Source organism: Wolffia australiana, chromosome 1 (genome assembly GCF_029677425.1).
Source record: "Wolffia australiana isolate 7733 chromosome 1, ASM2967742v1".
NCBI classification, from domain to species: domain Eukaryota; kingdom Viridiplantae; phylum Streptophyta; class Magnoliopsida; order Alismatales; family Araceae; genus Wolffia; species Wolffia australiana.
In genome coordinates, this window is record NC_135835.1 from 7170472 (window position 1) to 7314650 (window position 144179).

The 144179-nt window shown below is 42.4% G+C and overlaps 6 protein-coding genes and 1 long non-coding RNA gene across 12 annotated transcripts; 4 read left to right on the forward strand and 3 right to left on the reverse strand.

Moving 5' to 3' along the window:
- Nucleotides 1–48598: 48598 nt before the first annotated feature.
- Nucleotides 48599–50278, forward strand: LOC144703920 (Rhodanese/Cell cycle control phosphatase superfamily protein). Its single transcript, XM_078576218.1, has 6 exons — nt 48599–48734; nt 48799–49043; nt 49124–49274; nt 49587–49672; nt 49798–49902; nt 50006–50278. Exons 1-6 carry the CDS (start codon nt 48694–48696, stop codon nt 50074–50076), a joined length of 699 nt encoding a protein of 232 aa, XP_078432344.1. The 5' UTR covers nt 48599–48693; the 3' UTR covers nt 50077–50278.
- Nucleotides 50279–50346: 68 nt separating this feature from the next.
- On the reverse strand, nt 50347–54615 carry LOC144703911 (uncharacterized). Its single transcript, XM_078576208.1, has 9 exons — nt 54050–54615; nt 53563–53703; nt 53055–53429; nt 51942–52046; nt 51432–51572; nt 51150–51353; nt 50976–51068; nt 50742–50853; nt 50347–50592 (listed from the first exon to the last, which is right to left on the reverse strand). Exons 1-9 carry the CDS (start codon nt 54512–54514, stop codon nt 50549–50551), a joined length of 1680 nt encoding a protein of 559 aa, XP_078432334.1. The 5' UTR covers nt 54515–54615; the 3' UTR covers nt 50347–50548.
- A 448-nt stretch (nt 54616–55063) lies between these two features.
- Nucleotides 55064–58031, forward strand: LOC144703928 (FT-interacting protein 3-like). 2 transcript variants are annotated; one of them, XM_078576229.1, is made up of 3 exons: nt 55064–55222; nt 55428–57364; nt 57433–58031. In XM_078576229.1, exons 2-3 carry the CDS (start codon nt 55473–55475, stop codon nt 57851–57853), a joined length of 2313 nt encoding a protein of 770 aa, XP_078432355.1. In that variant the 5' UTR covers nt 55064–55222; nt 55428–55472; the 3' UTR covers nt 57854–58031. The 2 variants fall into 2 exon arrangements, with proteins under 2 accessions (XP_078432355.1, XP_078432364.1); XM_078576238.1 differs by having other exon boundaries at nt 55079–55222; nt 55417–57364.
- A 15903-nt stretch (nt 58032–73934) lies between these two features.
- CSLD4 (cellulose synthase like D4) lies at nt 73935–79269 on the reverse strand. Its single transcript, XM_078576250.1, has 4 exons — nt 78806–79269; nt 76565–78176; nt 75093–75478; nt 73935–75008 (listed from the first exon to the last, which is right to left on the reverse strand). The coding sequence occupies exons 1-4, from the start codon at nt 79267–79269 to the stop codon at nt 74045–74047; spliced, it is 3426 nt and encodes a 1141-aa protein (XP_078432376.1). The 3' UTR covers nt 73935–74044.
- A 205-nt stretch (nt 79270–79474) lies between these two features.
- LOC144703951 (splicing factor U2af small subunit B-like) lies at nt 79475–80959 on the forward strand. 5 transcript variants are annotated; one of them, XM_078576282.1, is made up of 2 exons: nt 79475–79630; nt 79847–80959. In XM_078576282.1, the coding sequence occupies exon 2, from the start codon at nt 79904–79906 to the stop codon at nt 80723–80725; it is 822 nt and encodes a 273-aa protein (XP_078432408.1). In that variant the 5' UTR covers nt 79475–79630; nt 79847–79903; the 3' UTR covers nt 80726–80959. The 5 variants fall into 5 exon arrangements, with proteins under 5 accessions (XP_078432408.1, XP_078432387.1, XP_078432395.1 ...); XM_078576261.1 differs by having other exon boundaries at nt 79481–79630; nt 79800–80959; XM_078576269.1 differs by having other exon boundaries at nt 79500–79630; nt 79805–80959.
- A 6524-nt stretch (nt 80960–87483) lies between these two features.
- LOC144704008 (uncharacterized) lies at nt 87484–88611 on the forward strand. The gene is made up of 2 exons (XR_013581706.1): nt 87484–88302; nt 88391–88611. It is a non-coding gene; the product is annotated as an uncharacterized LOC144704008 (long non-coding RNA).
- Nucleotides 88612–88654: 43 nt separating this feature from the next.
- Nucleotides 88655–95876, reverse strand: LOC144703992 (SEC7-like guanine nucleotide exchange family protein). The gene is made up of 11 exons (XM_078576284.1): nt 94648–95876; nt 93884–94201; nt 93447–93777; nt 92958–93380; nt 92599–92873; nt 92251–92521; nt 91684–92168; nt 91281–91602; nt 90875–91211; nt 90199–90812; nt 88655–89718 (listed from the first exon to the last, which is right to left on the reverse strand). The coding sequence occupies exons 1-11, from the start codon at nt 95640–95642 to the stop codon at nt 89131–89133; spliced, it is 4959 nt and encodes a 1652-aa protein (XP_078432410.1). The 5' UTR covers nt 95643–95876; the 3' UTR covers nt 88655–89130.
- Nucleotides 95877–144179: the final 48303 nt, after the last annotated feature.

The following is a 144179-nucleotide window of genomic DNA, read 5'->3' on the forward strand; positions in this document are numbered from 1 at the left end:
ATCCGAAAAAACTTTAGACTACAAACAATTCGTGGTCATCTATCTGCTATACAAGAGTGTTTGAAAATTCAAAAACTTTTTGAATTAGAATTCACGCGAAAAGATGATTTGTTTCATATCATTTTTTCGTCAGAGAGATTTAAACTGATAATCAACTAGATCAACATTCCCTCCTACCGACACTGGTAGAGATTGCACGACAAACCCAACCTCGACCGCGACATGAACGACCCGTGTTCTTGTCCGGTGGAGTAGAAACCGCCGCCACCCTCTTCCCCCGCTCTTCCCACTTTCTTCTTCCCCTATGAGGATCGATAAAATCCCAAACTTTTCTTGTTTAAATGGCGAATTGGGTTTTCGAAAAGAGTTTCCTTCGAGAAGATTTCGCCCATTGGTTCTTCTCAACCGCAGCTACTGCCGCCACCGATACCGCCGCCGCTGAGGATGCCTCATGCAGCCATTTCCCAAATCAACCAGCCCCTGCCCACCCTCTGTTCCTCTTTCTTTCTCTCTCCCACGCCACCCCTCTCTCTATCGCGCACGCTGTCTGGCATTCGCATTCTTTCTTTATCGGCCGTCGTTTCTCTGTCACGTTCCACCTCTCTCGCTGAATTGCGCGATCTCTCTCTTTACCGTCGTGCATCTTCCTCCCTACACCACTCTCTCTATCACTATCTCTGTTTCTCTATCTCTATCGCGCTCTCTTAATCGCCTGGATCCGCATTCGACTTGGACAGTAGACTGTGGATCCGCATCCGCGTGGCCGTCCGCATCCATAGCACTCTTCTAATGTGACTTATTCCAATCAGATTCACAAATAATGCATATACACTCATGATACCATAGGATGGCTAAATATTTGCGTTTGATACCAAGCCCGACCCTTTGCGGAGTATTTGAGATTTATTGGCGAAATGTGCAAGGTGAATTTATAAATATAACGAAAATCGACCGAGAAAATCAAGATAGCAGCCCCTTAAATGTTTGACTTAGTTGGTGTCAGGCATATCTGCGGAGCAAAGGCCAAGGGAAAATCGAATTAAAAAATGTAACGGAATTCGTATCTTTATTTCATTTAGTGTCTGTTAGGTCTAATCCCCACACTTGCAACGCCAATAGAATATGTATCGCAATAAAGGAAACGTACGGTTGGCTTGAGCCGGAGTAGGCGGGCGATTTTCGTAATGCAAGTACCGCCTCGTGTTGGTAACAAGGAGATGGCCCCTATTATTTCAGTTTTATAATCCCTGATTCATAATTTGACTCAAACACATTACGCTGTGATTGTCACTGTATACTCACGGTCACGTTCAGGAAGAAACGATAGAAACGAAATCGGTTGACGCAGAAACAAATAGTAAGAGGTTAACTCAACGCTAGCGTCGATATCATTTTCAACAATTCTCTGATAACCACTGGATGCTATATTTAATTAAATTAGTACAGTATATTTACTCTGCCTCGATGGCTAAATGAATTAAGACGGTGTTTCAACATTCGATAAAACCATGCGGAAAACAGATCCAACGGCCAATACAGCTGTAAGCCATGAAAATTGTGGCCGACGCATAGTCTCCTGACTCATTCAAACGAGAAATTTGGCGCCGTTTTTTCTGTTGGGACACTTGAGGAGGAGAGCGCGGTGTTTCCGTGCGCTAATTACGGAAAACTGTTAAGCTGCGGCAATAAAATCTTCACCTTACCTCCCGTTCCCATGTCTTCAAGCAGCCCGCTCTGATTCATATTCTCTCACTTTTCCCTGTCTACGTTTTCTTCCCCATCTCTTCTACCTCTATTCTTTCCTTCCTTGATACCTGCTGCCGGTCGTCGGGAGAACGACAGCAAGAGCAGACAAAGAGAAACGACATCCATCTGCGTTGGCGAGTGCCATGGCGCGGGCTTCCCACGCACGTGCGTTGGAGAACCTCGTTATCTTAGTTTTACATCTTTCTTAGCGTCCTGTGACGAATACGATAGTAGATACGGCGGCGACCCATTTCGTCTTCCATGTTTTAATTTCATCCAACACACGCTCCTATCTCCCTCCTAATTAATTCTGGTTTTCGTGTTTATTGACGTCCGAATGCTATTTATTTCAGCCCCCAGGAAGACGACTGCACGATCTTCGCGAGGGTGAAAAGCGGCGTGAGCGGGGATCTGAAAATCGATGTCGGGATTTCTGTCCAAGCTTAACTTTAATACGCTCGCTCGTCGCGGGTATTCTTTTTTTAACTTGGCTTCCTCGGTGGCTCTAATTACAGGGAGTGCGAGTCCTGCACCGATTTTCTGCCTCGTCAAACAGCGGATCTGCGCACAGAATCGCAGGGGTGTCCAGCCGCCACCGTGCACAGAGGACTACCCATGGCGATGTGAGGATCAGTCATTGCCTTCTCAAGAAAGATTTCTTTCAGCTCGATAGCTGTCCAGACACCCCAGTAAAAGATATATTTATCTATTAATGTTTCTTGGCTCGTATGTGTGTGCAGGAGATTATCCATATCGAGGAAATCCGGCATCCCTGCCGCCGACATACGTGGGTCAACGCCAGTCGACGACGCCATCGCAACGAGCTTGCGGATGGCTCGACTGGTGACCGACCACACTCTCAGGTAAGAGACCCACGATGCGTATTTTTCTTCACTTAGGATGGGCTCGTTCTCTCGTCCGCCGCGATCAGGTCTTCCGCGTTGACCCGTGTTCTTGCTCCAGGTGAAACGAGTAGCCGGCTCTGGGCGGACGGAAGAAGACATCCTGCGGCTTCTATGGACAGTAAATTACGGGGCCGTCAGCGGAAAAGATGCGGAGTCTTGCTCCATTTGCTTGGTACAAAGAATAACCGTGCCGTCTCCTTTGCGTTCCTATCGTAATAATGTGTTTTCTTACCGTAGCTCTCTCTCTCTGTGTGATGCTGCAGCAAGACTATAAGATTGGGGAAGAGGTGGCGACACTGCCGTGCATCCACAAGTTCCACACCAGATGCATTGCAAGGTGGCTGACGCGAACCAATGCTTGCCCAATGTGCAAGAACGTGGCCCTGCCACCCTCAAGCTGAGACTCAGACTAAACGTGTACTAGATGACGCCTGATGTAACCCAAAAATGGTGCAATGAAGTATTCTTTTTCTTCTGATATAGAAATATCACATTCGGAAAAAATTTGGAATGCAAGAGGTCCTTTGAGAGCATGTCACGTCATTCTGATTCCGTAGATGAACTGAATACCCAAAGAGCTTGTTGAGGCCATCCTTTCCGCTTCTTAGAAAATAGATCCCGATGAATCCCGTCCCTGGATTTGTGCATATTCTTATGCCCCCCTATTGCAGTCACGAGGGCTAAAGAATATCCTGAAGGAAGATACATAACTTTGTCTGATGTCTTCTTCTCTGTCAAAATATTACATACGTTCTTTAAAAATATAATACTTATGCTTTGAGTTACGCGTTCACTATCCCGGAGTCAGTTTGAGGAACTCTGCGCTGTTCGCAGAGGCTGTTGGAGTTAAGCGCCTCCCTGGTTATCAGATAATAGTGTTTATCTGATAATAGTGTCCTCGACCCTGGTTTCTGACGACCAGAGGTAACGTCGCTACTTATTCAACCGGCTTCTACTATTCACGTCGGGGAGAGCCCTAGTTCTAAGCGTACCCAGTTTTTATTCGGCAATACCACATTGGCTTATTGAGAAAGATGGTCTGCCGTTGTGAAAAAACAACGGTCTGACTCAACCGTATTCACCAGACTTATAGCTATCTTTAGGGTTTGTTATGGGATGGAGTAAAGTAAACTGGTTTTAGATAGGTTTGACCGATTCTACTGTAAAGGAGCGAGTTGCTCTCCGCATTACTGCATCTGAACTTTCGAGCCATCTGTTGCTGGCTCCGCTGACCGATAACCAACTCTCATCTTGTTGGCCAACCTCTCTGCACGTTGGCTCTACTTTGCCAACCCCATGGGAAGGAAGACCGCCTGATCCCAACTGAATCGCTTCGTGCGCAATTTAGACCGTCACTGTAAACTAGCCGGAGACCCGGGAAATTTTGTTGTTTCTATTGTAAAGCAAAAATGAATCATAACATCTCTATTTCTGTGTCCCGATAGCAAGTGCCCAAAACCATGATGGGACGTTTTCTGAGAATGGAATAAGAGACACGATATCGACTGGGATCCCTAATAAGATACATACTTAAAGGTATTATGATTCAAAGAATGTTTTTTATAACATATTTGTGCCTATTAGTAATTATAACATTTTTTAGGTGCACTAAGCCAGTTAATAAAAAACATATTTATATTATAGGTAACTTAGCTGAATATTTTAAAGAAAAATCCCTACTAGCTGGGGAAAATACCAAAATGATGATATCATGAATAAGACACCTTTATATGTGTTTGTCCTTCTTAAGAGAGTCCACTGCTAAGAATTTCAGTTACCGCAATGTCATTGAGCGACTCTCATATATCAATCAAATCCAGACAGCATTCATTTGCCGTATAATACTCTGCACATTGTCTTCAATTTGTTTGAATAATAGGTAGTGAAAATACTAAAAAAAAGGGGGTCGAATGGACATTTCTAAAACTCGATTTTCTCTCATACCTTTTCTAGGTTCACACTTTATATTTCCTGTTCCGGTACCGTCTTTTGTTAGTATGAGACACTGTTTTACCATTGATTGTAAACCAACCTACTTGGTTCTGTAATCCAGCCCTTGGGAGACATCGAGACTCTTGAACCATCAGTAGCTTCAAACTCTAGATCATGAAAGGGTACAGATTCAATATGTGCTCCTTTAATACCCATTTTCTACCACTATAGGAGATTTCTATAAAACTGGGATGTCATCAACTCTTCCTCTCTTAGGATTCTTTAGTAGCACTTGTAACTGGTTACTCCTTTGTGTTTGAAGGTCCTTGATTATTCTACCTCTCCAATTCCCCATCGCGACTTCTCAAGCTACTTAATTCCAATCTCGGTGCCATAACCAGTAAAGTGAGTGCAAACTCCGTAGACGCATGTCATCTTGATTTTAACAATAGTGACAAAACAATTTTATAAGGGCAGTGTAAGTTTCATAAAAAACAAACGTAGAATTTTTTTGGAAAAAAAAAGTAAAAAATTTCTTATTTTATGAAATGTGATGATTTTAACTATAACAACAATTCTTATCAAACATTATCCGCATTTTGTTAAATGAAAAAATCATAGGATATCACATTTTTACTCTATCCGATTTTTCACAAACGGTACCAGAAATTTCTTAAGTTTTTTAAAAGAACTTCAAGTTAAATTCCTATATTACAATTGCTGAAACAGGTTTTAGACTTGAATACGCTAGACAAGTTTTAAGTTAAATTCAGATTTTCGCTACACACTGATGCAGGACGGCTCACGAACATGGCGGAAGAGAGAGATAGAGAGAGAGAGAGAGACGGGCGAGAAGATTGAGAGAGAGAGAGAGTGGACGAGAAGATTGAGAGAGATAACGGGAAAGAGAGCAATTGAGAAAGAACTAGAAAGAGAGACGACTTTTAGAGAGACGGGAAATGAGACGGTGAATGAGAGGGAGATCTACAAAGGGTGACGATTGAGAGAGCTAACGAGGAAAGAGAGAACAATTGGGAGAGAGCTATAAAGAGAGACTATCGAGAGAGAACGGGAAGAGAGAGGTCGAATGAGAAAGAGAAAGAGACAAGAAGAAATATCAAACGAACCGTGGCTGGTTGGCTGAAGGAAACAGCAGAGGAGGGTGTTCCTCTGCGGCAGCAGCAGCACTCCGGCAGCGATAGCAGCAGCGGCTTAGGAGAAACCGATGGGCAATATTTGTCGAAGGAGACTTTTCTTCAAGTCAAATTCACTGCCAATAGATATGAAAGTTTTGGGATCTTACAGATCCATGGAGGGGAAGAGGGTGGCGGCGGGTGCTACTCCGACGGCCACAAACGTGGGATCGTTGGTCGCGCAATCTCCAGCTCATATGATTCCTACATAACTTGTTTTAAAATTTTAGGATATGAATTTTTTTTCATATTTAATAGAGATCTTTACTTTCGGTTATCTTCCACCAAACATATACAAACATTATTATATTGGAAGAATTTCAAGTAAAATTCATATTTTTGGGGTAGGTAGCTTTGGAGAAGCTGAAATGTAGAATTTAGTAAAAAATAAAATGATTTAAACTTCAAATTCAGATAAAATGGAAAATTTTGTTTTAGATGATTTTGCAACAATATGTAGGAATCCTAACCCAGTGAAAATTCCAAATCCACAGACCAAGTGATTTTCATTGGAATGACATTACACAAAACCTGTACAGTTAGGGTTTCGATATGGATTTATTAGTCTTATAGTATCGGAGGCTATGTTCTTTTTATATCTTCTATGGGTTTCCTCTAATTTTCCTTGGCACCTACTGCGAATGGTTAGAGGGATTTGGACCCCCAAAGGGATTGGGGTTCTAGATCCGCGGGGAATCCTTTTTCTTAAGACCCATATTCTCCCTTCATCCCTCTGTCCTAACTCGGGCTCGTATAAGATCATAAATTTCATTAAGTAATTCCAATAAAGAAAAATAATAGACATCTTGAAAGCATCTCTTACATCAAAATTCATTTCCACCATCAAACTATCCGATAATAATATCTGTAAAACCAAGTATCAAAGATTTAATTAAATTTTATATGGTGCGGTTGAGTATAACAATAAAGATTATACTAATATTCAGGAATGAGATGTCTATCGCCTATGATAAGCTATTTAGTAACAGTCCCAACATGTAATAAAGAAAAAACTAAAACTGGATTAAAGAGAATACAGAAATCAAACCAGTTGTAATATTATCAAAATGTTCTGTTACTTGTAGAAGGAATTATCATACCAAAACTAGACAACTTTCTTAAGAAAAACTTTAATACATCATACAGTTTCTTTATAAGAACTTCAGAGTCCAAAACTTATTCCTCGGTGCTGCTTTAAAACATTTGCATAACGAACAACTAAATACATCATTTTTGCTTGAAGGTATTAGTAGATCCAATAACCCAACAGCTAATTCAAAGAACATTAGTATATATGATTGGCCCAAAAATTAAAACCGAGTTCAATAAATAATTGCCCGAATCCGGATACGAGTGGATTGAAGTTTTACGGATTTTAAAACTTACCATCAACATCAGAGTCATGGTCATACTAAAATTTAGGAATAACGTGTAAATAATTCCAAACAAGCAACTAAGTAAAAATAAGAATTCATTTCATGATTGGTTCTATAAAATGCATATAAAATTGGGTCACCATAATCCATTCATCTAAAGTATTCATGTTTATACGCCACAAATCGTAAATTAGAACCACTTCGTGGAGTGGTCTAACAAAGCGGAAAACATACAAATTTTGAATTGAAAATTCCAGAATAAGATACTGTGATAAGGGTATACAATTTGAGTTCCTTAAACAGTCCAGAAAAAATATTCCCACAAACTCAAAGTACCTATCGTGTAGTTCAAAATATTAGTTTCCTGAAATAAATCTGGTAAATTTCAGATACATCTACTTAACTGTAATACTGTAAAACAGTATGAAGGACAATAAGATTAGATTCGGTACATATCCATTTTTGTGTACCACGTCCATGCACCAATGGAGAATGTCACTAATGACAAAGTATATGAAACTTGGAACACCGTTATCTGATCATGAATAAATGAATTCCTTGAATTTTTTGCAGCATTTTAAAATATTGGAATAGGATAGGAGAACCCACTAACATGCCCACACATGGGTTCACACACGCGCAAGCATGTAGGTCCATACGGCGGTCCAAACACCTGCGAACAAACAGAAAACAAACACATGCGCCGCCGACATATAAGGCATACTAAACAAGGAAAATAAGGAAAGATGACCTCAAACCTTTGTGGCCCGTTGACTAGGCCGAGTACTCCGAAGGCTGGGTTTCGCGCGTGAGCATCGCTCAACGAAGTCCTTCGCCGGGGTCTTTAAAACTGGATGCTCCCGCATGAAGCCCTCGTTTGACCCTGGTCGTGCACGCATAGCGTCGTGCCCTTCTTCAGGACTTAGGAGAATTTTCAGCTAAGTCCGGATGCGATCAGATCCGCTTCGAACCAGTCCAAACCGGATCAAACCAACTTAGGTGATTTATTTAAATATTCTTCCCTTTTTTACCATTGTATAAATACTTGAAAATATCAAAACTAATATAGTGAATTTGTAATGATTTGAAAATTCGAGAAATTCAAAAAACTCTAATTATCATTTTTTATTTCTTGCGGGTTTTGCTGTATATTTGATTCCAGAAAAATCTAACAATTATTTATTCTATTTCTGGAGTTAGCTAAACTTAAGAAAATCAGTGCAAAATATTTTGAGTGTTTTTTCTTTGTATTTAAGCTTCAATTTAAATCGTGGAAAATTATATAAAAATACAAAATGCCAAAAATCGTAGAAATTATATTTCATCTTCGAAAGTCATTCCCCTTATTTCAAGCTCAAGAAAAAGTCTGAATTCATATGTCTACCTCCCTGTGGATCGGCCACTTACTTCCCCTATATATAATATAGAGTCTTTAACTCGAAATTTCCCTAGAAAAATGTTGGTTATGTCTGGATTGAACAACAACAATAAACCCATAAATTCGGACTTATCGGTCACCCTCTAACTCTTTCTACACATAATATGTGGTGCGCCAGGCCATTCCAGTCTGCTCATCTGCTACAGTATTTTGTTGTACATTCCACGGCCAATAAAATTTTGTCAAAAACGTCAATGATTGTTTGGTTCACTGCGATTCAGTTTCATTCACTTTACAACAAAACAAGTGAACAAAGTTTACGAAGCTCTCTCTTATATTAAAATCATATGTTTATTGACTCGTTACAAAAGTCAATATATATAGTTACTGTTCCATAATTTAGAATATTAATTGTATTGAAATAAATATTGAGTCGTGAATGGCGCAGATGTGTCTCTAATGGATAGATTATTTCAACCATTATAGCGTGAAAATTGATGATTAATTTACTTTTTGCGAATTATGTAAGTTACTTCATGGCCAGTATCCGAAAAAAAAAACTTTAGACTACAAACAATTCGTGGTCATCTATCTGCTATACAAGAGTGTTTGAAAATTCAAAAAACTTTTTTGAATTAGAATTCACGCGAAAAAGATGATTTGTTTCATATCATTTTTTTCGTCAGAGAGATTTAAACTGATAATCAACTAGATCAACATTCCCTCCTACCGACACTGGTAGAGATTGCACGACAAACCCAACCTCGACCGCGACATGAACGACCCGTGTTCTTGTCCGGTGGAGTAGAAACCGCCGCCACCCTCTTCCCCCGCTCTTCCCACTTTCTTCTTCCCCTATGAGGATCGATAAAATCCCAAACTTTTCTTGTTTAAATGGCGAATTGGGTTTTTCGAAAAGAGTTTCCCTTCGAGAAGATTTCGCCCATTGGTTCTTCTCAACCGCAGCTACTGCCGCCACCGATACCGCCGCCGCTGAGGGGATGCCCTCATGCAGCCATTTCCCAAATCAACCAGCCCCTGCCCACCCTCTGTTCCTCTTTCTTTCTCTCTCCCACGCCACCCCTCTCTCTATCGCGCACGCTGTCTGGCATTCGCATTCTTTCTTTATCGGCCGTCGTTTCTCTGTCACGTTCCACCTCTCTCGCTGAATTGCGCGATCTCTCTCTTTACCGTCGTGCATCTTCCTCCCTACACCACTCTCTCTATCACTATCTCTGTTTCTCTATCTCTATCGCGCTCTCTTAATCGCCTGGATCCGCATTCGACTTGGACAGTAGACTGTGGATCTGCATCCGTAACCGTCCCGCATCCATAGCACTCTTCTAATGTGACTTATTCCAATCAGATTCACAAATAATGCATATACACTCATGATACCATAGGATGGCTAAATATTTGCGTTTGATACCAAGCCCGACCCTTTGCGGAGTATTTGAGATTTATTGGCGAAATGTGCAAGGTGAATTTATAAATATAACGAAAATCGACCGAGAAAATCAAGATAGCAGCCCCTTAAATGTTTGACTTAGTTGGTGTCAGGCATATCTGCGGAGCAAAGGCCAAGGGAAAATCGAATTAAAAAATGTAACGGAATTCGTATCTTTATTTCATTTAGTGTCTGTTAGGTCTAATCCCCACACTTGCAACGCCAATAGAATATGTATCGCAATAAAGGAAACGTACGGTTGGCTTGAGCCGGAGTAGGCGGGCGATTTTCGTAATGCAAGTACCGCCTCGTGTTGGTAACAAGGAGATGGCCCCTATTATTTCAGTTTTATAATCCCTGATTCATAATTTGACTCAAACGCATTACGCTGTGATTGTCACTGTATACTCACCGGGTCACGTTCAGGAAGAAACGATAGAAACGAAATCGGTTGACGCAGAAACAAATAGTAAGAGGTTAACTCAACGCTAGCGTCGATATCATTTTCAACAATTCTCTGATAACCACTGGATGCTATATTTAATTAAATTAGTACAGTATATTTACTCTGCCTCGATGGCTAAATGAATTAAGACGGTGTTTCAACATTCGATAAAACCATGCGGAAAACAGATCCAACGGCCAATACAGCTGTAAGCCATGAAAATTGTGGCCGACGCATAGTCTCCTGACTCATTCAAAACGAGAAATTTGGCGCCGTTTTTTTTTCTGTTGGGACACTTGAGGAGGAGAGCGCGGTGTTTCCGTGCGTTAATTACGGAAAACTGTTAAGCTGCGGCAATAAAATCTTCACCTTACCTCCCGTTCCCATGTCTTCAAGCAGCCCGCTCTGATTCATATTCTCTCACTTTTCCCTGTCTACGTTTTCTTCCCCATCTCTTCTACCTCTATTCTTTCCTTCCTTGATACCTGCTGCCGGTCGTCGGGAGAATGACAGCAAGAGCAGACAAAGAGAAACGACATCCATCTGCGTTGGCGAGTGCCATGGAGCGGGGCTTCCCACGCACGTGCGTTGGAGAACCTCGTTATCTTAGTTTTACATCTTTCTTAGCGTCCTGTGACGAATACGATAGTAGATACGGCGGCGACCCATTTCGTCTTCCATGTTTTAATTTCATCCAACACACGCTCCTATCTCCCTCCTAATTAATTCTGGTTTTCGTGTTTATTGACGTCCGAATGCTATTTATTTCAGCCCCCAGGAAGACGACTGCACGATCTTCATGAGGGTGAAAAGCGGCGTGAGCGTGGATCTGAAAATCGATGTCGGGATTTCTGTCCAAGCTTAACTTTAATACGCTCGCTCGTCGCGGGTATTCTTTTTTTAACTTGGCTTCCTCGGTGGCTCTAATTACAGGGAGTGCGAGTCCTGCACCGATTTTCTGCCTCGTCAAACAGCGGATCTGCGCACAGAATCGCAGGGGTGTCCAGCCGCCGCCGTGCACAGAGGACTACCCATGGCGATGTGAGGATCAGTCATTGCCTTCTCAAGAAAGATTTCTTTCAGCTCGATAGCTGTCCAGACACCCCAGTAAAAGATATATTTATCTATTAATGTTTCTTGGCTCGTATGTGTGGTGTGCAGGAGATTATCCATATCGAGGAAATCCCGGCATCCCTGCCGCCGACATACGTGGGTCAACGCCACAGTCGACGACGCCATCGCAACGAGCTTGCGGATGGCTCGACTGGTGACCGACCACACTCTCAGGTAAGAGACCCACGATGCGTATTTTTCTTCACTTAGGATGGGCTCGTTCTCTCGTCCGCCGCGATCAGGTCTTCCCGCGTTGACCCGTGTTCTTGCTCCAGGTGAAACGAGTAGCCGGCTCTGGGCGGACGGAAGAAGACATCCTGCGGCTTCTATGGACAGTAAATTACGGGGCCGTCAGCGGAAAAGATGCGGAGTCTTGCTCCATTTGCTTGGTACAAAGAATAACCGTGCCGTCTCCTTTGCGTTCCTATCGTAATAATGTGTTTTCTTACCGTATCTCTCTCTCTCTCTCTGTGTGATGCTGCAGCAAGACTATAAGATTGGGGAAGAGGTGGCGACACTGCCGTGCATCCACAAGTTCCACACCAGATGCATTGCAAGGTGGCTGACGCGAACCAATGCTTGCCCAATGTGCAAGAACGTGGCCCTGCCACCTCAAGCTGAGACTCAGACTAAACGTGTACTAGATGACGCCTGATGTAACCCAAAAAATGGTGCAATGAAGTATTCTTTTTCTTCTGATATAGAAATATCACATTCCGGAAAAAAATTTGGAATGCAAGAGGTCCTTTGAGAGCATGTCACGTCATTCTGATTCCGTAGATGAACTGAATACCCAAAGAGCTTGTTGAGGCCATCCTTTCCGCTTCTTAGAAAATAGATCCTGATGAATCCTGTCCTGGATTTGTGCATATTCTTATGCCCCTATTGCAGTCACGAGGGCTAAAGAATATCCTGAAGGAAGATACATAACTTTTTCTGATGTCTTCTTCTCTGTCAAAATATTACATACGTTCTTTAAAAAATATAATACTTATGCTTTGAGTTACGCGTTCACTATCCCGGAGTCAGTTTGAGGAACTCTGCGCTGTTCGCAGAGGCTGTTGGAGTTAAGCGCCTACCCCTGGTTATCAGATAATAGTGTTTATCTGATAATAGTGTCCTCGACCCTGGTTTCTGACGACCAGAGGTAACGTCGCTACTTAGTCAACCGGCTTCTACTATTCACGTCGGGGGAGAGCCCCTAGTTCTAAGCGTACCCAGTTTTTATTCGGCAATACCACATTGGCTTATTGTGAGAAAGATGGTCTGCCGTTGTGAAAAAAACAACGGTCTGACTCAACCGTATTCACCAGACTTATAGCTATCTTTAGGGTTTGTTATGGGATGGAGTAAAGTAAACTGGTTTTAGATAGGTTTGACCGATTCTACTGTAAAGGAGTGAGTTGCTCTCCGCATTACTGCATCTGAACTTTCGGAGCCATCTGTTGCTGGCTCCTGTTGACCGATAACCAACTCTCATCTTGTTGGCCAACCTCTCTGCACGTTGGCTCTACTTTGCCAACCCCATGGGAAGGAAGACCGCCTGGATCCCAACTGAATCGCTTCGTGCGCAATTTAGACCGTCACTGTAAACTAGCCGGAGACCCGGGAAATTTTGTTGTTTCTATTGTAAAGCAAAAATGAATCATAACATCTCTATTTCTGTGTCCCGATAGCAAGTGCCCAAAACCATGATGGGACGTTTTCTGAGAATGGAATAAGAGACACGATATCGACCGGGATCCCTAATAAGATACATACTTAAAGGTATTATGATTCAAAGAATGTTTTTTATAACATATTTGTGCCTATTAGTAATTATAACATTTTTTAGGTGCACTAAGCCAGTTAATAAAAAACATATTTATATTATAGGTAACTTAGCTGAATATTTTAAAGAAAATCCCTACTGGCTGGGGAAAATACCAAAATGATGATATCATGAATAAGACACCTTTATATGTGTTTGTCCTTCTTAAGAGAGTCCACTGCTAAGAATTTCAGTTACCGCAATGTCATTGAGCGACTCTCATATATCAATCAAATCCAGACAGCATTCATTTGCCGTATAATACTCTGCACATTGTCTTCAATTTGTTTGAATAATAGGTAGTGAAAATACTAAAAAAAAGGGGGTCGAATGGACATTTCTAAAACTCGATTTTCTCTCATACCTTTTCTAGGTTCACACTTTATATTTCCTGTTCCGGTACCGTCTTTTGTTAGTATGAGACACTGTTTTACCATTGATTGTAAACCAACCTACTTGGTTCTGTAATCCAGCCCTTGGGAGACATCGAGACTCTTGAACCATCTGTAGCTTCAAACTCTAGATCATGAAAGGGTACAGATTCAATATGTGCTCCTTTAATACCCATTTTCTACCACTATAGGAGATTTCTATAAAACTGGGATGTCATCAACTCTTCCTCTCTTAGGATTCTTTAGTAGCACTTGTAACTGGTTACTCCTTTGTGTTTGAAGGTCCTTGAATATTCTACCTCTCCAATTCCCCATCGCGACTTCTCAAGATACTTAATTCCAATCTCGGTGCCATAACCTGTAATGTGAGTGCAAACTCCGTAGACACATGTCATCTTGATTTTAACTATAGTGTCAAAACAATTTTATAAGGGCAGTGTAAGTTTCATATAAAACAAATGTAGAATTTTTTTGGAAAAAAAAAGTAAAAAATTTCTTATTTTATGAAATGTGATGATTTTAACTATAACAACAATTCTTATCAAACATTATCCGCATTTTGTTAAATGAAAAATCATAGGATATCACATTTTACTCTATCCGATTTTTCACAAACGGTACCAGAAATTTCTTAAGTTTTTTTAAAAGAACTTCAAGTTAAATTCCTATATTACAATTGCTGAAACAGGTTTTAGACTTGAATACGCTAGACAAGTTTTAAGTTAAATTCAGATTTTCGCTACACACTGATGCAGGACGGCTCACGAACATGGCGGAAAGAGAGAGATAGAGAGAGAGAGAGAGACGGCGAGAAGATTGAGAGAGAGAGAGAGTGACGAGAAGATTGAGAGAGATAACGGGAAAGAGAGAGCAATTGAGAAAGAACTAGAAAGAGAGACGACTTTTAGAGAGACGGGAAATGAGACGGTGAATGAGAGGAGATCTACAAAGGGTGACGATTGAGAGAGCTAACGAGGAAAGAGAGAACAATTGGGAGAGAGCTATAAAGAGAGACTATCGAGAGAACGGGAAGAGAGAGGTCGAATGAGAAAGAGAAAGAGACAAGAAGAAATATCAAGCGAACCGTGGCTGGTTGGCTGAAGGGAAACAGCAGTAGGAGGGTGTTCCTCTCTGCGGCAGCAGCAGCACTTCCGGCAGCGATAGCAGCAGCGGCTTAGGAGAAACCGATGGGCAATATTTGTCGAAGGAGACTTTTCTTCAAGTCAAATTCACTGCCAATAGATATGAAAGTTTTGGGATCTTACAGATCCATGGAGGAAGAGAGGGTGGCGGGTGCTACTCCGGCCACAAACGTGGGATCGTTGGTCGCAATCTCCAGCTCATATGATTCCTACATAACTTGTTTTAAAATTTTAGGATATGAATTTTTTTTCATATTTAATAGAGATCTTTACTTTCGGTTATCTTCCACCAAACATATACAAACATTATTATATTTGAAGAATTTCAAGTAAAATTCATATTTTTGGGGTAGGTAGCTTTGGAGAAGCTGAAATGTAGAATTTAGTAAAAATAAAATGATTTAAACTTCAAATTCAGATAAAATGGAAAATTTTGTTTTAGATGATTTTGCAACAATATGTAGGAATCCTAACCCAGTGAAAATTCCAAATCCACAGACCAAGTGATTTTCATTGGAATGACATTACACAAAACCTGTACAGTTAGGGTTTCGATATGGATTTATTAGTCTTATAGTATCGGAGGCTATGTTCTTTTATATCTTCTATGGGTTTCCTCTAATTTTCCTTGGCACCTACGAATGGTTAGAGGATTTGGACCCCCAAAGGGATTGGGGTTCTAGATCCGCGGGGAATCCTTTTTCTTAAGACCCATATTCTCCCTTCATCCCTCTGTCCTAACTCGGGCTCGTATAAGATCATAAATTTCATTAAGTAATTCCAATAAAGAAAAATAATAGACATCTTGAAAGCATCTCTTACATCAAAATTCATTTCCACCATCAAACTATCCGATAATAATATCTGTAAAACCAAGTATCAAAGATTTAATTAAATTTTATATGGTGCGGTTGAGTATAACAATAAAGATTATACTAATATTCAGGAATGAGATGTCTATCGCCTATGATAAGCTATTTAGTAACAGTCCCAACATGTAATAAAGAAAAAACTAAAACTGGATTAAAGAGAATACAGAAATCAAACCAGTTGTAATATTATCAAAATGTTCTGTTACTTGTAGAAGGAATTATCATACCAAAACTAGACAACTTTCTTAAGAAAAACTTTAATACATCATACAGTTTCTTTATAAGAACTTCAGAGTCCAAAACTTATTCCCTCGGTGCTGCTTTAAAACATTTGCATAAACGAACAACTAAATACATCATTTTTTGCTTGAAGGTATTAGTAGATCCAATAACCCAACAGCTAATTCAAAGAACATTAGTATATATGATTGGCCCAAAAAAATTAAAACCGAGTTCAATAAATAATTGCCCGAATCCGGATACGAGTGGATTGAAGTTTTTACGGGATTTTAAAAACTTACCATCAACATCAGAGTCATGGTCATACTAAAATTTAGGAATAACGTGTAAATAATTCCAAACAAGCAACTAAGTAAAAATAAGAATTCATTTCATGATTGGTTCTATAAAATGCATATAAAATTGGGTCACCATAATCCATTCATCTAAAGTATTCATGTTTATACGCCACAAATCGTAAATTAGAACCACTTCGTGGAGTGGTCTAACAAAGCGGAAAACATACAAATTTTGAATTGAAAATTCCAGAATAAGATACTGTGATAAGGGTATACAATTTGAGTTCCTTAAACAGTCCAGAAAAAATATTCCCACAAACTCAAAGTACCTATCGTGTAGTTCAAAATATTAGTTTCCTGAAATAAATCTGGTAAATTTCAGATACATCTACTTAACTGTAATACTGTAAAACAGTATGAAGGACAATAAGATTAGATTCGGTACATATCCATTTTTGTGTACCACGTCCATGCACCAATGGAGAATGTCACTAATGACAAAGTATATGAAACTTGGAACACCGTTATCTGATCATGAATAAATGAATTCCTTGAATTTTTTGCAGCATTTTAAAATATTGGAATAGGATAGGAGAACCCACTAACATGCCCACACATGGGTTCACACACGCGCAAGCATGTAGGTCCATACGGCGGTCCAAACACCTGCGAACAAACAGAAAACAAACACATGCGCCGCCGACATATAAGGCATACTAAACAAGGAAAATAAGGAAAGATGACCTCAAACCTTTGTGGCCCGTTGACTAGGCCGAGTACTCCGAAGGCTGGGTTTCGCGCGTGAGCATCGCTCAACGAAGTCCTTCGCCGGGGTCTTTAAAACTGGATGCTCCCGCATGAAGCCCTCGTTTGACCCTGGTCGTGCACGCATAGCGTCGTGCCCTTCTTCAGGACTTAGGAGAATTTTCAGCTAAGTCCGGATGCGATCAGATCCGCTTCGAACCAGTCCAAACCGGATCAAACCAACTTAGGTGATTTATTTAAATATTTTTCCCTTTTTTACCATTGTATAAATACTTGAAAAATATCAAAAACTAATATAGTGAATTTGTAATGATTTGAAAATTCGAGAAATTCAAAAAACTCTAATTATCATTTTTTATTTCTTGCGGGTTTTGCTGTATATTTGATTCCAGAAAAATCTAACAATTATTTATTCTATTTCTGGAGTTAGCTAAACTTAAGAAAATCAGTGCAAAATATTTTGAGTGTTTTTTCTTTGTATTTAAGCTTCAATTTAAATCGTGGAAAATTATATAAAAATACAAAATGCCAAAAATCGTAGAAATTATATTTCATCTTCGAAAGTCATTCCCCTTATTTCAAGCTCAAGAAAAAGTCTGAATTCATATGTCTACCTCCCTGTGGATCGGCCACTTACTTCCCCTATATATAATATAGAGTCTTTAACTCGAAATTTCCCTAGAAAAATGTTGGTTATGTCTGGATTGAACAACAACAATAAACCCATAAATTCGGACTTATCGGTCACCCTCTAACTCTTTCTACACATAATATGTGGTGCGCCAGGCCATTCCAGTCTGCTCATCTGCTACAGTATTTTGTTGTACATTCCACGGCCAATAAAATTTTGTCAAAAACGTCAATGATTGTTTGGTTCACTGCGATTCAGTTTCATTCACTTTACAACAAAACAAGTGAACAAAGTTTACGAAGCTCTCTCTTATATTAAAATCATATGTTTATTGACTCGTTACAAAAGTCAATATATATAGTTACTGTTCCATAATTTAGAATATTAATTGTATTGAAATAAATATTGAGTCGTGAATGGCGCAGATGTGTCTCTAATGGATAGATTATTTCAACCATTATAGCGTGAAAATTGATGATTAATTTACTTTTGCGAATTATGTAAGTTACTTCATGGCCAGTATCCGAAAAAAACTTTAGACTACAAACAATTCGTGGTCATCTATCTGCTATACAAGAGTGTTTGAAAATTCAAAAACTTTTTTGAATTAGAATTCACGCGAAAAGATGATTTGTTTCATATCATTTTTTCGTCAGAGAGATTTAAACTGATAATCAACTAGATCAACATTCCTCCTACCGACACTGGTAGAGATTGCACGACAAACCCAACCTCGACCGCGACATGAACGACCCGTGTTCTTGTCCGGTGGAGTAAAACCGCCGCCACCCTCTTCCCCCGCTCTTCCCACTTTCTTCTTCCCTATGAGGATCGATAAAATCCCAAACTTTTCTTGTTTAAATGGCGAATTGGGTTTTTCGAAAGAGTTTCCCTTCGAAGATTTCGCCCATTGGTTCTTCTCAACCGCAGCTACTGCCGCCACCGATACCGCCGCCGCTGAGGATGCCCTCATGCAGCCATTTCCCAAATCAACCAGCCCCTGCCCACCCTCTGTTCCTCTTTCTTTCTCTCTCCCACGCCACCCCTCTCTCTATCGCGCACGCTGTCTGGCATTCGCATTCTTTCTTTATCGGCCGTCGTTTCTCTGTCACGTTCCACCTCTCTCGCTGAATTGCGCGATCTCTCTCTTTACCGTCGTGCATCTTCCTCCCTACACCACTCTCTCTATCACTATCTCTGTTTCTCTATCTCTATCGCGCTCTCTTAATCGCCTGGATCCGCATTCGACTTGGACAGTAGACTGTGGATCCGCATCCGCGTGGCCGTCCCGCATCCATAGCACTCTTCTAATGTGACTTATTCCAATCAGATTCACAAATAATGCATATACACTCATGATACCATAGGATGGCTAAATATTTGCGTTTGATACCAAGCCCGACCCTTTGCGGAGTATTTGAGATTTATTGGCGAAATGTGCAAGGTGAATTTATAAATATAACGAAAATCGACCGAGAAAATCAAGATAGCAGCCCCTTAAATGTTTGACTTAGTTGGTGTCAGGCATATCTGCGGAGCAAAGGCCAAGGGAAAATCGAATTAAAAAATGTAACGGAATTCGTATCTTTATTTCATTTAGTGTCTGTTAGGTCTAATCCCCACACTTGCAACGCCAATAGAATATGTATCGCAATAAAGGAAACGTACGGTTGGCTTGAGCCGGAGTAGGCGGGCGATTTTCGTAATGCAAGTACCGCCTCGTGTTGGTAACAAGGAGATGGCCCCTATTATTTCAGTTTTATAATCCCTGATTCATAATTTGACTCAAACACATTACGCTGTGATTGTCACTGTATACTCACCGGGTCACGTTCAGGAAGAAACGATAGAAACGAAATCGGTTGACGCAGAAACAAATAGTAAGAGGTTAACTCAACGCTAGCGTCGATATCATTTTCAACAATTCTCTGATAACCACTGGATGCTATATTTAATTAAATTAGTACAGTATATTTACTCTGCCTCGATGGCTAAATGAATTAAGACGGTGTTTCAACATTCGATAAAACCATGCGGAAAACAGATCCAACGGCCAATACAGCTGTAAGCCATGAAAATTGTGGCCGACGCATAGTCTCCTGACTCATTCAAAACGAGAAATTTGGCGCCGTTTTTTTTTCTGTTGGGACACTTGAGGAGGAGAGCGCGGTGTTTCCGTGCGTTAATTACGGAAAACTGTTAAGCTGCGGCAATAAAATCTTCACCTTACCTCCCGTTCCCATGTCTTCAAGCAGCCCGCTCTGATTCATATTCTCTCACTTTTCCCTGTCTACGTTTTCTTCCCCATCTCTTCTACCTCTATTCTTTCCTTCCTTGATACCTGCTGCCGGTCGTCGGGAGAATGACAGCAAGAGCAGACAAAGAGAAACGACATCCATCTGCGTTGGCGAGTGCCATGGAGCGGGGCTTCCCACGCACGTGCGTTGGAGAACCTCGTTATCTTAGTTTTACATCTTTCTTAGCGTCCTGTGACGAATACGATAGTAGATACGGCGGCGACCCATTTCGTCTTCCATGTTTTAATTTCATCCAACACACGCTCCTATCTCCCTCCTAATTAATTCTGGTTTTCGTGTTTATTGACGTCCGAATGCTATTTATTTCAGCCCCCAGGAAGACGACTGCACGATCTTCATGAGGTGAAAAGCGGCGTGAGCGTGGATCTGAAAATCGATGTCGGGATTTCTGTCAAGCTTAACTTTAATACGCTCGCTCGTCGCGGGTATTCTTTTTTTAACTTGGCTTCCTCGGTGGCTCTAATTACAGGGAGTGCGAGTCCTGCACCGATTTTCTGCCTCGTCAAACAGCGGATCTGCGCACAGAATCGCAGGGGTGTCCAGCCGCCGCCGTGCACAGAGGACTACCCATGGCGATGTGAGGATCAGTCATTGCCTTCTCAAGAAAGATTTCTTTCAGCTCGATAGCTGTCCAGACACCCCAGTAAAAGATATATTTATCTATTAATGTTTCTTGGCTCGTATGTGTGGTGTGCAGGAGATTATCCATATCGAGAAATCCCGGCATCCCTGCCGCCGACATACGTGGGTCAACGCCACAGTCGACGACGCCATCGCAACGAGCTTGCGGATGGCTCGACTGGTGACCGACCACACTCTCAGGTAAGAGACCCACGATGCGTATTTTTCTTCACTTAGGATGGGCTCGTTCTCTCGTCCGCCGCGATCAGGTCTTCCCGCGTTGACCCGTGTTCTTGCTCCAGGTGAAACGAGTAGCCGGCTCTGGGCGGACGGAAGAAGACATCCTGCGGCTTCTATGGACAGTAAATTACGGGGCCGTCAGCGGAAAAGATGCGGAGTCTTGCTCCATTTGCTTGGTACAAAGAATAACCGTGCCGTCTCCTTTGCGTTCCTATCGTAATAATGTGTTTTCTTACCGTATCTCTCTCTCTCTCTCTGTGTGATGCTGCAGCAAGACTATAAGATTGGGGAAGAGGTGGCGACACTGCCGTGCATCCACAAGTTCCACACCAGATGCATTGCAAGGTGGCTGACGCGAACCAATGCTTGCCCAATGTGCAAGAACGTGGCCCTGCCACCCTCAAGCTGAGACTCAGACTAAACGTGTACTAGATGACGCCTGATGTAACCCAAAAAATGGTGCAATGAAGTATTCTTTTTCTTCTGATATAGAAATATCACATTCCGGAAAAAAATTTGGAATGCAAGAGGTCCTTTGAGAGCATGTCACGTCATTCTGATTCCGTAGATGAACTGAATACCCAAAGAGCTTGTTGAGGCCATCCTTTCCGCTTCTTAGAAAATAGATCCCGATGAATCCCGTCCCTGGATTTGTGCATATTCTTATGCCCCCCTATTGCAGTCACGAGGGCTAAAGAATATCCTGAAGGAAGATACATAACTTTTTCTGATGTCTTCTTCTCTGTCAAAATATTACATACGTTCTTTAAAAAATATAATACTTATGCTTTGAGTTACGCGTTCACTATCCCGGAGTCAGTTTGAGGAACTCTGCGCTGTTCGCAGAGGCTGTTGGAGTTAAGCGCCTACCCCTGGTTATCAGATAATAGTGTTTATCTGATAATAGTGTCCCTCGACCCCTGGTTTCTGACGACCAGAGGTAACGTCGCTACTTATTCAACCGGCTTCTACTATTCACGTCGGGGGAGAGCCCCTAGTTCTAAGCGTACCCAGTTTTTATTCGGCAATACCACATTGGCTTATTGTGAGAAAGATGGTCTGCCGTTGTGAAAAAAACAACGGTCTGACTCAACCGTATTCACCAGACTTATAGCTATCTTTAGGGTTTGTTATGGGATGGAGTAAAGTAAACTGGTTTTAGATAGGTTTGACCGATTCTACTGTAAAGGAGCGAGTTGCTCTCCGCATTACTGCATCTGAACTTTCGGAGCCATCTGTTGCTGGCTCCCGTTGACCGATAACCAACTCTCATCTTGTTGGCCAACCCCTCTCTGCACGTTGGCTCTACTTTGCCAACCCCATGGGAAGGAAGACCGCCTGGATCCCAACTGAATCGCTTCGTGCGCAATTTAGACCGTCACTCGTAAACTAGCCGGAGACCAGGAAATTTTGTTGTTTCTATTGTAAAGCAAAAAATGAATCATAACATCTCTATTTCTGTGTCCCGATAGCAAGTGCCCAAAAACCATGATGGGACGTTTTCTGAGAATGGAATAAGAGACACGATATCGACCGGGGATCCCTAATAAGATACATACTTAAAGGTATTATGATTCAAAGAATGTTTTTTATAACATATTTGTGCCTATTAGTAATTATAACATTTTTTAGGTGCACTAAGCCAGTTAATAAAAAACATATTTATATTATAGGTAACTTAGCTGAATATTTTAAAGAAAAATCCATACTGGCTGGGAAAATACCAAAATGACGATATCATGAATAAGACACCTTTATATGTGTTTGTCCTTCTTAAGAGAGTCCACTGCTAAGAATTTCAGTTACCGCAATGTCATTGAGCGACTCTCATATATCAATCAAATCCAGACAGCATTCATTTGCCGTATAATACTCTGCACATTGTCTTCAATTTGTTTGAATAATAGGTAGTGAAAATACTAAAAAAAAGGGGGTCGAATGGACATTTCTAAAACTCGATTTTCTCTCATACCTTTTCTAGGTTCACACTTTATATTTCCTGTTCCGGTACCGTCTTTTGTTAGTATGAGACACTGTTTTACCATTGATTGTAAACCAACCTACTTGGTTCTGTAATCCAGCCCTTGGGAGACATCGAGACTCTTGAACCATCTGTAGCTTCAAACTCTAGATCATGAAAGGGTACAGATTCAATATGTGCTCCTTTAATACCCATTTTCTACCACTATAGGAGATTTCTATAAAACTGGGATGTCATCAACTCTTCCTCTCTTAGGATTCTTTAGTAGCACTTGTAACTGGTTACTCCTTTGTGTTTGAAGGTCCTTGAATATTCTACCTCTCCAATTCCCCATCGCGACTTCTCAAGATACTTAATTCCAATCTCGGTGCCATAACCTGTAATGTGAGTGCAAACTCCGTAGACGCATGTCATCTTGATTTTAACTATAGTGTCAAAACAATTTTATAAGGGCAGTGTAAGTTTCATATAAAACAAATGTAGAATTTTTTTGGAAAAAAAAAGTAAAAAATTTCTTATTTTATGAAATGTGATGATTTTAACTATAACAACAATTCTTATCAAACATTATCCGCATTTTGTTAAATGAAAAAAAATCATAGGATATCACATTTTTACTCTATCCGATTTTTCACAAACGGTACCAGAAATTTCTTAAGTTTTTTTTTAAAAGAACTTCAAGTTAAATTCCTATATTACAATTGCTGAAACAGGTTTTAGACTTCGAATACGCTAGACAAGTTTTAAGTTAAATTCAGATTTTCGCTACACACTGATGCAGGACGGCTCACGAACATGGCCCGGAAAGAGAGAGATAGAGAGAGAGAGAGAGACGAAGCGAGAAGATTGAGAGAGAGAGAGAGTGACGAAGCGAGAAGATTGAGAGAGATAACGGGGAAAGAGAGAGCAATTGAGAAAGAACTAGAAAGAGAGACGACTTTTAGAGAGACGGGAAATGAGACGGTGAATGAGAGGGAGATCTACAAAGGGTGACGATTGAGAGAGCTAACGAGGAAAGAGAGAACAATTGGGAGAGAGCTATAAAGAGAGACTATCGAGAGAGAACGGGAAGAGAGAGGTCGAATGAGAAAGAGAAAGAGACAAGAAGAAATATCAAACGAACCGTGGCTGGTTGGCTGAAGGGAAACAGCAGTAGGAGGGTGTTCCCTCTGCGGCGGCAGCAGCAGCACTTCCGGCAGCGATAGCAGCAGCGGCTTAGGAGAAACCGATGGGCAATATTTGTCGAAGGAGACTTTTCTTCAAGTCAAATTCACTGCCAATAGATATGAAAGTTTTGGGATCTTACAGATCCATGGAGGGGAAGAGGGTGGCGGCGGGTGCTACTCCGACGGCCACAAACGTGGGATCGTTGGTCGCGCAATCTCCAGCTCATATGATTCCTACATAACTTGTTTTAAAATTTTAGGATATGAATTTTTTTTCATATTTAATAGAGATCTTTACTTTCGGTTATCTTCCACCAAACATATACAAACATTATTATATTGGAAGAATTTCAAGTAAAATTCATATTTTTGGGGTAGGTAGCTTTGGAGAAGCTGAAATGTAGAATTTAGTAAAAAATAAAATGATTTAAACTTCAAATTCAGATAAAATGGAAAATTTTGTTTTAGATGATTTTGCAACAATATGTAGGAATCCTAACCCAGTGAAAATTCCAAATCCACAGACCAAGTGATTTTCATTGGAATGACATTACACAAAACCTGTACAGTTAGGGTTTGATATGGATTTATTAGTCTTATAGTATCGGAGGCTATGTTCTTTTATATCTTCTATGGGTTTCCTCTAATTTTCCTTGGCACCTACTGCGAATGGTTAGAGGGATTTGGACCCCCAAAGGGATTGGGGTTCTAGATCCGCGGGGAATCCTTTTTCTTAAGACCCATATTCTCCCTTCATCCCTCTGTCCTAACTCGGGCTCGTATAAGATCATAAATTTCATTAAGTAATTCCAATAAAGAAAAATAATAGACATCTTGAAAGCATCTCTTACATCAAAATTCATTTCCACCATCAAACTATCCGATAATAATATCTGTAAAACCAAGTATCAAAGATTTAATTAAATTTTATATGGTGCGGTTGAGTATAACAATAAAGATTATACTAATATTCAGGAATGAGATGTCTATCGCCTATGATAAGCTATTTAGTAACAGTCCCAACATGTAATAAAGAAAAAACTAAAACTGGATTAAAGAGAATACAGAAATCAAACCAGTTGTAATATTATCAAAATGTTCTGTTACTTGTAGAAGGAATTATCATACCAAAACTAGACAACTTTCTTAAGAAAAACTTTAATACATCATACAGTTTCTTTATAAGAACTTCAGAGTCCAAAACTTATTCCCTCGGTGCTGCTTTAAAACATTTGCATAAACGAACAACTAAATACATCATTTTTGCTTGAAGGTATTAGTAGATCCAATAACCCAACAGCTAATTCAAAGAACATTAGTATATATGATTGGCCCAAAAATTAAAACCGAGTTCAATAAATAATTGCCCGAATCCGGATACGAGTGGATTGAAGTTTTTACGGGATTTTAAAAACTTACCATCAACATCAGAGTCATGGTCATACTAAAATTTAGGAATAACGTGTAAATAATTCCAAACAAGCAACTAAGTAAAAATAAGAATTCATTTCATGATTGGTTCTATAAAATGCATATAAAATTGGGTCACCATAATCCATTCATCTAAAGTATTCATGTTTATACGCCATACAAATCGTAAATTAGAACCACTTAGTGGAGTGGTCTAACAAAGCGGAAAACATACAAATTTTGAATTGAAAATTCCAGAATAAGATACTGTGATAAGGGTATACAATTTGAGTTCCTTAAACAGTCCAGAAAAAATATTCCCACAAACTCAAAGTACCTATCGTGTAGTTCAAAATATTAGTTTCCTGAAATAAATCTGGTAAATTTCAGATACATCTACTTAACTGTAATACTGTAAAACAGTATGAAGGACAATAAGATTAGATTCGGTACATATCCATTTTTGTGTACCACGTCCATGCACCAATGGAGAATGTCACTAATGACAAAGTATATGAAACTTGGAACACCGTTATCTGATCATGAATAAATGAATTCCTTGAATTTTTTGCAGCATTTTAAAATATTGGAATAGGATAGGAGAACCCACTAACATGCCCACACATGGGTTCACACACGCGCAAGCATGTAGGTCCATACGGCGGTCCAAACACCTGCGAACAAACAGAAAACAAACACATGCGCCGCCGACATATAAGGCATACTAAACAAGGAAAATAAGGAAAGATGACCTCAAACCTTTGTGGCCCGTTGACTAGGCCGAGTACTCCGAAGGCTGGGTTTCGCGCGTGAGCATCGCTCAACGAAGTCCTTCGCCGGGGTCTTTAAAACTGGATGCTCCCGCATGAAGCCCTCGTTTGACCCTGGTCGTGCACGCATAGCGTCGTGCCCTTCTTCAGGACTTAGGAGAATTTTCAGCTAAGTCCGGATGCGATCAGATCCGCTTCGAACCAGTCCAAACCGGATCAAACCAACTTAGGTGATTTATTTAAATATTTTTCCCTTTTTTACCATTGTATAAATACTTGAAAAATATCAAAAACTAATATAGTGAATTTGTAATGATTTGAAAATTCGAGAAATTCAAAAAACTCTAATTATCATTTTTTATTTCTTGCGGGTTTTGCTGTATATTTGATTCCAGAAAAATCTAACAATTATTTATTCTATTTCTGGAGTTAGCTAAACTTAAGAAAATCAGTGCAAAATATTTTGAGTGTTTTTTCTTTGTATTTAAGCTTCAATTTAAATCGTGGAAAATTATATAAAAATACAAAATGCCAAAAATCGTAGAAATTATATTTCATCTTCGAAAGTCATTCCCCTTATTTCAAGCTCAAGAAAAAGTCTAAATTCATATGTCTACCTCCCTGTGGATCGGCCACTTACTTCCCCTATATATAATATAGAGTCTTTAACTCGAAATTTCCCTAGAAAAATGTTGGTTATGTCTGGATTGAACAACAACAATAAACCCATAAATTCGGACTTATCGGTCACCCTCTAACTCTTTCTACACATAATATGTGGTGCGCCAGGCCATTCCAGTCTGCTCATCTGCTACAGTATTTTGTTGTACATTCCACGGCCAATAAAATTTTGTCAAAAACGTCAATGATTGTTTGGTTCACTGCGATTCAGTTTCATTCACTTTACAACAAAACAAGTGAACAAAGTTTACGAAGCTCTCTCTTATATTAAAATCATATGTTTATTGACTCGTTACAAAAGTCAATATATATAGTTACTGTTCCATAATTTAGAATATTAATTGTATTGAAATAAATATTGAGTCGTGAATGGCGCAGATGTGTCTCTAATGGATAGATTATTTCAACCATTATAGCGTGAAAATTGATGATTAATTTACTTTTTGCGAATTATGTAAGTTACTTCATGGCCAGTATCCGAAAAAAAAAACTTTAGACTACAAACAATTCGTGGTCATCTATCTGCTATACAAGAGTGTTTGAAAATTCAAAAAACTTTTTTGAATTAGAATTCACGCGAAAAAGATGATTTGTTTCATATCATTTTTTTCGTCAGAGAGATTTAAACTGATAATCAACTAGATCAACATTCCCTCCTACCGACACTGGTAGAGATTGCACGACAAACCCAACCTCGACCGCGACATGAACGACCCGTGTTCTTGTCCGGTGGAGTAGAAACCGCCGCCACCCTCTTCCCCGCTCTTCCCACTTTCTTCTTCCCCTATGAGGATCGATAAAATCCCAAACTTTTCTTGTTTAAATGGCGAATTGGGTTTTTCGAAAAGAGTTTCCCTTCGAGAAGATTTCGCCCATTGGTTCTTCTCAACCGCAGCTACTGCCGCCACCGATACCGCCGCCGCTGAGGGGATGCCCTCATGCAGCCATTTCCCAAATCAACCAGCCCCTGCCCACCCTCTGTTCCTCTTTCTTTCTCTCTCCCACGCCACCCCTCTCTCTATCGCGCACGCTGTCTGGCATTCGCATTCTTTCTTTATCGGCCGTCGTTTCTCTGTCACGTTCCACCTCTCTCGCTGAATTGCGCGATCTCTCTCTTTACCGTCGTGCATCTTCCTCCCTACACCACTCTCTCTATCACTATCTCTGTTTCTCTATCTCTATCGCGCTCTCTTAATCGCCTGGATCCGCATTCGACTTGGACAGTAGACTGTGGATCCGCATCCGCGTGGCCGTCCCGCATCCATAACACTCTTCTAATGTGACTTATTCCAATCAGATTCACAAATAATGCATATACACTCATGATACCATAGGATGGCTAAATATTTGCGTTTGATACCAAGCCCGACCCTTTGCGGAGTATTTGAGATTTATTGGCGAAATGTGCAAGGTGAATTTATAAATATAACGAAAATCGACCGAGAAAATCAAGATAGCAGCCCCTTAAATGTTTGACTTAGTTGGTGTCAGGCATATCTGCGGAGCAAAGGCCAAGGGAAAATCGAATTAAAAAATGTAACGGAATTCGTATCTTTATTTCATTTAGTGTCTGTTAGGTCTAATCCCCACACTTGCAACGCCAATAGAATATGTATCGCAATAAAGGAAACGTACGGTTGGCTTGAGCCGGAGTAGGCGGGCGATTTTCGTAATGCAAGTACCGCCTCGTGTTGGTAACAAGGAGATGGCCCCTATTATTTCAGTTTTATAATCCCTGATTCATAATTTGACTCAAACGCATTACGCTGTGATTGTCACTGTATACTCACCGGGTCACGTTCAGGAAGAAACGATAGAAACGAAATCGGTTGACGCAGAAACAAATAGTAAGAGGTTAACTCAACGCTAGCGTCGATATCATTTTCAACAATTCTCTGATAACCACTGGATGCTATATTTAATTAAATTAGTACAGTATATTTACTCTGCCTCGATGGCTAAATGAATTAAGACGGTGTTTCAACATTCGATAAAACCATGCGGAAAACAGATCCAACGGCTAATACAGCTGTAAGCCATGAAAATTGTGGCCGACGCATAGTCTCCTGACTCATTCAAAACGAGAAATTTGGCGCCGTTTTTTTTTCTGTTGGGACACTTGAGGAGGAGAGCGCGGTGTTTCCGTGCGCTAATTACGGAAAACTGTTAAGCTGCGGCAATAAAATCTTCACCTTACCTCCTGTTCCCATGTCTTCAAGCAGTCCGCTCTGATTCATATTCTCTCACTTTTCCCTGTCTACGTTTTCTTCCCCATCTCTTCTACCTCTATTCTTTCCTTCCTTGATACCTGCTGCCGGTCGTCAGGAGAACGACAGCAAGAGCAGACAAAGAGAAACGACATCCATCTGCGTTGGCGAGTGCCATGGAGCGGGGCTTCCCACGCACGTGCGTTGGAGAACCTCGTTATCTTAGTTTTACATCTTTCTTAGCGTCCTGTGACGAATACGATAGTAGATACGGCGGCGACCCATTTCGTCTTCCATGTTTTAATTTCATCCAACACACGCTCCTATCTCCCTCCTAATTAATTCTGGTTTTCGTGTTTATTGACGTCCGAATGCTATTTATTTCAGCCCCCAGGAAGACGACTGCACGATCTTCATGAGGGTGAAAAGCGGCGTGAGCGTGGATCTGAAAATCGATGTCGGGATTTCTGTCCAAGCTTAACTTTAATACGCTCGCTCGTCGCGGGTATTCTTTTTTTAACTTGGCTTCCTCGGTGGCTCTAATTACAGGGAGTGCGAGTCCTGCACCGATTTTCTGCCTCGTCAAACAGCGGATCTGCGCACAGAATCGCAGGGGTGTCCAGCCGCCGCCGTGCACAGAGGACTACCCATGGCGATGTGAGGATCAGTCATTGCCTTCTCAAGAAAGATTTCTTTCAGCTCGATAGCTGTCCAGACACCCCAGTAAAAGATATATTTATCTATTAATGTTTCTTGGCTCGTATGTGTGGTGTGCAGGAGATTATCCATATCGAGGAAATCCCGGCATCCCTGCCGCCGACATACGTGGGTCAACGCCACAGTCGACGACGCCATCGCAACGAGCTTGCGGATGGCTCGACTGGTGACCGACCACACTCTCAGGTAAGAGACCCACGATGCGTATTTTCTTCACTTAGGATGGGCTCGTTCTCTCGTCCGCCGCGATCAGGTCTTCCCGCGTTGACCCGTGTTCTTGCTCCAGGTGAAACGAGTAGCCGGCTCTGGGCGGACGGAAGAAGACATCCTGCGGCTTCTATGGACAGTAAATTACGGGGCCGTCAGCGGAAAAGATGCGGAGTCTTGCTCCATTTGCTTGGTACAAAGAATAACCGTGCCGTCTCCTTTGCGTTCCTATCGTAATAATGTGTTTTCTTACCGTATCTCTCTCTCTCTGTGTGATGCTGCAGCAAGACTATAAGATTGGGGAAGAGGTGGCGACACTGCCGTGCATCCACAAGTTCCACACCAGATGCATTGCAAGGTGGCTGACGCGAACCAATGCTTGCCCAATGTGCAAGAACGTGGCCCTGCCACCCTCAAGCTGAGACTCAGACTAAACGTGTACTAGATGACGCCTGATGTAACCCAAAAAATGGTGCAATGAAGTATTCTTTTTCTTCTGATATAGAAATATCACATTCCGGAAAAAAATTTGGAATGCAAGAGGTCCTTTGAGAGCATGTCACGTCATTCTGATTCCGTAGATGAACTGAATACCCAAAGAGCTTGTTGAGGCCATCCTTTCCGCTTCTTAGAAAATAGATCCCGATGAATCCTGTCCTGGATTTGTGCATATTCTTATGCCCCTATTGCAGTCACGAGGGCTAAAGAATATCCTGAAGGAAGATACATAACTTTTTCTGATGTCTTCTTCTCTGTCAAAATATTACATACGTTCTTTAAAAATATAATACATATGCTTTGAGTTACGCGTTCACTATCCCGGAGTCAGTTTGAGGAACTCTGCGCTGTTCGCAGAGGCTGTTGGAGTTAAGCGCCTACCCCTGGTTATCAGATAATAGTGTTTATCTGATAATAGTGTCCCTCGACCCCTGGTTTCTGACGACCAGAGGTAACGTCGCTACTTATTCAACCGGCTTCTACTATTCACGTCGGGGGAGAGCCCCTAGTTCTAAGCGTACCCAGTTTTTATTCGGCAATACCACATTGGCTTATTGTGAGAAAGATGGTCTGCCGTTGTGAAAAAAACAACGGTCTGACTCAACCGTATTCACCAGACTTATAGCTATCTTTAGGGTTTGTTATGGGATGGAGTAAAGTAAACTGGTTTTAGATAGGTTTGACCGATTCTACTGTAAAGGAGCGAGTTGCTCTCCGCATTACTGCATCTGAACTTTCGGAGCCATCTGTTGCTGGCTCCCGTTGACCGATAACCAACTCTCATCTTGTTGGCCAACCCCTCTCTGCACGTTGGCTCTACTTTGCCAACCCCATGGGAAGGAAGACCGCCTGGATCCCAACTGAATCGCTTCGTGCGCAATTTAGACCGTCACTCGTAAACTAGCCGGAGACCCGGGAAATTTTGTTGTTTCTATTGTAAAGCAAAAAATGAATCATAACATCTCTATTTCTGTGTCCCGATAGCAAGTGCCCAAAAACCATGATGGGACGTTTTCTGAGAATGGAATAAGAGACACGATATCGACCGGGGATCCCTAATAAGATACATACTTAAAGGTATTATGATTCAAAGAATGTTTTTTATAACATATTTGTGCCTATTAGTAATTATAACATTTTTTAGGTGCACTAAGCCAGTTAATAAAAAACATATTTATATTATAGGTAACTTAGCTGAATATTTTAAAGAAAAATCCCTACTGGCTGGGGAAAATACCAAAATGACGATATCATGAATAAGACACCTTTATATGTGTTTGTCCTTCTTAAGAGAGTCCACTGCTAAGAATTTCAGTTACCGCAATGTCATTGAGCGACTCTCATATATCAATCAAATCCAGACAGCATTCATTTGCCGTATAATACTCTGCACATTGTCTTCAATTTGTTTGAATAATAGGTAGTGAAAATACTAAAAAAAAGGGGGTCGAATGGACATTTCTAAAACTCGATTTTCTCTCATACCTTTTCTAGGTTCACACTTTATATTTCCTGTTCCGGTACCGTCTTTTGTTAGTATGAGACACTGTTTTACCATTGATTGTAAACCAACCTACTTGGTTCTGTAATCCAGCCCTTGGGAGACATCGAGACTCTTGAACCATCTGTAGCTTCAAACTCTAGATCATGAAAGGGTACAGATTCAATATGTGCTCCTTTAATACCCATTTTCTACCACTATAGGAGATTTCTATAAAACTGGGATGTCATCAATTCTTCCTCTCTTAGGATTCTTTAGTAGCACTTGTAACTGGTTACTCCTTTGTGTTTGAAGGTCCTTGAATATTCTACCTCTCCAATTCCCCATTGCGACTTCTCAAGATACTTAATTCCAATCTCGGTGCCATAACCTGTAATGTGAGTGCAAACTCCGTAGACACATGTCATCTTGATTTTAACTATAGTGTCAAAACAATTTTATAAGGGCAGTGTAAGTTTCATATAAAGCAAATGTAGAATTTTTTTGGAAAAAAAAAGTAAAAATTTTCTTATTTTATGAAATGTGATGATTTTAACTATAACAACAATTCTTATCAAACATTATCCGCATTTTGTTAAATGAAAAAAAATCATAGGATATCACATTTTTACTCTATCCGATTTTTCACAAACGGTACCAGAAATTTCTTAAGTTTTTTTTTAAAAAAACTTCAAGTTAAATTCCTATATTACAATTGCTGAAACAGGTTTTAGACTTCGAATACGCTAGACAAGTTTTAAGTTAAATTCAGATTTTTAGGTTATCTTTTACCAAACATATGAAAACATTAGTATAGTGGAAGAATTTCAAGTAAAATTCATATTTTTTGGGGTAGGTAACTTTGCAGAAACTGAAATGTAGAATTTAGTAAAAAATAAAATGATTTCAACTTCAAATTCAGATAAAATGGAAATTTTTGTATAGACTATTTTGCAGTAATATGCAGGATTCCTAACCCAGTGAAAAGTCCAAATTCAGATACGAAGTGATTTCGCTGGAATGACATCATACAAAACCTGTACAATGAGGGCTTTTATATGGGTTTATAAGTCATATAGTATCGGAGGCTATGTTCTTTTTTTATCTTTTATGGGTTTCCTCTCATTCTTCCTTGGCATCTACTGCTAAAGGTTAGAGGCTAAATTTTAGATAAGTTTATTTAAATGTAATATGGTAAAACAGTATGAAGGTCCATAAAATTTGATTTGGTACAGATCCATTTTTGTTTACCACATCCATGCACAAATGGAGAACAACACTAATGAAAAAGTATATGGAAACTTGGAACACCATTATCTGATCATGAATAAATGAATTCGTTGGACTTGTGGCAGCATATTATGATATTTTAATCTTCTTCTTTGTCAGTTCATCTGAAACAATGTATGTTAATAGGAGCATAAAAAGCATATCACAGTAGTTCCCACAATAAAAAGCTTTTAGTTACATTCTATCATACTGAAAGTTTCTTAAAATGACAAAAAAATTTAAGCAATTTTATAAGTTTTCTAATTTTCTTCATCTTTTACATTTTTGTGACATTCATTCCATGAAACGGTTTCTGGTTGTCACAAAATATATTTTTCGAATTGTTAAAGGGGATCCATTTTTTTGGACGTACGTCTACTTTTCCTTCATCATTGACAGAATAAACAAGTGAGAAAATTAATTTATATATTTATTTTTGAGTTTTAATAATTTAATTGGCGCTCACGATCTGGAGACCTAAGAGAATCAGTGATTAATTTACCTTATCACTCTTTTCCACATCATTTTTATCTTCCTGGTTCGGAGAAAAAATGATATACAAACCAAATGATTGGCATGTATTGAATTTCGTAGGGCATAAGTGGCGGAGAGTAGTGAATTCATTTGACCTGAAATTAATGCTTACAGGTGAAAAGAGAAGGAATCTTTTTTAGAAAATGCACCCCAGCTTCCAGAATCATATGAAATGATTAAATATTGATTTGGTTATCTTTTGTATCCAAGGCATGCATTTATTGATAAAGACGAGGACAGATAGCATACTCTAAGATAGTTAAGTTCAAGAATACAATATGCAAATCTAAGGAATTAGATACCTGGTAGGGTAATTTTAGTCGTCGCATGTTAACTGCTTGATTTTGTTAATATTAGATTCACTCAAGATCCCTGGAACTTTGAAAGTGTGGTCTTTCCAAATGGAAAATAGAAGCTAAAATTGGAAGTGATTCCGAAAGTAGGAATAAGGTTAAGCACTGACAATAGCCATCCCTTATTTTGGTACTTTTCTTGATGTATTTGTTACTGGAATGCTCAATCATAATACACATAATTTTTTAAGTTATATACTTATATTGTTTCTTAAGATGTTATATGTAGAATATTATCATACAGACACCAATAACATTACCTGATGTTTTATAGAAATCCATAGTCTACTAGCAATATAACTTACTTCTCGTAAGTTAATAAACACTTAATATATGTACTCAAATCTTTAATCATTTATGATTTTGTGGTATATCTTCTAGACATTCTGAGGCATTGAGTCATATTAATAAATTATTTCTCCAAATGTTTTTAAGGCACTATAACTCATGATAAATACTAATATAATCTACACTATGGAAAATGGGATGAGGGATACTTTGGAACTTGAGTCAATCATTTGGTATTTAGGCTTAAATATCATGTCTAAGATAACATTGAATGTAAATTTATTAAGTATATACGTGTTGGACTAATGAAAGCAAAAAGGCTAAATTATAATAACATCTAACTATAGAATAATAAACGAGTGGATAGTCATATTCTAATAAATTCACATAATACATACAGTATTTCTCAATAATATATCTTAACATATACCTAACAAAAGTATATGTTTCCGATCACACATTTCATATCTCATTCTATGATCATTAATAGAACATATTTGTCATATTCCACATGTGATGCTTATAATGAAGCCTATGAACACATGATCAAGTGCAATGAATTATGATTAGTTCGTAATACGGAGATCAGTAGTCTTTAAGCATGTGCTCTAAATGTTCTTATTCGAATGATACTAGAGAAGGACATCAACGTATCATGTATAAAACCACTATCTAGCCTTACTAATATGATGAGTATGGTCGATCTTGTAGCCATCGGTGTGGAGACACTATGATGTCGGACGTTGTCTAGGACATCTCCGGTTGACACCGAGTATGATGGCTTGGTGCCAATAAGGGATGATGGTATAGAACGTCGATGGTGTCGTCGTCCGATGAGTAACCCTAATGGGCCGATGTAACTACGATGCGCAAAAGGAGTGCCCTACGCGTCGTACATGCATGCTCTGACTCGAGGGAGGCGCCAAGCTCCAAACTTGGACAGGGTTGCCAGCTGGTGGCGACGGTGGCCTCTCAAACCTCATCGGAGTGATGAAGGCGTCTATGACCTAACAGATTCTTTCCGTAAGGCTCGCACGTAACGGACATACCCGTCCATACCGGTAAGACACTCAAATGTCGTAGTTTTCTCTCAAAGCCTCTCTCACCTATCTAGCCCGAGCGCAGTGGAGTCAAGACAAAAGTAAACTGTAAAAGGTAAATAAACGAGCATCGGGAGAGGACGGCGTACCTCGTCGGTGGGCTCGTGGTGCAGAATTTGATGACAGTCGGCGACGGTCAGAGCGGGTGTGGCGGATAGGCGTCGGAGAGTGTACGGCGGCTTGACGAGTGGTGATATTGCCAGAGCAATGAGTAAAGGGGTGGAGGAGAGGAAGCCGCAAGGCGACCACAAAGGCGACGCAGCTCAAGCAGCTCTGCTGGGTTCGTCAGGGCTAGCGTGCGCTAGTCGCTGGGGTAAGTCGACTAGCAGGTGCGAGTGGCGGTGTTCTTCCACAGGCAGGAGCGGGGTCCCGGCAGCGACCAATACCGGAGGCAGGTCAAACCGTCACGAGCAGGCAGAAGGGGGGGGCTGGGCGGTCGCCCCCATACCAGGAGCTAGGTGGGTCATTCTCAAGTTGAGTAGCCCGATGGGTTTCTCACCCAAGGTGGCCCGAATAGGAGGACGCGTCCAAGGGAAGGGCTGCTCATCGATTCCCCATTGGTCAGCTTTCACAATCAGGGCGCCTCCCCCAGATCTCGAATTCTCGGCCAAGGCAAGTGTAGCCTGGTGAGCTATCAGTCATGGCGAGCCTGGGCGAGGGAACCGCCATCGGCTGACCCCGAGCTAGAGAATTCACGGCCAGGGAATCTCCTGATCTAGCGAAAATCCCAATCGAGCAATTCTAGCTTGATGAGTTGGCGACTAGTGTAAACTCTGGCCGTGAGATTCGCGTACGGGATGATCTCCAACCTGTAGAATTAGCAATTTCAGCCAATCGGCAGAGTTCCCATCAATGGCGGATTGGGATCGGTCTGAGTCCTGGCCACCCACGGCTTGTAGAAAATTCACAACTGTGACATTCTCAAGCCAAGGAGAGCTCAAATTTGGGGTCTGAGTCTTCAGCGTTGCACCTGGAGTGCGATCGATTTCACCCGTTGATCGGCAGGACGTGAGTAGGACGGTAGGATTTGCGACGATTTGGGGTTGTTGATCTTCTACGGTAGGGGAGTGGGTTCCAGGGAAGAGGAATTAGAGGGGGAACGGGGAGGAGTTCAATGGGTCTCCCCTTCTTTCCCTTGGCAAATTCTCCTTCCTAGAGGCTTCACGGATTCCTCTCTTCCCCCCTCTTTGTTGATTTCTCTCGATGGATGGGTGAGACCAGAACACAAAATCACACGATTCTTCTTGTTTTTTCCTGGTCTGATTCTTTAGGAAATGGACCCCCCAATTTGGGTCAACCAAGGGGAAAAAAGGGGTCCATTAAGGGGGCCCTTATAAAATGGGCCCCCTCGGTACAAAATGAAGAGGAAAAGTGAAATAACAAAGGAAAAGGGGAAAAGGCTAGAGGCCCCTTCCCGTGATGATGAAAACACAGGCACGATACATGTTGTGGTGCGACAAAATTGGGATGATGAATATGAACAAAACACAAAACACGGCAAACAAAACGATGAAAATAAGATAGGATATTCGAGCATTATCACCAGATCTTAGACGACGGTAACAGGCGGCCCAGACGGCGTCGTGGATGATCCTTGATCACACTAAGGGTATAAATTGGGTGCTTGATAACTTAAAAATTAACATGTTTAATTGATGAATTTTATACTATAGTTATGTGTTTTAATGACCATATTTGCATGTTATCATATACAAATAGAGATAAATGATATACATTTTGATTTTATTGTTATTTCTAAATTTATAGTATTTTTACATGGTATTTAACCTCATTTCATTGAAGAAATATTTTTAACAGGGCCTTAAATACTTGGCTAAAAGTTGGTGAGAGCTTTCCTAATTTTTATGGATTTTTTCCATATTCTTTTTATAATTTTTTTACCATTATTTAGTCAAGAAATGAATTTAGAATTAAAATAATTGATATTTAATTATTTATTTAATATTTAAATACGATTTTTGTATTAAACAGGTGGCGTTCACGTCATTTGCCCGAAAATTCAGGCAAATGATTGGAAGCGCCAAAATTAGTTAATGATAGGCTCATTATGGCATCGCGCATCGCGATGCCATAATGAGTGAATCATGTACGCATGGTGCGGTAGGCGAGAACAAGAAAAAAAATCTTTTTTTAATGATTCTTTTTGCACGTGTATTAAAAAAGAATCCTCGTACAGTCAAGTATCTGCGTGCATTGATTGCACGCGGCTACCGACGCACGAGATTTAATAAAAGAGCGTTTATTAAATATTCACCCACAATTGATTCGTCGCATGCATTAAATCCATGCGGAAATTAATTGTGTGTCATTCATTCTAACGCAAGCTCTTTTGTCTTTTTCTTTTTTAAAAAAAATACAGGGTGACATGGCGCTTTTCTAGCCGTTTAAACACAACAATCATTCTCCAATGATTGCGTGCTACGGATGCGCACAACGACGTGTCAGAACGTGATCCGAGAAGGTGGGAAACGAGAAAAAAAGGCGGCAACCAATCAGAAAACACCATTTCCTAGCCTATTGGAGGAGAGATAAATTAATCCAATGGCTAGGATTAATCCTCAATAAAACGACGATATCTTGAGATCTACCCGTCCAATTGGGCTGAAATTTTGAGGGCATGTTTGTCTCTCCCCCCCTACAATCCCTATGATTGGATTTTTAAATAAAGGCCTGGAAAAAGGCAAAATTCACTTTTTGAAGCTCTCCCCAAGGATTTGGCCTGGAAGGACACAAGAGTTGCTTTGGAAGTCGACAGATCTTGATTCTGCATTCAAAGTTTTAAGTTTCTGATTTCAAATTAATTGTTTAGAAATTTAATTCAATATATAAAAAACCTAAATATAAAAATTCATCCAAAAATTCATCCATCTTGAAGTCCAATTTCAGAACCCCTTTCTTGATTATTAACTTCCCAATTTTAATTCATAAAAATTGTCTTAAAATTTAATAATAATTGGAAAATTAATAATCCAAATTAATCTGATCTTATAATTAAAATTATCCTATTTTGAGTGTTCTGACCAAAAATATTATAAATCAAAATTAAGTTTTTACTTAATTTCCAAACATGAAAGAGAGAGAGAGAGAGAGAGACCAAGAAATAGATGGAGAGAGCATGTTGTAACAGGGAGAGGGAGATAGAGGGATAGGTAGTTAAAGATAAGGGGAAATCATGAGAGACAGATAAAGGGATCTAGAAACAAAGGGAGAGAGAGAGACTTCAACATAGACATGAAAAGAGAGAAACAAAGAGTCCTAAGGAGAGACGTACAGAGAAAGAAACATTTTGGGACTGCACTAGAGGTACAAATAGTGAGAAACTGATAGAAAGAGACCAATAGAGAGAAAGAGATACCCTGAAAGAGAAGCCAAGAGGTAGAAAGTCAGAACTGGTGAGATACCAAAATAGAGTAAAAGAAAACCACGAACAAAAGAGACAAAGGATAATGGACATATTTAGGACCAAGTGAGAGGGATTCAGAGAGACTATACCAGAAAGTAATATTTTAATGTAAAATTTAAGTTTCAATTATTGATCAGAACAAGATTTATTTGTTTATAATTTTGAGTTAATTGTATCGTTAGGGTGCACACTTTTATAATAATATTTACAAAATCCCCTTTTTAAAACATAAAACTATAGGATGATACAGAGGTCGATCCCTAGAGTGAACATAATGGTAAAGCTAAAATTTAATATACAGTTTTATTAAATATAAATTAATTACAAGCAAAGAGAATGTCTGATGAAATAATGAAAAGGTTAAAGTTTTCTGCTCCTTATGAAAATTCTGACACATGAAAGATTGACAACAATGATACTTTGGTTTGTTTGAATCCCCCGTGAATGATCAAGGCTGCAAAGAAGAAATTGAGGGATAGAAGTTCAAACCCTTCTTGATCTTGCTCCTTACTTGGAGAGGAAAAAGATTCTGAAGCAAAATTTAAGACAGCAGCCGAACAAGTATGGACATCAATAGATTGATCCTAACTTTTATCATTGAAATGAGGAAATATTATCTTTTTTTTTTTAATCTTACTATGTACTCTCGAAAAGTGACGCTCCCCAAAATAATATCTCCCATAATATGACTAATTCATCGATGCTTCAACTTTTTGCTAAAAACAAACCGGGAAGAAGAAATAAGTCATTGGTTCACGTCACCTCCTGTGGAAATGTATCAGTTGGCATGTTACATAATAATTGGCACATTATTGCATTGTGATCTGCAATGCCATAAGTGTGCCTTTTGCAATAATTAGAGAAGCTAACCAGTGTGGAAATATGTGATTGGTTGCCATTCAACAACTGCAATGGTGACACGTGGCGGGCACATGTCATAAAAATAAAATAAAATTATATTTTGACTTAAAAAATTTGTATCCATCTGAATATAATTCCAAAAAAATTTTAAAAAAACTTATTGATGATTTTAAAATGAGTATCTTTAATAATATAATGTTGGAAAACTATTTTATAATCCACATAAATCAGGATATCAATCTTAAATTAGATTTAAGCCTATTAAACTTGATAACACACATATTTAACTATTTTAATCCATAAAAATATGTAAATAGTGTAGAATGAAGCCTCTAATTGGTTGGCTATCTTACGCATTTTATTTCAGAAGAAAAGATATCTTGATGTTGGTTGATATGGCATAGTTGAAAGTCCCTTTTGTTGCGCTAGGTGCTCCATCTTTATCATCAATTTGATCTACCATTTGGTGTGGAATGGCGGATGTAGAAAACATCAAAGAGAGTGATAATTTTTTATGATTGTCCCCAATTTAATTTTTAGTTCTATTTATATGATATATTTTTTGAAAACAAATATATGAATCGACAGACTATACATTGCTGGTCCCCGTTTTATCAACATGTAGAATTTAGAACATTAACATGTTAAATTTTATAACATTCAAAAATTTTCTCATTCTTAATGGTTTTTCTTACTCCGAACCAATAGATATGTAGAAGATGAATTAAAAACACCACATTTGGCCCTAATTGGTGTGACAAAATAGACTTCTGGGCTTTCTTGAATTTGAAATATAGTCCTTTCATAGTTTTGATTGGTTATTGTTATGAGATATAGCTTAGACCATTCTCTTGAGGCCAATTTTACCATTCATTTATTCATGAAAATCCACTACTTCACAACTCAACATGTAAGTAAATAAAAACTATTTATTTTAAATTAAAGTATTTTTTCAATATTTGTTAAATTTATTTTATAAATTTAAAAGTCAAGTCAAAATTATTAAGAATACATTCGAATTGATTAATCATTTTAAGTGTTTTTATTTAGTTCATTTGAATTTTTTAAAATAAAATTATAGATTAAACAAATTTAAAAAATTGTGGAATTGTTAATTTATGGAAACACTAAAGCCTGCTTTACATGGATTCCAAAAAATACACTTATTAGAAGTCAAATAGAATAGAAATTTTTATGAGAACAGAAAATAAGTGTGTTATAATACCAGGTAACCCCACGTATCATAGACAGACAGGACAGGATCTGTAAGAACAAAACACCCCTTGCAACCAGGTATTTAGACATAATGATAATGACAGTATAAAATCAGCACTTTTACGATGAAATTAGCCATAATGAAGTACAGGATTTAGAGGTGCAGGCAATAAGTTTAAATATATTATATTAGAAAATTTTAAATTGTAAATGAGAAAGCAAGGATTGGCTGTGAGGCTTCGCCGATTGAGAAATCCTAAGCTCAGTACTTGGAGGCTTCGCCAATTGAGAACTCCTCAGCTCAGTCCAAGGAGGCGTCGCTGATTGAGAACACCTCAGCCAAAAGGCAATGGAGGCTTCGCCGATGGAGAACACCTTAGAGGCTTCACTGATTGAGAACACCTAGAGGCATCGCCGATTGAGATCACCTCAGGCTTTAGAGGCTTTGCCAATTGAGAACACCTAGTTTACTCTTGGTTAAGCAAAACCCTTATTTTTACAAGGGCAAGTTTCGGTCCTTTATATTTTGTATATATACTTGAAAATGAGTGTAAAAGTTAGTTATTATTCTCAAAGATGTGAATTAGGAAGAATTGGGCGGCGAAATATCAACCAAAGATCAAATCTTGATATACATGAGAACAATACATTTTTGTTACCACGAGATGTATTGGCTGCTGTCGATCATTTGATTGGAATGAAATTTGGAATTTAGGGATCAGGAAAAGCAAAAAACGGGGAAGAGCAGTCAATCCTTTCTAAGGAGCTTAGCTTCCCAACCACAGAACAACCTGGTGATTCCTCCTCCTTCCGCCGGGGAACTACTTTTCATAGCGAATTAGGCTTAGGCTTTTTAGGTCTTCTACGCGTAGGCATACCCTTTTTTCTTCTAGCTAGGGTGGGGACTTCTGTGGTAGTCCTAGTCTTATGTTCATATTCTTCTTTCCAATCCGTAGTTTTTTCCAATCTATTCGGAAATTGGCTTCAGTGGACATCTGCTTCGACATTGCATGCTGATTATAAATTATAGAATTATTATAAATTTTGTTGCTTGAAAACATGTTTTACATCCAAATATCTAGTTCATCAAGTGACTTGAACAACGTTCATGGATTTTGCCCTTGTCTCTCGGAATTCACCATGAAGGTGAGTGGATGCAATTGATTCAAAGCAGAGGATTCATTCTTAACTTTAATATTTCATGGGTGTAATCAAGGGAACTCTAAGAGACAAGGGCTTCCATTGATTAAGCAGTAAATTTGTATTGCAATTGACTTTGTAGGAGTTCCCTTCATTAAGCGGTAAATTGTATTCCTCCTCAATATTTGAGGGAGGGTCAAACTACAGAGAGAACTACATCAACTCTGAGTGAATTTGTTCTAAACAGTTGTGTAAGAATTTTAGGAATTATGTTCATTTTGTTTTTGATAAATGGAGTGTAATTGACTGCAAATTATTAAATTCCCATTTAAATAATTTTGAATAAATGTCAAAAAATTCAGGTAAGTTTATAATATGTTTGAGTGATATTATGTGTTATATATATTTATTATCTAATTTAAGTCATCAGAATTAAATCAGGAAAAATAAAGAAGAAAATGAATTTCGAATTGTTCTTCTTGATAAAATCTTAGTGAAAAATTAATTTCGACCAAGATTGCAAGATTCTATGTTACCCAATACTTGGGATATCCCCCAAGTGTTGTGAATGGAATTGGGTGTGTTCTTGGTCCAAGAACACCCAATTCCCCCATGGTAGGTGGTCTACAGAGAGAAATAACTACTAATCTTTGTTTCTACCACAAGAAATCAAGATTAATCAAGAAGAAGGGTAGAAAGAGAAAGAATTGGCTTACGTGGCTGGTAGGCCTCTCCTTCCACCTCCACACGCCAAGGACACTTCCCACTTCTTGGATCCTTTGGTATCTATATATATATATATATATATATATATATATATAGAGAGAGAGAGAGAGAGAGAGAGATAGAGAGAGAGAGAGATGAAGGAACCCTTGGGAGGGGAGTAGAGAGATATGGGCTACTCTCTCCCACCTAGGCCTTGTCAACTCACCTTTCATTTGGCAAATGAAAGTTCAAGATATCTTTACAAAGGATACTAAAACCCTTTATAGACATGCCTTAGATAATGGATCAATTTGATGAGTGAGACTTGGGCCAAAGGGCCGTTAGTGCCCTTCCAGAAGATCTGAATCCTTTAAAAGTGTCTCTTTGAGTTCCTTCTTGGGTCTCATCTCAAGAAGGAGGCCCATTAGACTGATGAGATCTCCTTTGGCTTTATGAAGAGTCCCTTTGTCCTTTCATAAGAGCAATTTTCCTAGTGCTGCAAAATTGCCAAAATTTCTGAAGAAGAGGTCAAATTCAGCATTTGGCTGATTGGTCAAGTGGGGGGCATTAAGTACAAAACTTATACCTTTATTTTGTTTAAAAGATGAGTATAAATGAGAGTTCTAACATGTTATTTCACTAAATAAGAATTGTCCAAGTTAGAATTTAATATGTAATTTGAATAAAATGTGCCTTAGTGAACTCTCATCTAATACATTTATATTGAGTTATCAGGGTGCCAGAATATCTCCACTAGTCAGAAAAGTAATTAGTAATGGAACGTCTAATTAGTATTCAACTAATTTATTATTGAAAAGATTATTCCCATTGAGAGCTCTAATGACACTTGTAGTTTGACCAATAAGCATCATTTTTTCTTGGAGAGATCAATTTTTTTCCACAATTCCAATTATCTAAAAATCCTACACACAACTTAATGTATAAAAATGAATATCAAAACTTTTATTGGAGTAATAATGTTCAACTGTAAATATCGATAGTTGTAGAACCATGAGACAAGGATGATGTTTCTTAATCAGGTGGTGACGGCACACGGCACACGGTATGCAAGCGGGCAGGCATGGCACGGGTAGGTGTGGTGCACGGGTAGGCATGGTGCGGGGTTCCCCATTGTGGTGGCCGCGGCGTGCAGTGGCAGAGCGAGGGGCCGCTGCTTACGGTGGCCGCACGGGTGGGCGTGACACGCGGTGGCTATGCAGGCAGGCGCAATGACTACAGGAAGGAAGTCTTCCTCTCAAAGGCAGCAACGGTGGCAAACATCGATGGTGGTGACAGAGTAGAGACTAGGGAAACTTTCTTTAGAAGAAAAGTTTAATTCCATAGAAAAACCACTAAGTAGTCCAATTCAGCATTGGCCTATGTATAGGCCTTCGAGGAAAGAAAAACTTGAAATAGCTGTACAAATGCAAATCTAATTTAAAATATCGCTCGGGTGCCACATCTAAAGTTGGCGTTGGCGATGTGTCATTACACGAGACATCTCCTGTGGTAGCGCTGTCACGTCCGGTGATAGTACGTGGTTGTGTGCACCATCAATAATATTATATATTATCATAGATGAGAGAAGAGAAAAATTTTGTGTATTGCGCAAGTTTAATTTGCCAATTTATTATGTTGGCATATATGATATATTTGTATTAACTTTGAAATAAAAAATAAAAATAGAGTATAACATAAAAAAACATAATAACTTGCAAGTCATCGAAGTGTCTAAAACCCACAAAAACGTAATAACATAATAATGTGTCTAAAATTAGAGCGAGAGATTTTGCATTTCACAAATTCTTATGGAGAGAAACAATGTGACTGTCAAAATTTTCAGGGATACAATTTGGGTATCTCAATTTTGAAGTAAATTTTAATGTGTATAGTTATGAAATTACTCATTGTAATTATATAAAAGTTATGAGATGCAAGTTGGGATAAAACATGGGTTTCATAAAAATTTAGGACTTCCCTTCCATCTAGGCAGTGGATATTTATAAAAAGCATTATAGCAACTACATTTAAGCTAAATCCATAGTTCTGATAATAATTAGTTAAAATTCACTTTAGCAGAACTACATTTAAGCTAATTATTATCAGAACTATGGATTTAGCTTAAATGTAGTTACTATAATGCTTATTATAAATATCCACTGCCTAGATGGAAGGGAAGTCCTAATTTTTTATGAAACCCATGTTTTATCCCAACTTGCATCTCATAACTTTTATATAATTACAATGAGTAATTTCGTAACTATACACATTAAAATTTACTTCAAAATTGAGATACCCAAATTGTATCCCTGACAATTTTGACAGTCACATTGTTTCTCTCCATAAGAATTTCCTTTTTTACCCCGTTCCATGTATCCTAATAAATTTCAAAGAACCAAACCAATTAATTGTCATTATGTTTAATCATGATCTGGACATAGTTTTGTATGAAGCAGCAAGCACAAATGGATTGCTTGCGTAATTTGTACTTCAAACAGTATAACTGCCACCAGAATTGGGTTCCCTGTGGTACATGGGTCTAGATAGTCACACCTAAGAAGTTTTTAGAGGTCATAAAATATCTTTAAAACCCCATTAAGCATACAAAAATGAAGGGCCCAAATAAAATATTGCATGCAGTTCATACATTCAACACAGATTCTCTATTCCTTGGAATGGCCTCCCTTCGTGGTGTGGGCAGCATGCGAAAAGTATCATCACTTATTAAAATAAAACATTATATGTGTATAATCTTTTAATTATACATTATAATTATAATTATTTTTAATCTTCCGTAAATCCGTCTAATAGTGACTTCATATTGCTGTCTCAACTCAATAAACACAATTGGTTCAGAAATTATCGTCTCTATATCTCAAATGAAATACAAAATGCAAAAAATTAATAGTTGTGACAGAATAATGCATTTAATTATATTATTTAGTCAAGACGTTTAATCTGTTTTAGGTGCACTAAAAACAATCTAAACTGATGTGCGCAAGCATGTTAAGGATAAATGTATAAGTGCAAGAAATATTTTTAGTATTATAACAGTTTAACATAATTCAGCACTATCAAATATAGCACACCGCACCAATCACCATACAATGATAAAGGTGTTACCTATTTTATCATATTTTTCAAAAAAGTAAACTAACACTCATTATAAAATCTGACAAAACCAAAAGATGAAATCCTCTACAAAATATATATATCATAAAAGCTTAGAGAAAAAATTTAAATGAAGTACAAAATAATACATAAAAATATGTAAATTTAGAATCCTCTCTTCATTACTGATCACGTAAATATTCATAATAGCAATAGAAAGACAATTAAAGTTACTAACTTTAAATGTTTATTATTCACTTGAGCCATTAGTTTTATAATAATTTCCTGGTCAACGATTTAAAATAATTCCAAATTGGAATTATCAATTCAACTAACTTTTAAAAAATTTAGATTATTTTATTTGATTAATAAAAAAGGTATATATTTCTATTATGAATAGTTACGTGATCTATATCAATTCAACTTAAGGGTTGAATCAACTAATGTAAGGGTCGACCCATTCAGGAAGATAAAAATTGATTTGAACTGAACCATTCGCCTGTCTCGTTAGCATATTTAGTTGCTGGGACATAATCTTGGCCATCCAATATTCTTAAAGAAGATTGAACGATGAGATTTATATTGCAAGACTTAATTTTCTTTCTTTCTTTTCTAGGCCTCTGATTGGTTTCGGCAATTGATGAGGATGGTGGGACCCTTCCCTAAATGAATCAGGGGTGCAGTTAATTATGGGGCAGCTCATATGGCTGCTGATGAGACTGGGGACATGGCAAATGTCAATGCATCAAATTTAACTACGTCCACATCTGCAATTTTACTGTGGCCATTGGACCATTTATCAAGGAAGTTGTTGCCCAGGAGCAGATCCATCCATCTCTGCCCCAAGCCATCACCTTTGACGGCTAGGTGGCATTTTTTGTCCACAGCGGACTGCCTAGGGCAATCCAGCGGTCCCTAGGGGACCCACATGGCCAAACTATTCCATCGATGGACACCGGAGACCTTTGTAAGGCCTTAAAAGGGCCTCAAATGCCCCTAATGTCATGTCTTCCAATCCATATTCACATCAACAAAGGGAGACCCGTCCTGTGCTCGTTCAGCCAAATTGGAGCCTGTGACAACTCTAGTGAGGCTAACGAAAGGGCCGGATGAGATATAGAATGCCAGGGAACGTGCTTGCAATGAGGAAGATGAGCCGAGTCACCCACCAGATGACATCTGCCCCACATCCTCAGGTTGCCAGAATCAGGGTGTCTCTGTAGCGTTTCTGAACTTTATCCGGTGGACAGTAAGTTTACCAACACATCCAAATGCATAGATTTAGATCCTACACAATTTGAAGTGAAAATTTATCCTATTTTAGTAAATCGGCTTCTTTGAGGCATTCAATCGGACACCTATCAAGCACTGGAAGAGTCATTCGATTATAAATAAATTTTCTCATATCAATAATATATTAAAATAATTATTAATTAGACAGACTGCATTCTATCATCATAAAATAACTATTAACCATATAATATAACTCACCTCTTCATTCATGTTATTATGGTCCACTACTCTCCCCCTCTCTATCCAATTAGGTAACTCTAAAATTAATTAAAATACATTCACCCCTTTATTTATATTAATCTTAAATTCTCATCATATATATATATCTATGCCTATCTCCGCCTCATTAATTTTACATATTGTTAAATAATGCATTTATACTACATAAATCTACAATCACGTCATCCAATTAATATATACACCTTTAAATATCCTTTCTTATCATCATTAGTATTTTCATATCCTATCTATTTTCTTCCTTATCTTACATCTCACTGAAGCAAAACCCCATTCACTACTCACCTCAATCTAGCATCCGTATACTAATTATATATTTCTATCTTTCTTACATTAGTTAAAATAAATAATCACAGTAAGAATCTCACCTGCTAATGATGGTTTCTTTATTAATTACTTCACCTAAATCTTGGGTCCCTTTACTTATTATATCTTTGATAGACATTGCATAATAGTCTGAAATTTCCAACAATAGTCAAGAGTTTTTGTGAATTAAGCTTATCACATCATTTTTCTTCATTTGAACCATGTAGGACAATTTATCAATAGAAAAATAGACGGATATCCCATACTGGCATCTGCCATATCCTGAGTCCAAGGATATCCATCCCAGTATCGAACATCAGCTGATATCGATCATCTGGTGTCTGAAATTGCCTTGATTTCATCTTAATATCGGGTATCAGTTGTCCCACATGGGATCTCGGAGGGGCAAACATTTTTTGTCAGGGAATTACATCCATGATATGTCAAGAACTCAGCTGACCAAAATTGAGAAAGAATCCATGGCAAAAAAATGAGAATGTTAAAACTAACTACGAGTAATATTTTCATCCTTGCACTAAACAAAAATGTAATGTATCCTGGACAGTCCAAGCATATGGACACTCGATATCACTGCATCTGCTCCAGTATTAAACAAAAACAAGAAGGCTGACCTGAGAACATCTGGACAACATCTTCAAGAGAAAATCAAGGGAGGCCTAAAATTTATGAGACATAAATTTCCCACTTTTCTTAAAAGACTGGATCATCTGATTTTCTAGGGCCCAGGGAGGGACCCATTTAACCAGGACATGGGGGAGGAGATGACGGGGCAGCAGGTAATTGGCTGAGGTAATTCTCTGTGGCTGCCCGATGATCTTCAGCTTAGCTGATGAGCATGGCCGCACTCTTTGCAGCAGAGAGTCCTCCTCGAGAAGATGGCGGGTCTCGGTTGTTTTGCCATCTCTTCTCCTCACAGGTATGGATGATGGCGGATTAGGGTTTCGGATGGCAGATCAATGACGATATCAGGTGGTTTTCAGGGTTGCCTTGGGCGGATTGCTCAGTGTTAAGCAGAGAAGAGCCATGGCGTGGAAAAATTACCCAAAGAAGCGTCCTCTGGTTAGGGCGGAGGTGAACTTCGTCAACGCGGAGGAGGCCAAGAGGCTCGTCGACGAGGAAGGCTACGCCGTGCTCGACGTGCGGGATCAGACTCAGCACGACAGAGCTCACATTCAATCCTCTTATCATGTTCCTTTGTTCATAGAGAACAAGGATAACGACCCCGGTATGGCTTCGTGCTGTCTCTCTGTTCTTAGATTTTGATTTCTTCCGTCTTGATCGTTTTTTGGGGGATGCATTCCGCAGGAACGATTGTCAAGAGGACTCTGCATAACAATTTCTCTGGGATATTGTACGGATTGCCGTTCACGAAGCCCAATCCAGACTTTGTTCCGTCCATCAAGGGCCAGTTTTCCCCACAGAGCAAAATCTTGTTGGTCTGTCAGGAGGGTCTGAGGTCAGCTTACTTCCAATCCTTCTCTCCCAATATATATTCTACATATATGTGGCAGTCTCTTTCTCTGATCGAGTGGGTGTCAGATTTTAATCTGCAAACTTCATATCTCTCTCCCTCAATGAATTTGTATATATTTCTCTTTTCAGGTGGGATGTCAACATTTTTTTTTTGAATCATGGGATGTCAACCTTTCAATCAGCAGACTTGAAATCTCTCTCTCTCTCAATATATAAATCAGCAAACTTGTTCTTCTGGTTTTGTGGGAGAAGCTTCCGGCCGGTTGATAACACCAATTTGTGTGGTTTTTTTCAGGTCTGCTGCGGCTGCTAACCAGCTGGACAAAGAAGGGTTTGAGAATGTTTCTTGCCTTACATCTGGCCTCCAGTCTGTAAAACCAGGTCATTCTTTAATCCCCATTGCTGATTCTTCTTCTCTTCATTATTTCTGGTCTTTTTTTTCGTCTTTTGTTGTAAATCTGTGTCTAAACCCTCTTTTCTGATCCCACTTTCTCCTTCGACTGCAGGAGCGTTTCCTTCAGTTGGTCCTAAGCAACTCCAAGATGCAGGAAAGGCTGGGTTGGTCACAATTCAGGGGAAGGTATCAGCTATTCTGGGAACAGTATTGATATGTAAGTCCTCCATTTGCTTGATCCCTGCTTTCTTTCCCTCTCTTGAGTCTTGAGTATTATGCCTTTCTCTCTTACCTGGTCTTGGGGTCTTTCCTTTGTCCAGTTGCATATCTCTTCATAACCTTCTTCCCCGATCAAGCTGAAAAGCTCATCCAGATGAGTCCCATCAGTTAGCCGCCAGAAGCGTCGATGATGAATGCTGGGGCTGATCTATTCCGTGATGTAGGAGAAGTTTCTCAGGTTAGCTTTCAATTTTGAGGTATGCAATAAAAATTGGTGAGCACTGGCTGTATCCCCTGTGCAGTGAGAGGAAAAATAGGCATTTAATCTATAAGTAAAAATAATACATAACAATTGGAGTTTCATTTTTCTGCGAGATTAGTTCTGAATTTTTTTTAGCAGGACCATTAAACGCAGTGAAACTAATCTGGCTCTTCTTGCTGCTGAAGAAAAATAAGTGAATCGATTATATCATGGCGGCTGTAGGAGTTACAGACATATTTATCTCGGCTGATGATATCATCAGCCTCACCTTTTTCCGGACGAGCAGAATGTCCAAGGTCAGTCATAAGTCTGCAGTGAATCAGCACGGCCAGTTCCAGCGAGTTGAAATCTTCCCATGTTTGAGGTTTCATTCTCACCTACTTCACTCTCCCTGGACACAGTAGAGCTGGCGCACATTCCCAGATGCTGCAAAAATGTTGAAAGCAGATGAGGGGCTGAGTTGAATATAAACCATGCATCAATGAAATTATAAGGCCTTTCGAGAAAAAAAACTTAAATGTGATAGAGATGAAAAAAAGGGTTTTCACATGAGTTGAGCCGTCTGAGTGTATTACCGTAAAGCCAGTCCTTGAAATGTAAATGAAGAGCTGATGCCAATTCCCTTTTCCGATGCTCCTCCAACTGCGCATTTTTCAGGGCTTGTTGGATATCTTCAAGTGCTGAAAGCTGGAGATAAAGGAGTACACAATTTTACGTCAGTTGAGAAAATAGTAAGAGCAACTCATTCTCGAGCTATCTGGTGAAACAATTGTGAGCCGGACGAATCAATTTTAGGACTACGTTCATACCCGTTTCCTCTGGGATACAAAGTAAGCTTCTGGAAGTCGAAATGGGTTGTCTTTAGTGAGATGGGTAGAATCGTCCCCGGCCCCTCCAGGGATCTATGAAGTAAAAATAACAAAGGCACATGAATGACAGTGACATGATTGAAACATCACGAAAGATAGAAGATACATGTTTACCAAGAAATTGGTGAAGTGGTCAGGATCAAGACTCGTGGCAGATTGCGCTGGGACCTCAGAGAGCCCAGCGGGATGAGATAAAGAGTCGTGCGGATCCACCATTCCCAGTGCCAACGGCTCGTTCCATCTATTGACAGCAGGATTTAAGCCAGCTTGCTCCATATGCTTGATTAAAAGTGGATAGAACGTATTATAAGGTGCAACCTGCCAAAAATCACAGTAAGTTCTCAGTTGAAAATCAAATCATTATTTCAGTAATACTATGGGTGAAATAAGACGAACCTTTAACTTATGGTTATCCCCGAGAATCAGCGGGCGCTGGGTTACCCCTAAAAAGAAAGAGCACTCTCTACACGTAGCTATACATATACGACTTGTGGCAGCAATAACTTGTACCCTTTCACAGTGTTCAACTTTTACAGCCTGAAAAAGCGAAGGTAATATTCATATATGATAGAATAAAAAACTACAGGAAAAACAGTTTAGTTTGACGTTCATATTTATCTTATAAAACCCCTCAGCTAGAAATTATTAGTTTTAACGCCATCTTCGGCTTTATAAGAGATTTATATCATTCTATTAGAGGACGAGCTACGTTGTGCAAGACGGGAGAAATCACTGGATGCAATTAGTCGATACTTTCTTCCACGTTGACAAGTATCATTGATTTTTTATTGTTTTTAAACGCCGGTCGTTTATTCTTATAGCATCTGGAATTCGACATTCAGCTGAATGCACTCAATTCATATTAATCTAAGCAGATGAATAATCGTCATTCGTTCACTTGCATACCTTCCCAACGGCACCGAGAACAACAGTTATGTCAGAACAACCATAGATTGTGGCATATCCCACAGGTGCAAGTACATAAATAACGGAATCATGGCAGTTCAGAACCTGAGAGACAAATAGTAAGTCAATGTTGAATAATGGCGATTTTAATCTTCAGGTAGATAGATAGATACGTAGTGAGAGTGAGAGACTGCGAACTTGAAACAGATTCAGGTATTCCAATGACAGATGACATTGATATGACAACGACAGATAGATTTCAGGCATGATACTTATTTAGTTCTAAAGATGCATGATTACACACAAACATTTGTAGAGTTGAGGGAGCAGGGGTGAGAGAGGTATTGTACTTGGTTCACTTAAGTTACACTGGCTAGTGTTCCCTTCTTTTCTTACGCATGTTCTTCGATGATAAGATCTAGGATGGTACCAGTTTTTCTTAAGATAGGATAGTATCAGTTATCTTTAAACATAAGATGATGAGACATAAAATATGCCAAACGGAAACTGACAGAGAAGAGAATACATTTCTAACAAGAATGGAATTAAACATAGGTCACACTAATTAGACCAAAAGCGGGGATAAGTGAATTAAATCCCGACATGAAAGACAAAGTCTGAAAGTTAATAGTTTTTCTGATCTTTTAAAGAATAGAAAATTTCGGATGTACTTCAAATGAGGAATCAGTAGATGTATAGATAGATTCATACATGACTTTTAAGTCAATGGTTTACAAGAGAAAATATAAAGTTGCCCAAAACTCCCCTCAAGACACACGTCCATAACTTCTTTTTCCGCTAAATATTCAGTGAGAACCCAAAATGTGACTTTTTAAGTCAGTGGTTTACATTCTTTCAAAATAAAGGTCGGTGGCTTACAAGTACTACACATCTAATGAAGAATATACTTCAAGGAAATATACCTCTGATGAGGAAATAACAGATGAATAAATAGATGTAATACGTGACTTTTAAGTTAGTGTTTTACATGATTTATGCGTTTGCATGGAAAAGATCACGTTTCCTTAGAAAAACCCTCCGTTTTACTACCAGGATCTAACTTTTGTGCGAAACATGTATTCCAATCAGTTTTTTTTTACGACAATGGCTCACCTTAACGGAGTTTCCTTTGATATCACTGGGGTGCTTTATGACAGAGGCTTTAGAGATACCCTCAACAAAAGTCTGGCCTCCAGAGTGCCCCAATGTCCGTGAACCATGGCTATAGTTGGGATTGGAAACATCCATATCAGAGCTACTGAATTGTCTTTCTTCCTTGGTGGACATTCTCAAGGCAGCATTTGCCAATGAAGTAGACACGCTTTGCAGAAGCCAGTCCAGAGCTTGATGAACTGGTACTGGAGAATTGGGCATGTCAGGATCAGAGTCAGCAAAAAACTGCGCTACGTGACTGAGACGAAATCCAGGACTCTTATCTCCAAAATGAATCAGAAACTCAAGGCGGTCAAATTTTTCTTGAGTCAAAACCTGCCCACAAAAAAAGCCCATGTTCAGTAAATTATTCAGATTTTAAGAATTTTCAATTATATCATGAGCCCATGTCCGAGGCAGATAGTTCGTGGTAAGAAATTAAAAAAAAGAGATTTTGTATTCTGCTGACCCGGGAGTAATTGTCATTCTCTTCAGCCAGCTCTGTCAAGAGAAGAATTATATTAGTCAGATGCTTCTGTAAGTAGGAAAGCTGGTGGGCCTCTTCATCAGCTTGGGATGGCATGAAGCGGCGTGTACTGTTTCGAACAAGCTTGTAAAACAAAAAAAGGGATATTTTAGGTGGACACTGTACCATCAAATTCTTTATTTTGGAAGAAAAAAAATGCTCGTCAAACAAAGAAAAGACATTTTAAATGGGCAGTATACCATCAAAGACGCAACAATGGCAAATCATTACTGGAAGACCAAAAAATGTTAGAATTGCATGACCAGTAAAATCAAATAAAATGCATCAATTGAACATTGAAGGGTGAAATTCGCAAAAAATCTAACAACACTTCGGACTACATCGACAGAGAATCCTAAGTATTTCAATTCGGACAATTATCACAGAGCTGAAAGAATCAACCGTCGACACGAAAGGAATAGAAAATTACGGGGATCGGAGAAAGGGCCGAGAGATATCCGTCAAATGCAGAGGCACGGGGCCACACATCCCCAACAGACGTGGAATCCTTGTACCCTTTCGGGAGAAGCCTCTTATACGACTGGACGTAGAGGAATATAACAAGATAATACACATCAACAGTCCTTTTCAAAGGGTCAGAATCTAGCTGAAAAGGGAGCACAGAGGCAAGCGTGTCGACGACGAGCAAAGCATGATCCATCGGAATTTCCAGAACTTCCGCGATACCGCGGGCGTCGATTTGGGCGTCTTCCGTGACAGTTCTCCCGAGCAATTTCCTCTTAATACCCTCCAATGTCGATATGCCATCGTTGAAGATGAGCTTGGGCAGGGGAAGAAGCCCGAACTCGAACACTTCTCTGCGAGGGCGGAGGTGGAACGGAGCAACAGCGCTCGTCGTGGCCTCCTCGATCATATTCCCGATCTCTCTTCGCATCAATCAGAGAAGAAAATCCACCCGCTACACAGATCGAATCGAACGCAGCGACGATCTCCCCCGATAGATCCTCCCTTCTTCAGAGCTTCCTCACCATGATTTTCGCGGGCCAGCTATTTAAAGCCCCCCCAAAATGGGCTCATCTATCAGATCTCACGCTTTTCTGGGCTTCCCAAAACTTTACAGTAGAATCGGGACTTTTCCATAAATATGTTCCGAAATTCTCTCACAAAAACTGCCTCTCTCCTTTTCTGTGCATTTCGCAACGTAGCATACTTATTTTCTTTATTACGATGAGTTTAGGAGTTAATACGAATTAACAAATAAGTTGCTTTTGTTTAGTTTTAATTTGTAAGAAAGACCACGTCAGCCGTCTGACACGCCCAATAGCGTCGTCGGCAGAAGTTGTCGTAGACGGGCTCTCACGTGCGGTGGACTGTACGGCCACAGGAGGTTGTCGGTTGAGATGGCTCCCACGTGTTAGATAACACGTGTGAGGGCATACCGTGAGCTGGACACGTGTGAACTTGGTTGCGTAGGATTTGTTTGAACTCGAAGCTGGCGTGCATTTCTCGCCGTCGGCCTCTCCGCAACTTTTCTTTTACTTTTTGCTCCGATTTTCCACTTCAGATCTCGACTCGCTTCCCAGTCGAGCGATTTCGTTCTAAGCTCGCGGCCGGTAGACTACCTTTGATCCGATTCTCGACGGTCTGTTCTTTTCTTTCCTTGTTTTTTTCTCTTATTTTTTATGCTTGATTCGGTGGAGAACTTGCTCTTCGTTCCTCTGCTCTCTTTAATACTCTGATTCCTGAGTTCATCTTCTCTTCACGGCGAGTCGATTCCGTGAATCGATCTGAGATGTGGTGAATCCGAGGCATTGTTTACTAATTGATTGCTCGCAGGGGTTATACAGATCTCGGATCCGCCCCCTTTCGATCGATTTTCTGGAATCGACGCGATGCAGAAGCCGCAAGGCGATGATTTCTCTCTCAAGTCCTTCCCCCGCTTGGGGAACTACTGGATGGGGGGAGGGGAGAAGGCGACGAGCACCTACGATCTCGTCGAGAAGATGCAGTACTTGTACGTGCGGGTAGTCAAGGCCATGGATTTGCCGGCAAAGGACATCACGGGGAGCTGCGACCCCTACGTGGAAGTGAAACTGGGGAACTACAAAGGCGCTACCCGCCACTTCGAGAAGAACAAGAACCCAGAATTCAACCAAGTCTTCGCCTTCTCCAAGGACAGGATCCAGGCAACATCGGTGGAGATCGTGGTGAAGGACAAGGATCTGATCAAGGATGATTTCATCGGGAAGGTGTCCTTCGATCTGAACGAGGTGCCCAGGCGAGTTCCTCCGGACAGCCCGTTGGCGCCGCAGTGGTACAGACTGGAAAATCAAAAGGGGGAAAAATCCAAGGGGGAGATTATGCTGGCGGTATGGATGGGCACTCAAGCAGACGAGGCGTTTGCGGAAGCGTGGCATTCGGAGGCGGCCAACGTGGGTGGCGACGGCGTCGCCAATCTCCGATCGAAGGTCTACCTCTCGCCCAAGCTGTGGTACCTCCGAGTTAACGTGATCGAAGCGCAAGATCTTCAAGCGAGCGACAAGGGCAGATTCCCCAATCTCACCGTCAGGGCGATCATCGGCGGGCAGGCGCTAAGGACCAAGCCGGCGCAGTTGAGAACCGCTTCCCCGCTCTGGAACGAGGATCTGATGTTCGTGGTGGCCGAGCCCTTTGAAGATCAGCTTATCCTGGCCGTGGAAGACAGAGTGGAACCCAACAAAGACGAGATCTTGGGCAAGGCCGCGATCCCTCTTCAGAGCGTGGAGAAGCGGCTGGACTACCGCGCGGTCGCCAGCAAATGGTTCCACCTGGAGAAGCACGGCGGGGGCGGTGGCGAGGGGGAGAAGAAGGAGACGAAGTTCGCGGGGCGGATACACGTTCGGATCTGCTTCGACGGGGGGTATCATGTACTGGACGAGTCGACCCATTACAGCAGCGATCTACGGCCGTCGGCGAGGCAGCTCTGGAAGCCCAGCATTGGCGTGCTCGAGCTGGGGATTCTGTCTGCGCAGGGGCTCGTCCCGATCAAGGCCAAGGACGGCCGCGGCTGCACCGACGCTTACTGCGTGGCCAAGTACGGGCACAAGTGGGTTCGGACCCGGACCATCTTCGGCAGCTTCTCGCCCAAGTGGAACGAGCAGTACCACTGGGAGGTTTACGACCCCTGCACCGTGGTCACGATCGGGGTGTTCGACAATTCCCAGCTGCAGGACAAGAACGCCAAGGACACCCGGATCGGCAAGGTTCGGATCCGGCTCTCGACCCTGGAAACGGATCGGGTCTACACCCACTCGTACCCGCTGCTGATGTTGCACCCGTCTGGGCTGAAGAAGATGGGCGAGCTGCAAATCGCTGTCCGGTTCGCCTACTCCTCGCTGCTGAACCTCATGCACGTTTATGCTCAGCCCCTGCTGCCCAAGATGCACTACCTGCACCCGCTGTCGGTGGCGCAGCTCGACCACCTCCGGCACCAGGCCACGCACATCGTGTCGAGCCGACTGGCCCGGGCCGAGCCGCCGCTCCGGAAGGAGGTGGTTGAGTACATGCTCGACGTGGACTCCCACATGTGGAGCATGCGGAAGAGCAAGGCCAACTTCTTCCGGGTGGTCGGCGTGCTGGGGGGGCTCATCGCCATGGCCCGGTGGTTCGAGCAGGTCCGGCACTGGAAGAACCCGGTCACCACCGTGCTGATCCACGTCCTGTTCGTCATCCTCGTCCTCTACCCGGAGCTGATCCTGCCCACCGCCTTCCTCTACCCCTTCATCGTGGGGGTGTTCTACTTCAGGTACCGCCCTTGTTATCAGCTATAGCTTTTAGCACAGTTGGTAAGCGCTTGAATTGGACATAATTCAGGTACCGGCCGCGGCGGCCGCCGCACATGGACACGCGGCTGTCGTACGCGGAGACGGTGCACCCGGACGAGCTGGACGAGGAATTCGACTCGTTCCCGTCCAGCCGTCCGATGGACATCGTGCGGATGAGGTACGATAGGCTGAGGAGCGTGGCGGGGAAGGTGCAGACGGTGGTGGGGGACTTGGCCACGCAGGGGGAGAGGTTGCAGGCGCTGCTCAGCTGGAGGGACCCGAGGGCGACGGGGCTGTTCCTCACCTTCTGCCTCTTGGCCGCTGTGGTGCTCTATGTGACGCCATTCAGCGTAGTCATCTTACTGGGGGGCCTCTACTATCTCAGGCACCCCAAGTTTCGGTCCAAGCTTCCGTCCCCACTGCTCAACTTCTTCAGGAGACTGCCTGCCAGAACCGACAGCATGCTGTGAGAATTTGATCGCCCTCTCTCTCCCTCATTCACTTGTCGTCGACTCTTTCTGTATCTGGGTCGCATCCTTCTTTTTAGCCTACTTTTATTGACCTCCCTTTGTCCTGTGTATCTCTTCTCTGGTCGTCCGTGTTTGATGCTCTCATGCCTAATTTTTCTTGCCTCTTTTTGTATTATAATCTCCGTCTTTTTCTACTTCTTTCCCCGTAAGCAATCTCTCTCTGTCATCTGTCTGTCTCTGTCTCCCAGTACGACCGGGAAACAGGGCCGACTAAAAACCGAAGGCATTTGACCACAAATTGGGCATCAATAGGTAAAGAAGTGCGATAATTCCTTCTAATAGGCATACGATGAAAAATAAAGCAAGAGTATATGGTGCAGACGTTGCTTTAAGATAAGACTATATGATCTTTGTCATCCTCGCAGAAGTAATGGTACATTTCAGCCACGGGATGGTTTTATTTTGTTTTGCATCCTCATGTCAACATACATAGATGTTTTGTGGAAAGTATCAAATATTGATAAAAAACGAGGACGCAATTATGCCATCATGATAACCCTAATTACCTTGAGCGTGCGTCTAATTAAGTTAGAAATAATAAATAGTCCTTACAAAGCTGAAAAAACATAGTAGACACCAAAAAAGTAATAAGGAAAATAACAAAGAATTCAAAACAAATTTGAGGTAATAATTACGGCTCAAATTGAAACCTGGATTAGTTAAATATAGTGGAGGGGGATTCCATAGTTTCATAATTTAAGTTTTGTTTAGTAAACCTGGGTTAGTTAAATAAAATGATCCGGATCCCCCAAAGTAGTTCTTGCCTGTCCTGAACTGATAACGGATGATGATATCAGGATGAAGGCTGAACCAGATATCGGAAATAGGCTATCTAGCATCCAGATGTGGGATGAAGATGTTGGATATAACTTGCCATAGTACTCATATCCGATACGGCTATCTGTCCCGATATCGGCATCCATCTTCGTCTTGATGGTTGGAAGATGATATCAGATATTGGTGTCAAATATCGGTTTTTTTTACATCAGACATGTAAATAGAAATTCAGCTTAAATATTTTTTGTTTTACTGGGGTACATAAAAATGCATAATTAAGCTATATGAGTCATATATTTACTCTGTTTGAGTAGAATTAGTATTTATTAATGGATTTTATCAAGATTCAATTAAATAAGACTACATAAAACAATAGGAGTTAATAATTAGTGTGGCCCAGCCCAAAATCCCCCAGTATTGTGGACACCAAAGTATGACTTGAGGAGCCATATTTTATTACACAATGAGGGAGGTACAGTGTTTTTTACTTTTCTATTTTTCCTTGTGGCACAATGTCTGCTTATTTTTAAGCCAATATCTGGATATCAGATAGCAATTTTTGATACAGATTCTTATATCCTATATTTGGATATTGGATCTGATGTCCAGTCCTGACATCTACCATGTCCTGACCCCCACGACATCCGTCCAAATATCTGGTATGGGGTGGCTATCTGATATCCCTCCGTTATCTGACATATGGTATATAAAATTATATAGATTTCATTTGGATATTGGATATCAGTTTTCTAAAATTAAAGTCAAATGGATTTTGGATGAACGAACACTACCACCAATCTAATGCTACCTAAGAAACAATGGTCTGAAAAAGAAGGCATCATTGAAGCAAGGAAATGTCAATTATCCAAGATTAGAAAACAAAAAATCAAAGAAATTAAATCATCAGAAGTAGGACATGTTACCTCTCTTCTTGTCTGGTGCAGTAAAGTTTTGAAGAGGAAATCAACAGTTAAAATCTTATATACATAATATAGGCCAGGCCTTCTCCAGTAGTCTAGTGCAGTTAATTTTTCAAGAGCAGAACCTTCCATTTACCTCACAAGGTAACACTATCATGCACTCCATGGGATTGGATTCTTCCACCACTACGCTCTCTCATATTTTGAGGTTGACCTTCACATATGATCTTTATCCACTTTTCTATTTCTCTTTCCTCTCTCTTAAAATCGCCTCACTTATATGTGGTTTTCTATATTTTTTCAGTCTCTGATACTACAGCTGCTTCTCCACTTTTAAATTATTTTATTTTCCAGAATTAGTTCAGCTTGTGTCCATCATTCTCATTCAAACTCCATTGTCCTTATACTTCATTTTATAGCTTTTTTTCTCTCCACCTTCATGCTTCTGTATGCCTCTCTCACTTTTTTTATCTCCGTCAATATTTCTAAAATTCACTCTGATTCTCTTTCTTTCTTCTTTTCATATGTGTTCATGTTCTCTCTCTCTCTCTCTCTCTCTCTCTCTCTCTCTCTCTGTATTTACCTTCATGCCACGCCTCTCTTTTCTTCCTATCTAAAGTGGGGCCTCTCCTTCCCTATTTAAAGGAGATTTTCATTGGATTTAACCCTAAGTAAAAGAAGCGCAAATTACTCATTGGGAGCCTCTCTTCCTTTCTTACTTTCTCCCTAATGTCTCTCCCCTTTGTTTTATCCCTTTCTCCTTAGTTCTCTATTTGGTTATTCCTTTGGGATTACTCCCTTGTCATGGAAGTTCAAAGTTATTAAGTGGTATTCGCACAAACATGGTTAGGGCTCATATCCCTAGTGGCATTAAGGACTAGCCTAACCTATCAAGAAAATAATGAATATACTTAGGTAGTATATCATATAGTCAACTATATTAAAATAAGTAAAATTTAAAGGACCAAATTCATCGCCTCTTAGGTCATACCTTGGCCCCTTTTTATAAATGTCTTGGCCACTTAATCTAATTGTAAACATCTATCTGGTTCCCTCACTTGTGATACTAAGAAAGTGAACGTGTCTCCCTCAAAGTGCATACACTATTTCAACGTTTAATCCTTGAATACCATAACTCAAAGTCTTTTTGTCTCTTACATATTCTTCCCTTTGAGATATACATGAAGCTCCTTAGGGATATTCTGCAAGTGCTTCCAAAACACTATCATCACCAAAGTGCTCCTGCACTCTTAACTGACATCACAGAATCATGGGATTCTCAACTCCTTGCCTCAATTGCTTGTATTGCTCACTCCACTAAATTTGGTTTCTAGTCCTCCAGATCTGTTTTCATATCCTTCATCTTCTCGATGTGCATCACTAGCTGCCTCACCACAATTTGACTATACACCACATATCAGGCCCCAAAGTATGCAACATTCCTGCACAGAGGCCTGCATCCTTACTGTGGGGACATGTCCCTGTACTGGACTCATTATTAGAGATTGAGTTCTTAAATGCGAACACTACAAGCACGCATTGTGGGTGGTGATGCCCAACCCCAATCTTTAAATCCAACGCCCTTATGGTGCGCGTACTTGTTAGCACTCAAGTGCGGCTGATCAGGGGAGGCCCACCAATGCTGGGCACGTAGACTGTCATTAGCGTGTGCGCATGTGCCGAGCACTGCGTGCATGCATGGGACACGCAGCTTGGGCGGCAAAGGTACTAGCGACATGCACGGGAACCGTGTGTGCGCTGTGGGGATGACACATGCACGCTGCACACATTGCGTATGCAGGGCACAGGGGTGAAGGGGGGAGACTTCCCACTAGGAGACTAAGGCATCAGTGCACAAGGGGTCCCAGGACGATTGTGGGTTTCATGGCGCTCCTGCGGGTAGTGTGGGGCACACTACTACTAGTTTGGGGTGCAAAGGAGGGAAGGACATGGTCTGACCGAAGTTCGGTCAGGCCGGACCAAACTGGACCGTCGGTCAGCCTTTATAGGGCTGACCGAACCTTCCAGTTGGTCCGGTTCGCACATCCGACCGGGCCGAAGATGATTCCTCTCTCTCTCTCCCACTTGCTCCTGCTCCCGCTCCCTCTCCCCCTCTCTCCCTCTGTTGTCTCCCATTCTCTCTCCCTCTCTCTTTTGTCCTCTCTCCCTCTCCCCTGCTCGTTCTCTCTCTCTCTCTTTGTCACCCTCTTTCCCTCTCTTCTGTGCATTCTCTCTTTCCCTCTCTCTCTCATCCTCTCGTCGTCTCTCCCTCTCTCCCGGTCGTTCTCGGACACTCTTCCATTCATTCTCTCTCCCCCTTTTTCCCTCCCTCTGTTCTGGTCTCACTCTCCCTCTCGTTTGCTCTCCCTTCCTCCCCTCATTTTTCCCTCTGCCCCGTTCACACTCTCTCTATCTTGTTTTCTTTCCCTCTACCCATCTCCCTATTGCATTCTCTCCCTCTCTTTCTCTCGCCCTCTCTCCCGCTCTCCCTCCTCTCTTCCTCTCTCTCTCATTCGCTCTCCATTCCTTGCTCCCTCCTTCCATTGCTCCGGTTCTCACTCTCTCCCACTCATTTTCTTTCCCTCTATCCCTCTCTCTATCTCGTTCTCTCCCCCTCTATCTCACCTTCTCTCCCGATATCCCTCTCCTCCTCTCTCTATCTCGTTTTCTCCCTCTCTCTCACCCTCTCCTGCTCTCCCTCTCTTCTCTCTCTCACTCGCACACCCGTTATCCCTCTGCTCCTGTCTCCCTCTCTCTCAAGTCCCTCTCTCCCGCTCTCTCTCTGCTCCGCTCTCCCTCTCTCTCAAGGCCCTTTCTCTCTCTCTCTCTCTCTCTCTCTCTCTCTCTCCCTCTCCTCCTCTCTCTCTCTCACCCCCTCTCCTGCTCCCCCTCCTCCTCTCTTCCTCTCTCTCTCGCCCTTTCTCCATCTCTCCCCCTCTCTCTCAAAATCTCTCCTGCTCTCCCTTTCCTCCTCTCTCCCTCTCTCTCAAGCCCTCTCATCGTCTCTCCCACTCTCTGTCACCCCCTCTCTCTCCCTCTATCTATCACCCTCGCTCCCTCTCTCACTCTCTGCCTCTCTCCCTCGTCCTCTCACTTGCTCGCCCTCTCTTTTGCTCTCTCTCTCTCTCTCTCCTTTTCTCATTCTCTCAGACACACTCTCTTCCTCTCTCAATCTCTCCATTGAACTCACTCCCTCTTGCATGCTCCCTCTCTTTCTCTCCCCCTCACTTCCCACACCGGCTCCCCCCCTCTTGTTCCCCCTCTATCCATCTCTCACTCTCTTCCTCTTTCTCTCTTGTACTATCCTTCTTACCCGCTCCCTCTCTCCCTCCGTCACTCTCTCCCTCTCGCACTCTCGCTCTCAGTCTCGCCCCGTCACTCTCTCTCTCTCAGTCTCTCCCTATGGTATTCTCTCTAACTTTGCACTATCTCAGTGTCACTCTCTCCCTCTTCCATTCTCACACTCCACTATCCCGCTCTCACTCTCTCATTATTCAACACTTCTTCAGCACCACAGGTGGCATTAGATGCAGTGATATGACCAAGTCAACTTAACATTGACTAGTCAACATGACTGACCAAAGACAGGACTGGACCGAGCCCGGACCAAGACTGAGACCAGACAGAACTTCAGGTCTAGGTTTAGGTTTTTAATGTCCAACTAATTGAATTATTATGTGATCATAATAGGGAGATCACTAGACTTTAAGCATGTGTTCTCAAAATTCCTATTTGAAGGATATTTGTAAAGGATATCAAAGTATCTAGATACAATAGAACTATCTGGTCCCACTAATATGATGAGTATGGCCGATCATATAGCCATTCATGTAGACACACTAATGATAGTGGGCGCTCTTAGTAGAAAGAGTTCACTAAATTTATCAATATGAATCCCTTAATAGTGGCACACCAAAATTTGGTCAAGTTGATTTAAATCATGATTTTGTAAGCGTTTCTTAGGCCTAAGGCACCAAAGATCCATTTTGAATGGACAATTGTACTCTCACTATGACCTATGATTTTCTAATCATGGAATTCTAAACACTATTTAGTGGTCAACTTGTGATCTTTCACCCTCGATATAAGAATAGACAAATCAAGGAAGACAATACGATTGAAGTCCTTGGCCAAGGTATTGAAAGATGGGAGAATCATTTGATATTTTCAAGGGCATCAGTACTAAATTGGATGGCCCACTGGGTTTTGATAGTTCATCATTCCCAATGGCTATACGTTTATGATAATCGGGCACAAATATTTTTCATGAGTTAGTCAATACACTCCTTTGTATCTTATAGAGCACAAAGTGTAGCTTGGCAACCCAGGGGCTAGAAACTTGATCTATCATATGGTTTAAATAGATTATCATTAATTAATAGATATCGATGATATAATTGATTAATGCGGGAAGCCAATGAAGGTTATTGGACCACTAGAGTCATTAACTAGATTGATACATTGTTCGAGGATCAGATGCAAATAGTCTTTGGGATGCCGTAAGATATAATTAAAGTTTAGGTATTTTCATAAAAAATCCCTACTTAGTATAAATAGGAGAAGGCCCTAGAATGAAATTTACCCATGCCATAATTTTTGAAGGCCCTACGCTTCATCTCCCTACACCCTTTTGTTCATATCCATTCCAGATGAAATTGAAAAACACAATGACAATAGTGTAGCAAGAATAGGGCTCATCAAGATGAAGGAGGAGATTCAGTGTGCTTGGGATCACGTGTATAGGTCTAGGATCTGCGCACTTGAGTGCATCAACATGTCTCTCTCGAGGAAGTGAGACATCACAAATATGATTTATGCACAAGTGATTTGATCAATAGGTTTTCAATGTCATTATGATTATGTTCCATGTCTTTGTTGTAGGGATCCCTTTAGTTTCATCCAAGTTGATGCAATGGAGCCCAACACAACGTGGAGGCCGACTAGTAAAATATCACCATACCAGTTATCATGAACTTGGAAAATCAAAAGTAAGACACAAAGACACAATGTATCCAAGGGGTATTAACTTCTCTCAAAAAAAACTAATCACTAATAAGCTCATTTACATTATGATAATGGTATTTTAAATTAGACTTATGAGATAAATTTCATAGTTCGACATAAGCACCCGATATTGAGTATCCTAATGAGTAAGGGATCAATTTCCAAGGATCAAGGTTTGATCAATCTGAATATTTAATTCAAGAAAATATGGATGATAACACACATTTGTAATAGGTTAATACGACCATATTTAGTTGTTTATTTGTTTTAAACTGATTATATATGTGTGTTATCCAGCCTAAATATTATCGACTTTTTAGAATGGTATTTTTATCATTAATGGATTATTAAGTATTTTTAATAGTTTTTGTGACATCAACTTCTGAAATAACATATTTTTTAGTCGAAATATCTTTTCCTAAAGTCGAAACATTTTTATTAATTAATATTTTTTGAATTATTTAATGGCTCTTTGAATTTTTCTTGACTTCCAAAATCAGAGGAGAGAGGAACTCAAAGGCCGAGAATGATCCGAATTCAAATTGCAATATCTGATGAGCCAGAATGAGCTTTTGCTTGAAACTTTGATCAGAGCTTCCTTTTTCCTACTTTCTATCCATATGGTTGAATCTGTAAATAGAGCCTCAGATATTTAAAAAAACTATCATGAATCTCAGTTTTCCTAGAGAGGCATATTGAAAGAAATTGAAGTTTGAAGGTCCATCAAGAGTTTTCTTAGCGTCTTTACTGCTTGGGTAAGATCAGTAGAGAAGTAAAAAGGTTGATTTGTATCAATAAAGTACCTTGAGCCCAGCTGAACATAGATATCTAAAGTTAGTATGTCGCCTTACCTTGGTTTCTCTCCTTCACATCTCGTTAGTTAGATCGAAATCCTTATTTTCATCATCTCCTTCTCAGCAACATCTTCCATCATCTCACCCTATCATAGCCATCTCGAATCTCATTCTTGTCACTTTTGTTTCATACAAATACTCTAGATCATCTAGTCCATCATCATCTTCTCCATCTCAGAACCACTTATCCATTCTTCCATCACATCAATCAATCATATCATTTTTCCTCCACCATTCTATTTCACAGCCATCCATCAACATATACACACATCCATTCAACCAAATCATCATCCTATCTTCTTATACATCTTCTACATCCATCATCTTCATCTATCTCACTCTCTCATTTCTATTTGATCTATCCATGTCCACCTACCTATTCCTCCTATTACTATTCATATCATCCCCATTACATAATTATCATCACCCTCTCATCCCTCTTGAATTTTCATTTGAAGAGTATCTAAAAAACCTTAGTACCTTTCCATGTGGGGATGACCCTTTTTAGCCACTAACTAGTCAAATTATTTTATAATTGAAGGTTTATAAATTATTATTGATTAACTCAAATCCACAGAGATCTAAAATACTGTGGTGTTGCTTTGAGTAGAAAAATATCTAGATCAAGTTTTGGAGAATATAATATGAAGTTGTGATGGAAACCTAACAGAATTAATAGTATGATGGAAATCTCCTAACCAAGTTTTAAAAGTTTTTATTGTGATATAAGCAAACATAGAAGTTCTCTTGATTAAATGATTCACATGAGGCTTGTATATCTTTCCAAAAACTGGCATTCTGAAACATGCATCTGAGAATCAAAATAAAGAACAAGAAACCTTATCAGAATCAAAGCAGATCACAGAAAAATATATGCCACCTTCTATCACGCTGGCCAACTACTGCTGGAGGCAAAACTCAAAGATACATTCACATTTGGTCACTCCTACTTCAAGTATTCGAACACGAGACGATGATGAACATAGGATGATTATGTCCTCTTTTAATTTGATATAGGGCATTGACTTTTGCATCCATCGCAGTCACGACAAATGAGCTCAAATGATACAAACTTGTCCTTGCTCCTTCCTTTGGACCAATGGCAAATCGCAGCATGATACCTGCTCTGGTTGAATTCCTATTCTATGGGCTTCAAAAATCATGAAATTATAAATCCAAGGATGTACCAACAATTAGACTGGCGTCTAATGATTGATGTATGTTTAAGACATCTATTTCATATCAAGAAGTTCACGTCGATGTGAGTTTGCTCCAACAAATTGCATGAACACTTCAAAAATGAGGGAAAGTTCTAAACATGAAATTCAAAACTAAACAGTAACATACCACTGAAATTATTCTTAATACATTTCATAAATAAATATAGTTCACGTGAGGTTTATTCATGAATTTTTCTGTTGTCATGTATCCCCTACATAGTTCATTGGAAGTCCCTTAGAAATAGCCCTAAACTTTTCTTAAAGCCATCCCTCTTCATCTTTGAAATAAAAGACACTTGCCTTTATAAATACTTGCATGAAATGTTAGAAGCATAAATTGGATACGTGATATTAATAGATGAATTTGTGTGTTATCAATTGCCTTTATAAATAGGCATACCATCACTTGTATGACATCAAGTACATTACTCGAATCGTTCTTTGTTGTTTTCTCTCTCTCTCTCTCTCTCTCTCTCTCTCTCTCTCTCTCTCTCTCTCTCTCTCTCTCGCTCTCTCCTTGAGTTAAACAATTTTAGTCACTCTCTCTCAACTCTGCCTCTTTCATCTCTCTCATTTCTAGTTTCTCTGAGCAGTTAAAGTTGAACCTATGTTGGGCACAAACACTCGCAAAAGCGTACCTGGACATGAGCAACTGCAGAAGATTTCGAGGATGATCCTAAGACAATATGAGGAGAAACACCAAGGCATAATCGTTAGCCTCATCACGTCCCCACGTCATCACCGTCAAGAGAGCACCAACTTCAAGAGAGAGAAAGGGGAGGAGGAGGAGACTTCTAGTCCAAAAGAAATTTCAAGAAACTCTACTCAACTCAAAGGGAGAAAGGAGAATACATCAAGGGTGTGTTGGGGGTGGAGAAAACAAGAGAAATGGGGGTCCTTTTATAGGCACAACTCATGGCCTCAATGCCCTTAAAAAATAGGCACAATCCTATTTTCAAGGATGTGCTAAGTCATCCTACTTTCTAGGATGTACCAAGTCAACCCCCACAATCCTGAAACTTAGGGCTGGGGGTTTGACATTTTCAACAACCTGAGACCGCGAGGTAGATAAAAATGGAGACTCGGTATAAGAGTGAAAGAGAGCCAGAGAGAGACAGAGAAAGAGGAAGAGAGAGGGAGAGAGAGACAGAGAGAGATAAAAAAGAGGAAGAGAGAGGTGAGAGAGTTAGAGAGAGGAAAAAAGAGAGATAGAGAGAGAAAAAAGGGTGAGAGAGAGGCAGAGAGAGGGAGAGAGGGAGAATGAGAGAGAGAGAGGGAGAAAGAGGAAGAGAAAGAGGCAAAGAGAGAGGGTGAGAGAGGGAGAAAAAGGGGCGAGAGTGAGGGGAAAGAGGGGGAGAGAAAGGCAGAGAGAGAGATGGAGAGAAAGAGGGAAGAAAGAAAGAGAGAGAGAGAGAGGGAGAGAGAGAGAGGGAGAAAGAGGGAGAGAGACATAGACGGAGAGAGGGAGAAAGAAGGAAGAAAGAGGGAGAGAGAGACTGAGAGAGAGAGAGGTAGAGGGAGGGAGAAAGAGGGGGAGAGAGCCACAGAGAGAGAAAAAGGCAGAGAGAGGGAGAAAGAGGTTGAGAGAGAGAGAGAAAGAGGGAGAAAGAGGGAGAGAGCACCAGAGAGAGAAAGCGGCACATAGCGGGAGATGTTAAGGAAGTCGACACATCTGTCAAACGAAACGACAGAGAGCCGTCAGCAGAAGCATTGCGAAGGATCCTGCTGACATCATCTCTCAGATCCTTTGCTGCCACTTCCTCACTCGACCTTGTTGCCACAATAGGGATCTCGCCTCGTTCCAAGGACGCTACCCAGGGGATCTCACCTCGTCCCAAGAATGCCACCTAGGCAATCTCACCTCGTTCCAAGAAAGTCACCCAGACGATCTCGCCTCGTCTCCATGCAGCCGTGGTAGGGATCTCGTCGGATATTGCCGCCAAAATCATGGATACTGCCTCGATCCTAGGCAGCATTAACTGTATGGAAGATCTAACGCCATCGGGGATCATATAAATAGGACGCCACGTGTACTTAGAACATTCACTCTGCCTAATGGCACATATCGTTCCTCTTTCTGTTTATTTCATCTTCTCCCCAATTTGTATTCCACTTTCCCTTCTCTTTTGAGGTCTGAATACCAAATTCTATCATGGTATCAGAGCCGAAGACGGAGTCACTATTTGATGCGAGCCCTCAGAAGAAGAAAGTACGTCGGATCCGTCTTCCGTTGAAGACTCGCCGACAGTTCAAAGGTGAAGCAACGATCGTAAAGGTCTAGCCAGAATCTCAACAACCATGGTACCGACAATCAAGCTAACCAGAGAAAGCTACATTGTGTGGAAGACTTTAGTAATCCCTACACTTAAGTGTCACCACTTAATGCCTCACATACTGGCAGAACCCCCCCTGAGAGCAGTCGACCCTAAAGATGAGTGGTGGTACCACGAACAACACGTCCTAGCATTCCTCCTCTTATCCATGTCAGAAGTTGTCATAGAATGCATGACCGAACTGGCCAAAAACTTTGCCTCATCCGCAGAAGCAAGAATAAAAAAACTATTTGGAAAGCTCCATACTCAGACCAAGGGTAGTCTGAGTCTATAAGACTACATTTTGCACTTCCAGTCACTCGACAATGCACTTTCCAATTCAATAGAAAGGGTCGACCATCGAACGATGGTCCGAGCCCTCCTTTGGGGGCTGGGCACGCAATATGCCCCCGTTATCACCACGGCTCGAGCAGCGGTATTACCCATGCCGTTTGAAACGGCCATCTCACACCTTCGAGACCACGAAGCGATGCTCAGCCCTCACCAAGCCAGCAAGGAGCCAGCTGAGTTTCTAGCGACAGCCAACCTCACCCAAGCCAGCTCATGAAACAACAATTCAAGAAAATGTAAAAACGAACAGTCAAACCGTAAACGTGGAGGTTTTGGCAGGGGAAACGGATGTAGCAACGTGCGAGGAAATGCCAGTGACGCCGGCAGACCTCCCCCAAAGTGTCAAATATGCTCCCGAATCGGTCACCGGGCCTTGGAATATTATGAACGGTTCAACCGAATGTATATTCCTCAAGATCCTCATGCAAATCAAGCCCCATCCTACGACACACGTGACATCTACGGTCGCGCCTCTTCAACATTCGAGCAAACTTTTTGTCAGCAGCCACAAGCCCACATCATTACATCATCCACACCCTCCTCGTACTGGTACCCAGACAGATGTGCCACTCACCACGTCACCACTAACCCAAATCTGCTCGTTGATCCCCAAGTTTACTCCGGACATGACAAGATCTACATCGGCGTCGGGTCAGGTTTGGCTATTCACCACTCATGTCACACTATATTTCCCACAAGCTCTCGTAATTTAACTGTTAAACACATTCTACATGTTCATAGCATTACACGTAATATTCTATCAGTTCACCAATTCGCCGAGGATCATAATGTTTTCTTTGAGTTTCATCCTACACACTGTCCGGTTAAAGGCAGCTCTAACGGACAGGTTCTACTCAAGGGTCGCATTGAAGTGGGAATGTACCAACTCACGTCGCCATCTCCCCCAATGGCCCTCATCGGTGAACACAACTCTCCTGACATTTGGCACCACCATCTCGGTCACCCATCTCTTCGCATCCTGCAACAAACCATTTGTTGGTCGGTCTACCCTCAATCCAAGTCCCCAAAAACTATGTTTGCATGGCATGTGCCATGTCGAAAAGCCGCAAACTCCCCTTTTTCTCTACTCAATCTCGTACTCAAAAACCTTTACAACTTATCCACTCCCTGGGGACCCTCCCCCATTTGTTCCCATTTCTATTTTTCTTACTATGTGATTTTTATCGACGACTATAATCGCTACACATGGTTTTATCCGTTAAAGTCCATAAGCGACGTGTTTTCAACTTTTCTCACCTTTCAATCCTTGGTTGAGCGAAAATTTGCCTAAAAAATTGTCGCCTTCCAATCAGACTAGGGAGGCAAATTTCGAGCCCTGCACACCCATCTCAAACAAAGCGGGATTCATCACCATGTGTCATGCCTCTTTGCCTCCCAAATACTGGGACGAAGCTGGGACGACCGCCACCTATCTGATCAACCATATGCCACCGCCGGTCATTGCCAACAAGTCTCCCTTCGAACTCCTTCATAAAGCTAATCCCAATCTTACTTCTGTTAAAACCTTTGGTTGTTTATGCTTTCCTCACTTACGCTCCTATGTAGCCCACAAACTCTCCCTACGCTCCAGGCGGTGCATTTTTTTGGGCTATAGCGCACATCACCTGGGATATCGATGTCTCTCCATCACCTACACTAAACTGTTCATCTCCCCTGACGTTCGGTTTGATGGGTATACCTTTCTAGGCCTGCCAGGCGCCTCCAATCGATGCTCTCCCTCTTCGACCAGCATCCCCTGCCCCGCGCCTCAAATTGTACCCTTACCATTTGTCAACCACCCAACGACCGAATCCTAACTCTCTCTCTCAAAACCCACCACACCCATGCCTTCGACCTCACCCTCCATCACATCAACTCCTCGAACCCCAAACACTCTAGAATCCAATCCCCCCACCTCCTCACCCCTTGCCTCCTCGCCCTAAAGCCTCGCCACCCCATCTTGACCCCTCATTGTTAACACTGCTCGCACCCAACCCATTTCTCCTCACAGCTACAACCTCACTGTTAACACTGCTGCACCCATCTCCTACACCGAAGCCGTCACCCAACTTGTCTGGTGCAAGGCTATGCTCTCCGACTACCGCCTTCTCATCCTGAATGGTACCTGGACCCTTGTGCCCCCACCTCGGAACACTCACGACTCGGCTGCAAATGGATCTACCGGCTGAAACTTCATCCAGATAGGTCCATTCATCGTCATAAGGCTTTCTTGGTGGCCCGAGGCTACCATCAAACCCTTGGAGTTAACTTCGCTGAATCCTTCAGCCCTGTCGTCAAGATTACATCGATCCGCCTCCTCGCCATGACAATTTCCCTGCGCTTGTGCATCCACCAGTTGGATGTCTCCAATGCTTTCTTCATGGTGACCTCTAGGAGACCGTCTACATGCATCAGCCACCAGATTTTATTAACCCTAAACTCTACTCTCATGTGTGTCTTTTACGCAAGTCTCTCTATGGTTTGAAAAAAGCCCAGCACGCCTGGTTTTTAAAACTATCTACTCATCTCCTCTCCATCAGCTTTTCTAGTTCTCTAACCAATCCCTCACTCTTCTTCAAAATCACTTCCTCCTCGTATTTATCTTCCAATTTATGTTGACAACTTCTTAGTGCTCGGCTCGGATCACCAGGGGTCACTTCTCTTCTCACCTCCCTTCTAAACATGTTTGCCATCCGAAACCTCGGACCTACACGTCACTTTCTCAACATCCAACTCACCCCTCGTCCTCTCGATCTTGCCCTCCCTCAGTCTCACTATCTCTCTACCATTCTCCACTATGCCAACATGAGCAACTGCAATCCCACGGTCACTTTGGCTCCCTATGATGTCACTCATTACCGTCAAATTGTGGGGGGCCTTCAATACCTCACGCTCACACGCCCGGACATCTGTTATGCAGTCAACAAGGCATGTCAACACATGCACCAACCGCAACCTCACCACTGGAAAGCAATCAAACACTTACTGCGGTACCTCAAGGCACCACTAATTTTGGTTTAATCTACTAAAGAAATTCTAACCCGTGCTTAAGTATGTTTAGCGACTCAGATTGGGCAGGCGACTTAGAAGATCGCCACTCCAATAGAAAATACCTGATTTATCTTGGGACAAATCTTGTCTCTTGGAGTTTCAAGAAACAAACTACTGTCTCCCGCTCCAACACCAAAGCAGAGTACAAATCCATGGCCAACGCAACATGGGAATTCATTTGGATAAACTCTCTTTTGCAGGAACTGCAGCTTCCCACAAATGGCACTCTAGTCTTATGGTGTGATAACCTCGGTGCCACCTACCTTGCTCGCAACCCAGTATTCCATGCCTGCATGAAGCACGCGGAAATCAACCTCCATTTTGTTCGAGAAATGGTCATCGCCAACCAGGTCAAAATTCTATTCATGTCAAGTCACAATCAGGAAGCGGATATTCTCACGAAAAGCTTGCCCAAACAATCATTTCTGTGACTATGGTCCAAGCTCAACCTCATACCTCTGTTGAGCTTGCAGGGGTGTGTTGAGGAAGTCAACAAATCTGTCAGACGGAATGGCAGAGAGGCGTTAGCAGAAGCTTCGCAAGATCCTGCGGAGATCATCTCTCAGATCCTTCGCCGCCACTTCCATGCTCGACCTTGCCGCCACGGTAGGGATCTCACCTCGTCCCACGGATGCTACCCAGGCGATCTTGCCTCGTCCCAAGGACCCCACCCAGGCAATCTCGCCTCGTTCCAAGAAAGCCACCCAGAAGATCTCGCCTCGTCCCCATGCGGCCGTGGCAGGGATCTTGTCGGATATTTCTGCCACGTCAGGGATATTGCCTCGATCCTAAGCAGCATTAACTGCGTGGAAGATCTAAACACCATTGGGGATCCTATAAATAGGACCCCAAGTGTACTTAGAACATTCACTCTGCGTAACGACACATATTGTTCCTCTTTCTGTTTATTTCATCTTTTTCCCAATTTGTATTCCACTTTCCCTTCTCTTTCGTGGTCTGAATACAGAATTCTATCAGAAGAAAGAGGTTGAGAGAGAGAGAGAGAAAGAGAGGAGAAAGAGGGAGAGAGAGAGCCAGAGAGAGGAAAGAGACAGAGAGGGAGAGATAGAAACAAGGTGAGTGAGAGAGAGAACGAGGGAAGAAAGAGAGAGAGAGCCAGAGAGAAAGAGAGAGAAACAGGAAGAGAGGGAGAGAGATGCAGAGAGAGGCATAGAGATGGAGAAAGAGGTAGAGAGAGAGAGAGAAAGAGAGAAGAAAGAGGGAGAGAGAGAGAGAGACTCTGAGAGAGAGGGAGAAAGAGGGAGAGAGAGAGAAAGAGGGTGAGAGAGTGGGAGACAGAGGGAGAGAGAGAGAGAGAGGGAGAAAGAGGGAGAAAGAGGGAAGAAAGAGGGAGAGAGAGAGACTGAGAGCGAGAGAGGGGGGGAGAGAGAGTTAAAGAGAGTCCCGCTACGTCTGACCGGAAATTTATCGGAAAATTTAAACTTTTACTGACTCTTTCTTAAGACAGAACGATCTCCATCCCACAGGGCACTGAGGCAGGGCCGCAGGGGGCAGAGAGAAAGTCCAGGTCAAATTCTGAAAATCATACGAACCAAAGAAAAAAAGAGAAAAAATACCGCAACGAGTTTGAAGAACAGAGAGGACCTCCCTCGCACAAGACGAGCAGAGAGACTCCCTCCGATCACGGAAACTGAAAGCCGGTGCCGGCGGCGTGTGCGGCAGATCCCTTGTGAGGGTTGATGGCGATCCAGAGCAACGAGATAGTGATGGCCATAAGACCAGACCAGACGAAAACGATGGTGGGCGTCTTCCCTCTCCTCCCCATGAGCCCTTTAGCAAACGGGTAGAGATGGGCCAGCACCCAGAAGCTGAAGAAAGCCCCGCCCATGAGCTTGCTCCACTGCGGCGTCTCGCTGTTGATAGTCCTCGAGAATCCGACGGCTATGGCGATGATGTTCACCATCATGATGGTGATAGGCGGGATCATCAGAGACGTCCATTTCACCAGGTACAGCTCCGCGTACATGTCCTCGTTATCCTCCGCGGCGGACTTGGAAGTCAGCGTGAAGGAGATCTCTATACCGGCCATGACCTTGAGCAGGCCTTGCACGACCGCCGCGAGGTGCGCGCTGGTGCCGGAGATGAGCCAGAACTGCTCGTTGCGCCACCACTCCTCGAGGCCGACCCCGGACCACTTGACCTCCAGAAGGGCCAGCGCGGTCAGGGTGATAGTGATGATGAGGAGATAGACGAGGAAGGCGACGTCCAAGCTCTGAACGATGAAGTGACCGGAGAAGAGCGAGAGCGCGGGGATGAAGCAGTAAGTGAGGAGGAAGACGGAGGTGAAAGGGTAGATGCCCACGTTGAGATAGGCGATTCTCTGAAGCAGCTTCAGCTTGGAGGAGCCGAGCAGGGCGTTATTCCTGGAGAAGAAGATCTCCACCGAGCCGGTGGCCCAGCGGAGTACCTGGTGTAGCCGGTCAGTGAGATTGATGGGGGCTGACCCTCGGAACGCATCTCGCTTGGTAATGCAGTAAACCGAGTGCCACCCTCGGTTGTGCATCCGGTACCCGGTCACCACGTCCTCCGTCACCGACCCGTAGATCCATCCTATGCGCGTTCCCCACTCCGTCTTGTCCTCGTACCTGGCTCGAGCATTCAAGCAAGGAGTTTTTTTTTAGGGTTAGGGTTTTGAATGGAAGGACGATGAAGGAAGCTTGGGAACGAACCAGCAGGAGATGACGGAGACGGATTCGGCGACGGCGGTGGAGTCGAGGGGCTCACGGGGGAGGCGGAGGGCGCCGGGGGGCCGGCCGTGCTTGATGCCGGGGTGGTCGGCGAGGGGCCGGCCTTGAAACTCGGCGATGGCGACGGACTTGGCCAGGGCCGTGGAATTCCCGAAGCTCTTCTGCAACCTCGCCGCGTCCAGCTCGTCGTCTTCGTCGTCATCCGATCTTAGCGCACGCGTCTCTGCCTCCACGTCCTTGGCGGCGCCGCCGTCCTTCTTCTTCCTCCCTCTTTTCAGCCACGACTCCCGCTCCGCCGTCTTCGGCGGGTCGAACCCGTACAGCGCGAACCTCCTGAATAGGCACCCCGTGCCCACGTACACCGGCCCCTGCACAGATGAAGGTCCCGCATCGTCGATTCTAGAGAGAGAGATACGCACTGCCCGAGACCGCGCGTTGTAGAGAGATGGATGGATGGGTACGGACAGATGATAGATAGATAGATAGAGCGAGAGAGAAGGGGAGTGATAGATAGATAAATAGCCAGAGTGAGAGATTGAGCGATAAAGTGAAAGAGATATAAATAGATAGTATATTGGTAGATAAGAGTGAGAGAGAGATAGACAGATAGAAAGAGATAGAAATATAGCGTGAGAGAGATATAAATAAATAGTAAATAGGTGGATAGAGCGAGAGAGATATAAATAAATAGTAGATAGGTAGATAGAGCGAGAGAGATAAATAAATAGTAGATAGGTAGATAGAGTGAGAGAGATATAAATAAATAGTAGATAGGTAGATAGAGCGAGAGAGATAAATAAATAGTAGATAGGTAGATAGAGTGAGAGAGATATAAATAAATAGTAGATAGGTAGATAGAGTGAGAGAGATATAAATAAATAGTAGATAGGTAGATAGAACGAGAGAGATAAATAAATAGTAGATAGGTAGATAGCGTGAGAGAGAGATAAATAAATAGTAGATAGGTAGATAGCGTGAGAGAGAGATAAATAAATAGTAGATAGGTAGATAGCGTGAGAGAGATATAGAGATATATAAAGATAGATAGTAGATAGGTAGATAGCGTGAGAGATATATAGAAATATAGAAAGATTGATAGTAGATACGTAGATAGAGTGAGAGAGATATAGAAATATAGAAAGATAGATAGTAGATACGTAGATAGAGTGAGAGAGATATAGAAATATAGAAAGATAGATAGTTGATAGGTAGATAGAGTGAGAGAGATATAGAAATATAGAAAGATAGGTAGTAGATAGATAGATAGATAGATAGATAGATAGATAGATAGATAGATAGATAGATAGATAGATAGATAGATAGAGAGACAAACAGGCAGAGATCGATAGTTAGATAATTATTTAGCTATAGGGATAGAGAGATGGAGAGAGAGAGAGAGAGAGAGAGAGAGAGAGAGAGAGAGAGAGAGAGAGAGAGATGAAATGAGATGAGACCTGGACGCCGTCAAGGGCGCGCATGTTTCCGTCGAAGAAGACGGTGTTGTGGTTGGCGTAGCGGTCGGAGGGGTCGATGCCTTCGAAGCGCTGCGGGAATTGAATGTAGCAGATGCGCTCGCCATCCCGATCCAGCATGAAGCACATACCCTCGCGAATGGCCAGCGAATTGTAGATATAGTGGTCGCAGTCGAGGTTGAGGATGAAGGGCCCGTTCGAGAGCACCGCCGAGGCCCGCACCAGCGCGTTCATGGCGCCGGCCTTCTTGTTGTGGTCGTACCCCCGTCGCTTCTCCCTTGACATGTAAACCAGCATCGGCAGCCTCACGTCTACATCTGAGAAGTCGATGGCCCCGTCGTCGTCCAGCAAGCCCCGCACCGGCTCGGCCGGGGGCGGTCGGAGCATCACCTGCAGCACGCTGGCGTGGTCTCCGCGGCCGTGGTCCGGCGCGGCCACGGCCCACGTCCCGGGCCAGTGCGTCCCGTCGGCCATCCACGTCGCCTTCGCCACCTTCACCGGCTCGATCATCTCCCCCCCCGACTCGCGCATCCTCTTCAGCATCTTCATCTCCTCCCTCGCGTTGAACGCGTCGGACCGCCGCCGGATCGAGTCGGGCAGCCCGTTGATCCGCACCTTGAACTCGTCGTACTCGCGCTTCACTCTCCGCCGGTCCCGAACGAAGTCCTGGCGGCGCTTGTTCTTCGTCGGATCGCCCTTCACGGCGAAGTAGCTGTCCGGGTTCCTTGGCTCGATGTCGTGCTTCCTGCAGAAGGGCACCCACAGCGCGGCGAAGCTCGCGGCCTCCGCCATGGCTTCGAAGCTGAGCAGGGCGCCGCCGTCGTCAGAGACGTAGCAGGCGAGCTTCTCGACGGGGTAGTCCACGGCGAGGATGGAGAGAATGGTGTTGGCGGTGACCAGGGGGGGCTCCTTCTCGGGGTCGGCGGTGGAGACGAAGACGTCGATGCCGGGGAGGTCGGACCGGCCGCAGCCGGCCGGCTCGAACTTCTCCTGCAAGACGGCGAGGTCGGTGGCGCGGTTGATCGGGCAGAGCTTGGGGATCTGGTCGAGAATCCAGGAGAAGGCGAACCAGAGCTCGCAGACGGTGGACATGCCCCAGAGCCACATAGCCTCCTCGTTGGGGTGGCGGACGCGCCACTGGAGGAAGAAGGCCAGAGCAACCAGCCGGAGCACCACCAGCAGGCGGTAGGGGCTGATGATTGCCGCCGGCATCGGGATCCGACGGCTCAGCGGCTTCCAGCTCTCGTCGCCGGCGAGCGGGGGACCGCCGCCGCCGCCGCCGCCGCCGCCGCCGGCGTCCTCCTTGTCCCAGAAGGCGCTGCCGTAGCCGTAAGTGCCCTTGGTCTCGAACAGCCACCGGTTGGGGTCAAGCTCCCCGGTCTGGCCCCGCATCAGCAGCGACTTCTGTGGCACGGAGACGCGCCGGTCGGACTTTCCCGGCGCCGGCAGCGGCAGCGCGCCGGCGGCGAAGTCCGGCGGCCCGGCGCTGTCGTCGTCGTCGTCGTAGTCCCCGCCCCTGTAAGGCTCCTTGCACCCGGGACAGATCCCCCCGCTCTTCTGCGCGTCCACGTAGCACTCCCCGCATATCTTAAACCTGCATGAAACCCGCCCCGTGAGATCAAAACAAGCCTAGAGCGAGAGAGCACGCGCGCGAGAGAGAGACAAAGACACAGTGAGAGAGAGAGAGAGAGACACAGAGACAGAGAAAGAATGAGACAGAGAGAGAAGAGAGAGAGACATAGAGACAGAGAGAGAAGAGAGAGGAGAGAGAGGAGAGATAGATAGATAGATAGATAGATAGAGAGAAGAGAGAGAGAGAGAGACAGAGAGAGATATAGATAGAGAGAGACAGACAGAGATATAGATACAGAGAGACACAGAGGCAGAGAGAGAAGAGAGAGGAGAGATAGATAGAGACTTAGAGAGAGAGACATAGACACGGAGAGACAGAGAGACACAGAGATAGAGAGAGAGAGACACATAGAGACAGAGAGAGAAGAGATAGATAGATAGATAGATAGAGAGAGAGAGAGACATAGACAGAGAGACAGAGAGAGGAGAGATAGATAGAGAGAGAGACAGAGAGAGAGAGACATAGAGAAAGAGAGACACAGAGACAGAGAGACAGAGAGAGGAGAGATAGATAGCGAGAGAGAGACACAGAGACAGAAATACAGAGAGAGAGAGAGAGAGAGAGAGAGAGGAGAGGAGAGGAGAGGAGACCTGCACTCGCAGGGGTCGAGGTCGTCGCCGTTGTCGTCGGCGATGACCTTGCCGTCGCAGGCGGGCATGGCGCAGGACGAGCCGTGGAAGGACGGGGGGGGATGGCCGCCTTCGATGACCTTGTCCATGAGATGGGCGCGCGTCACGCTGTTGAACCCCCCCGTGAAGAGCGAGTTGGACACGTACTGCTCCTCCGCCTTCATCGCCACCGACGCCGCCTCGTCCATGGCATCGTCCATGGGCTGGTTGTCCGGCGTCGGCGGGATATGCACCGTGTAGTTCATGTAATCCCCCGACATGTCCCCCGACATGTCCATGTCCTCCCGCGACATGCTCACGTACCGCCCGCTCGACGTCCGCCGCGCGAACTTCACCGCCTGCGCCGCCCGCGCGCCGCTCTGCGCGCCGCTCCCGCCCGGCGCCCGCAGCGCCGTCTTCGACGGATTCTGCCCCTGCGAAGCCATCCTCTCTTTCGCCTCTCTAGTCTCTGTCTCGTCTCTCTATCGCCATGCGCAGACGTTAAAGACTGGAGAGAGACTCTCTCACCCGCTGGTTTAATCGCTCTTTTCGCTCCTTTGACGCGGCCTCGTTCTCTCTCTGCTGGGTCTTCCTAAGAATAGAAGCCCCTTGACGGTGCAGCGGAGGCGGGGGCGAGAGGAAGAGGGACGATGGGAAATCACTCGGAATCAAAATAAACCCATTGGGCCGTTTTGGGCCAATCTCTCGATTATCTGCTTGCTCTTCAAAAGGGTACCTTCGTACTCGGGTTCAGTAGAAACCCTAGTGAGGATCGTCTTCAAGCCCTCCTCAGATCGATCGCCGGAGGTTCGAAAGTCTTAATTTTTATCACCGATCATCCTCTCACTGTAAACTTCTTTTCGTGGATTCGCGATTTTTTTTTCAGATTTATCCGGCAATATTGTTTTCTGTTCGACCCACGTTCTTCTGATTTGCACTGCTCTGAGAATCGACTGCCTCTACCTCTATTTTGAAGGATAGATTTGCGGTTATGGCATCCGCGCCGTCTTTCCTTTTGTTCAGGATAAGCCAGCCGTCTTTACCGAGTGAGGAACTCTTCAGTTCCGGAGGTCGTCTCCAATGGCGGAGCACTTGGCATCGATCTTTGGCACCGAGAAGGACAGGGTGAACTGCCCGTTCTACTTCAAGATTGGGGCTTGCCGCCACGGAGATCGCTGCTCGAGACTCCACAACCGGCCCACCATCTCTCCCACCCTTCTGCTCTCCAACATGTACCAGAGGCCGGACATGATCACTCCTGGAGTGGACAGCCAGGGCCAGCCCATCGACCCCCGCAAGATCCAAGAACACTTTGAGGATTTCTACGAGGATATATACGAAGAGCTCGGCAAGTTCGGCGAGATTGAGAGCCTCAATATCTGCGACAACCTCGCCGATCACATGGTGGGAAATGTGTATGTCCAGTTCAAGGAAGAAGAGCAGGCCGACGCGGCGCTGCGCGCGCTTCAGGGCAGGTTCTACTCTGGCCGCCCGATCATCGCCGATTTCTCCCCAGTCACGGATTTCCGTGAGGCCACCTGCCGCCAATTTGAGGAGAACAATTGCAACCGTGGGGGGTACTGCAACTTCATGCATGTGAAGCAGATTGGAAGGGAATTGAGGAGGAAGCTCTACGGCTGGAGCCGGCGGTCGAAGAGCAGCCGGAGTCGAAGCCGGAGCCCGAGCCCCCTCCGCCGCCGAGAGCCGTCTCGTGACCGTGGGGACTTCAGAGATCGAGTGGAGTATCGTGACGGCAGCCGAGGCCGTCGAGACCGGCACGAAAGTGATGGCGGGCGGCGCCGCCATGGGAGCCCCCGGCGGCGGAGTCCGGCCAGGGGAGGCAGTGAAGAACGGCGGGCAAGGATAGAGCAGTGGAACAGAGAAAGAGAGCAGCAGGGATGAAGCCCTGACCAAGTCAATCTCTGCAAGTTAATTGGTGATACTGAATTGGAATACTCTGTTGGTGGATGTCGTAGTTGGGTCTGATCCAAGGTATCAGTTTGGCTATGGAAACTCCAATCCTTGATTGTTTTTCTGTTATGAATCTGAAGACTAACGGTCCTGTTGCTTGCTTGATCTAACATGTTTCTTTTATTTTTGAGCTCTGAAGGTTTGACTAATTGTCATTTGCTGGCATTGGTTTTGTTGGTATGTTTGGAATGAGATTGTGATGATCATGATGACGGTGAGACTACATAATCAACCGAAACTTGCAAGTGTTTTATCTAAGTTGACGAATAAAATGGTGATGATGTAATGTGAGGAACTAAAGTTTGAATAGAATAATGATTGGAAGTTTACCAGAAATGATGATTAGGACGAGTTTTTTGGCAGAAGACCAATGCTTATTTTTAAAAGTTATTCACTTATAATATAATGCCACCGTCTATAGTTTAGCGTTTTGATAGATGTCCAAAAGGTATTAGAGAGAAATGATGAGTTTTTTTGGCAGAAGACCAATGCTCCTTTTGAAGGAAAGGAAATTTAAAAAATATATTTATAGTAAAAATAGTTATTCATTTGAAATTGAATGCCCAAGTATATTATTGAGTGTTTTTTTAAATGTCCAAGATGTCAAATATATAGGTAAACCGTTGGACATTATGGTTTTACTTGTGATATAAGATTAGCGTCAATAACTTGTAGCATAAAAAGTCATCAAATCAACTTCTGGTAACAATAAGATTATTTCCATATCTTCCAAATAGTTTAAATTCTTAATGAAGAAATCAAATTTGAAAAGATATATATTTAATTTCTTCTTGTTATCTTGATGCCTATGCAGAAAAATGAACTTAGACAGTTTAATGACATAAGGGTTGTGTTTAAACCAGTGATAAATCTTCAATGTACATGGTGATGACCTACATCACCGTCCAAACTAGTTATATTGACATTCTTCGTATTATATCCAGGTCTCCTAAATAACTAAAATACTTAATAAATAAATTGTGTTTGAAAATAAATATATTTTAAAAATATATATATATATTGACTTTCTTCTTGTTATTTTGATGCCTAAGAATAAAAATGAATGTAGGCAGCTTAAATGGCATATGTGATGTAATTAAATTAGTTATAAATTGCCAACATACATGGTGTCATGGTGATGACTTCCATAATCGTCCAAATTTCGATCAGCCTGATATGATTCGATGATAAAAATAGCAAAGACATGTATTGAAAAAATCAAATACTTTCATGAGAGTAATATAATCAAAAGGCTATTGACTCAATTGAAGACATATAACTTGTTTACCTAGCATAATGTCTCTTTTTAGACCATAATTATATCAATAATGGATGTAATTTTCCTATTTTATGTAATCTGTAGGTTATTTATAAAACAAGGTTTATTCAAAAGAAAATGAGCGTGCCTGATGACATCATCGATTTTTTCCCCGTAATCAATTTCAAATAAATATTTGAAAGGACTACATTAATATAAATTTTCCATTGTCAAAAAAGGATAATTTTCAACTTATTTTAAAGAAATATTTTAATCGACGATCATTAATCCAATTACTGCGGTTACACACAATAGACGAGTGCAAAATTTTGCCTTATAGGTTAAAATACTTATAAAATAGACAAGTACCAATGTCTTTGCAATCCTAGATATATTTTTGGAAATTGACCTGGTTTAATCAACAAAAAATCATTGAAGGAAAATTTCTTCCAGCAACTAATCATTTCTAATGCTGAGAGTCATTTATTTGTCAAAGAAACTCATGAGATATAGCTTTTGTTTTTAAATCATTGGAGAAGCTCGACTAATCTCATCATAACAAATAAATTCATGTAAGATATCCTTCATATATTTTACTCTCTTTTTCCCATTACCTATAAATTATATCATCAAGACTAGCTGCCAGGAAATTCAAATCATAATACATCAAGAAAGAATTTGCTTGCGTTACCAAAGTGGGCATTGGGTTGGGTGTAGGAAACTCAAAACTTAGACATGTTATACAATGTGAAATTCGAAATGGGTGACCTCCAAGGAAATCCCCCATGTTCATCTATGATGCATTCTAGTTGATAACATGGAGTACCCTTATGCTTCAATTCATGAGGGCATGAAGAAATGGATTTCCAAAATAAAAACCTCAAAAGTTAAGAGTGCTTCACAGGAGCAGCTGCAAGATGGGTGGACACTTGGAAGTATCCATTGGGAAAACAATATGTGGATTAGTTTAACAACTATAATCACAAATGGAGTACTCTATATAATCTATTGGGAGGGTACGTGATATCATGCATACCTATGATGTATTCTCATTACATTTACCAACATTTTCATTACATTTACCAACATTTTTAATGAATATTTAGCAACATTGTGATTACATAATGGATTTTTAAATATTTTTATTATTCATCCATAAATTTTAATTTTTATTTAAAATTAATTTTAGATAGTTGAATATAAAATATTATGCATGAAATTCAAGTCAAACTTATTCCAGAGTTTATGTGGGGCCATTGTCATCTTATTGATTTTTAGGATTTTTAAATAAAAATTTCACAAATAAATGATCTATTTATGTCATAACTTATATTTATTTTTATTCTATGGGATACTCCAACTAAAAAGTAATCCTCACTCAGAGAAAAATCATTTTCCATGTTGTATCTTCTTGACGGTTTTTCTTAGTTTTAATTTATAGCCATGTATCATATTAGTGGATGTACCGCAGAGGACATTACAGCTGAAGATACATATATTTTCTGAATTGATACTTTTCCCCTCATCTGGAAAAAATTATGGACCGTATAGTTAAATCTTCCTGAAGTGGGTGGGAATCTATATCTTCCTTTATTTGAGATAACGCTTCATTCTTTCATTATTTAGTTAAATAAATCAATTATTTATTAGTATTATTATTATTAGTATTATTAAAAATGTCATATAAGTTTAAACTTATATGACATTTTTAGGAAAATGAAAGATTAAAAAATTAATAAAGAATAATATTTGAATTAATAATTATTTTATTGCAATATATCATATAACACAATAAAATAATTTTGTTAATCAAATCAGTTGAATGAATGTTGAATCAAATCACTGTTTTGGAGGGAACATTGACTCTTCTCTGAATTATTGACAGGTTCATGTGTTACATAAAAATGAAACATGTTCCTGGTCGGTTCTGTTCAAATAAATTATTGAACTTTTTTAAATTCTTAATTTTCAAGTAAAAGGAACATCTTTATGTATCATAAAAATCTAGTGCAAAGAGAAACTTTGATGTATTATGTTCTATGCGGATATTTCTTGGCTCAATATTAACCAGCGCTTATCCATCACTTGGGGTGAGTTAATAATAGAAAGGATATCTAAGCAAGAAAGTCACATAAAAAAAGTACATACACACTTCTCTCCTTTCCGAGACTACCTGTTACATCTTTGAAAGCTAAGTCAACTAATCCCCACACAAAAATCATTTCTTGTAATTTTTTAAAAGTCCCATTAATTCATAAAAACATTATTATTAACACATGGAAGCACCTTGACACAAGAAGGGATACATATTTTAGATGCAAATGAGGCTTCAACTTATTTTTTCAAAGGTTTCACATGCAATAATATAAACAATACCTTTTTAAGAATACTCGAAATGACCGATAAATCCAAATCAATAACTAATCTTCCTCAGATAGTGTTTCATGGAAATTAGTAAAATGTTTCCATGTTCTACATTGATATAATTGACGAGGATAATAATTTCTGCTACCCTTAAAGCATTAAAATATCAACCATAAAAATTCGCAAGAAAAATTTATTGTCTATTTGAAAGAATTTCTTCAGAGTTTATTCAAGAAGCAGAAAGTTTAATAACTAATTCATGTTTTTATTTTCCCTAAATTTATTAATTTTTAAGATACTTATAATATGTATGAAAAAAATTATTGCACCAAAATTACAGAAGTAAATAGTAACAGGAATTCACTAATTAAACAATGAAACTTTTCAATGTAGATAATTTTGTGGCTTTTTCTCTCAAACTCAAGTACTATAAATCATAAATCATATCAAAATACATTAGGATCTGCGACTGTTGAGGAAATAGTACCATGTATCATGACTGATAAACGTCAGTTTCTGTGATACAAAATTATATTGAGATAAATGTGAAAAAATAACATGAATTGAGAAAAATTTTAAATGAACATGGACCAGAAAAATATATGTATCATGATTGAAGTGAGCTATGGCATGAATCGAATCATGGTAAACGTATGTTTCATAAATGAAATCCTATCATGCTTTCTCGCAATATAATAATATGCATCTATTTAGAAAATGCTCAAGAAAAAAGAATGTTAAACATAATTATCTTCATGTTTTTTTTATCTGCACAATAGTTAATGATAATCATGCATGGTTGATTAGATTGGTCTGATTTCCTTCTCTAGCATGGACCTATCAGACTCTCAGACGGCACCAAAAACATAATAAGTATGCCAATTAATTTTTTGAACTATCCCAAAGAACTGTGGATAAACCAAGGTTGGTCATGGTGGATACCATTTCCTATAGATGCCTCCATTGAGAGACATCAAATGCGAACGGGAAGGCGATCATTTTTTTTCATATTTTTATATTAAAAATCACATCCTATTTTAATAGAAAATTTGTGTATTTATATGTATATTATGAGTGAAATTATCATTTACGGAATTTATTTATTCTTAAATTAAGTTATTATATGTTTATACTGAAATTATGATTTTCCCCAATTTTTTGATATTTATGGAATTTTATAAGAATGAATTCATAAAGAAAACACTTTTTTGATAAGTCAGAATACATATTTATAGATATATTTGGATTTATTTAAATATTATTTCTGGGTCTGTTATTTTTCAAAATGATATTATGATTTTCCTATTTTTCTCATATTTTACCAAATTTTAAACATTAAATTTATGAATACAATAATTTCATATGTCAAAATATATAACTCTAGATTTATTTGTGTTAATAATACTTAGAACACAAACTAATTTGATTTAATATGCCCTTGAATGTATAGTAAGCTAATTCATTTGGATTGTGGCCAATGATTGCTGTTAGCTAGCCATTGGTTGTGGCAAATGATTGGTGTCGACCAATCATTAGTTGATACCACTTATTTTAATGTGTTTTTCAGCGTAGTACTTTATTATCACTCTTTTATCCAAATAGAGAGCAACCAATATACCAAAATTATACATTTTCACAATAGTTTCAGCAAACTTCTTGAGACACAGTTACACACATGGCATCACGAGATTCCTCCATCTTCAAAAGGATTTTTGGGCTGAAATTATAAGAACAATCCAGGATCTTGCATCAGTAAATAACCCTACCCTTTGTTTAAAAGACACTATTGGATTTTATTCCATTTTATGAGAAACAAAGTGGTTTGCTCATTTTTTTGAGTTTTAAGTTAGAGACCTTGAAGGATTGGTGATTTGATCAAGGCGTATGAAGAGAAGGCACCATTCAGACCATGGGCCATGGAATGTCAAGGACAGCATAATCTTTATCTTTTTTAGACTCATGTCTTCCTCAAATTTCCTAGGTTATCATCGTGGAGAATAGCTTAGGTTTTTACTATCTCACACACTGAATCAACTCCATTGCTCATTGCTGCATATCAACTACCATTTCAATTGCCTTTTGCTACAGTAAGATCATATCTCTCACCACATACTGCTGCTTGTTGGCGTGTATTCTCCATGATCTCCATCACAATTAGTGATGAAATTTTGTTCAGCTACTCCACTACATTCTCTCCCACCACTATCAACTGTCATGTGGCGCTACCAAAGCCCCTGCCAAGGAATTTAATTAGAATTGTTAGCATTTTTTCTATAAAATTCCATTAAATTTCCAACATGTTCAATAACGTATGAATAAATTTGGTTAAATATTAAAACTAGGGCAACAAATTTTCTTCATCTTAAAGTTATTTTGAATTAATTTCCACTAGTTTGTTTATATTAGATTTAACTCTGAAAAACTATATAAAATCCTAAAAAATAAAAATAAACAAAAAATTCACTTCTTCAAGGTCTCCGTGGATTCAACCCTTCCAATGTGCTGTACGCAAAATTATAATATAGTTGTACATACTATATTTCATGTTTAACTCTAATTCCATGTTTATCATTTTTACGCCAATCTACTGCCTAATATTCTATAGTGCTGACAACATCTCCCACTTACCATTGTCCCCACAATCCTAGCAGGGGGAATCCATGTAATTGACAAAATAATGATATTATCCAGTTCTGCAGCCATTTAAATGAACAGAAGAGGTCTAGTTAAAGACTACAGTGATGGAGGACCATCCAGTCGATCGCGTCCAGACTCGTCACCAGCTACTTTGTGGAGCTCGAGCTGATGGAAGCATCCAAATTTCTGTTACTATGTTTGAGAAGCCGTATTTGTGAATTTTTGCTTCGTGTCGTGTGTTTTTGTGGTTTTATGGCAGCTTGCTCCTCATACACGAGCCCCAACTTTGGGTTGTATTAGTCTTTTTCGTCATCTTCGGAATGTAGGGTGGCCCCTTGTGCGTGAGTACGCGCCCCTGGGGCTTCTTCTCCCCCTAAAGAACCCTTTTAAGGGGAAGCCCAATAAGCTTCCCCCTTAAAAGGGGCCCATTTGGGCATCCCATAACTGCCCTTTCTCTCTATAAAGAGGGTGGGGTTGGACGTGGGAGAAGGGACAAGCTTGTTGTCTTCTGAAATCCAGATCTGAATTGTGACAGTTACTGTTATTGTGAAATAGAGAAGTCGTGTTTGTTTTCTGGGGGAAGTTTTCCCCTTGGTTTTATCCATCTGGTCTCATCGATTTGCCGAAGTGCCGATCAAGCGAGAAGAAGGAATGTTGGCCAGAGGACGTTCTTGAACGGCTGAATCCTTCATCCCATAGCCGTTTGTGATTTGTCAATAGACCAGGTCTACTACTAGAAGGATTGCATCCGGGGCATCCATCACCGCCGAAGTTCTGCAACCTCTCCGGCCTTTGCCAAGACCCGAGTTACTTCAAGTCACCGGGACTTTCGACGACTGTCCAGGCCCGTCGATCCACCGCACCGTCGTGGACCAAATCATCCCGGAAGAAATCAGGCGGCAACCTTTCGTAACTCGATCCAATTCCAGCCCGGCTATCAATCGACGACGCGCCCCTTCGCCATCCCGCTGTGTTGACTACGATTAACCTTCTAGGGTGAAATCATCTTCGGCCACCACCCGGAATGTCTTTTTTGTCCCTGACACCCTGCACTCGACTTTGCGGATCTCGACAGAACGCGATCCCACTCCAACATTCGACATTTGTTTTCTTCGGGTTCTTCAAGTGCCGGTCCGAGCATCGTGCAGTCAACAGCAACAAACGCCCGCTCCGGTCAATAAGCTGGGCTGAGGGTGCATCTTCCCACGGTAAAAAAAGCCGCTAATCCTATCAGGAACTAAATCAACAGGTCACCACATCATCTCTCATAATTTTACATTAGTTGCGTCTTTCAATACGGATTTATGACCACTCCATTGGCCTTCGAATTGCTCTAGCGGATCATTGGGAGCTTGGCGATGCCAAATCCTCCTCGTGTTGTTATCCGGATTACGCCTCAGATCATTGGATACCTACGTACTTTCTCGTTGATTTCAAAACCTGCACATTATTTTCGTGATATTGCATCATACCTTGCATTGTTTTTGCGTGTTGTAACACGAACCGAATCGTCTGGTACATCATGTTACATCGTACAGATGGAGTGCTCCACATATTACTCCATACCTGCAAAGCAGCGAATGCTAGGAAGTCTTTTAGGATGATGGAAGCACGATGACTGTACTAGATAAAATAGCTGGGTATACTTCTATGGACTCACTAAATTGACAACAAAATTACAGTAGCATCAGGATATATATATATATAAGATATATATCTATATATATATATAGAGAGAGAGAGAGAAAGAGAGGAGAGAGAGAGAGAGGGAGAGAGGGAGGGAGAGAGGAAGAGAGAAAGAGAGAGGGGGAGAAAGAGAAAGAGAGAAGGAGAGAGAGAGAGAAAGAGAGAGATAGAGAGAGGGACAGAGAGAGAGAAAGAGAGGAGGAGATAGAGAGAGAGAGAGAGAGAAAGAGAGGAGGAGATAGAGAGAGAGAGAGAGAGAGAGAGAGAGAAAGAGAGGGGGAGAGAGAGAGAGAGAGAAAGAGAACGAGAGAGGGAGAGAGAGAAATAGAGAGATAGAGAGAGGGAGAGAGATAGATAGAAGATAGATAGATATAGAGAGAGAGATAGAGTATCACGAGGCGCGAATAATGGGCCCGATAAACGACTCAAAGACGTCGCCGAGAGCTAGCTGGACCTCCCCGGAGCTATGCTCGCATCTGACAAGCTCCACCAGCGAGGGGAACAGGCACGGAATGTGCCTCCTGAACGCATCCTTCTCCAACCGGGCCAGCGTCCGCACGGCAGCCACCAGCGGCGGCGCCCTCGCCGCCAACTCCTCCCTCCTGCGCGCGCCCAACGGAACCTCCCACAGCCCGCCGCCGCCCGCCCGCCGCCCCCCCGCCGCGCAGGCCAGATACGTCTCCACGATCTTCGCGACGGCCGCCACCAGCTGCGGCTCTAGAGACAGCTTCTGGGTCTCGTTGGCCCGGGCGGAGACGATGAAGTCGAGGCGGGCGAGCAGCGCTTCGTTCTGGAAGTGGACGAGCGGCGGATGGGCCACGTCCAGGCGTCCGCAGGCACGGCGGAGGTTGCGGCGGAGCGCCGCCGACTCCGCGCTGGCCCCGGCCTGGTTGGCCATCGAGGAGAGAGCGTCCAGAAGCGCCACAACATGGACCTCCGACAACGACCCAGAGTGGACCTCGTACATCTTCGTTATCGTCTGTAACACCAGAGAAGAGACTAAGCTAGAGAGAGCGAGAGACTAAACTAGAGAGAGAGAGAGAGAGAGAGAGAGAGAGAGAGAGAGAGAGAGACTAAGCTAAAGAGAGAGACTAAGCTAAAGAGAGAGAGAGAGACTAAGCTAGAGAGCCAGAGCGACTAAGCTATAGAGAGAGACTATGCTATAGAGAGAAAAAGCTAGAGCGAGAGACACTAAGCTAGAGAGAGAAAAAGCTAGAGCGAGATACAATAAGCTAGAGAGCGAGAGACACTAAGCTAGAGCGAGAGACACTAAGCTAGAGAGAGAGACTAAGCTAGAGTGAGAGAGAGGCCAAGCTAGAGAGAGAGACCAAGCTAGAGAGAGAGACCAGGCTAGAGAGAGAGACTAAGCTAGAGAGATAAACTAAGCTAGAGAGAGAGATAGACTAAGCTAGAGAGAAAGAGAGAGACAGCTAGAGAGAGAAAGACAGGGTGCGTGTACCTTGGAGAGAAGCAGCTGGACGGAGATCTGACCCTTCATTCTGGCTATGGCGTATAAAGCTGCCTCCAGCTGATCATCGTCATCGGATTCCTGATCAGAATAAGCTGCATCGCCATCGAATTCATGGATCTCCATCTTCTCCAGCATCTGCACAGTTCTTGAGAACTCGGTCAACGCGGAGGCAGCAGCTTCCTTCAGCGCCGCCAAGATCGCCGCCCAGTCCTCCTCGGTCAACCGCCCGTCCAGCCCGGCGGTCAACCGCAGCAGCGAGTCCAGTCCTGTGGCAGCCGCACCATTATGGGGGCTTCTACTGAAACCTGTCAAGACCAGCGCCACATCCCCCAGAAGAGACCCCCCCACGTCAAAGTAGTCAACGAACAGGTCAACGAGGCACTTAGCGGCGGCGGGTTGCACCCCAGATGTCCACACGTCGTCCCCAAGATCGTCGGCAGAGGTGGCGGCACCATCAAATATGGGGAAGACGACTGATTTGAAGACACTCATCCAGAATGGCCTGGAGAAGAGTCTGCCGTGGTCCCGAAGGATGTTGAAGAGGACCTCCAGCGCCCCTCTTCCAATCGTCGTCCTCGGATCAGACGTCAACCTCGACAAGCCTACACAGAGAGAAGGCAATCAAGATTGAAAAAAACTAATAATTGTATGCGAGATTTCGTACCAGCCAGGAGGGGGACCCAGTAATAGACATAGTCATCGTGCTCAGTGAAGGCGGCGCCATCGGCAGGAACATCAGCAGCCGACTTCTTGTCGTAGCAAACAAGGCCACCTTCGGCGAGCTTCACGGCGCAGAAGCGCAGGAACGCGATGGCGTTGAGGCTGACATCAGAATTGAGCTTGCAGCTAGTGAAGGTGAGGAGGCACTTAACGCAGTCTGTGAAGGTGGTGGTCTCTGTCTCTGTGATATAAGGGAAGTAGTCCCTTACAATCTTCTCCATGGTTTCGAATGCCAATAGCACGACACTCTTCCGCTCGTCTGAAGCTGCCAGAGTGAAAACCTGAAGAAAACGAAGATTGGAGGTCAAGGCATTAGTTTGAAATGCATTAAGACTTAAATGGATAATGACCAAGAAGACGCTCTTCCAGCCGGATTTGACGTGGCCGACACGGCTGAGGACCATCTGGGACACACAGCGGACGACAAGCTCACGGATCTCGGCGGAGGAGCTCTTCTGCATGACGACAACGAAGGGATGGAGGAACTCCTTCTGAAAGTTGTAGTTAGCAAGCTCCTCACGCTCGAGAAACTTCATTGAGAGTTGTCTGAGAGAGTCCATCACGAAGATGGCCACAGACAGGTTCTCAAAAGTGCCCACAGTCACGAAGAACTCGGAGAGCACGCTCCAGATGTGTGACCACACTAGCCTTATCCGACCCATGTTATAATGCCTGGAAAAAAGGTTATAATGATCCAGATAAGCATCACCGGTATCAACAGGAAAAGAGAGAGATGAGAGTTGAGCTACTTACGCGATTTCGACGATTTTGGTGAGGCTGAAGATGCGAGGATCTGAGGGGGACAGCAGCTCTGCCATGGAGACCTTGCAGAGTGCCTTGACAAAGGCCACAATGGCTTCGCTATTCAGTCTCTGACTGTGGGCAAAGATATGGTTCAGCTCGAAGCTGCCGATTTGATCCAACAGGTTTAGGTTGGAGATCAAGTGGGTGATCTGCTCTGGGCTGACCAGTCCCGAGGCGGTTCCGACTCGGTTGCTGTCGTATGAACCGCCAAGAACAGCTGCCACCATGGCCGGGTTCTGAAGAGAGTTGATTTTCTTCTTATGGGTCGGCGTTCCCGTTGACTTTCTGGCCTTCTCTTCTGTAAAATACGAGGCATCAGGAGGAGAACCCTCTCCCAAGAGCTGCAAGTTCTCAAACCTAGAGAGACACGTCAGTACGTGCTCCCATGATTCCTGGAGGAAGTCGCCATCTTCAATGGCTATGGTCATGATTGTCTGCAGCAACGAAGATAGGGGATGAATTTGCTTGATAGAACAAAGGAAAAAAAATAAAGCAAAAAAAAAGTCTGAGTTTTACTTTCACAGCGTCAACATTCTTCTGTTTCATGTCAGCAGCACAGTGCAAGTACGTGAACTTGGCCACAGATGTGACGAAAGCGTCTCGCTGTGTCTGCATGGACATCACTGAAGTCACATGCACTGCATGGCGAAAGCCATCCAGGCACTGACATGTGGCAGTCTTCTCATCACTTTGATCCAGCGTCACACTGAATGCTGCCAGCATTGGGGCCCAACAAACGTCCATCATGAATCTTAATATTGACGTATCTTTGACTGTGTAATATAACCTGGAATATCGGGGTCCATTAGAGAAAACATAAAATTCAATCATAAATTTATTCGGGAATTCAAGTGGCTCACTTACTCTGATTTGCCTGAATTTGCCTTAAACTGTTCTTGAATGTGTTTAATAAGCAAGTCGTTAGCTCCCACAGCTTTTTCTTCGGACTGCCGCCTGGTGACCAGGTTAAAGAGCTTATTTAACCCATTGGCCTGCCGGCTCTGGGGAACAGAAGAGTTTGCATTCATCTTTATTTCATTATTCACAATCTGATCGTAAAGAGATCCCAAATAAGCCACTGGCAAATCTTTCCCCCCATCGATTCCTCTGTTGTTGTGGATGAAGTCTGCCTTGGACATCTTCAAGATAATAAAAAAATAAAAATTTAGGGAAAACATTAAAGCATAGAAAATGCTGGAAAAAGAAAACAAAGAAAAGCCCACCTTATGTTTAACCATGACGTTGTGAGCGTCTGTGTTGAGCATGATGACAGAATATGCAAGAACGTAGGCAGTGTCTGCACTGGTGAATGAATTAGGGTTACATTTACAGTACCGTTCAGCAAATTTTTCCATTATCCGATCGATCTTCTGGGCTTCTCCGGGAAGCCTAAAGCCCTGGAGGAAGAACCGGATGGCTTCTCCAAAGTCCATCCCATCAAACGCGAAGGAATCCACATAAGCGTGCATTACTTTCAAAGGAAATTCCTCCCGGTCACCCAAATAATCCCCGATTACTTCCTTGTTCAATCCACCTGTACCTCTGAGAAACGCCGCCACTTCTTGAGGATATTCTCCGATTTTTCTCGAGTTAAGGAGGAACTCAATGCCTTTGGACGGCTTCCTATTGAACAGTGAGATTCCTCTCTGCAATAATAATGTTCATCCATATGAGCTCGGAAAAAATATTGCAATTAATGGAGAATTTCTGACCTGGAGCTCTTTTTTATAAGTCCGGCGTTGCTCAAGGGTGAAAGCGTCAGATAAGTCGGCGTTGACCTCAGACTGCAGGTCAAACTCTACTGATGTTCCTTCCTCGCCAATTGGCGATGACTGATTATCAGTTGATGAATCGGCATTTGAGATTTTAGGCGAGACCTCGCCTACACGTTGCTGTTGATCCATCCAAAATCCTATAGACTTGATGATACACACTAAACATTTGACTGCTTCATTTCGAAGAGTAAGATCTTGGGCAGGAGATAGAGTCGTGGATGATCCAGGAGGCACGCCGAGAGCGGTTTTCAGGAGTCCATTAACAGTCCTGCAAGTATCTGAAGGAATTAAAGCAGTTTTAATATATTTAATAAGATAGAAACATTTGAATTTCTACATCTTTGACAGGGAAATTATTAAATTATGAAATATACCTTTCAAAAATGTTGGGCGCGTCTACATCACAGTCGTAGTTCACAAAGATGTCTATAATGATCTGAGAATCTTGACAAACCTTTTCAAGTAAGTTCAAGACAGTCATTTTCTGCAAGAAACTGGGCTGAAGAACATTCTCGAGCACCCGAAGGATGAGCATCGGAAAGAAAATACCGATTTCCCCTTTCAATCCTGACCTAAACTTTGACATTAGGCTCGTGAAGATAGAACATAAAAGCTGAAAAATGCTTATCGACGAGAAGGCGCTATTTTTCAGCAATGATAAGCAGAGATACTGCTTGATAGCTCCAAGGAATCTGAAAGCAGAATATTTATCCGAATCAGTTGTATATTGAACACCTTAGACTATGAATGAAGAAAATGCGCCATGAAGTAAATCAAGCATTAACGTATCACCACAGTAGATTTAAACCAAAAGGAAAAACATGCACTGTTTTCTAGAATAGTGATAAAGATAACTACGTTTCTTTAGACGAATATTAGCTACTGATTATGGTTGATAATGTAATGAGACATCAAATTTGTGTCGACATTTTAATTTCGCGCATGATTGTCACTCATAATACAGCACAAGAAACCAACATAAAAACAAAAAAACATTCTCAGACATCTTTTGGTTAACATCACACAGAGTAATCGCCAAGATAAACCAAGAATTCCTACTTCAAAACTTTGGATCGATAATAGTATGTTTTCTTAATAAATGGGACATCATTAAACGACTAAACCCCGCGAAACTTACTTCTCGTTCGTCCGCCAAACAGGTCCCGCATCGTCGATGACGTTGTTCAGTAATTCCAAAGATAGCAGTTTCCCTCTTATCAGCAAAGGATCTTCCGGGTTTTCATGCGTGGAAACCTTCATCGAGAACTTACACAGATTCTTAAATAAGAAGAAACCGTCTTCTTGGATACTACTCCATCCACTCTCCGTGCATTCATCAACAGAGGAATGCACGTTTTCTGATTCATCTCCTAAAGAGTTAACACATTCGGTGCCATCGACAACCTCTTTGATAAAATTCTGGGCGGCCTGGAGAAGATTAGAGTCGTTCAAGTTCTTATCAGAAAGATCCAAGACATCCGTTATCGCTATAGTTTGAACCGTGACAACCATGCGATTGGTTTCTACTCTGGCATACACAATCTTCAAAATTTGGGCGACAATCGCCTTTGCACAAAGCTGGTTGACCCCGCTATGGCTTCCAAGGTACACATTGTAGCAGCTCTTCAAGATCTGAACCAGGCAAGGCCCCCGGAGATCAACGAGCGGCGATCGGACGGCAGAGATGAACACTCTCAGCATTCCAAGCTCGACGGCCTCATCACCAAGGTTTCCACACTTACAGACAGAACCCAACACCCGAGAAGCCAAGTCATCGCCGTCCTCCCCGTCCGATCGACCGCCCACTTCACCCCGAACAATACCCACAAGGAAGAGCTTCTGCAGGCACTCCAGCGCAGGTTCAATTACCTTAACGTAGGATGATTCCAAAGCGAGAATAATCGGTTGTAGAACAGCCTCGGCGTCGGAGAGAGCCAGACCCACCAAGGGAGAAGAGGAATTAGCTGCATCAGGCGATGGGCTGAGCCCTTCGAGGCGATCTAGCGCGGCTTTACAGGAGGAGACTAAGTTGCCGTGCTTTCTCCAAGCTGCGTTTTTGATGATCTTGTCTAAGGAGGGTCCCAGGATCTTCCCTGCCCGGGAGCTGCCTCCCAGAGCTTGGGAGACCGCCATTGTCAATGGGCTTCAAGCTCGGGCTATGGCGATTCCTGGGCTGTGGCGTCGTTTCATGAATCTTCCGCGAAACGGAGATGAAATCGTCATTCGAGGAATCTTTGAAGCAGGGGAAGAAGAAGAGACGATGGATCAAACGGCAGGCGCGATCTTCGGACTTGGACGACGGTGGGTGGAGCGAGGTCTTCGCCAGAGGAATTTCGAGCTCCCGCGGCTCGCAGAAACCGTGATGAAAAAGTTAGATCTGAAGCCCAGTTTGGGCCGGGTGACTGAATCATATGAACAGGCCCATGAAACACAGGAATGAGGCCCACAGTTCCTCTTTATTCTGTCAGGGATGTTTAATTGCATGTGATAATGTGTATCTAATGCGACTTTCATAAGATTGTTCCTTTTTTATGTGTAGGCATGGGCCTAGCCTAGATACCCCAATTTACACTGGACCTCACTCATCCATGCTTATTAGAAAGTGAATGCATTGCAACTACAGTAATTTTGTGTGCCACGGTTGGTGAGATGATTATCATTCCCTGGGTCTAACTTTATGTGATGGAGGTAGAACTGCCACTGACACCATCATCTCTTATCTTCACATTAGAGCTCCATGGTGTTGACGATGCTCCATGCAGGAGATATTTAATGCATGCCCATACTATTCACCGACGGCATGGTTTTTTCATGGACGTGATCTTGTTGTACATGGATGACCTGCATGATAAGACACTCATGTTGATGGTAGTCGTGACAAGATAAGAAAAAGAGTACAAGATCATAAACTTATGGCATGATTGCTAAGCATGTAGATAGTCCGGCTCTCCTCGTGCTATTAATGCAGTACATATGTGAGCTGCCCTCGACATCTTTCAATGACCTTCAAAAAGCTCTAGAGGTTTCATGGTAGGTATATTCATGAAAGAAGCATATCAACTAACTCATGTGAGTGGAATTCTAACTCCATACAAATATGATTCTTCCCTTCAAAAATGAGCACGCTATCTCATGTCACCATAGCTTTTTCTGGTTTATTAGTTTGGATAATTGGATAATAATAAAATTTTAAAAGATAAAATAAACATATTTTTCAAGATTTTATAATTGACAAATTAATCCAAGTCCAACTCAGAGAAATAAAGTAATGATAATAATCATAACAAATTGTGTTTGCATCTAAGACAATATTTTACCATTGTTGAAGATGGTGAAATCCAAGACATTGTAACTGAAAAATGCAAATTTTTCCATTGAAGAATCAATAGACTTTATAAAGAAAGAATTGATTTTCCTGCAAAAGGTAAAATGATTTATTCATTATACAGCGTGCCTTGGTCACAATATTTTAGTTTGAGATGACATAAAATCATATATTAGCATTTATGCTTTTATGTCATCTCAAACTAAATGATGGATATTATGGTGATCTGCATAAATTAGAGCTAAATTGATGCAGGATGACTAGAGGAGACGGACTGGTTGACGATGGATGTAGGATACTGCGATGACTAGGGAATGGGTAAGATAAAACCAGACCACAAATCACACGGTTGATTCTGAAGAATTAAATCCGATGAAATAGTGATGGTGCAACCCCTTTCCTCGTCGAGGGCGGGAGTACTGTCTTCAACCACCGCGGTGATGCTAAGCACCAAAATCAATAAATTCGAATGGTCGCCGGCTGGAAGATTCAAAAACCCTATTCAACTAGTCGCTTGAAAATTCAAAATCCAATTCAAATCCGCGGCGGTGGATAAACTCTCGAGGAACAATGGATGAAGAACAATGGACACCAAAGAGTTTAGGAATACCTCAGCACCAGATAGTGCATGACGATGTTGGGAGGAATTCTCGAAGTATCGCTGACGAGCTCAAAAAAGAGATGATCCGTCGATGGAGCGAGCATGACGTCGACGGGGTGAGATAGATGCAGTCGGATACAGGCAGTTGTGTGTGCGAGCGGTAAAGGGCGCGGGCGCGGACGGTAGAGGGTAGTGAGGCGAACACAAGGATGAGGATGGCAGAGTGGGCAACGATGGCAGAGTGGGCAGAATGGCCTGCGTGGGTGGCCTGCGTGAGTGGCCTGCTTGGGCGGCCGTCATGGGCGGCCTACGTGGGCGATGCTTGCGCGGGCCGCCTGTAGGGGTGGTGCCTGTGCAGGCGGGCGGCGTGGCGGCCTGCGCAGGCAGTGCCTATGCATGTGGCCGGCGTAGCAGCCTCCGCGGGCAGTGTCTATGCGGGCGACCAGCGTGGCGGCCTGCGCGGGCGGTGCTTGTGCGGGCGGCCTGCGCGGGTGGTGCATGTGCGGGCGGTCGGTGTGGCGGCCTGCGCGGGTGGTGCATGTGCGGGCAGCCTGCATGGCAGCCTACGCGGGCGGTGCCTGTGCGGGCAGCCAGTCGTGGCGGCCTGCGCACGCGGTGCCTGTGCGGGCGGCCGGCGTGCTGGCTTGTGGGGCGGCTGCCGCAGGTGGCCGCGGGCGGCTTGCGTGGGCGGTGGTTTGCGCGGGCGGTTGGGGGGGCGGCCTGCGCGGGAGACCGGCGCGGGTGAATGATCCTAGAGCAACGAACAAGGGACTTCTCTGACGGCGGCGGCAGCGACGGTCCAAGAAGCGAGAGGGCTAGGGCAAATCTTCCAAGAAGAAAACTTCAATTCTTGAAAATAAATTCACCAAGTGTATCGTGCAACATTGGCCTACATATAGGCCTTGGAGGAAAGAGAAAATACGAGAAATAAAATAAAATAGATGACGTGTTATCGTGTCTCGTCAAAGGGCAGTTCTGGATCTGGCGTTGATGACGTGTCATGATGCGTGAAGTGTCGTGTGTAAGTGGAGACGCATCAGATGCTGGTGTGTTGACTTGTTCGTTTTCGGGGCGGTTCTGCAGTTGATGTTGGCGACGAGTCATGATGCGGGGTGTCGCTGGTGACGGTGGAGGCACGTCCAAATGTGGTGCGTTGACATCGCCACCATAAATGCAGCTTTTATTTCATAAAATCCATGAATTTAATTTTTCATTTTTTCTTGGTTCTTGGAGTGAAACTTAAAAGAAACATTAAGCTAAGTTATCCATATTTTTTATTTTTCAAAAATTTATACATTATTTAGATGGGTTTTGAGTGGAAAAAGTCATGATTACTTATGGATTTTTTTATTTTATACAACATATAGATGACTAGAAGAATATATAAATTTGTTACTAGAGCTTTTACGGTGATTCAGATTTTGAATGGTTTATTCTACTATAATAAACATTTTGCCGCATGAAATCTATGTATTTACCCATAATTTTGCATATTTTGAGGTGAAATTTAAAAAATATGCATTAAAATATAGTTTCTATTTCTAAACTTTTCAGAGTGTTTAGGGAAAAAATTAGACAGGCTTTAGAGCAGTAAAAGTTACATTGAATCTTGAGATCAGATACAAAATGGTTTGAGCATTCAAAATCAAAATAAATCTTATACTGAATTTTGCATGATATCTTCCATAAATTTATTTTTGACATGCTATTATTTATTATATTTAGTATCTACTCCTTGTTGGCGGTATAATAGTGATCCTATTCCTACCTTATAACGGATGACTTCCTTAAATGATCAACTTTGATCACTTGGTAAAGTTCTGAACTCTTCCTTATCTCTATAGCCATCATGGAATTTTGAGAATTTTTAATATTTGTTCATACATCATTGATCCATTGCGATGCAATTTATTCACCATGTCTCATTAACTGGGCATTGTGTGGTCCAGACCTTGAAGACTAGATGGTGAAGCCTTGTCCATCATGGAGTGTCCTCACAGGAATACTACACTACCAGTAAATTACTATACTAGTAATTAGAACAACCTTAGTCTCATCCTAGCTGCCACTCTGATGGTTTGATTCCTGATTAATGTATTTTATCTGATGCTTGGATTAAACATTAATATTGACAAAAAAAATAAATGAAAATTCCCGACAATGGTAAGTCAAGGTTTCTTCACAGATTTTTTTGGCTTTAAAGGATTTTTTATGAGATTATTTTAAGGTTGAAAGTTTTGAAAAGGGATAGAGATGAGAAACAAATAAAAAAATGACTTAAATTTGAGAGCAAGGTCTTTCAGTTGCCTACAAGTTGGAAACCTCAGTATGACAAAAATGTAGGAAATGAGGTTTGATATAGTAATATAATATTTCACTAGTTATTTTTATTCTAAATACGTTGAGAAATTAAGTATTGATCGCTGACTAATCAGGTTACCCTTTCGAACACTCCAATCTTTTTAGAGTTGTGGCATATGATGAATTCCAAATGGTAGATCCCTTTCTTCTGACATTATTATCTTCATGATTTGTTAATCAATTCATGTTATCTTACATCCAATGAGTCTCAACTTTCCATCAAGTACAACAAAATGCTGTAGAACGCCATAGATTTTCATGTTCTATTATTTTTTCAGAGTTTATCACTGAGATACAGAAAATTTTGAGGTACATTCATATATATATAGGTAGATGACTGGTTGTCTAATCTTAATTGTAAAATTGAGACTACTTGTGTTCTTGAATCACTAAGTAATGATACAGGCTTATAATCTTTCAAAGTGAATCCCATATTTAATTTAATCTGTGTTGAATCAGTTTGAACCGACTCACAATAGCCAATTTTATGTAATATAGCTCAATCTCTATGGCCACAATCATAACTAGTTTACCAATTTTCTTGCTCTTATAACCTTCAAGAGCTTTGACTGAGTAACACAACCTGCTCCACAAAAGTGGGCCACTAAACCCCTCTCTACCGACCCAGTGGCACATTCCCATGACCAATTAGCCTGCTCCCATAATCCGTGACCCGACTTCTTATTCTATTAGATCTTATAGATTTGAATACCTGAAAGAAATTAGAAGTTGTACTTGAATGTTATCTTAGATATAGAACAGAGGCAACAAGAAAGGGGTACCATTTTAAGACAAAACACATTTTCATAATCTTTGTGAATAGCTTTAGAAATTGAAAGAAATCTTTGAAAAAAATTAAAAATATCGAAATGAGTGATGTCTTATTCTAAATAAATCATAACATCTCAATTCTTCTATCACATTTGAAAAGTTTGTGTAAGGAGAAAATCATAATTTTATATCTCGATAGATGCAATACTCATTATTTTTATAGAGGTTAAAAAGAGAAAGAAGGTAAATAGATGGAAAATAAGGTGAGGAGGAGGAAGATGAAAAGTCAGAGGAGAAGAAAGGGGAAGCTGTAGGAGCAGAAGAAGCAGACCAAGATAGGGAGATAGAGAGACATCCATGTGGATTGGGCCCTTCATATTCTCTCTCAAGATAGACAACTGACATCTTACATGGCAGCTTAATGCTCAAATTTTTAATAGGATGCTCCTCAGATATTATTTGTCGAGATATCCACCAACACATTTGTAAATTAATCACAAGGATTCAAGATGACCCCTTGAAGTACCATATCATGAATGAAGTGATGTTAAATTTTGATGTGCTTTGTTTATTGGTAAAAGTAGAGATTAATGATAAGAAAGATTACAACCTGATTGACATAGGTAATGGGCATTGGATATTGGGTTCTGGTGCCTTCATTGAATGATAGAAAAAAATTTTCTATGCAAGTGAAGTATTGATCAATTACAGCTCGATCTCCAAAATATAATACATTACATGTGATGGAAATAATGTTGTCGGCAAGCCAATCAAACATTCCATTTCTCATTCCATGTTCATTACTAAAACATATTCATTGTAGTGCATGGGTGATGCTTATAATGAATTCCATGTATACATGATCGAACCTAGTGAATTATGATATGCTCATAATATAGAGATCACTAATCTTTAAGCGTGTGTTCTAAATATTCATATTCGAAGGGTACTCGATAAGGATATCGAAGTATCCGGATCAAATACCACTATCTAGCCTCACTCATATGATGAGTATGGCCGTTCCCATAGCCATTAGTGTGGAGACATTGAGGATAGATAGTGGGTCCTCTTTAGTGGAAAGAGTTCACTGAATTGATTCGTACGAGCCCCTAAATGATATTACACCAGACTGTCAATCAGGTTGATTCTTGTCCCGGTAGTGTAAGTGGTCCTTAAACTTGAGACACCAAAGTCATCTTGTGGACATACAGTTGTACTTTGACTAAGATATACGAGACTCCAATCATGGGAATCTAAATAGTCTTAGTTAGGGTGCATTAAGAAGTTTGTGAAGATGATTGAGTGGTTAAGATGGGATCGTCTACCCTCAGTACAAGAGGTGACAGCTCAAGGAAGATGACGCAAGTTCTTATCTGAGGCAATGAACTATCAAAGAAGAGTTCTCCGATGATTTTCAAAAGCATCAATACTAACTCGAATGACTGATTAGGGTTGACAGTTGACCAAACCATAAGTTGTCCTTAAAGCGTCAAGTGGACGAGGGACTATATGTACACGATAACTGATGATGAACAGGTTCCATGAGTGAGTTGATACTCACTCCTTTTTATCTTCTAGAGCACGACGTGTAGCTTAGCACCCACGTGTTGGAGACTTGACCTATCAATTGAATTAAATCAATCCGAACACTAAAGGTTATTGAGCCATTGGAGTTGTTAGCTAGACTTATACATGGGCCATGGGCTCACCCATGGGCTGTCAAAAATTGCATAAAGAAAACCAGCCTTCAACCTTATAAGAATTTCATTTTTAACCACTTTTAGCATATGAGGATTTAGGCGCCTTTGGACCTCTTTAGATGGTTTGATGTTTTCCTTAATAAAAATTCTATGCTCACAGACTTCTGTAGCAATGACATGGATATCATCAATCCTAAAGCTGATTTATGCAAAGATAAAACTTTTAACAATGCATCTTCTTGATTAGGAGATAAGTGAGAAGAAATAATAATTGGATAAGTTTTATGAGGTCCTAAAAATGCATATCTGAGAGAGCTAGGTAGAGATTTGAGTTCTAATTCAGCAGTACAAATATTAGGTGGAACATCAACATCTAGGTCATGTGATTCCTTCTTATCTTCATAAGGAACAATTGAGTTCAAAGAGATGCATGCAGCTCTGATTCTTTTTCATCAACAAGACACACACACATGCATCCTCACCCAAATTTTCAGAGAATTTTAGAAGCTTAAAAATCTGCATTTCTATCTTCTCTTGGTCAACTTTGAGTTCAATTGTCCCCTTACCTCAATAAGCGGTCGCTTGGCCTGTTGCTAAGAAAGGTCTACAAAGGATTATGGGTGCATGGCTCAAATTTTATGGAACCTTCATTGCTGCTACAATCAAGTCAACAGGAAATTAACAATTCTCTACTTGCACAATCACATCCTCTAGCTTCCCATATGGTTGTCTAATTGATCCATTAGCTAGAAGAAATTCTATCGAAATTGAATCTAATTCTCCAAATGTAAACTTATCATAAATTGCTTTTGGCATAATATTCACACTTGCACCCGTGTCCAAAAGTGATCTAATAAATATCATTCCTCCAATCTCACATTTAATCGATGGAGAACATTGGTCCCTTTTCTTCCTAGGAATCTGATTTAATAGAATATAACTAATGCTTTCCAATAATTTAAGCCTCTTTTGATTTCTAGATGGAGTAGAAAGATTCTTCAAAAACTTTGAATACGAAGGAAACTTTTGAATTACATCTGCCAAAGGAATTGTGATAGTGGCTTCCTTAACATTTTTAAGCGAGTGTCTATCATTAGGAGGAACTTTGTTGGGTTTTAAGGCTTGGGGGAAAGGAATAGGGGGTACATAATCTTTTGGGCTAGGTTCTAGTGATGTCTTTTTTTCTAGGGATTCCTCAATATCTTCTCTCAAATCGTGAACACATCTATCTTCCTTCTGCACATCAGGTTCTTCACAAGGTTTTTTCTCATATGAATCAGCTAATTCTTTCCCATTCCTTAATCTAGAAATTGCACTTAGATGGGCATGTTCATGATAGGATTCATGAGATTCAAAAGCTTCATTACCTGGAGCATGTTCTGAATCATCAAAATCATGATCAATAAAAGAAATATTTTTAGGATTAACACTGGGTTGGGTCGGAAGTCGACCTGAATTTTGGCTAGTGGTGCCAAAATCATCCATTTTACCTTTATTCTTGTCTCCTCTAAAGTTCTCTTGAGAATTTGGCCCTCCTTGTCCAATATTCTTCCTCTCTAAATCCTCCATTCTGGCATCATTCTTCTTTGATTCTCCAAGAATTCTTCTTGCTTCAGCATCATCTGCTTCAACATATCCATCATGGAGTTAGAAGATGTATCTTGAGAATTTGAAACAAAATTGGGATGAGGGTTAGAAGCAATATTCTGATAATTTTTGTTGTTTTGCTGATGATATGGACATGGCTGGAAGATTTTTTTTCTTTCTCTAATCCATCCTTGATTTTCATAATTTCCCCTCTGATTCCAAGCTTCTTGCATATGGTTATTTCCTTCATATGCATTCACCTGTTCAAGAGTAGGACAAATTTCATTAGTGCGATCAAAACTCTAACAAATGGAACAAAGAGAAGAAGGATGTTTAGGAAAAGTAGAAGGGGAAAATAAGGTTTGAGAGGAGTCCATCAGCTTCTTCATGTTCAGTGTAAGCTCCTCAACAGCCTAACCCACCTTGCATAAGTCCCTCTCCACCTTATCTTTCGACATATCGAGTTTTACTGTACTAACATTAATAAACCCTCCACGTTTTGGTCCTAAAATTCTCCCATTGTGACTCAAGCCCTGATAATATGCACACCTATTTGCCAATTTCTCAATAATACTTGTGGCTTCATCCATTGTTTTATCTATAAAAGTACCACAACCAGCACTATCTACTTTACCTCTATCATCGTCATTCAACCCATCATAAAAAAATCCCAATCAGGGAGACCATGGCGAGAGCATTTTCTAGTCGGATCTTTCAGTCTTTCCCATGCTTCACTAAAAGAATCAGTTCCCTCTATAAAATTTCTAATTGCTTTTCTATGGGTATTAGTCCTTCCAACTGAATAATTTTTTTGAAAAAACGTCTCTCCATCTTACTCCAACTCTGAAATTTTTATCCACAGTTTTGAACCAATATTTTGCCATACTCTTAAAGAGTATGAGGGAACATTCTCATTTTCAAAGCATCTGAAGTGACTCCAGCAATAAGAATCACATTTCTCCACAAATTCATATAATTACCCAAAGGTACCTTCATTCAATTTTCCATAAAATGATGAGAAGATTTGATGAAAAATGAGGGTCTATGATGGATGACCATGGCGACAACACCGACACAGGACGAGTCCAACTGCACAGAGCTGCTCCTCCCAATGCTCGCAACCCCGACTTTAAGTATTCGGTTTAAAATCGTTCGTAAGTTTCCCATATTATTTGGTTGTATTTTTAATTTCGTTTGACAACATGACTAGGCCATTACGTGTTGGGCCTCCTCTGTTAATCTCTCTTGCTTTGCTGTAATGCTTGTCTTGTGGGGACTTTGTCTCGCGACGGTTTCTTCCCCTAGGGTTGTCCACTTGGCACTCATCCTCCCTATATAAGGGGATGGCATGCCCAAGTGAGGTAGGATTTTGAAAATTTGAGGTTTGAACTTTTTTTCTCTTTTTGGCTTTAGAAAGAGTAGATAGCAGTTAGATCTATAGAGAGAGCGGAGAATGTGAGTCTTGTCGTCGTCTACGCTGCCCATGTCGAGACCACTCCGTGGATCACCTCGCCGCCAACTGGACTTCTCCATGCCCATTTTCTTGAAATCTTTGAAGAATGGGATTCTTGGATTGTTATCTCGCCCAAGATCTTCAAGAATCGACCATCCTGGCCGTATCTTGAAGGGTTTTGGTCGTCGCCCGCTGCTGTCACTGCCTTCGCCAACAGCAATGATTATTGTCGTAAAGATCGCCAACACTGCCAATGACGTCACTGCCATCACTGTTTCAGCTCCTGCCATGTGCTCGCGCCCACCAGTGCGCCCGCGCCCTACCGCGCACGTGTGCCCTATTGATGTGCCAGCATCCTGCCTGCGCATTCGCCCTCAGCCCGCGCCTCTGCGCCCCTGCTGCGTTACCCTGCCTGGTGTCAGCGTGCTCCGCCTGCCCTCTCCATGCACCTGTGCGTTGCCGCACGCTTGCACACGTCTGTGCGCTCGCGTCCTACCCGCGGGCCGCGGTCTGCCCACTGGCCGCGCTCTGCCCGTGTGCCGAATCCCTACTGCGCCCCCTTGCCTGGTGCCCGCGCGCCTTGCCGCTTGTCTGCGCACCCGCACCCCGTCTGCGCGCCCGCGCCCTATTCGCGCTCCGCGTTGTGCCCGCGCACCCACGCCCTACTGCACAACCCCGCTTGGCGCTCGAGCGCTCCCCTTCCTTGTCTACGCGCAAGCATCCTGCCCGCAAATACGTGCTTTGCCAGTGCGCCCACGCTTGCGTCAAGCTTCTCAATTACTCCGGATGACATCAACCACAAAGTTATTGAGGGAACACGACACATGAATTTGACGTTCGCCAGGTTCCTCCTAATCTTCCCCTTTACATATCAGTATTATTACTTCTTGTAGTGCCATCTTCCCCTATCACTTGTATTGCTGTGGTTGAATAAGATACGAATCTAATAGGATAGCCACTTGTGTCGAGGGGTAGGATATCCTTTGAGTTAGAAGACTAGATTCCTGATATAAAGTGTGAACATTCTTGAGCCGTAAAATGCTCCTTTCGTCTTAGGTATTCTTGTGATTTCGAGGGTCATTGGGAGTCTATCGTGATTATCTTATTCTTTCAAGAATTTGCTGGATTGTTCACTTAGTCAACTGCATCTCTTATTGCTCATCAACGAGTTTTCTTTAATATACTTGCATGCATGGCCTCTAGCTGATTAAGGAATTCTCATTATATTGTGTTGTGATACGAGTTGTCGATCCTGGCACTCTCGTATAACATCATATCGGTATTAGAGCCGGTCGTGTAAGCTCTTGCTTAACATGGTTGGCAGTATATCAACCCGCATCCTCTTTGCAATTGCTTCATATCATATTTTGAAATTTATTCGCACCCCGGGAGAATTGATGGCGAGGACACCAACACATCACCGTCGAACACGTCACCACGGTCAACCGGAGTCAACATGCCGGCTATGGACCCGACGGCGAATTCAACCGAAGTCAACCTGCCATGGTCAACCAAAGTCAACACCAAAGTCAACACGCCGCAACCGTCGACAAGCACGTCTCCACCCGTGTACGTCCCTACACGCGTCATGACACGACGCCAGAGGCAGATCCACAACTGCCCTTTGGTGTGACACGGCGCACATCTTTAATTTCTCGTCTCTAATTTCTCATCATTTTCTCTTTCCTCCAAGGCCTATATATAGGCCATTGTTTTCAAGAAACACTTAGGCAGTCATAATTTTAAGAATTGAGTTTTGTTTAACTCTTCTTGGAGGACTGCCCAGCCTCCTCTATCCCTCTTAACCCTAGCCGTCGTTGCCGCCGCCGCGCGCTTGTCGTCGGCCTATCACCTCACTTCCATCCTCTTCGCTTTTCTCTCTCTCTCTCTCTCCCTCTCTCTCTCTCACCTTCCCAGGGTAGCAACCCCAGGCCGCCTAGGGCATTCGCCCAGGCCGCCCAAGGCTGCACCCTAGGCCGCCCAAGGCTGCACCCTAAGCCGCCTAGGGCACCCCGCCCCAGGCCGCCCAAGGCTGCACCCCAGGCCACCCAGGGCATCCCGTCCCAGGCCGCCCAGGGCACCCCGCCCCAGGCCTCCCAAGGCTGCATGATAATTGAGATTTTGGGGTAATTAGTGATGAGTTAACTTCACTAATTAGTGTCGTTGGTTTATCCGAATTAAAACAACAAAAAATTATAATAACCTTACTAGCGTAGGGAGAGTAAGGGTCGATCCACAGGGAGCAAGGGTTTTTTTCTTAGGAATTTGTGCTTTAGTTATGTATTTTTTAATAATTTTAGAGGTAGGTTTACTACATATGAAGATAAATAACTAATGAAATAAAAATATATAACAAAGAAAAATAAAATGTTATTATAATATTATAATAATATTAATAGGCAGAAAATATTTTTTTTTGTATTTTTAGGAGTATTTGAAAGCTAAAACAAAATAGGAAATGAAACAGTTTGGCGCTCTGGACTTAGTCAAAATTTGGCTAAGTCCGGATTCCAAATGGCGAAGGTGCCTTGGTGGAGGAGAGAGAAAACATGGACTGTACTAAAATCACTCTAGAATGAGTTCTAGAACGAATTTTAGAGCGTGGTTGGATGCACTGGAACCGTCTGGATATTGGCTAGCTGATTTAAGACTAATCAAAAGACAAAAAACGAACAGAAAATAATGAAAAAGGAGAAATAAGAAGGTAACCTCTTTGTCACACCCGCTAAGGTCCAAGGGACTTCTTCTTCTCCTTTCCACCAGCTTCTTCAGCCCTGGATGCTTCCTGCTCAGCATGGCACTCACTGAGGTGAATGGATCTATGACTCAATTGCACTTAGGCCACCAAACATTACTTTGGATTGAATCACAAGATGAATTTTACAATAGGGTGAAGGGGTTTATATAGGGAGAGAGAGCAAAGGAGAGCCATTGGATTTTTAATACAATGGATGGCCAGATCTTCTTTTCAGGGTCATGATCCACGTCCATTATGGTCCTCCAATCAGCATTGAGACCTTTGAAATACCCCCTGGACGTTCAAGGCTTCTTTCCTTAATTAGCATTAAAGGTGCTATCTTTAAGTCTCCACCCTTGGATGTTTTGTGGATTGAATGGCTGGATCTTCTTCTCTGGCTTGGATCCACGTCCAAGGTTGTCCTCCAATCATCATTTAAGCCCCTGAAATATTCATAAATAATCATGACTGGACCTTCCCCTTGCCCTCCTTTCTTTGGCCCAACATGCCTCTCATAGTGGGCTTAGTGGAGCTTCCTTAGTGGGCCTTTAGACTAGAGCCAACTGTCTTGCTTTGGGCCTTCTTTCTTGGCCCAGGGTTGTGGCTGAGCCTTCTCCTCAGGTCCAAATAGCTTCCTCTTCATTTAATTATTCCCTTTATTCATGAAAGTTTCACCTAATTCCTGCATCTTCCACATAAACTAAGAAGAGAGTGAGATTCATTCCACTTAACTCATTGAGTGAAGTGGGGTTAGTCCCACAAATGATAATAATTAAGTCCAAATTAGAAAAAGGTGATTTTGTTTCATGATGTTTCACAACTTAACATAAATGTTGATAATATATCTTGATAAAGATAAAGAAGTAGATAAATTAGCTGAAATTGCAAATATATATTACTATCATTTTGGATTTATCACTGTAGCACCCCAGGCCGCCTAGGGCATCCCGCCCCAGGCTGCCCAAGGCTGCACCCCAGGCCGCCCAGGGCACCCCGCCCCAAGCCGCCGAAGGCTGCACCCGAGGCTGCCCAGGGCATCCCGCCCCAGGCCGCCCAGGGTAGCCCGCCCTAGGCCACCTAAGGCTCTCGTGCACGCCGCATTTCTGTCACCCGCGCTTCCGGACGCCCTCCAAGCCTCTTACGACAGCGCATACCGTTTAGGTTTCGGGGCGCTGCCCCGAACCACGCAAGGGAGCGACTCCCCCCTTGACCCCCGACCAACTGACCGGGTAGTTGGATCCGCGACATCGTGTCGTAGCACGTTAGTCGTCCCGCCAACGACGCCCATGCCCAAGCACTCTGACCTTTGAGCAACTAGGCGGAGTCTCAACTAGGGTCATTCAATGCCCGTAACCTCCAGATCCCGTTGTCCATTGGGCCTCTCAACGCACGGATTCGCCCAGCTTCGTCACGATCAGAATTTCCCGTATCCTCTTCACGCACTACGGTGCCGAGGTACGCCTGAACTCTTTGGTGTCGAAGTGTTCTCCGTTCAGTATTTTCCCGAGAAGTTTCCACCGCCGTCAGAATTAGATTTGGTTTGGATTTTTTTCTTCTTCTCTCTCTTTCTTGAGTGTATCCTCGCGACGCGAATTCGAATATTGATTTCGGTGCTTAGGCATCATCGCGGTGGGGGGAGACAATACTCCCGCCCTCGATAAGGGTCGGAGCTGCACCACCAAATTTTCATCGGTTTTAAATTCCGAATCTGATCATGTGATTTCTGTGGCTGTTTTATCCCTCGTCGTCCCTCTACTCATAGTTTGCCCCTTCAACCCAATCATCCATTCATTCATCATCCACTCCCTAGTGGATCACTCCGTAGTCGTCCTGCGTCATGCTCTCATTCCCGTGCCTGCCCGTGCGCTTGCGCCTACCCGTGCGCTCGTACTCCAGCCTATGTGCCCAACATCCACACGGTCGTCTGCATGCCTAGTGCCCACGCACCCTCCTGTTCATCCGCCTGTGCACTCAACTCAATCACTACTACTCTATTACTCCATTGTCGGATATCACCATCAGGTTCTACCATTATCCCCTACGTTCGCAATTGGTTATTTCTTTCAGTGTTGTAGACCTGCGTTCCGTGCCTCCGAGAGTTTGACTTGTCATACATCAATTAGAATATAGCCCTCGTTGTGAGAGATATAATCCTCTTTGTGGTAACCCACTAGTTAATTATGAAGGAGGATTGGACGCCGATGGGTAATTAGCTTTACCCCTCAACTCATAGCATCTACTTGGTCCAAAAGGACGTCGAGGAGTCGATTGTGATCCAATCAAACTTCGTCAATTTAATTGAACGCAGACCTTGTAATAGACTCTCTTCGTACTTGTCGTTGATTTCAAAGTTATCATCATATTGACCTTGCAGATTTTTGTTCATGTCATACCACTGGAAATAACTTTCCAAGTCAGATTCCCAATCTGTGTAATTCTTAGGGTTTCTTGACCCTTCGTAGATGGGAACCTCCATTCACACGCTTTTCTGAATCATTGCTCTATGAGCTTCTCTACGACGATCTCTTTCATCATCCTCGTACTGACGTGGATTCGGTGGTGGACGTCAAGTATCATATGGCCCGTAATATTCTGTAGGTTTGGGTGTATGAGCCACATTAGGAGCTGCTGGTGGGGCATATTCCCCACATCCGTGATGTTCAGGTTGCACGTAGGGTGGTCAGCCCATAAATTGGTGGTGGCCCGTAGGTTGACTGATGTGGAGGACGAACAATGAACTCCATCTGGTATGCCGTTGATGGCACTTGTTGAGGGCCATGGGCGTGATATACTTCACACGGCACATTTGTTGGCGCCATCACATACTGAGTGGTTTAGGTGGGATTTACTGGTGGCATCCCATATGGGTGAGGCACAATTGTAAGGTACTACCCTTGGTTAGGGGCTAGGCTAGCGGTTGGACCACATTGTCCGGGTACAATATTTGGTCTAGTTGGATACGGAGGTCCATTCGGACCTATAGGATGATTTTGCGCTTGAGGCGCAACATATGGGTTGGTTCCGATAACTGGTGGTGGTGCAGTACCATATGGGTACCCCTGAACGTCATTCCGTTGACGTTTTGTATGAACGGGGCCATCTTGTCGCGACATTTAACAAATTTCTGGTTGATGGAAATTCGTATCTGATGTGTAGCTTCATTCCTCTTGGTATCATGGAGGATGATGCCTATCCTGAGGCGGCGATCTTTGTCGGTGACCTTCCCAGTGCTGTTGGCAGTGATACCGTTGTTGTCGCGTGGGTGGCCCGTTGGGTTGTCCAGTTTAAGGAGGTGCAGCTTCCCTCCCAGGCGGTGGTGTGGGACTACTCCTCATTGGCGCCTTGCTCGGTCGACGGGGAACTTCATCCATCGATGAAACTCCTAAGTTTCTGCTGGATGGCAGCCTAGCTGAAGGAGCCGTAGCAGAAAAGGCACGATCTTCAGACCGTGTAGGTGTGAGGGGTCTAGACGACCTGTTAGAAGGTGAAGGGATCCAGTTTGCGGTGTCCCTAACTATTCGAGGGGGTAATTCAACCTTCACATCCTCAGGACGTTCGTCCTGGAAGTGTTCAGCGTGTGGAACTTCAAGTGGAAGATCCACAATGTCGGGATTGTATTTGGGATCCTGCTTGAGGTATTCACCTTCTACAGTGTTGCGTAATTGTGCCCTAGTCTGAACCATTTTATGGTCAACAATCCCGCTCTAGGTTCACTAAGGGTTCTAAAGATGCAATATAAATGACCTGCAATATGATGTTATGAATTTTGAAATATGGAATGCACGAGGCTACTATAAATTCAATTAAAAATATCAGAACGACCGTGTTAAGCAAGGGCTAACACGATCGGCTCTGATACCAATATGATGTAACACGTCGTCGTTTGGGATTGAATGTCACATGTTACAACACAAGGAGAGATGAGTGTGCACAAATGAGGTGAGAATAATATGGAGTGAACTTTAATATCCAATGACAAGTACGAAGAAAAGACTATTAAAGTCGAATGATCAATTAAATTGATGACAATTGATTGGGTCACAATTGACTCCTCAATGTCCCTTTGGACCAATTAGACGCTACAAGATGAGAGGTAAATTTAATTACCCGGCGTCCAATCCTCCTCAGTAATTGACTAGCGGTTACCACGAAGGAATTCCTATCTCTCACAACGAGGGCTATATTCTAATTGACATATGAAAATTCAACTTTTAGAGGCACGGAGCACAAATCTACATTACTGAAAGAAATAACCAAGCTACGAATGAAGGGGGAAGTGGCAGAACCTGATAGGCGATATCAGACTGATGAGTTCAAAAATATGTGTTTATATGTCATTATTTTAAGGGTTTTCTGAATTTAATCACTAAACTTGTTTTGTCCCTTAATGATACAGTAAGGGGTCGAACCCTAGGGAGGCAATAGGGAAATTCAATTTTTATCGGATTAGGAATTAGCACTCTAGATTTAACAGATTTATGATTAGATAGCAATTCTTGATAAGAATTACTAACTAATCCCCTAACTAGGTGATTTGAGTGTTTAATTGATCTTAGATTTTTAGGAGCTTAGCTTACTTTTTGTCAAATTGTTTTCACCAATAAACTCAAATCAAAATCTACCTCTTGTTATCCTTGTTTATTTTACACACAAAAGATCTTAATTCAATTTCAATTATGCTTTTGGATTTTTAGTGATTTCGAAATAGTTTGTAGAAGATAGCTAATCTCAATTTTATTTACCAATCTTTTTTGTAAAGTCTAACCCAAACTTCTCACGAATATAAAGCCCTAAGTTAACTATTTATGATGTTTTGCATTTATATCTAATTTACTTCAAAATTGGAGATATACTCTGAACAAGCAAATCATGCTATGCTTAGCTAATCCAGGCAACTGAAATATAGTTAAATCATTGAAGGTTTAATTTTAATACGGACACATTTGACTTCCACTCCAGAATGCTACTGACTTCTAAAACGAGGTAAATTCAATGATTAAGCAGTCAAACTCAGAGTTTTCTTTTCTTTTTTTTTCTTATTGAAATTACGAGCTACTGCATATTGGCAAATCGTGAACATGATTTGACAATTTAGGTAATTCAGATGAAATTCAGATAGATGAACGATCAATTTGGATTCAAAACTATTTGTCTAAAACTGCAAAAGCTTAAATGATTCAACAACAAACTAAATTTCAGAATTAACAGAATTAAAATTGAAATTTAGAAAAAAAACAGCGAACATAAATGAGCTATAAAATTGCTGAAATTAAGTACAAATTCAAGAGTTAAATTGCTTTAGAATAACCCGAGAAGTACCAGGAATAACTTCGAGTCGATTAGGAAGATTTCCACGCTATGAGCTGTTCAATTTCCCATGAATTAATGCTTGATTTTGGGGTAAATTGTGGCGCTAGATCGTGGAAAATTCTGTCCCAATTGAGCTCCAAATGCACTCTAGGTTGCTCTTGAGTCAGAGAGGGAGCTCGGGCACTTCTCTCGCTTCCAGATCAAGAATGGTCTTGATTTTTAGTTTTTCCGCCTTTTATCGCCGCGGAATCGGAAGAACACATTCTTCCTCTCCTTTGCGCGCAACTGGTTCATTTCTGTTTTGCCTGGCTCCACTCTGCGCGTGACATGCACGCAATTACGTACGTGCACGTCGTGCACCGAAGATGTGAACACACCTTTTGATACGTATGAGGTGGTCTTGTACGCCATGTGCCATGTAACAAGCCGGTGAGTGCCAAAACTGGCCCAATAAGGGCCAGTAGAAATAAAAAAACATTTTTAACTAAAAAACAGCTGAAATCAATTGTAGAAAATGTTTATTAATGCAAAAATAGGGTTTATTAATTTCTAAAATCCATTTTAATGTTTACTTTCTTTTTATCTATTGAAATGGTCAATTAGACGTTTAATTTCTTTTAAAATTCATTTAAAAAACATTTAAAATGTATATATTGATATAACCATTTATCAAATGTATTATTTAACTTAAAGTTTAAGGAAATTCTTCTTTTAACCTAAAATCATGGTAACATGCATTAAAAATTAATGTTTTTAAGCATTAAAAGCCCCAAAACATGATGAAATTAACAGTTTATTTGCTCTGATTTGCACGATATCACCGATGATGGAGCAATAAAATAGTAACGGCTGAACCGAGTGCACAAGCAGGCGAACAGGCGGGCGCGTGGGCACTGGGCATGTAGTCGAGTGTGCGGGCATGGGGCGCACAAGCGGGAAGCACGGACACTAGGCGGAAGGGCGCGGCAGGACGCAAACATGCTGGCAGGGCGTGGGTGCGTGGGCAGGGTGTGGGCGTGCATGCAGGGCGTGGGCGTGCGAGCAAGGCGCGGGAGCGTGGGAGCGCGGGCAGGGCACGGACGCGCGGGCAGGGCGCTGGTGCACAGAAATGCACTGGCGCGTGGTAGGGCGCGGGCAGAACCCATTATAAATATTCCTATTGAAAAGAATATTCAAGATGAATTACTGCAAAAATACAAAAGACAAATAGTGGCTTCTGTTTAGGGGGAAAGAATTCATTAAATTGATCAAAATTGATCCCTCAATGGTATTATTGTAAATTGTTAATCAGGTTTATGAGTATGGGTGATCCCATAAGCATTACTGAAAAAATACAAATGACAAATAGTGGGTTCTGTTTAGGGGGGAAGAATTCATTAAATTGATGAAAATCGATCCCTCGGTGGTATCATTGTAAATTGTGAAGAGGTGGCAGTGCTCTACCTATAGCCTTCATTTGGGTGAAACCCAAGAGAAACCTGCAAAAGATGAGTTCGAACAGAACCATAAAAATATTCCAAACATACTGACCAAATGACCTGTGAGACATGTTGAGCTGATCCATAATTTATTGGTTTCCTCAGTTGAGACATGTTGAACTTCAAAGACTGCAGCCTTTAAACTTATCCATGAAATACCTCACATTTTGAATCTCCTATTTCATCTTGATGAGCCTAGTTGATACTCCATTATCATTGTATGTCATCCTTATCATGTCGATTGTCAAGAGGAGAAAAGGAGAAAAAGGGTAGGGCCTAGAAAAACTCTCACATGGGTGCATTTTATTCAGGGCCTGCTTCTAGTTATACATGATAGAAATTTTCAGATAGCCCCTAAATTTTAGGTATATCTTTCGAGTCCAAAGACCATTTGTGTGTGACCCTTGAGGCCCATGTATAATCTAATTAACAAATATAATGCCCCAAATGTGGATTGGCATTCCTAAACAATTATCTATATCATCATATAGATTAATTAATCACATATCAGTTACCATAATTGGTAGGTTGAGTTTCCAGCTCATGGAGTCCCAAGCTATAACTAATCTTTTAGAAGATACAAAGGAGTGTATCAACTCACTCATTAAACTTATCGACCTTGGTTACTGTGTACTTATAGCCCCTCATTCATTTGACACTCCCAGGATTAGGTTATGATCAACTTTCAAATCCTAATCGGTCATGGTCATTCGAATTAGTACTAGAGGTTCGAAAATCATCAAAGTACTCCTCTCTAGTATTTCATTATCTTGGTCAAGAACTTCATTACATCTTCCTTGAGATATATCCTCTTATACAGAGGGAGAATGATTCCATCTTGACCATTCAATCATCTTCCTAAACTTCTTGCTATGCATGAACTAAGGCTACTTAGTATTCCATCATTAGGAACTTATAGGCCATTGTCAAAGTACAAATGTCGATTCACAAGACATCTTTGGTGTCTCCATTGTAAGAACCACTAACACAAGCATGATGTGAATCAGCCTGATTGACAGTTTGTTATAATACCCTTTAGGGTTTTGAAGAGATCAATTAATCAACTATTTATTCTAAATAGTACCTACAATGTATCCTTAGTGTCTCCACACTAATGGCCATGGAACCAACCATACTCAACATATGAGTGAGAATTGAATGTGTTATTATCAACGCTTAGATGTCCCTCTCAGAGCATCCTTCAAATATGAATATATAGAGTACATTCCAAGAAACCAGTTATATTTGTATTGTGATCTCATCATAATTCACTAACTCAAGCCATGTATTCACAGACTTCATTATAATCATCTTATGCAAACTATAATGAATACATTATTGTAATGAAAAATAAATGAGTGAGGAAATGTGTTATTGGCATGCTGAAGACAAATATTTTCAATAGGCAGCCCAAGGATGATGATGTGAGGAAGTTCTTACCTGATGGGGGACCATCCTGCTTCGAAGACCTGAGTGAACAACTTCATCGAGCGAGGGCTCATGCGTGAGACCCATCCTTTAGAGTACCCGGCCTCGTCAACGGGCCGCAAAGATTTGAGTTTATCTTTCCTTATATTTTCTTTGTTTAGTAGACCTTGAATGTCGGTCGTGTATGTGTTTACTTTTTTGTTTATTCGCATGTGTTTTGACCGTTGTTGATGGCGAGGACGCCAACACATCATCATTGAATGCTTCACGCGCGCGGGTATTTGCCTACGCTTGACTCTGCGACAACGACAACTACACACTACCAGGGCCGTTCAACGCCCGGAACGTCCAGATCTTCTCGTCCAGTGGGCCTCTCAATGCCCGGACTCGCCCAGCCTAGTCACGATCAGAATTTCCCGCATCCTCTTCACGCACCACGGTGCCGAGGTACGCCTGAACTCTTTGGTGTCAAAGTGTTCCCCGCTCAGTGTTTTCTCGAGAAGTTTCCACCGCCGTCAGAATTAGATTTGGTTTGGATTTCGACTTCTTCTCTCTCTTTCTCAAGTGTTTCTTCGCGACGCAAATTCGGATATTGATTTCGGTGCTTAGGCATTATCGCGGTGGGGGAAGACAGTACTCCCACCCTCGATAAGGGTCGGAGCTGCACCACCAGATTTTCATCGGTTTTAAAGTTCGAATCCGACCGTGTGAATTCTGTGGGTTGTTTTATCCTTCCCTACAAACCCGTCTACCACCCTTTACCTGTCGTCATCCATCCATCTCCTTAGTCGCCCTTTTTCCTTAGTCGTCCTACATCAGTTGTATGGACCTACACATTTGCGCGTGTGTTAGCGCATGTGTGGGCGTGTTCGTGTGCCTCTCTCTCCTATTGGGGGGGGCCTAATCACTTTTAATTGGGCCTTCTCCCTCTTTATTTCTAAGGGGGGAGGCCCATATTTGCTCCTATAAAAGGTGGGGCCTTCCCATAGGAAGAGGAGAGAAGAAAAGATTAAAAATGTGATTTTTAAGGATTTTTCTGATTTTTTAGTGTTTTTTTAGTTTTTGCCATATTTACGATTATGCCACTGCAAAGTTAGGAGAGAGAAAGGAAACCCTAGAGTTTGTCAAAAAGTGCCGTCATCTTCATCAAAAACTGCCACCGCCGTCGTATTTTTTGGAGTTCTGGCCGCCGCTCTTGAGGCTGCCCAGCACCACCAAGCGCTGCCAACGGCTGCCCAGGGCCACTAGCAGCTGCCCTGGGCCTCTAGCGGCTGCCTAGGTTCGCCGACAGCCGCCCAGGGCTGCACGACGCCGTCTTAGCCACTCGCGACTGTGCGAGCAGCCTGCGGCTGGCAGGCCACCCACGGCTGTCGCAAGGGCCCATGACCGCCCACTTGAGGCCGCCGCCCCAGTGGCCGACCTAAGGCCGTTGCACCCCACAACCGACCTGAGGCCGTCGCGCTCCACAGCTGACCTGAGGCCGTCGCGCTCCATAGCTGACCTGAGGTCGCCGTGCCCACAACCAATCTAAGGTCGCTACGCTCGCGGCCGATCTCAGGCTACTGCACCCTAGGCCGATTAAAAGCTGCTACGACCCGTGGCCGACCGGAAGCCGCCACCTTGACACCGCTTGGAGACCGCCACCCCAGCGCCAACCCAAGGCCGTCACCCTAGCAGCGACCTAAGGCCGTCCTCCCCGAGGCCACCCCTTGGCCGTCCTGCAACCACTCTCTTGGTTGCCCCTGGCCAACTCTACAGCCGTCCCATGGTCTCCCTTTGGATGCCCTCGCGGTCGTCCCCGCGGCCGTGCCTAGGCCGCCCTTCAATCGCCTCCTTCAGTCGCCTCACGACCGCCCGTGCGGTCATCTCTTCGGCTGCCCCTCAGCTGTCCCCTTGCGCGCCTCCGCGATCACTCCACGACCGCCCCCAACATCCAGCCTCGACTGACCGTGTCGGCCGTGACACCTCCGTGCCTTGACGCCTCCGCACCCTACAGTCACACCCATTGCTACCCTAGTGCCACAACCACTGCTGCACTAGTGATGCAACATGTCTGGGATCGATGGCTCGCATTGCAACACAGGGCGAAGTAATCGACCAAATAGAATGACTCAATGGATGATGATCTGATGCAATTCGTACGAAAATAACGAGAAGCACAATATGGCAACCAATGTAAGACGAACACCCTGGAAGTGATCCGTAAGTTCCACGTATGATCTGACTCCCAATGACCCGATAAATCGATGATAAACACCGACTGCGCAGGTCTCCTCGATCGGACTGACCACTCTCGACACGAAGGTAGGGTTGAATGGACAAGGAAAAGAACTCTCCCCCTCAAACCAAAAGAACAGGTAACCTATAAACACTAATCCCCGACGGTGGAGCACGCGAGAAAATATTGGAAGAAATAATAATACTCAGAAGCGGGGGCAAGCGGGTTGACCTGCGAGACTGAAGTCCGATAGATTGCACTGAATTTAATGTGTTGTTTTGTTGATTGGGCGTAGAGTAGCCCAAGCGAGCAGGCCCGTCGGGAGGGCAGGGCAGTTGTCCTGGGGCGGCTGCATAGCGGCGGGCGCCCAGGGGAGCGCAAATCAACTGTGGGCGACTGGCACTCAAGGTGGTTTGGGCCTCTCTAGGCCAGCCTGAACTGGTCTGGACCGATCTAGGCCTCTTTGGACCGGTCTAGAGCGATCTGGACCGGTCTGGGGCCGGTTTGGACAGGTTCGGCTGGTTCGGCCAGCGGGGCCCGACTCGCTGAGTCAAGTTGGTACCTAACTCAGTCGGGTTGACTGACCTAGGTTGTGCCAGAGTGGCGGCGGTGGGTGCAACTAAGCGACGGACTGCGACGGCGGGTGACGGCGACCTGCCAAGACCCCAAGGAATGACGACCCCAGTACGGGGAGGTCAGGATCGTTGGCTGGAGGTGGGTCCCAGCGGGGGGACGCTGATCGCGGGCAGCGATTGCTGGCGGGCGGCGGGCGTCCCGATCGGGATGTTGGCTGCCCGCTGGAGAGCGGGCACCCTGACTAGGGGCGCCGTTCATGACTGGGCAATGGGCGCTCCGGACGTGGACACCGGCCACGAACTGGCTGGCGGGCATTTTGTTCGGGGCGGCGGTAGCTGGTGAACGGCGGCGGCCCTGAGTTGGGGGGTGGGGTGCTGGCAACGGCCTGTGGGCTAAGGCCTGAGTTAGGGCGACAGCTGATGGTGGGTAGTAGGCGCCCTGGTTGGGGCACCGGTTAAGGGCGGCGGTGGGCGTTCTTAGGGGGGGGGGAACACCGGCGAGTGTCGTTGGGCATTGGAGTCAACGGCGGCAACGGCGGAGACAGGGCACCTCGACGGCTGCTGCGGCGTGCTCCGGCGATCTCTCCTCTGAGAGACGACAGTAGGAGTGGTGGTGGCGTCACGGCGGTGGTTCGTTCCCGGTGTTGCTGATACGATTTCTGATGGAGGACCATCTCGAGGACGACGCCACGATGACGAAGAACCATCTCGAGGATGACGCGACGGGATGTCGTCAGCCACGCCGAGCAGCTCGCGCCAACGCTCGCCACCCGGGGTATAAGTACCCCGCGTAAGAACTTTTATCTTTTTACTTATGCTCATTTTCATGTGTGTTTGTATTTTTGGATTCGTGGACTGGGCCAATGTTGTTGGGCCCCGTCCTCGTCATTTTTACTTTTTATGTTTGTATTTTGAATTTGTAAGGGAGGCCGAACCACGTCTCGTGACGGTTCGTCCTCTCCCACGTTCACTTGGCACCCATCCTCACTATATAAGGGGATGGCATGCCCAAGGAACACCTTGGAGTCATTGTTGAAAAGTTTATTCACAATTTGTCTCCCCCCCTATCGTAGAGAGTAGTGTAGGGGGTTTGGCTAGCCCCACCCACGAGATCACTCCGTGGGTAGAGCCCACGTCTCCCGTCGAGATCACTCCGAGGAGATGTGTTAAAGCGCGCCCGTCGAGATCACTCCGGTCACGAGGAAAGAGTTTCAAGAAGCCGCCGCCATCAAGAATCGAAAGAGGCCTTCGTCGAGATTACTCCGGGGGTCTTGGGAGATTCAAGAAGCGTTGCCGACACGCCATCAACCGGGGAAATCTGCTCCGTCGAGGGAGCACACCCCAGATCCATCAAGAACTCCTCTTTCTTGGAGGGTTCTTGGTTGTTACAGTTCAAGAAAGCCATTTCTTGGTACCTTTTTCCACCCTTCCACCATTTCTTGATCGCCCACCCCCCTTTCCCCATCGTTTCTTGATTCCCCCCCGCCTCGTCTTGCCTTTCTTGCTCGCCCACCCTCCTTTCCCCATCGTTTCTTGATTCCCAACCGCCTCGTCTTGCCTTTCTTGATCGCCCCCCCCTTTCCCCATCATTTCTTGATTCCCAACCGCCTCGTCTTGCCTTTCTTGATCGCCTACCCTCCTTTCTCCCATCGTTTCTTGATTCCCAACCGCCTCGTCTTGCCTTTCTTGATCGCCCACCCCCTTTCCCCCTCCTTTCTTGATTCCCAACCGCCTCGTCTTGCCTTTCTTGATCGCCCACCCTCCTTTCCCCATCGTTTCTTGATTCCCAACCGCCTCGTCTTGCCTTTCTTGATCGCCCCCCCCTTTCCCCCTCGTTTCTTGATTCCCAACCGCCTCGTCTTGCCTTTCTTGATCGCCTACCCTCCTTTCTCCCATCGTTTCTTGATTCCCAACCGCATCCTCTTGTCTTTCTTGATCGCCCACTTTCTTTCCCCTTGATTTCTTGATTTCTTGATTTCTTGAATTCTTGATTTCATGATTTCTTGATTTCTTGATCTCACCATATCTCCTTGATTCCCCTTCGTTCTCCCCTTCGCCCTCATCTTTCTTGATTTCTTGATTCCCACCCTCTACGCCATAACCGATTACTTGGTTTTTTGCCCCACCCCCACGACTATTCCCACGATACTTGGTTCGCTGTCTTGCCCGCCCACACGACTACGCCGTGCGCCAGCCAAGCGCGCGCCTTCTCCGCCCTCTGCTCCGACTTCCGCTGCACGCCACCCGCGCACTCAGCTCTCTGCTGGTAGTTACGACCGCACCGTCCGCACCCAGTTTTGTCCTCGCCAACGACACTCGTCCGCACGACCGACACTAAGCATCCGCTCGACGACTTGGACGCCTTGGACTAAGCAATACAAAGGTCAGTCTCGTCTCCCCTCTATAAACTCCAGTATTATTATCTTCGACAGTCTCGTCTTCCCCTATCGCGTCTGCTACCGTGATATTCTCGAACATCATCGGATAGGACTAGCCACCTTGTCGAGCATAGGGATTCTTGTGGTAGACGGACTGTCATCCGACTTGGATGCCGAACGCTCCAGGGCTGTTAGATGCCCCTCACTTAGTAGACGTCTAGTAGGTCCAGCGGGTCATTGGGAGTTTGATCTTAGGTTCACTCGTCTCTCATTGATCGGTACGGCCGACGTCGCTATCCGTCAAGTCCTTATCTGCTCATTCGTATTTTCTCATCATTCGGCTTACATCCCATACATTCGCATCATAACCCTGTGACGTGAAACGCGCCGATCGATCCCGGCCGTCGTCGTATCACATCATGCTGCCACCTCCGCCACCGCTCTTCGACGCCGTCACCGCCATCACCGCCATCACCGCCATCACCGCCATCACCACTCTGTTCGCCATTTTTCTCGCCATCCGGCCGGTTGAACCGCCCTGCCCATCGGTAGTCAGGCCCACCAGCGCCTTGATGACTATCCGTGGAGCGTCGACCACGTGAAGATAGAGACACCCTTTGGCCCCAACGAATTGAGGACCTCGCGCAGGACCATCCCGGGACATCCCACCTAGAGCAGGACGTGCCGTCCAAGATCACGATCCTCAGAAAAGGATGAACGGACCACGACTTCCGCCGTAGGACATAGACGACGTCTTCTCCGTCCTGCATCACGGATCATCGGGAGCCTAGTGGCATTTCCAGGTCTTGCTTGTCGTAGCCTAGTAGATGTTGGCATACGTCGACACCGGTTTTATACTTCTCAGTGGTTTTATCGTTGCATCATCACTTGCATTACGTTTATGTTAGTCGTATCCACTACATTACATGATTTTCATCGCCATCCCTGTGGTGTAACACGAGTCGTTTGATCCGGCATTTGTCATGTTACATCATTACCTAAGCTAATAGAATTTACGAGAAGACTTCTCTATGATTTCCCAAGTCATCTGTACTAAGTTGGATGATTGATTAGGGTTTGCTATTTGACCATACCCTAAGTCATCCTAGGAGTATCAAGAAAATGATGGACTACACAGAAATGCGGGCTGATGACAACAAGGTTCCGTTAGATATGTTTATGAAAAATCTCTATGGGTTGGCACTTTATGGGTTGGACACAATATATCGACTTTGTTAAATTGACCTATATGTTAGCCAATAAAAGTAATTGCGTCGTTGGAGTTATTAGGTAGAATAAAACATGGATCTTGAGGTTCACATGCAAGTGGCCCTTTGGACATTGGAAGATATTCTCACATTTTAAATATTTTTATTAAAGAATCCATTATGTATACATAGGAGAAAGACTATACCATAATTCATTCTTCGCTCCACTTCAATACTAATGCGGTTAGAACACCATAAAAATGATAGTAGATCACTAATAAGGATCATCGAGATGGAAGAGATTCCACTTGTTGAGGATGATGAACATATGTTTAGAAGTTTAATACATTTGAAGCTCAAGTCTCTCTTGAGGAACTAAGAAATCACAGATATTATTCGTGTCAAAGTGATTTAGTCATTCGATTTTTAAGGTATCCTAAAATTGGATACTCATATATCATTAAGGTTCCATGAAAATGACAAACCTAAAGTCCAACAGGCCTTTAAGAGGAAGTGTGTCTGAGATGTCCCTCAAGAGAAACATATCTTGGGGGTTTCTCCATAAATACATCCCATGATAAGTCGTTATTCAGAAATACATTGGACATATTTATGTGGTGGAGGTATCAGCCTTCATTTTTGACCAAGGATATGAGAATGCAAATGGAATTGAGATGGACAACAGGAAAAATCTCTTAGTGTGTAATCATTAATGTCATCTCCAATCAAGCCCTGAGACACAATGTGTACTTAATCACAGGATGCATCAGGGTAAAAACAAATTCAAAGTGATAATTTTGACATCAGTGAGATGAGGATTGAGCTTTAATATCCCGTATTCTATAAAAGGAGGATATTCCGTGTTCATTGTAGCGTTGTACTAACAAATTGCCAAGGTCTCACCATAGGCTTTGGTTATTAGCCATGAAAAAAGGAATACAACAAAGGCACAATTAGAAGGTGTTAGGTACGATCATAGGAAGGGAAGTAAGGGATAAGATTGAGGGTCCAAGATTTTTTACCTTTTTGTAGGGCATTGATAACTTGCAAATTAACATGATTAATTGATGAATTTTACATTATATTTATGTGTCTTAATGACCATATTTGCATGTTATCATATAAAAATAGAGATAAATGACTTACACTCTGAAATTACTATTATTCCTAATTTTTTTCATTTTTTTACATGGTATTTAACCTCATTTCATTGAAAAAATATTTTCTTACAGGGCCTTAAATACTTGGCTAAAGGCTGGTACGGATTTTCCTAATTTTTCTGGAATTTTTACATATTTTTAAATATTTTTCTGACCAATATTTAGTTAAGAAATGATTTTTATATTTAAATAGTACATATTTTATATGACATCTATAAAGCATTTTTATATATATATATATATATATATATATATATTAAGGGGTATCCACGTCATTCACCCGAAATTCGGGTGAATGAATGGTGCATATTATTAAATTACATAAGAGAGAGATAAAATGAGCATTATTGGCTCATTATGGCATCGCAAATCGCGATGCCATAATGAGCCAATTATTAGCTCACAAGCAATCATGATGTGGTGCGGAAGGCAACGAAAAAAAAAAAGGTATCTTTTAATTTTTGTGCAATAAATGCACACAGAGATCGATTCTCTGCGTGCATTTGTAATCATTCTTAGTTCGTTAGAATGTGCATTTAATGCACGCGCTAACCAACATAAGAGATTCAATATGCATGCAGCGTCGATTTGCCGCATGCATTAAATGCACACAGAAATGGACGGTGCATAGGTCAAAAATTGTGGCTTAAATTGTCGTTTTCTGCCTAGTCTATAGAAAAATAAAAGAAAACGACGACGTGGCATCATCCTAGCTGTTTAAAGAGAGCGATCATTCTCCAATGATTGTGGGCGCCGAACGCAGACAACGACGTGTCAGATCGCAATCCAAGAAGGGGGAAAACGAGGAAAAAGTGTGGCAGCCAATCAGGAAATGCCATTTCCTAACTCATTGGAGGAGAGAAATTAATCCAACGACTAGGATTAATCCTCAGTAAAACGGTGATATCTTGAGATCTAGCCGTTCGATAAGGCTGAAAATTTGAGGGCATGTTTGTCTTTCCCCCCTCTACAATCCCTATGGCTGGAGTTTTTAAATAGAGGTCTAGAAAAGGGCAAAAATCACTTTTTGAAGCTCTCCACAAGGATTTGGCCAGGAAGGACATAGGAGTTGCTTTGGAAGTCCACAGATCTTGATCCTGCATTCAAAGTTGTAAGTTTCTGATTTGTATTTTGAACTTCTTGAACGATTGTAAAACGCCAAGGCATGGGCGAAATGTACATGCCCTAGAAGTGGTTCTGAATGAAATTAGCATTGCATTTTTTAGCCTGATTTGAGATCTGAGTTTTAATCTTTAGTTTTAAATAGATTTGAAACATTTCTGCAATTTTAGAATTTTAATTTAGGGTTGGATTTCCCTTTTGCACAAAATTCATCACTTTCTCTCTCTAAATTTGATCTCCTATTTTCTCTCTCTAGATTTCAAATTTCATTGTTTGGAAATTCAATTTAATATACAAAAAACCTAAATACAAAATTTGATTAAAAAATTCATCCATTTTGAAGTCCAATTTCAAAATCCCTTTCTTCATTATTGAATTCCCAATTATAATTCATTAAAATCTATTGTAAAATCTAAAAAATAATTGGGAAACTATTAATCCGAATTAATTTGATCTGATAATTAAAATTATCCTATCTTGAATATTTTGACCAAAATATTAAAAATCAAAAATAAGTTTTTACTTAATTTTGGTTAATTATAACATTATTAAGTATAATTAAGGTTTATTAATTACAAAATTAATTCATCGATAAATTAATTCATTAAAAATTAGACAAAAATTCTTACTTGCTGCCTCCCTGTGGTTTAACCCCTTGCTTGCTCTATACTCTGTATTTAGTGATTAAGGGTATTTATAAATTTCATTGTATAAGTGTAAAGGTCAAATCAACGACATATTTACACACTATTTTTAGGCTTGTCAAGCATTCAATAACTAAAATCATCGTGGTGTTTAACACTATAAGAAGGATGGTGATGTTATACACTACATTTAGGATGGAGAGTTGAGATCTGATAGAGAGTGAAATGGTGTTGTTGTAGGCAATTAGGTAAGAATGTTGGGGAAATGTTAGTTTAAATGGGTATGAAATAACCTTAGGGGGTGAGGGGGGTGAATTAGGTTCTCTATCCACATTATATTTCTCCTAGTTACATAACCTAGGATTTTTGTAAGTAGGAAAAGAGAGAGAACATTATTTTTTTTAGACAGCTTAGGTTAATCATTAATGTTGTTTGCACATATCCATTACGAGGTGATGATGTGCCTGACCATATATGTGTGACTGCCCCCCAAGAAGATCACCTGGAAGTCGGACTGAACAAGGATACACACGAAAGAAAAAATGGTGAAGCTCTATCGTCCTTGACCCCTAAAGTCTTCCATGGAGTGACTGTGTTTGACCCCTGAAGCCCTCTCAACTCTACCCCCCAATGCCTCTTCTTATGTCCCCCAAAGCCTTGCATGAATAACAACAAAGATCTAACAAGATCAATACACTTCTGAACCGTATGTATTTATATTCAACAATAATTATTCTATAATCAGCTTCTTTAAGTAGTATTCAATGTATTACAATTACATGTATTTCAACATGAATATTTTTTCATATTAGTAATTCTTTTTTAATTCAGCAAAAAAATAGTAAATGTGATTATTACTTACTTGTAGCAGTACATCCCATTTTGTGGTATATCTTTCCTCTATTCCTCTTCTCCTCCATGTTTCTATTTGGATGAAATTTGTTGATCTGTGTTTAATCTTTTGTGTTTAAACTAAAATATACTCCTAATTCCTAAAGCAAAAAGTATGATTCTAACATATAGAGATTTTTTGCATGACTAGCAGAAATTGTTATGTCAGAAAAGACATTCAAAGTCAGATTGAATTGATCTCCAGAGGTTGACTCCTCAGCATCCACATTCAAACCCTTGTAAAATTTTCAAAACTCAATCCAATGATGAGATTCCATGTTTAATGGATTTGTATGACTTTTAAGATCTAGCAATAAGTTGATAAAAGTCTCAAAATTAACCTAAAAATTCTATAAAAGATATCACACTTATTATAAGGGCAAAGGACATGTGAAATTTGAAGGCTGGACTTATTTCCTTTAAATCCTGAATTGTCATGCGCCAAAAAGTAATATTCCAAATTCTTTAGACTTGAATTGATGTGAGCATCAAATGTCCTCTGAAAATACTTGAAAACTTCTTCACAAAGTGATGAATAAGGTCATCTCATCGAGATCAAGAAGAAGTAAGAGTGAAACATGTCTCTTATTTTTTATTCCAATTTTTGAAGAGCAAGGGGAAGTTGATATTGAGGCTCAAATTCTAGATATAGACTTAGAAATCTAAAAATGTATACTGATATTGTTTTCAAGACTCAAGTATTCATATGTCTTAATTATTATTTGAAAATGGAAAAGGGTAATAATCCTATATTTAAAATTTTATATTTACTATTTTGCCATAAGTTGAAAACACCTCTCAAGTGTTAAGAGTAAAACTACCATTTATGCCAATAAACTTACCTTAAAAAACTCTGAATGTCTTCTTGTATTTAAATTATTTGTGCAAATATATCCATTGGCAGAACCCTTGATAAAAGAAAGAGATTTGTGTATGAATCACTCACATATTCATATGAATTAGATGTCCTTACAGAATTAATTTTTAAAACCTATAGAGATATGAAAGAATAAATCCCTATAATAAATCCCTCGTAACCTTTATTGTAAATGGAATTTAGAGAATTTGAATTAATAAAATATTTCAATGTCCTGGTATTTATTATTGGTCTGACTTGGACCATAACGTCAAGACGAAGTGACGGCATGACTTTTGGAGCAAAGAATGTGATTCATGAAATATATGCGTTATGATAAAAAAAAAAGAATTATAAGAATAAGGTTATGCAAAGGTGATACCTAATAAAAGTCAGAAACGATAAAATGATATTCATTGAATCATCAATAAATTCAGTCTTAAATACCCCAAGGTCATTATGGGAAATTTGATGAAGTAATTAAACCAATTAAATGAGGTCAAATCCACACAAATATTTGAACATGTGTCTAAATTCATGCTATAGAAAAGTCAAGTTGTAAATCAGTGATTTGACTTGTTCCCCATCTGAACAAACTTAGTAGCATTTTAATATGACTAAAGATGTCATTTTGTCTTCACTTAAAACTACTCAGCTAGTTCATTAAAAGAATATTGTGCTTGATCACATCCCTCATTAAACTTCTCCTCGGTGTGTTTCGCTGCTTACTGAACACCTGTTAGCGCTTAAACTGGCCTAATAAGGGCCAGTTTCTTAAAAAAACATTTTTAAATGGAAAAACACCTAAAATAAATCCTAAACATATGTATTAATACCTAAAAATGATTTTATTATTTTCCAAAGTTCATTTTATTTACTTATTTTATTTTTATTTATAGAAATAGGTCAATTAATCATTTAATTTCATTTAAAATTCATTTTAAAAACATTTAAAGTGTAAAAATTGACCTAAATATTGATTAAAGATATTATTTAACCTGAAATTCAAGGAATTTATTAGTTTAAAGTAAAATCATGATAACATGCGTTAAAAATAAATGTTTTTATGTATTAAAAGGCCAGAAATATGATGAAATTAATAGTTTATCAGCTCTTATTTGTATGTTATCAGGCTTCTATAGGGTGGTAGGAGTGCCGAGCTGCCAGTTTGGCGCTGGTTCTGGCAATGGGGCAAGCTGATGTTCCCGCGACAGAGTGGTTGGAGTAAGAGCCCTCTATGATGGAGTGTGATGTAAGAAGGAGAACGCCGGGATCGGTCCGCTCGTGTTACAACACAGTGAAATGGTGATATAATATGTAATTAGCAATGTGAATGCATAGTACGATGAAATTTGATGAGAAATGTGCTACAACTGCTGACTAAGATGATGATCAATTAAAGGATCGAGGGTGGACTAGCCACGTCAGACTCCCAATGACCCAGTCTGACCAGTTAGGCATACTAAGTGGTGAGGGACACGTGATGTCCAGCGGTGTCCATGACCTCCGTTGATAGTGAACTTAAACGCTACCTCAAGAAATCCCTACCTCTCTACAAGTAGATGTTGAGTCCTATATTTTGATGTTAATACTAGGCAGAAGAGCAGGTAGTGGAAGACGACACTAAAAGAAGTAATGATACCACAAATTCAAAGTGGGGAAATGTTAGAACCTGGTGGGGTTGCTGACCGAAAGTGTTTGTGATGGCAAGGGGGAGAGGCGATTGCCTGGAACAGAGCTGGGACGATGACGATCAGGAGATCGACATGCTTGTTGTAGGCCGTGCGTTCTTGGAGAGGGGGTTTTCTTGAATATTCTTCAAGAATCTTTAAGAAAGCTCCAAGAAACTCCAAGAAACTCCAAGAAACTTAAAGAGAGGGAGTTTTCTTGAATTTGCTCTAATAATCTCCAAGAAAGCTCCAAGAGATCACCTTTTCTTGAATATTCTCCAAGAAGCTCAAAGAAAGCTCCAAGATAGGGCCTTTTCTTGAATCTGCTCCAAGAAGCTCCAAGAAAGCTCCAAGAGAGGGGATTTTCTTGAATCTTCTCCAAGAAGCTCCAAGAAAACTCCAAGAAGCTCCAAGAAAGCTTCAAGAGAGGGCCTTTCTCTTGAATCTGCTCCAAGAATCTCCAAGAAAGCTTCAAGAGAGGGCCTTTCTCTTGAATCTGCTCCAAGAATCTCCAAGAAAGCTCTAGGAGAGGGCTTTTTCTTGAATCTGCTCCAGGAAGCTCCAAGAAAACTCCAAGAAGCTCCAATAAATGTCCATGAACAACATTCTTGGAAGGTTGTCCACACAAGAAAAGTATTCTTGGGGAAATGAGGCGGACAACGGGTGATGGGGATGGCAGCGCAGTGCGGGCATATAGGGATGGAAGCAGAGAGCGTGCTTCTTTCAGGCCGACGGTCAAGGCAAGGTAACTTTCTTGAAAGTGCAGAAAGAAGACGCAGCAAAAACAACAACAAGGAGGAAAAGGTCGACGATGAACGTTTCTTCCACGGAGTGATCTCCACGTGGTGAATCTGGTGACGTGTGGATGAAGCTCCCACGATCTCTATCTAGAAAACAGTAAAGATAAACTTCTAAAGGGAGGAGGCGGGAGCCTAATCGAACAAGACTTTTCCAATTTTCAATTAAACTCCAAGGCTTCCTTAGGCATGCCATCCCTTTATATAGGGGAGGTAGGATGCCCAATTGGGCCGAACGAGGGGAAACTGTCTTGTGATGAGCGATTTCCCCTTAAACATACATCAAAACAAATAAAATAAAAAACAAAGGATGAGGCCCAAACACAATGGCCCATCCAATCATTCAAAAATCAAAATACAAGAAAATACAGGAAAATAAATCAACGCTCACGACCGTGAGTACTTGAAGTCGGGGTCAAGGGCATCGGATCGGGCTGCATGGTGAGGTTGTTGGTGTCCCATGGTTCAGCTAGTGAGATGGTCCGCCATTAGAGTGGTGCTTGGAGGTCTCATCGTGAAAGGATGCGATAGTGTTGTAAGAGAATCCCGTGTGGGTACAGCCTTAGGGGCCCACGAAGGAGCACGAAGCACTCGAAGAGCCTTCTTCAGAGTGGGGCTCAGAAATCACGTTGCTAAACGGTGCGATGATGTAGTAGGAGAAGCCCATGTGGGAGCAATCTCCGGGGCGCACAGAGGGGCAGTAAGAACTCATGGATCCTCCGTCATAGCAGGGCTCAGCGATATCGACGTAGAATCAGGCAATGGTGTAGAATCCCACATTGGGGTAGTCGCCTTGACCCACGGAGGGGCAGTAAGGACTTGGGGAGCCACCGTCAAAGCACGGCTCAGGGGAGAAAATGCAAGAGTGACCTGGATGTATCCTAAAAACTCCTTGCACTCCTATCAGGCCACTCAGCCTGATAAACATCAGCTTCTAGATCCTCGTCAGGAAATGGATCGATTGGGTTTCCGCTAATGTCAACATGGAGAAGCAAAGGACAATTAGGCTTTTGGTGTCCAAACCCTTTACACTTGAACCATTGTACAACTTGCGGAATGGGCCTGAAGCAAGGGTGGTCAAAGCGACCAAAGAGGTGGCATGTGCCATTGTGACAGTGGCTGAAGGTGGAGTCTGTGCCATGCCTCGGTGGCTAGAGTCATGGCAGAAGTGGTGGAGGTAGTCGAGGGAGAACTCGTTGCTCTCCACTTTGCTATGAGTATGGTCGACGGTCATAGGGTTCTTCTCTGGGACCTTGGCACTTAGCTCTTCCTGAGACCATGCACAAAGAAAATAATCTGGATTTTTGGGCTCTCGATAAACTGGCATTGCATGCATAATGACTCAAAATCCTTGATATAATCACTCACCTTGCGTTTGCCCTGCTTGAGATCCATCCATTTCAAGAGGATTCATGTCATGTAGAGCTTAGGAATATACTTATCCTTAAGCTTCCTACACATGGTGTCCCATGTCATTAGTGGATCTACGCGTCGTCTCACTACGTCCTTCTCATTCTTCCAGAAGATCTTGACCTCGACTCGAAGTCTGGCCTCAACGTACGTGACACATTAGTCGTCTTCAATATGGTACCATCGAAAGTAACTCTCTAAATTGGACTCCCAACCTATGTAATCCTTTGGGTTTTGTGTACCCTCCTATATTGAAACCTCTATTCGTACTCTTTTGAGTCATGGCATGGTGTGCCTCTCTTCTCCGTTCCCTTATCATCGTCATCGTAGTGACAACAGGCAAGCTAGTGGCACCTAACGTCCTATGGCCCGTATTGGTCTCAGGGCGTTGGCATTAGAGCTGTAGGCGGGGCTGGGTGTGGTGGATAATAATCCCAGGGAATGTATTGTACAATGGGCACATTCGCAGTCGGCAGCACTAGTGGTGCCTGTGGAGAATACTGTCAATGGAATCAGGGCACATATGGCGCGTGAGGCGCGGCCGGGACCGGTGGTGGGAGGGGAGGCATTATGCCTGTCACTAAGAGTGCACCTACGGATCACACAGGACCTTGGACCTTGACCTGCCCTCCTAGGGTCGTAGAGCTTGCTCCGGATACCTTGCAATTTTTTTGTGATCCCAAAAACTCCATAGGATATGTGCGATAGTAGGAGGAATGAATCTCGGGCTAGGATTCAAACAAGTGTTAGGCTGGCCAATCTGATCTACCAAACATGATCCTGCAGTCGTCATCCTCTACCACACTAGTAGCAGAACATGCTACCCCTACTGCCCCTACAAGGCCTTACCAGACTACACTATCGCCTGCTTTTGTGATGAGAACCACAAGCCCCAATCTTGTAAAAGCTCCCTGAGTCCCTGTTTCCCCTCTACGAGCCCCTAAGATTGCCCCCATTGTGGGCTTCTCCTACAGTACCTTTGAGTTCTTCGGTGACGAGGTCCTGAGCTCCTACTGCCCCTCCGAGGGTTTCCAAGACCACCCCCATGTAGGCTTCTCCTATTGCACCATCGCGTTCATCTATGGTGAGGTCTACGAGCCCTGCCCTTTCATAGGGGACCCCTACTTCAACTGTTCCACAGTCAGCTAAGCAGCCTGCCCCATTGCCGACACTATCATTAGCTCCATAGCCTGCCATTCTTGAAGCCCACAAGAGGCCCACGAGGTCGTCCTCGTACAGGCCTCACTGACAGCACCATTGTGTCAATCTGTGACGATACCCCCGAGCCCTGCACCTTTACACGAGGCTCTTGATTGTATTTTTGGGAACTTACTACATTCCATTGTGGGGAGTAACTTCATGCCTTGGGATCCTATCATCTCAAAGGCCCAATTTGCCTCCAATGTGATAATGAACCACCCTACTGGATATGTCCCAGGTGAGATTGTTTTCGGTCAGATACCACGTAAGCCTCTTGACCCCACACTCTTAGTTATGCATTTTAGGCTCTCACGCTATAGAGTTGCATTCACGCATCATGTGAGCGAGTTACATCATAACATTTATGCACACATTGCATTCCAACATGAGAAGTATGAACCTGTTGCCAATGTACATCGACGCCGTGTTAGTTATTGTAAGAGAGACTTGGTTATGGATAGGTTGAGGCCAGAGAGCTACTCTCTAGGGGTTGTTACAAAACTCTGTGCTCATAGTGCTAGGCATTTCTTGATAGTCCAGACAATTGGGAGGATCGCACATGTTGTGAGTATTCACCCGAGTTAGGGCATACGTCCCATCATCAACGTGCCCGGCCTTGAGTCGTACCATCCCATGCCGCCTCTTTTCTTCACCAAAAAGTTGTCCCCTTGTGGCCCCAATAGTGCACATTCAATTGTGAGAGACTTTGGCAATCCACCCTCCCCATTTTATGCCCCACTTAGGCATGAGAGCGTAGAGGAGGGGTACTAGAGCGGATAATTAATGTTCCAGGGAAAGGCGGAGCACGACAATTGATCCTGATTTGATGGGAGGGTTCCCTCTCTTGACAAAAGACTATTGGATAGTGTAAGATGATCTCTGATAGCCCCGTCTGGGTCATCAACCTCTCAGGACGAGGTAGTTGGTCCCAAGCTTAACGATGCCTAGCTTCCCCAACATGGGGAGAATGATGGGGAACCATTTAGCTTTGAAGACCCGGTCTCAACCAGATCATTGAGTGAGGGCTGATGCGCGAGATCTGGCAATCAAAGTACTAGACCTAGACAATGGGCCCAGAGGTTTGACTTTATTTTTTGCTTATCTTTCCTATTTTTTAGGCCTTTTATGTGTGGCCACGCACCTGTTGTGTGTGTTTGTTAGCACGTCTTTAGGCCCTCGTATGGTCCTACATGTTTATGTATGTGCGAGCCCATGCGTGGAAATGTTTGTGGGCCTCTCTCCTATTAGGGGTCCCTAGGACCCCTTCTTTGGGCCTTCTGCACTTTCTTTCTAAGGAGAAAGGGCCATATTTACTCCCTATAAGAGGGGGAGGGTTCCCATCAAAAGAAAAAGAAGAATTTTGAGAAAAAATGTGACCCTTTTGGCTCATTTCCTTGAAAACTTAGGCGAATATTTAGTTTTTTGCTTTCCTCTTATTTACCAAAATGCCATCATAAATTTGAAATCTGAAAACCTTATATTTGAGTAGCTGAAAATTGCTGCCACCTTCGCATGAGTTCCGGCCCCCGTCGCTGCTGACACTCCCACGCACACTCGCCACCCTCGCGGTTCCCAGCAATGCTCACGCCCATGATCATGCCCTAGCAGCCGCGGCCCCCCCTGCGATTACCATTCTCACGACCCCGCCCATGGTCTTGCTACCAGCTGCGGTCCTGTCTATGATCACCACCACTTGTGACCGCCACCGTGCCAATCGTGAAGCCCACTGTCGCACCGACCACTGTACCCGCTATTGCACCACCATCACGCCACCCAACGCCGCACCACCTGATGCCACGTCCACTACTGTGCCCATCGTTGTGCCTACAATCACGCCTGATGCCACGCCGCACCAGCCCACGTCGCCACACCGCCACATCTACCCATGTCGTGCGCCTACCCCATTGTCGAGTCATGCATCCATTGTGCCCTGCCGCTAGAGGTACACTAATAATTAACCCTTTCGGTGTTACATTATTTCTTTAAATGCCTCTGAACATTTTCCATCGTCGAGGTTTGAGTATTGATAGATAGGATTAATGTATAGTGGGATAGGTTTTTATTGGTACGACCTTGGTTGGCGCATTGAAGGTGCATGCTTGGCAGTAGCCGTGCTCGCACTGTCAGCCCTCAACCCATAGTCGGGGTCATCGGGAGCCTAGTGGCATTTCCAGGTCACGCTTACCATAACCTAATGGTCATTGGTGTCCCTCGATGTCGGGTTTATACTTCTCTTCAATTTATCATTGTGTTATCATTTCTCTTTCACCCGTTGCCTAACATGACTGTCCCCACTCTCCTTGTTGTGTAACACGTGCCGTTCGATCCCGACGTCCTTCATGTTAGATCAGGGGGTGTTATAAGGAAAGGGTGAAATAAAACAAGGTAGTGTGCTCATGAAAGATAACAACACCTAAGAGTACATAGCATAAACTAGCAAGGAAATAGAGGCAATTCCCTTTTTTAGTTTTGTATTAGCCAACTTGGAGAAATTGGCGGTGTAATTGTGAATGAAGGTGACACCGTGAAAATCCAGGGGTAAATTTGAAAGAGGCTGGCATTGACTTGGAGATAAATACAATGAACATGACCACCAAATTGAGAAGGGCATCAAATAGTGGTTAAAAGGGAAATCTAAATTCAATGATTTAGGTGTCACTCGAGGCAAGGAGATCAAACTATTTGCTCTTTGATGTATCATTTTTGTTGGGGAAGTGTAGGGGCATGTGGTATGATGAAGGGTGCCAAGGGAACTAAAGAATGTCTTGAGGCCATCTTGATAAACACCCTATCATTATCATTGCAAAGGATTAGGGGAGCGCTGACGTGTTGGATAATAATCTTGAGAACAATGGTTTTGAGAAACAAATAGGGGTGTATATATATACGCCCCTATTATAAGTTATAATAAGTAATAGTATTTGAACTATTATAAGTTATAATACTATCTCATAATGATGAATAAGATCATCTGATCAAGGAATAAAATCTATATATAAATTTTATATGGAGTTAAAAATAGAATGTAAGATACTAGGATAATATTAGTAAAATTTTAATATATGAGTTTAGTAACCTAGGAGTGGAGAGGAATAAGATTCAGGGGCAAAGAGAAGAATAAAATGTGAGGAAGATGGGAGACTGGGCTTGAAGTTGGATTATGAAAGTAGAGGAAGAACGATGTATGGTGCTTGTGTGTGATTGCTAGAAGATGTCTGGTGTATGTGCCCAAGGAAGTAAATGAGAAGAAAGGGAGAGAAACTCTTGTGAAAATCAAGAAATCATTACCGATAGGAATGCACTATTCTCATTCTAACTAATTTAGATCAATCTAGTTTCACCTGAAATAAGTTAAAATGTTCAAGGATATACAAGTTTTGGATTCAGGAAGTGGTCGGCTAATTCTGTGCCCGTTGGTGAAACCACTCACCAAATCTTTGTTGTTTCTTCCTACATGTAAGCACTTTCCTTGCATGCTCAAGATTTTCTAAATGCTTCCCATATGCCTTGTGAACTTGATAAGGTTTTTATTATTATTATATTTGTTGAACATTCTAATGGAATGGTTTCACTTTCATTTCACAGTTCCAAAACATAGATACATCAATCAAGGGGAAAATCCATTGTTAGAGATTTTATAATATGAGCTGAGTGTTGTTGATCCCATTTTGACGCTCAAAAATGGTGTGTCAGGTTGTTTAAGGGGAATCCAAAATCAAAATTTCTTTTAATCACAATATCAGTTTGAGGGTGTTGTGGTTGATCCTTGGTGGCCGCCCTCAGCGATTGTCATCAGTAAGTGATAGTGATGTTTAGTGAACCAAAAACACTGTAAAATTTGGTGAGTGGCGGCTCTCCTGCATCATCTTTATCTATAATTTTAATATCAAACTCCCCTAATAGTAATATTCAGTCATTGGTGTTTGTTTAGCCTCCTTTTTAAGTCAAAACTTTTCAAGCAACATGGTCTGAAAAAACTATTACTTTATTACCAAGCAACACTGACGTCATCCCGAGGGGTACCAAGGTGATGCTTAGATACCGCGGAGATAGCGCGGACGACGTCAAAGACGTCGTCCGTTGGTGTGGATCTACAGAGATGCGTCTATGTGATGTGATGCAATTCTAGGCGAAAGTACATGCAGGCCAAGACTCGTGGGGTTCGTCGGGCTCCGTGCTCTGGGGTGGCGACCAATGACGGTGACAGTGACTTCCTGACCCTTGTTAGAGTGAGGAAGGAGTCTACGATGTCAAACGGGTTAAACCGTTGGTGCTCTCGAGTAACGGACGGGCTCGGCCCGTACCTAGAGAAGACGCTCATTGGATGCGCTCGTGTCCATTTACCCTCTCACCTTCTCTAACCCGAGCGCGGTAGAGTGCGTTGACAGATATACGACAAAAGATAATTAATGGGTGAGCTAGAGGGGTGACGTACCTTGTGGTGCATCCTCCTATAATCGTACATAGTCAGTGCAGATGTTGCCGGTGGGCCGGAGTTCGGGGGAGCTGTGCCAAAGGGGGACATGGCATCGCTGGACAGGTAGCGTTGTGCAACGTTGGAGCAGTGACGCACGGAGTGGAGTAGGATGATGGAGGAGTGAGGTGTGACGACGAGTGCGACACGGGCTCAAACTCAGGCTCGGCTAACGGGCACAAACGCGTGGTGCTCGGCAAAGCCTCAGCTCGGGTTTGGGCTTGGCTTGGTCAGCAAGCACAGCGCAAGGATGGCACTAGCCACTCAGTCAACAGATGCGGTGTGAGAACGGTGCTTGGCAACTCAGTCAACGGGCGTAGCGTGAAGACAAGCTCAGTGGCGTTGGCTCGATCGTAGGCGTCCTAGAGGTGGGCGCATGGAGCGGGGGCGGCGTCAGCATCGGGAGTGGCATCGGCCTCGCGATTGCAGGCAAAGCTGCACTGGGCATCCGGTGTCAGGAGCAGGCAGTGGCTGTGGGGTGGTAGGCAATCTACGCTGGGCGTCCGACGTCAAGCAACCAGCGTGGTAGGTCCGGGCAACGGAATCTGCCGCACAGGGCTCCAGAGGCGGGATCTACGGCCTAGGGCTCCGGTAGCGGGGATTTGCGGCCTAGGGCTCTAGTGGTGGGATCCTTGGTCTAGGGCTCCGACGACGAGGATCCGCGGCCTCGGGTTCTAGAGGAGGAGTTCTGGCAGAATGGTGGCGTCCTAAGAGGAAGCCAAACGGCGCCTTTGGGCGGCGCTTGGAGGTGACCACGTTACGATAGGGTGGCAGCCTTTGAGTCAGCATGGCGTAGTGGCCTCGGCGATGGGCAGCGGCCTCAAGGTCTCCAACGGAAGAGCGGCAGCTGGATCAGCGACCTGGGGTCTGGTGGTCTACGATTCAGCGTGGAGGTGGCCTAGGGCTCCAACGGCGAGCGGCGGCTGGCATAGGGTTCCGGCGGAATGGGAATCCGGCGGAATGGGAGTGAGTGACGGCTATCGATCCCATTGCCATTCTGTTCCCTCTCTCTTGCTGTCTTTTTTTGTCCCCTTTTCCTATTTTTTTGTTCTTCTCTCAAGAGGTCATCGGGCTACTTTTTTTCCAAAAATTCACAAATCTAATCTTTAGGGCGCCCTCTCCTTCCCTTATGTAGGGAGGGTGATGGGCCCTAAGGAGGGACCAAAAGAGGGGGCCCCATTAGGAAAGGGGCCCCTCTTAAGACCACTAATACAGATGTTTTATAACAAAATCAAAAGGGAAGAGGGTTCAAAGGGGAAAAGATGAAACGAAAAGAGCCTTTGCGAGGATAATGGCCCGAGAAAATCAAAACTATCTAGATACCTTCTCCCTTGCCTTGGAATGCCTTTTTGGCGGGGCTCGAGCCGGTGGGTGTCGATGGCGATGACGTGGACTTTGGTGCCATCCTTGATGAAACAGGATCTCGTGCTCCATCAGAAGAGGTATGTTCTTGATTACTCCTATATATATAGTATCTACCTCCAACCCATCATTGTTGAACCAACATCCCAGTACTCTTTTTTCCTGCACTATTAAATGAGATTTTTCCCAGATTCTTACTTAATTATTTTTGTTAGTCGTCGAGTTATGTTTCCTTTTTTATATCTTTCTTTCTCTAACTTTCACTTCTTGCCCTTTTTGGGTTAATTATTATGTTATGAGCCCAATAGTGTTCAGACCCACTTGTAAAAACCATAAGTATGGGAAGAACCATTGTAGTAAGTTGTGTACTTTTGTCTTCAAACCCTAATTGTCTATTAAATCCATCCCTGCGAGGAGAGGAAGGCCAGGCCATCGACATAGTATCAGAGCAAATGCGAGGAGTCTTCGCCTGACCATTCCACTCCTGGTTCATTAGAACTAGCTTGCTTGATATCGAGAAACGTGGCATTACGACCGGTGTCCATTTCTCTAGCTCGACAAGTCAGTATCAATTGTCAAAGGGTCTGAGAGTAACGACTAGAAGTTGTCAAGAATTTGAGGTTGAACTTCTCCTCTACGACAGAGCTAACAGCTCTCAAAGCCTCCGAAGGAAGGATTCAAAGCTGCAGCCAGAGTTTATCTTTAAAGGGATAAACGACTTGAAGTTGTCAAGAAGAGTTGGGGTTGAACTACTCCCTCCCCTAATAAAAGGATGGCATGCCCAAGGAAGCCTTGGAGTTTAATTGAAAATTGAAAAACTTGTCTTCAATTGGGCTCCCGCCTCCTCCCTTTGGGAGTTTATATTTACCCTTTTCTAGATAGAGATCGTGGGAGCTTTGTCCGCACGCCATCAGATTCACCACGTGTAGATCATTCATTGGAAGAACCGATTGTTGGCGACTTCTTCTCCCCTTATCGTTGTTGTTTCTGCATCTTATTGGATCTGTTCAAGACAGTCGCCTCACCCCGACCACCGGCCTGAAAGAAACACGCTCTTTGCTTCCATTTGTGCACGCGCGTTGTGCTGCTGTCCTCAGTAGCTGTTATAGATTTGGAGCATCCTGGACGGGGACGATGGGGGGACGGGACAAATTTTGTTCCTTCTGATGTCCAGAATTTTCCCCAAGACGAAGGAAAAAATATACACCTATAAAATTGGGCCCTCTTTAGGGGAATATAGTGGATCCTCAATTCTACAAAACAAATATACAAAAAACCATGAACATGCAGGACGGTTTTTTGTTCGGTGATTGAAAAACCATCCTGTCCAACACTTCTCAGATGGTTTTTCATCTCGTCCAAGATAAAAACCGTCTCATCCCTCATCCCTAATGAAAGTTTAAGTTTTAAATAAAATTTTATTTCTTAGTCCCTTCTGAAAGAACCAGCACACCCTAGAGGTTTTCTTCGAAATCGGAAGAAGAAGAAGACCTCCCCAACTCCCCCTTCTGGTGCAATATGATCCTCCCCACCCATATCAACCAGGTCGGTGGCTCTCCGCGCCCATTTGTGTAGTCGAAGACCACTTCCCCAACGTCAAGGTATGTGCCATCCAGTTTATCATCTATCATTGTCTACCTATCTATCTCACTATCTCAATGTCTACTTTCCTATCTATCTCAATGTCGATCTATCTATTTTACTATCTACCTATCCATCTCCCTATCTATTTATCTATCTCACTATCGATCTATCTATCTTACTGTCTACATTTCTTTCTCACTGTCGATGTATCTATCTCAATGTCTACCCCTGCTATCTCAATGTTGGTCTATCAATCTCACTATGTATCTTTCTATCTTTCTCAGTGTCGAAGTCTCTATCTCAATGTCTACCCCTGCTATCGCAATGTTGATCTATCAATCTCACGGTGTATCTAGCTATCTATCACACCGTTGATTTATTTATCTCAATGTCTACCCCTGCTATCTCAATGTTGATCTAACAATCTCACTATGTATCTATCTATCTATCTCACCATCGATCTATTTGAATGAGTTGTCATCTTCTCCCCCTGCAACTCAGTGTATACTGAAACAGTTCTACTTCCATATCATGTAGCCCAATGTACTGAAGTATATGGTTAATTTTACCTTTAATCATGCCTGCATTATTTCCACATAACATTAAATTTAAAATTAGTAGGCCCCAATATAATTTAATTTAGCTGTCTGCACGTATTGTTCAGATAATTCCTACACATCTTTTCTGGAGCTTCTTGATTGCAGGCATATTTGTCGTTGACCCAAAAGAGGTATGTATATATATATATACCAATTGTTCGTACATTATCGTGTTTAAGTCTGTTAGAATGTTCATCGAATTTTTTAGTTCTGTATATATCATTTTGTAGCATGTGTTATGTGACTATCATGTTTGAGTCCGTTAGAATGTTTATCAATCTGTCAATCTATTTTTAGTCAATCGTTCAAAGATATGAGATTAATATCGTCGGTCATCTCCAGAAGAGTTTGACAATATGAAGAAGAAATGGGTGCTTTCCACACATACTCCTTCGAATATGTACTACTATAACGGATCCATCAGTCCATTCTACTAAGTGGACTACGATTCGATCTGTGGATGGAGTAAATATGATTGATGGATTGTTTGTTCTGATTGGTGTAATTTTTCTTCAAATGATGTACTGCAATAGGGCAGCAATTTTTATTGCAATTATGTCTTTTATGATCCTAGAGTGTTGTAGGCAATTATTAGAGTCTCCATTAATTTTATTATACTTGAATCTCAACCCAATACGGCATTCAAATTGCACGTCACACACTTCGTATGAATGACTGCATATTGTGAACAATTTTGATAGAGATATTGATTCCACATCTGTTACAACTCCTAAATCAACGGCTAGGGCTATGCCGTCGACGTCCGTGGAGTGTTATGCTGTAGAGGTCGATGATAATGTGTCAACTCAAAGTGTAAGATGCAATTGGTCTAAAGTTCTAGATTGGTTTATTGAAGTTGGCCCACACGAGTACCAGTGTACGCTTTGTCAAGCGCAGAACCCCACCCATATGGTCATAGTCAAGCGGAATAAAGGTAAGAGCACAAATGTATGCTGGAGACATCTAGAGAAATCACATCATAAATTTCACGATGAACTCAAGGGCGTCTTGACGAATCAGAGAAGTATAATCCAATATGAATTAGTACCCCACAAGCTGTACTTACTCAGCATCACTACACAACGTACAAAGGAGTTCGCCAGGTTCATCTGTGACAACAACCTTCCTTGGCAACTTGTCAAGAAGAAGTCATTCTGAAGACTATGGTTCTATGGGACACAAGTGGTTTGGGACATCCCTGGGTCAGATGCGGTGAAAGCAACGGCTTCTAACATGTATAGAGAAGTTCAAGGGAAATTAATAGAGATGTTTGCTGACGTTCACAATGTCTCTCTTACAGTGGACGCTTGGATATCACAAAATAATCTCGCCCTTTTTGTCGTCACTTCCCACTAGATTGACGCCGACTAGAAGCTCTGTGAGCTACTCCTTGCTATCCGGCAGATCATGAGATCCCATTGTGACAACAGCTTGGTGAGGATTTTCATGGAAGTTGCATATGAATATGGAATCGAGTCGAAGTTTTGTGTCATCACCACAGACAATGCGCCTAACTACAGAATGATGCTGGCTTCTATTGTAGATCAACTAAAGACCGTAAATCCATAAGTCACTATCGATCAACATGTACCATACATTGCCCATGTACTCAACCTCGTAGTCCAGGCCAGATTGAAGATCATTCGTAATCCTGAGGCACTAGTAAGTAGTACGCTATGAGGCCGAGATTTTCACACATATGCAGCATTGGACACGGATAATCCAACTGAATCACAAGTTGAAAAATATAGTACAACGACAGCTGCACCCTTGGGAATACCCGTTTCAAGTGTGTGAGCCATCGTCAACACTATTTAGGGGTCCATTCAAGGAATGGAGAAATACGTTGATATGTGCAAAATGATTGAGCTCCCAAACTCGATCAAGATAAAGGTTGACTGCCCAACGCGTTGGAACTCCACCTTGATTATGTTAGAGCGCGCTCTTGCCAAGAGAGAGGTATTGGAACATATGGCCATGAGGTTCCTTTCGACGACGTCTAAAGATTATGCCCTATGTCAGGAGAACTAGAAGTTGATTGAAGAATATCTGTGTATCCTTGGGCCACTGTGTCAGGGTTCCAACTATGTGTGTTCTGCGAAGAAATTGCGAATCACTAAAGTAACATCATTGATCGCGAACCTGAAGACTCAACTTGAGCAGGCTATGTGCAGTGCTGGGGCAACTTTGGATGTCAAGCGGAGGGATGCGTTGCGCTCAGCATGTAGTGCTATGCATAACAAGTTGATGCAGTATGCAACGGTACTTTGGGGCGATCATACTGTGGCGATGGCAGCAACACACGATCCATTCTCCAAAATAGATGTTGTGCATCCGTCATATCGCCAAGACGTGCTTTCCTATCTTGGCGGTCTTTTAGACCGTGTGTGTAATACAGATGCAACTGAATGTGATTCGGAGCAAGGCAAACCATCTCAACGACATTGTCCGCAATATTTTCTATCCTCCAAGCGACAATATACATGTCCATGCAAGAATCAGCAACCGTGCTCAATGCCTACACAGGAGCTCGACAAGTATCTAAATATCCTGTGCAGTGAGGAAGATAGTCCACTAATCTGGTGGTGGAAGGGTGTGTATCTTTTGTCTTTTATGTGTTACTTTGAATTTATTTTTCTTAGCTCTTATCTTCATTTCCCAAAATTTGGTTTATAATCTGAATTTATACACTACCATTTAAAATCTGCAATTTTGAATGTGTCACTCATCTTCACTTCCATAATTTAGAATTTCAAATGTTCTCAATGTGAGACTTTGAAAATCTCTGAGGTAGATATCACTATGGAAGGAAATAGTTTTGTTTCTTCTACTTTATCCTCTTGTGGTCTTTCCTTTCCTTTTTTTAAATTGATCCTTTATCCTCTTGTGGGTTATCCTTGAATCTCTATTTCCCTCAATCTGGCTGTAAAAAACGGCAACACCGGTTCATCATAGAGCATTTCTCTGGTTTGCTTTTGGTAGGTTTGCCCATTTTGAGTGGTATGTCGCTCTACTATTTTGGTTCTATATATCGGTTCAAAATCTTTTTGGTCTTTCCTTTCCTTTTTTTCAATTTTTGAGAAAAGACTGTGATTTAAGTTTTTCTTTAGTTTGTAGGCGGCGATGACCTTGTATTCTTCATTGCGATCGGTTTTACAAATTTGGGTTATTGTTTACGGTTGAATGCTGTTGTTTGTATCTTCTTATCAGTACAAAGGTGAAGATATAAGGGTTCAGGTGTCTCGAGCATGCTGCATTTTGTTACCCATCACATTTGATTTCTTTTTCAAATAACATTTTCGCATTGTTTCCTCACGACTTTGATTTGATTTCAGTGTGCACGGAGTACAAGTGCCAGATGTGAGACGGCCATCTCAATACCGTCACTCCACACCAAAAGTGAAGGTGATTTTGAGCGAGTTGGATGGACGGATGCATGAACTCTGCATCAATATTCTGTCTCAGATTCTGAAAAAATGTTCCCTACTTTCTGGTTCACTTTTGCTGTGACAGATGAACGCCACATGCCCACATGTAGCCCTACTCTGAATTTATTTTCTATTTTAGTTTGTGTGTTATCCTTTTAACTCCAATGGACATCTTGAAAGGTGGTCGTAAGAAATATATGAAATTTTCTATTGCTCATCTCATTGTAAGATGGAGATAAGAGTACTTAAGAAAACTGATCAATTATGCATGCCATCTGGCATGTTTAAGCAAGGAAATGCCATGATGGAATACCCATCTTTTTTATTTGTAATAGACTTTTTA

What these genes read in the sequence shown, in the direction of transcription:
- LOC144703920 (XM_078576218.1), top strand. Translation starts at nt 48,694, where the DNA reads ATGGCGGGTCTCGGTTGTTTTGCCATCTCTTCTCCTCACAG. An exon ending in GTCTGTCAGGAGGGTCTGAG is followed by an intron (nt 49,275 to 49,586) that starts GTCAGCTTACTT and finishes GGTTTTTTTCAG; the next exon opens with GTCTGCTGCGGCTGCTAACC. An exon ending in TCTGGGAACAGTATTGATAT is followed by an intron (nt 49,903 to 50,005) that starts GTAAGTCCTCCA and finishes TCCTTTGTCCAG; the next exon opens with TTGCATATCTCTTCATAACC.
- LOC144703911 (XM_078576208.1), bottom strand. Translation starts at nt 54,514, where the DNA reads ATGCGAAGAGAGATCGGGAATATGATCGAGGAGGCCACGACGAGCGCT. An exon ending in AGAATGACAATTACTCCCGG is followed by an intron (nt 53,430 to 53,562) that starts GTCAGCAGAATA and finishes TTTTGTGGGCAG; the next exon opens with GTTTTGACTCAAGAAAAATT. An exon ending in TTTCAAGGACTGGCTTTACG is followed by an intron (nt 50,593 to 50,741) that starts GTAATACACTCA and finishes ACATTTTTGCAG; the next exon opens with CATCTGGGAATGTGCGCCAG.
- LOC144703928 (XM_078576229.1), top strand. Translation starts at nt 55,473, where the DNA reads ATGCAGAAGCCGCAAGGCGATGATTTCTCTCTCAAGTCCTTCCCCCGC. An exon ending in GTGGGGGTGTTCTACTTCAG is followed by an intron (nt 57,365 to 57,432) that starts GTACCGCCCTTG and finishes GACATAATTCAG; the next exon opens with GTACCGGCCGCGGCGGCCGC.
- CSLD4 (XM_078576250.1), bottom strand. Translation starts at nt 79,269, where the DNA reads ATGGCTTCGCAGGGGCAGAATCCGTCGAAGACGGCGCTGCGGGCGCCG. An exon ending in CTCGACCCCTGCGAGTGCAG is followed by an intron (nt 78,177 to 78,805) that starts GTCTCCTCTCCT and finishes GGTTTCATGCAG; the next exon opens with GTTTAAGATATGCGGGGAGT. An exon ending in GTCTCCGTCATCTCCTGCTG is followed by an intron (nt 75,009 to 75,092) that starts GTTCGTTCCCAA and finishes TGCTCGAGCCAG; the next exon opens with GTACGAGGACAAGACGGAGT.
- LOC144703951 (XM_078576282.1), top strand. Translation starts at nt 79,904, where the DNA reads ATGGCGGAGCACTTGGCATCGATCTTTGGCACCGAGAAGGACAGGGTG.
- LOC144703992 (XM_078576284.1), bottom strand. Translation starts at nt 95,642, where the DNA reads ATGGCGGTCTCCCAAGCTCTGGGAGGCAGCTCCCGGGCAGGGAAGATC. An exon ending in CTTATAAAAAAGAGCTCCAG is followed by an intron (nt 93,381 to 93,446) that starts GTCAGAAATTCT and finishes TTATTATTGCAG; the next exon opens with AGAGGAATCTCACTGTTCAA. An exon ending in ACGTCATGGTTAAACATAAG is followed by an intron (nt 92,874 to 92,957) that starts GTGGGCTTTTCT and finishes ATTATCTTGAAG; the next exon opens with ATGTCCAAGGCAGACTTCAT.